We start from the raw sequence: 144179 nt of genomic DNA, 5'->3' as shown, positions 1-144179 counted from the left end.
TGACAAAACACTTGTTAGATACTATAATAGAAAATTGCAAAGTTGCGCAGTCAGCATATGAGAATGTAGTAAGAATTGAAGCCATATCAAAGACTATGGAATTTTTGATCTTCCCACAGTGCGTAACATCATTGCCAAAATCAAGGCACTGAGAAACAATCTCTAAGATTTTTGTTTAGTTTTTATTTCATGCTAATAGTTGTTTGGAATGCATTACATGAAAAAGTGTAATTACATGTAATGCAAATTACATTAATATAAAAGGATATAATGCGAGTTGCATGTGTAGTTGCATGTAACCCTTTATTTTCTGTAGTTAGACTTAGTCAAAGTTGGTTGAGTTTCTCCCACTTTTTCCTCCACCTTTTTCTCAACTTCTTTGCCTATATAAAAGAGTGCCCCCTCATTATAAAATCATCATTATCTTTATGTAAGAGAGCTCTAGAGAAATTGTGCCAGTAGAACTTTGTTTGTGTGAGCACTATTTTGAGAGAAAGTGAATACAAAGGAGCATTTGAGACTTAACTTTGATTAAATGAGATTGTTATTTGTGTGAATTATAAGCTTTGTCTACAATTCATTCAAGTTATCTTTGATTCATACTATCTTTTGTTATTGGTATTGTATCTCATGAATTAATAAAAAAGAGTTAAGAAACAATTGAAGCCAGAGCTTTGACCAGGAACAATTGTCAAAATCTATAGCTAGAAGCTTTGTTTGTAGCTTGTATTTTTGTCTTAATTCGCAAAATAGTTAGATTGTTCTTACTTTTAGGAGTCTTTGTGCCCTAATTGTAAATATTTTTCCATATAGAAGTACGATCAGACTTAGAGCCAAACTGGTACATTTTAGCTAGCCTTTGAGTTAGTAAAAGTTTATCTGTATCATTGTTTTCAGCTCTTAATAGAAGTGTAGTTAGACATTCACCTCGCCTATTATTCGCTCTACGAGTAAGTGGCTCCTTTCTTGAAAGCTAAGAAGAAAGGATATTAGTAACACCCTATTTATAAATCTCTCAACTTCTTTCTTACCTTGGGTTGATCCAAGGAATGGTGAGAAGGAGGAGCCTTCCCTTTAAGGTAGGAGAGACTCTATCTCACACGCTATGGCTGTTCATCCTATTTTGTGACTAGATTTTTACCCAAAACTATCAGTTGCAAAATATCCACCCAACACACCACATGATGCTAGATTTTAATAATTCTTCATAAATCTAGTGTCCTTATGTAACGAAAAATAGGGGGGGTGATTGAAGAGTGAGCTAAGAGGGTGATGGGGTAACAACATACCCAAAAATTGATTGATGCTTACTTAATACTTGGCTGGAAAATGTCTAGAATTTCTAATAATAAAACACAAAATTACCACCTCAAAGTGGGCAATGACTAATTGAATTATATTAAGAAAACTTGCTATATAGTATAGTTTTATTTTAAGTATACTTGTTATGTTCTGCCTAATATATGGTCCAAACTACTAGTGCATCATCTCCCTCCATGGGTGCTATATCGATAAATATTGAATATTAATACAGATAGAAGGATATGTAAATGAGAGATTTAAAACATCGATAATTGAGGGTAAAGGAATGGAAATCGACAAAAGAAATGAGATATCAGAGCCCTAATAAGCAGACTTGAACTGCTAGACAGCATTAGTAGAGATGATCAACTATATAAGGAATTTAATATGCAATTATATTGCTTAAGAATAGGAATAAGAGCTAAATTAATGTACCCGAGATACCTATTAACTATTAATCATTAAAGACAAAAAAATTTCACCCTCAGCCCCCTTATTAGCCAACTGATCTACCTTTTGGTTAGCTTCCTAGAAGATATGACAGATCTAAATATCTAGGAATCGGTCCAGAATATTAAGAGCTTCTTCCAATTTTGAATTTAGGACCTAGTTTGGTGTAGATCTTTTCCTAATGACATTAAAGGCTATTTGAGAGCCACCTTTGATAATTATCTTTGATAAATCTAAATATAAGAAAATTTGGAGGCCTTCTTGAAGGGCTTCAAGTTCCACAAGATTGTTAGTCGTAGGCTCTAAGGGTTTACCCCTTCTGGCAATCCATTTCCCTGAAGTGTTGTTAATGATACATCCAATTCCCACAATGATAGGATTTCCTCTACAGACTCGATCAAAGTTTAGCTTGGTCCACCCCAATGGTGGGGGGGACCATTTACAATTCTTCCTTGCTTCTTTATTCTTTTTTTTTTTGTATATGAGCGGTGGATTGATAAGGTTTTTCTAATTTTTCTCATTAATCCACCCCAATTCGAAAATGTTCCTTCCTCCTTCTAGGAATTCCTTAGATGAGATTTTAATGTCTCCACTATGCAAGCTTTAGTTTTATTAAGAATCTCATCTGCTTGCATTTCCTGATTATGGAAGATTCTTCTATTCCTTTTTTTCCAAATCTCCCACATAAGGATAGATGGAAAGATATGCCATAGTTTACTATACATCCCATTGCTTCTTTCTGTGGGCCATCCCTTCAAGAATTCACTAAGGGATATTGGCATGGGAGCAGTCCAGCCTAGCATTTGTCTAGGCCAATCCCAATGGAGTTGTGTGTATGAGCATTTATATAGGATGTGATTAACATCTTCACTATCTTGCCTACATAGTACACATCTTGATGGGCTCTCAACACCTAGCTTACATAATCTATCTTATATTAGGATCCTATTTTGGGATGCTAGCCATGAAAAGAATTCTACCTTTGGTAGAAAGGTCGAGTCCCATCATAGATTAAGGGGAATGACTACTTCTTCCCATTCGCGAGACTGAGTGATAGCTCTATATCCATTTTTTACACTATACCTACCATCTTGTGATGTAGCCTAGATGAGTTTGTCTTTTCTTTCCAATTGCTTGATTTTCCTATTTGGGATTAGTTTCTTGAATATCTTTTTTATCTGCTAGGTCTAAATCTAGATTTTCCACCAATTTCCATTCCCATCTTGTGGAGCCATCACTACATATTTTGTTTTTATAATCACTGACTTTGCACCCCCAAAGTTTAACTAGTTGCTTTTTAACATACTCTAGGATTCCCATACTACCTATAAGGGGGAACCTATCCCATGAATCTTCCCAAAATAAAGCCTTGTCCCCCGATCTGACATCCCATGTTAGGTAGTACCTAATTAGATCTCAACTTTTAACAATGAAGTTGCAACTTTTGGATTCTTTAGGTAGGGACCTCATTCTGAAAATAGAATAGGGGTCAACTCCATTCAAGTAACCCTTATACATGATTTTAGCCCATTTGTGGTCTCTTTCTAAAAAAAGACACCAAGTGAGTTTAGCTCCAAGTGCCTCATTCTGCCAACTTAAATTTTTCATGCCTAAACCTCCTAGTTCCTTGGGTTTACAAATGTTGTCCCATTTAATTAGGGCTAGTTTTTTAGAATCAGCTGAATCGTTCCAAAGGAAACTTCACCTTGAATTTCTTATTAGTATGCTTAGCTAAAGGAAGGCAAGAAAGAGCGAAGGTTGGTAGGGCAGACAACATTGCTTTAATCTTAGTAACTTTACTCGCTTTGGTCAGCCATTTATATTTCTAGCCTCCTATCTGTGTAACCAATTTATCAAGAATACTATACCATGCCTTATCAAATTTACTTCCTTTATCTAATTCTATACCTAAGTATTTTCATGGAAATGTACCTTTCTTGTAGCCCATTATATTGCAAATCTATGCTTCCTTTTTAGGCTTGGTGTTAATGATTTTTTTTTTTTCAGATTTTGTAGAATTTACTTTTTGCCCAAAAGTTTCCATGTACTGCTAGATAATAGCTTTGATATTTAGAGCCTGATTTTTTGAGCTAACACTTAGCAGGATGGTGTCATCCACATATTGTTGATGGGTTATATTGGGAACATTTTCAGTTACTATAATTCCATTTATTTTCCCTTCTATGTGGGCTTTAGTTAAAGCTCTTCCAAAGGCTTCTGCCATAATAATATATAGGAACAGAGATAGCAGATCTCCTTTTCTTATTCCTCTTGAAGTATCAAAGAAACCATTGGGGGTTCCATTAATAAGGATAGAGATCTTGGTTGTGGAGATACATTAGTAGATGAAGTTAATCCATTGGGATGAGAATTGAAAGGCTTCTAAGACTTTGCATAAGAGCCTCCAATTGACCATCTCATAAGCTTTTTGGATATCCAATTTCATGAACATGCTTGCCAATTTATTCTTGTAGGTTGAGTGTAGTGTTTCTTGTATAATAAGAATACCATCTAGGATAGATTTGCCTGGAACAAAGCCGGTTTGTTCTTTTGAAATAATTTTTGGGAGAATCATTTTGAGACGGTTCACTATAATTTTAGACATAATTTTATAAATGGTATTACATAGGCTATAGGTCTAAAGTCTCCTGGGGTTTTAGGAGCTTCTCTTTTGGAAATCAAGGTGAGAAAGATGTTATTAATTTCAAATAAGATTGAACCACCATTCCTTGATGCTTTAATAGCTTTTCATAGGTTAAGCCCAATAATGTTCCAGCATTTTTGGTAGAAGAAAGCTTGGAATCTATCTGGGTGATTTTCTAGTGTTCATATTGCATACCACTAGTCTGACTTCTTCTAGTAATATGGGGCTATTTAATGCTTTATTGTCTTCTAGAGAGACTACCCTACATATGGCTTCAAGCATTTTTGTTTGTGCTACCATATTTGAGCGGTCATAATTATTTAATATTTTATGAAAGTGACTCACAAATATCTCAGCTATTTTATTACGATTATCTATGGTGGTGCCCAATGAGTCTTTGATATTAATAATTTTGTTGTGGGCTTTGTTAAGAAGGGTGCTATTATATTTTTTTTTTTTGTGTTTCAATCTCCTTCCTATAGCCATTTCTCCCTTGACTTTTGTCTCCAAAAGACTTCTTCCTTGGCTAGGATGAATTATTGCTTGGCAAGTAATTCTTTCTCTAGATTATAACTATCATTATTCATCCCCTTTTTAATTACTTCTAAGTTCAATTCTTTTAATCTTTCTTCAATGTCTATTTTTTCTTTAAATTTATTATTAAAGTGTTCATTTTTCCACTTGAGTATCTTTTTTTAAATCATTTTCATTTTGAGACAAAAATATACATTTTGGAGCCTTTAATATTTCCTTGGGACCACCAATCTCTAGTAAGTTCCATAAAGTTTTTGTCTAAGAACCACGTCTTTTCACATATGAAAGGATTTCTAATTGGTTTGTTAGGTTTAGAGAGTTCGATATGAACAGGATAGTGATCTTATCCTGCTATAGGAAGAATTAAAGATTGGATATCAAAGTTTAGATCACTCAGTTCTCCTTTCAAAAAAAATCTATCTAATTTCTCAACTATATAAGTAAAGTCTTTCCTTTTGTTGTTCCATGTTTACTTGCCATTGTTGAGCGGGATATCTATCAGGCTGTTAAGATCTGACCAGTTCTTGAACTCCTTAGTTGCATGGGAAGTTTGTTGAATGCCTCCAAATTTCTCATCTATATTTGAGATAGTGTTAAAGTCACCTTTGATAAGAATGAGTTCATTGTTGTGATGATTAATAAATACATTGAGTTCATTCCATAACACTTTTTTATATATGCTAGAGGTTGGGCCATAAATGTTAACTAGGATGAATTGTAAGTTAGTTTTGATGCTTTTGACTCTACTACTTAACCAAAAATTATTTAAATTTATTATATTTAAAGTAACTTTCCTAGGGTTCTAGATCATACCTAAACTATTGAAAGTTCCTCTTGATTCATGTAGGTAACTATTCCAACTACCCAATTTCTTTTCTAACTTAATTCCTTCTTCTTCATTTAATTTTGTTTCTTGTAGTAGGATAATTTCATATTCAAATTGTTTTAGGTTATGTTTTAGTAGATGTTTCTTACTAGAGGCATTTAGACCCCTAGTGTTCCAAGTGGTGATCTTCATGGTGCCTTGGGAAGGATCTTCCCCTTCCTTGGATAAAGTAACTAACTGATCTTTTGTTGCTCTTTTGCCTACCCATTAGCTTCTCTAAGCTTCTTAAGATATTTCCTTCCTCTTTTAGCTTTACCTTTACCATAACTGGGAAAGTTTATATCATGATACCCAACTGATCTATGTTTTCATGTGCATTTCAAAGTGGTTTCAGATTGCTTACCTTTTGTTTCCTCTTTATCTTTGTAAACTAGCTCTCACATTATTTGTTCTACCATAAATTTTTGATCAATTAAACTATCTTCTCTCAAGTAATCCTTTGCATGACTACCCTCATCATGAGCTTCACCCTGTGCTGTAAGTGATTTATGTTCTTGACTTTGTAAATTAATATTGTTCTTTTCTTCATCCTAAATTAATAGTAGATCCTTTTTCAAATCTTCATAAGTGTAGTTGTCTCCACCTAATTTTAGTACTTATTGCATAAGATCCTCTTTCTATGATTCACTGCTCTTATCTAAATTCTCATAATCAAATAGTTGGATTAATTCTTCCCCTAGAAGTTCCAAGTTTTCCTTCTCAATCTCATTTAGCATTACCATTTCTTGGTCTTCAGTCCTCTCCATATCCTTGTTTAAAAATGCCTAAAGATCTTGAGTTAATGCTCCTTTTACCTTACTCTGTATATTTCCTTTTGCCTTGTGTTCACTTAGGTTATGATCTAGAGACTCTTTCTTTGTATATGGAGTCTGCCGAAATTTGGAAAACATATTTATTGCCTTGGCTTTGAGATTTCTAGTTTCCCTCATACTTTCTCCTTGCTCTTTTTGTGGGGTCTCTGGATTGCCTTCCATGAATTTGGTCTTTCTAAAATTCTACTTTTCAGCATAAAATAATAGGTTATTTTCCATTTCTTCTATGCTATTGATCATATTACTGGGAAACGTTTTATCCTAGACCCTTGGCCCAATATTCGATAATTTTTGTTCCCCGTTAAGCCCTTTAGAATTCTCTCCCTTCTTCGCATATTTTGAATTCTTTAAAGCTCTTTACTGCTGAGAATTGTATTTCCTCTTCTTGTATTGGCCATATCTTGATTAGTTTCATTTATTCCTTCAATGAGATCTTTGCAACTTATGTCATCTTGCTTAGAGTAGATTTTCGAGTTAGGATTGATTCCCTTTGATTTCTTCAAATCTAACACTTTAGTGGTTCCTTGATTCTTAACTGATGGTGGGAGAAGTTCCATTTCTATAGTTTGAGATTTTCCCTTTTTTTCCTCTTGTATTGGCTTAAGTATTTTCTTTTGATCTTTCTTGGGGGTATGTAGACTACTGTTGTCCTTTGTAGGAGGATTTGACTTGGTTGTCTTGCCTTTTTCTACTACTCCAATATCTATCTCAGAGCCTGCTTTCTCTGTAGAGTCCTAAGGAGCCTTCATGTTGCCTTGCTCAAGTATGGACTTCTTTTGATATAACCTTTGACTTCTTATGTTCATCATGGGGAAGGTAGTAGGAAGATTCGTAGTAGTTTGCAACTTTTTGAAGGTAATTTTCTTATCATCTTCTAGTCTAATAATTTCTGAAATTTTTCCTTCATGTCTCTGGAAGTTTAGTTTGTAGAGAGATATATTGGTAATTACTTTGATGGGATTGTGTAATGAACCCATTTTGGGGGTCATTAATTTTTGCCTTTTATTTGTAACCTTTTTCTTTTTGCCATATTTCTCCTAATTTCAAATTGTAAAAGACTTCTTTCTTTTAAAATCCTAACCCTCAATCATTATCTTCAAAGTATGCACAATTAATTGGTTTAAAATACTTGTATGAACTTAATTTATGGACTCTTTATGTGTATGGATTGTAACTACTATTATTTAATAGATTTCAATATATATTGATAGGTGTTGAACCTACTACAATTGTATGGGGTTTCTTATTTCAAAATATATAGGCTTGGTTCCCAATATCGCTATAGGCATTGTAAGAAGAGATATGTTACATCACAAGTGTTGTATCATGTGCTTATAGATAAGAATACTCACATTACAAGAATCTACACCTTTTGGGACTCTACTCATTATCAGGAAATCAGAGTGAACTCAATTGCACAATGTTTTATGTATTGAGGGCACTGTATTTAAGAGTTTGTTGGACTAACTATTGTATTCCCTTACTTCCTCCTTCGACCTATAGTAACAGTAAGTCCTCTAGTTTTGTGCTTGGGTTTTATGTGAGTATAGTTGTCGAAGAGTAGATCCTCATAAATAGTTACTGCTGTTCAATATGCCTGGACTGCACAGATTAGTATCTATTTGCAGATTGATTGATACCTTTCCCTCCTCCTGATTCGATACCTATTATGGGGTGTGAACTCTATCTTAATGATATCCTTTGTCTTACCTTATCTTCTATGTATTCTGGCGTAGGATTGAGATTAACTTATTCACTGACTGTGGTTGGCCGAGCTATCACTTCCACTGGCCTCTTTTGTGTCTTCTTGCTGACAATCAATATTTCTTTCTATGGTGAGCAAGTTTGGATTGTGTTTTTTTCTCCTCTGTAATGTCCATTCTTGTATTTGCAATCAGGCACATGGATAAAAGAACTGACTATTATTTATCAACCAACACTCGCCTTCCTTACATTAATGTTTACAATCATTGTATAATCCAATCGTTAACTTAATATAGGATGGATTAAATAATCACAACACCTTCAATTAGGGGTTGCCTATTATCGAACATGGATCGATCAAGTACTCTATTTAGATTTCAACATTATATTGAAAACCTTGTTACACATATACCATAATTTGACGATATCATCTCTTAATAGTCATCCCTCCATACAGTTTTATTTACCAATAGCAATGGTCATTGTTGAGGAGTCTTCAATTATTTGAACAATAATCCAAATTGCTCCATTTCTACGTGATCTGAGCGAAATCTCTATCGATTATACCTTACAGTCATCTTGGGAATGTTAGAAATATTATATTTATTATTTATTAATAATTATATGGATTGGATAAGTTCCCAATTTATTATATTTATGATGTATATATTATAATAATTAAACTATTATATTTATCCTAATGATATTTTTATTTGGATGCTAATAATAATATTTTATTATTATATTATTTTTATATTATTACTATATCAGTTGATATAAGATTATATTATATCAATTTGATAAATAAATTGTTATGATATTTATTACTTTATTTGAAACTATTTATTAAATTCAACCCTAGAAATGGGGACGCTACATTCTGTAATATTACTTTATAAAAATATAATTATTTAATATCATTATTAATATTACTTTATATAAACATTTATTTATTATTTAATTCATTTAACTCATTAATATTATAATTATAATATAATATTTTACATTACAATTATGCTATAATCTTATATATTGTTTTAGTTTTATATTGTCAAATATATCACTATTATATAATAGATTATAATATATTTTAGTTTAATATTATTACTCTTAATTATTATCGTTATATAATATGTTATTTTGAATATTCATATATCTTTTTTAATTTGAGCTCATTACAGATTGAATTCCATGTCATGAGCCTTACAATTAATTAAAAGTTTGATGTTATTGTAGAATTCAAAATAGGCATCCAAACCCATCAAATCTCCAAATGAAAGTCCTATTTTCCTAATGATTTCTATTTGCATTAATTCCAAATGGATGGATTGAAAGGAGATCGAGGTGGGTATCAAGAAATTTAAACTTTCTTCCTTACAGTCTAGGGACCACTCAAAGAATTTTACTGCATATCCTTTAAAGAAACAATCAAAGACATAGAGGAAGCCTTTTTGACATATTCATCACTACAATGAATTTATAGTAGTTTATCAAAATGGTGAGAAATAATTACTTGATTTTTGCAAAAATCCTCAAGCCAAGTAATAAGGTTGAACATTTATGATCTAGGCCCATTCCAGAATGTAAATACACCAGCATTTAGATACTCCTGCCATCAATTTTCACTATCCTAGTTACTGATAATTGTAGACACCTAAATCTGATTACATCACTAGGTAATCATATTTAGTTATCTCCTAGGACATTAGTAATTGAATATTTATTATTTAATTAGTTAATTATTATCCGCTAGTTAATTAATTAAATTAATTAACTATAGTCCAATTGATAAGATCAAATGATAACCCAAAATCAATTTGTTAATTAAATCCCTATACCTCTATTAAATTAAAAAAAATCTCAAATCTATTTATTTTAATCCCATATCCCCATTTTATTAAATAAATCATTTAATAAAATATCTAAACCCCTAAAACATCCCTCCCCCTACAGCCTCCTCTCCTCCTCTCTCTAGCTCCACCGCTCTCTCCTCTCCTCTCTCCGACTGTACCCCTCTCTCCTCGTACCTCTCTACCCTCTATCTCTTCCACACTGGCCCCTCCTCCTATGCTATGGCCTTTGCCCACTATCATAGCCCTCTTGCTATGTATCTCCCCTACCTTGCCACCCGGGCTAACTCCCCTACTACCACCGTTGCCCTGGTCACATGTGCCTGGCCTACTAGTCTTGGCCACTAAAACCCATCTTGGTACACCTATGTGGAGTTTGCATCTGCCGCCTCACCAAACCAATCCCACTATTGTGGCTCTAGCTCTAGCCAAGCCTGAAGCAATCCTTCTCTTTGTAGTGCTAGCCCATTCATTGACACTAGCTCACTCATCACTTGTTGATACCAGTTCAGCTCCCTTGGAGCCACTTGTCACCATCCAAACTATTGCAGGGCCCTATCTAGTCGGTACTACTCTAAAATATACTCCCACCGTCCAAATATGAAGTAGGGCAGTATCATATATGGTAGTTGTTGTCCCTCCTCCACCCATGGCCCCAAACCCATATATAGTCTCCATACAATTGTTATAATCTCATCAATCCAGACTCTCCAGTAGTCCACATCCTATGTATGATGGTATGTCAGTAGCTCCCCCCAGCTATATGCCACTAGCTCCTTTTCCTACCTGTCTCACTGATCAATGGGCCTAAATATGGTAATATGCTCCCATGCACATACTTGTAATAAGATGGGGAAACCTATACTCCTCCCCTTTGATCGACCCCCTAGTACACAATCTGGTGTAGGTCCTAGTATAACTTTGCCAGCATCAGTAATCCCCAAGTCGCTAACACTCTGACTTTCACTATCCACATGATAAGTAGGATCAACACCAATGTCACTCTTGTCCCTCCTATATTTGGGTCAATGTACCTCAATACTAACCCCACTACATAAAAATAAATCTGCCTCTCTGGGGCCACTCAATCCAAATGCTCATCTAGCACAAACTATCCCCTCTGAATCTAGAATGGCACACCTGGTCCTACCAATTGCTGCACTACTATTTCTGTCAACATCTCTCTTGTTGCCATCATTGGCATCCATTGTACTAGTAATCTAAGGATTCAGTATACATCCTCTAGAGTCACTATCATCTCCCCAATGGGTAGGTGGAAGGTAGCTATCTCACTATGCCACTGCTCACACAATGCTATAACCATGGCCATATACGTACATGTGTGGGGCAGCCTCACCAAATATTCAAGACCAATGCCCTCGATCCTTGCCCAATCCACCACTATCAGCTGATCTCCAACCCATAATATAGCTACCCGCCGCTCACGTGACACCAAAGCATCTAGGGACCACTATACCTAAACCAATCACACGTCAACTTTTGTTATCATCTTTTCTTTACATCACTCCTCACTCCAGCAAATCCCCCCCCCCCCCCCCCACTACCCTACCCAATCCCCCTTTTCAAAAAAAAAATTTCCTCAACACTGCGTTCCCACGAAGTGTGTACTCACGAGCATTTGTAACTCGTGATCCCATAGGAATATGTTACTATGGGATCGCTCTTTTCCCTTTTACCTTGTTAGACTATTTGACTCGCATTCTCATCGGCGCGTTCCCATGCAAGCTTACCCTAGTGATCTCATGGACCCATGTTCGTGTGGGATCGTGGTTTTGCTTTCCTATCCCAGTCAACTCCTATCACATTCCTACATTGACCTAGTTAAGTACATGGTATTGCATTCATGTAGCCATATTCACAATTTTTTTGGTGGGATCGCAATCCCTCTACTCTACTCACGATCCCACATAAATTGCAACCTCAGGTTCACGATCCTGTGAAACTTTGTTGTTTAACTAATTTTCTACCCTTCCCCTAGCTATTTTTGTAGGATCATGATCCTACCGATCCCATTAGACCCGTGTCCATAGGATCACATTTTTACCTTTGCAGGAATGTTATAACCGAAACAAAAAATCAAATTACAAGATAGGTTTTTGACCCTACTGAACAATCAGGTGTCCGCCGCACTCATACTCATCATACCATGTCTAATCAATGCTTCAATCTTCCAATAGATGCTATTGTAGAATCCAACTCAAAGCTCTAGGTAGCAATATCTCCTCGTCTGTCTGAAAGCAAATGACCCCTTCTAGCCCTCTTCTAGCCACTTATAGGCCCCCTTGGTGCCCTAGCTACCTTGTCAGCTCCTCCAGCAACCGCTTATTTCCCACCACCTTTCTTCTTCCTCCCATTTCTTCTATGTTTTTACCTTTTTTCCTTCTTCTATGTCATCTTCTCCCCCACCAGCTCACTGCAACTTTTTTAAGAAGTTGTCATGCCTCATGTTCTTTTCCCACTACCTTCTTGAGGGGGCATCACACAATCCATTTTCTCCTCTTCTACTCAAAACTGGGGCAACCGTGCTACTTTAAGCAATCTTGTTCGTGTTGTTTATATTTGAACTTCTTTGAAATAGTGTTGTCCCAACACTATGTCAAAGAGGGGCAAAAAATTTTAGACACCTAAATCTGATTACATCATTAAGTAATCATATTTAGTTATCTCTAGGACATTACTGATTGAATATTTATTATTTAATCAATTAATTTTCATCCCCTAGTTAATTAATTAAATAAATTAACTATAGTCTAATTGATAAAATCAAATGATAACCCAAAATCAATTTATCAATTAAATCCCTATTCCTCTATTAAATTAAATAAATTCTCAAATCTATTTGGTTTAATCCCATATCCCCATTTTATTAAATAAATCATTTAATAAAATAGCTAAACTCTTAAAACATCCCTAAACCCAACCTTTACCCCTAATCCAACCCATTCACCCATACTAACCTCACTTAGCCTCCTAACTAACTCATCCCATCAAAGCTAAACTACTTGCCCCCTAACCCCCTTTCTAAGCTAATCGTAATCTCTCTCCTAAGCATGTACACAACTTTAAGCAAGGGTTAAGACTTGCTAACCCAAACTAAAGTCAAAATATCTCCTCCCCTCGTCCTCTAACATTTATGGCTCTTACATCCCCGTTTATGACTCTTACAAAGCATTATGAGCATTTATGGAGCCTTTATCTCTTGAGCCTTCTTTGTTGACCATCCACCATGCCCTTCCCTTTATCCAATCACCCTGTGACATGTGTCACTTCCCTATTGGCTCTAAAAAAGCACAAATCCATGTGCTCCCTTTTGAGTGCATCTTGACCCTCCCTCACTATTTCGTCATCCTTTCATCCTGACCATCCATCTCTCTACCCTCTGGCCTATAAATGGAACCCTCTCCCTTCACAAACATCATTTACTTTTTCTTGTAAACTTATAATGCTCCATTAATCACTACAACACACCTTTTTACACCCTTACCATGTTGAAATCCATCTCCACCTCCATTGTTGAATCCCTCATTTGCCCTCATACTCAATAAATACTCATCCATTGGAAGCATGAGCACATCGTGAGCATGCATCCACTATCCATCAGGGACATATCTTCGTCATCATGGGAAACACTTGAGGAGCATACCATTTTTGGTCTGCTTACCTCCATGTTGTCTTCCTTGGTCCTATCTAAGTGTTAACTACTTTAGTATTGTAAATACTTTCGTTAATAGTTAGTATTCCTTTATAAGCACTACTAAAATAGGTCATCTTAATCATATTTTCTAATTATTTTGTATTTGGGTCATCTTAATCATATTTTCTAATTATTTTGTCCACTAACTAAAACTGACGTTTTGTGTTTCTATTTGTGTGCAGATAGTTTGCTAACATTTTTGTAGGTATACACGTCTCCTATTGGGAATCATGCTCCTGACCAACTAATCATTTTTTAATTTTAAGCACATCAAAATTGCACTTATTCATGATCCTACCACCCTGAGAGTGTGAACTTGCGACCGTGGAATCTCTGTCATAGACTGGTGGGAATGCAAACCCACAATGGTGGGATCACCTTTCACCTATTCACTAAACACCATGTGCCCTTAATTACCTCTCTGCATCCCCACTGACCTATTCTTCATGGGATTGTCATTTTTGATCGGTGAGATCACTGGAAATGACTAGAGGGATTGCTTTAGCCAGAAAATTCAACCACTACAGCCTAGTGTCTTCTCCACAAGAAAACTTGCTAATCCATCTATCCACGGGAACACTCCAAAAAAAAAAAGAACCTGCAAGATCGCTTCTTCGTGGGAACACTTTGTATTTTTTAGCTTGCAGTTTGATATTTTCTTTTTTTTACCAATCCCTATACCTTACTCCTACAATTTTTAGCTGCATTCCTGTGACTGTAGGATTGCGGCCTAGACCCGCAGGTTTGTAGATTTGACTATGTTGCAAAAAAACTGACATGTTTCTATTGCAGGTATTCTCAGGAGTAGAACACTAACTATTTTATTGCAGGTTTTTACCATCATAAATGTCTTTTAAGGCTTAAAATTAAACAAATCCCTTATTTTCTTGGAATGAATGATTAAATCTTTTAGGGTGTCTTGCTTCAATTGGAATGTTTGAAATAGCTTAAGTAAAAAACCCACTCTTCAATGAAAAATGCCTAAAACTCAACCAATGTGATGAACACTTTATTTAAGACACAAATGAACATTATGTGCAAACACTTCAATTTTGGAGCTCAAAATAAATTCATCAAATCTTGAATGCCTTAAAGTTAAACTTACCCTTATTCCCTCTTTTTCAAATGCTTTCTCAATTGATTTACTTTTGTTGACTCGATTTCCCTTTGTTGGCGATCACTGTAAAAGTTGGAAAGAACCTTTGAATGCTAATCACATGTGTTTTTAAGTTGTAAAATAGTGTATCTAAAAGTGTCCAAATAGAAATGAACCAAGTGTCTTGCCATTTCTGAGATTGTGCCCTCTAGCACATCTTTGTCTTCTCTATTTCTTACATCTTAAGAAATTAAAATACGCAACGCATGTACCAAAAGTTGTTAGCACGATCATCCGCAAAAACCTAGGAGTGCTTCTAGCAAGTTCATCCACCTTTGGGAAGAACTTCTCCTCTGGTGAGAAGCTCAAACTGGTAAAAAGTCTGGCCAGTATATAAATGAGGGGAAAGGTAAAATTTCTTGCTCTATCACCCAAGTTCAGGTAGTGTGTTTTTGGGGGTAGCCTGAGGTGAGAAAACTTTTCCATGATTTCAACATGTCTAAAATAGATTCTTAAGTGGATCACATATGTAACAATTGTTTGGTGAGACACAACAGGCCCATTTACAACCCTTTTAGTCAAAAGTATCTCGCTTTTTTTTTTTCCATGGTATGTTCATTCACAATGCAAGGGAAATAGCATCCCTCAAGATTGCTCACCATTGTGCTCCCCTAGTAGAGGCATAGGGCCACTTCGGTTTCATTGCCAAGGGTCATTGTTCTTGCAGAAGGGGAACTTCTATTTTCCATGCCTTGAAGATTCTTTGATGTGTATCATTTGTCGATCGACTCTTGTATCGACTCACCTCTTCAATTAGAGGGACATATTGCACTAGAATTAGGAGATACCAAGTTGTGGGCCATTGAATATAATATTGCAAACAGAATTTGACCTTAGGGATAAAGTGTGTGTTTGAACTATCTTATTTGTGCTCAAGACCTATGAAAAACATACACAATTATGTGATTATTATAAAAAATCTTTTTGCTAAAGAGATCATCTGTTTGCCTTTCTCAAAGTTGCCTTGTCCTTTGAGAAACTGTTTGTTCATAAAAACCCTCATATCAGAGAAAAAATTCCACTTTTGTTATGTCAAAAGGTAGTTGTTAGCAAGTCCATTCGCAACAATTGTTTGTCTTGTTGGTCCAAATTTTCTCTTTGCTAAAAAAGTTATACTTATTCCCTCAAAAACAACACAACCACTAAGCAAGTTCGAGTTACAAATCATTTTTCCTTAATCCAAAGTTTTTGTCCTTTTTACAAAATATCCTTGTTGCCTATCCCACTTGACCAAAAATAACACATTTTGACTTTAAAAGACCCCATCTTTCCATATACAAATGGTTGTTAGCAAGTCCATTCACAACAACATTTTTCCTTCTTGGTTTATCCTTACCTTTTTTACAACTATACTTGTTATCTAAAGAACCACAATACCCAACAAAATCCAGTTGCAAATAATCTTTTTTTCTCAATCCAATCCTTATTACCTACTTGACTAAAAACAAACACTTCCACTCTTGACTAAAAGATAGCTATTAGCAAGTCCATTTGCAAAATCTTTTGTCTCATTGGTCCAACTTTCCCTTTGTCTAAAATTTATACTTGTTCCCTCAAAACAAAAAAAACATAAAACAAGTCCTAGCTATAAACAATTTGTCCTTAAAAAAAAGTCTTCCCTTTTTCAAAATAACTTTATCACCTATCCTAATTGATAAAAAATAAAACATTTGTCTTCAAAACAAGTACTCCTTACTTCTTGACCAAAGGATTGTTAGCAAGTTCATTTGCAACAAAATCTAAAAGTCTAGTTTGCCCCACTTCACTACTTTACCATTTCAAGAAACTTAGCTATCCCTCAATCAATTTATGATCCCAACCCAAGGTCAAAAAGTATACTTAGCATAGTCACTACCTATAAAACCCCATAGTTGCGATCAAATCTCTTAGGGTTATCTCATGTTAGGCCAACCTAAGGCTAAACTTCCACAAATACCAGTTTACAAGGAGATAGACACAAAACACAAAAAACATACCCCCAACCCAAGGATTGCCAAGCTAGACCAAATTGATAAAGATGGAGTAGACATTGCATTACAAACTGAGTGGGATTGCAAAATTCAAAACTTGATTCTTCGATGAGGTGTCAACCATAGCCTTATTAACAACTCCAGTGTGACTCACTCTGATTAGGTCTTTCCTTTTCCACACACACTTGTGCACTTATTCCCTCATAGTTCTAGTCTCTCATATAGGAGCCACTCCCCCACACAAGCATTTAAAATAGGATCACCTCCTCCCATTTTTGCATCAACCTTAAGTTTTCAAAGAATCCTCAACAAACATCATTAAGACCTAGTGCCTTCCACTATTTACTCACATACATAGAAACATTTAGCACCATCCATCCCACCATCATAGTTATCCTTGAAACTAAAACATTTTCTAGAAATAGGCTATCATTTGTGTCCCACATCACGTTGAGCCAAAGGCTTGGGCCACACTTTTCATATGACCATCACATTTCCATGATCATATTTAAGGGAAACACAACCTCCTTCACTTAGCACCATATCATCTAGAATCCTAAAGTATCATATACACTTAGCATCATCCCTCTTTGCATTTTCATCCTTAGGAAAATCATCCTTTCATGCCACCCACCACACGTTTTGGTAAGAACACATGGAAAAAGGACATGGATCCTATTCATAGTAGTAACACATCTCGAGCTTAGTTGTACCCCATAAATTATATGATGCCACCAGATCCACCACCAAAAATCCTAGAAGAAATAGGTTCCTCCATAGATATTGATGCTTTCATGAACAAACCTGGTCACACCACCATTGTTAATGCCATCATAGACTGAAATAAGGAAACTATAATGGAAAATTTCTTAAGGGATAATGTTGGTGCCTTTGAGTTTGGACACCCACCACCTCCCCACATTATGGATCCTACACATCCTCTGTTTGGGTGGCAACCACCATCTACAGGTTCATCAACACCTTTTGATCATTTCTCCTTACCCAACAGTGGCTACCAATCATAGCAAACAGAACTAGCTGACCCAAATATACCCTCAACCCAAGTGACTACTCCCATTCCACAAAACACCCATCCCATCCTCACTCAACCCTTAGTACATACTACATCCCAACCAACTCCAAGTGTATCATCTACATCTACTTCCGCCACTCACCTTCCTGCTTCACAAATCCTCCTTTTTCATCCAGCAACACTGCATTTTCCCTTCCACCTCACAATACGTCCAGCCTATTTACTACTCAAATGCCACCACTAGGGTTAAATACCTCATCTTCCATTCTACCCAATATCACTATCAATCCCTTTTTTGCCAGCCAAAGTACTTCAACTTCATTTCCTCTAGGACCTTCGAATGTTACTATGGCACAAGGGCCTACCACTAGCCTCCCCTTTACCACTGCATCCATGTCCATCCCTCGGGCACTTTCATCCCTCACTTCACAAAGCTATTCACTACCACCCCTTACCAACTACTTTTCTATGCCACCTTTAGGAAATGGCCAAAACACCCAGCCACTACAATTCCTTGTTGTGAATGCTCTACCTCAAACTAATTACCTTGCACCTATATATAATCAGTCATTTTCTCAAGCGGGAGCACAACCCACATATATTGGGCAAGGTGTATATTCCCAAAGAATGACTCAGACATTACCAACATTACCACCCTTTTAGTCACAATCATCACACCAACAATATGCTCAAGTATCCACATAGAACTATCTTGTAGGGCAACAACCTAATACTTACCCTCCCCACCAACCATCTTCTCAGCAAATGCAACAGTATGCACAAACTACATCACAAAAACCCATAGCATCCATCCCACCAGTTGTGCAACCTATTTTTCCATAGATACCATATGGTAATCATGGTTTTCCACATAAATCTTCAGAATCTGTCATGTATCCTACATTGGGGGCACCTGGATTGGGGGCATCTGCTCCCCCACCTATAAACTCTGAATGGGAGGAAATGAAAAATGCTCTCAAGGCTCTCAAAGATGGGACAAACTCCAAAAATTTTAAGTTTGAAAATGATTGCCCATATCCATTTGAAAAAACCTTCACAATGACACCATTTCCTAAACATTTTGAGATCCCCAAGTTTGACAAATTTAGGGGGAAAAGTGATCCAGTCACACATGTCAAAGAATTCTATATGCATTGTCAAGCAGTGGCCTATAATGATGTATTCCTCATGCAAATTTTTCCAAAAAATTTAGGAGGACCATCCCTAGAATGGTTATGTCATATCCCTCAGGGTACCATTAAAACCTGTGCTAGTCTTTCTAAAGTCTTTGTGGCTCAATATACCCATCTTGTCAAAACTGAATTATCTATAGTAGACCTAGTTCATACCAAGCAAAAAGGAGGAGAAAGCCTTGCAGAATACTTGCAACATTGGAAAATACTCACAACTAGGATCTCATGTACCATCCCATAACGTCACCTTGTCAAAATGTTCATAAATAATACATATCCTAGTCTTGCCCATCACATGGTTATGAACTATTTACAAACATACAAAGACATTAAGGAAAAAGGAATGGGACTTGAACAAGGGCTCATCAAAGATGGTGTTATCAAAAATTACAAAGAAAACACCCAAGACCGAGGTCCAAACAACAACAAAACACAGTACTAGAATAACAACAAGAATGCAGTGATAGATGGTGTCACGGACACCTGACATGTTCATATCATTGGGGTAGCTACCAATAACCCTACAAAATTTTACCAATAGAAACCTTATTAGCAACAACCCCCTGTATATCAACAACCACCTATGTAGAACAATCAACAAGTACCCACCCATCACAATCAAACTAATGCCATCACACTTTTAGCAAGACCTAAACCACGTGTTCAGAGACAACCACAACCATATACCCTATTGGGGGAGCCCCCTGATGCAATATTTGAAAAAATAGCCAAAGATAATATTGTTTGATATCTGCAAACACAACCCTTAGAACCTAATTAGTCTAGAGCATCCTGGTATAAGGATAATGAGTTCTACAAATTCCATCGTGTCAAAGGACATACCACCCTTATGTACATGCAACTCAAAGATTATGTCCAAGATCTCATTGACTAGAAAGAGATAATAGTGGGGGCACAAGCTTCACCTAATGCAGGGTTGATGATGTATCAAAACACTTTCCCTCCTCATAACACAAACCTAGGAAAAGCACCTACAAACCCTCCTATCAACAAACCAAACAATCCTCCAAAGAAACAAGGTGACAACTGAGATAAGTCTCAAAACTATACCTCAGCATATTTATACTATGGGAGCCTTAGGCTACATATCACAAGTTGAGCCATCTATCAATATTATAAACATCAAAGGCCCAGATACCCAATGTGAAATTACTACTCATCGAGCTCGACTCAATATCATTGGCCCACCTATGTCTACACCATCAAGACCACCTCCATCTAGAGCACCTTCATCAGGATCACCCTCATTAGGACCATACTATAATATCTTGGAACACCTTGGAAACACGTTAGCTCAAATTTCTATTATGGATCTCCTACGAACAAGCCCACTTTATCAAGAGATCCTCAATAGTCCTCTCCATGAATCACACATCCCCACTAACATAAATGCCACAGAGTTTCATAACTTGATTGTCCATCTTTTAGCATCATGTGCTTTATCCTTCAAAACCACTGACATCCCAGTAGTTGAACCCAATCATATCCTTCCACTTCACATAATTGTCATGGTTTTTGACTTTGCAGTCAAACAAGTCATGATAGATAATGGATCGGCTTTAAATCTATGTACTTTAAAGTTCATCAAATAGGTAGGATATGCTAAGGCATATATCATTAATGAGGTAATCACCATCAAGGCATATGACAACTTGGAGTGCACCATTGAAGGAACCATCTTGCTCCCTCTAAGAGTCAACCCAGCCAATCAAGAAACAATTTGTCACGTAGTTGTTCTTAACCTTCCATACAACATCCTCCTTGGTCGCCCATGGATTTGTGCCATGAAGGCTATTCCATCCACATATCATTAATGCGTCAAATTTTTGCATAATGGCCCTGAGGTAACCATCCATGCAGATCCTGAACCCTTTGCTCATTGCAATGTGGTTGAAGATTCATACACTAATCATTGTCTTGGAATCAAAATTGGCCACACCATGGCCAATTCTTGTAGCACCTACCACAATCTAGATACCATTTTAGCCTCCACTCTTTCAACGGTTAAGATCAACTACCAAGGTTGTGTTGAGTATAATCTCACAGATGTTTTTTCTTTCAACAACCTACCACTTGATCCACATACTCAAGGATGCCCAACACATCAAGGGCCAAGGCCAAAAAACACCCCTCAACTTAAACAGATGGGCCCTACCACATTTATTACCAAGGGTATCCTCGATGGAGAGGAAACTATGCCATACATTAACACATGGCTATACAAGGAGCCATCTCCTAAAAGTGAAGCACTTCTTGATCACTTTAAATAAAAATACCCATGGTCACATCACTTGGCCATTGAACAATGGGATTATCAAGGAGGTGGTCTAGGAAGTCTAGAATCAGGTATTAGGTAGCTTGTAGAAGCATACCTAGAAAAGAAAAACTAGGGCTTAGGCTATGGACTTCCCACAATAAGGGGCACTACAAGGGAAGGCCATGCCTTCATGAATATCCAAACCAATCTCGTTGAGGATGAAGACATTCCTAAGGAAGTAGAAAAGAAATCCTATGATGATATTTTCCTTGATGAGATTATCTTAGGAGCATTTGTGCTCTACCAATTATCCCTATATCTTATAGACCTACCCCTTGCTCACTTTGAACTCATTGATTGGGACCAACCAAGTGTTGTCCATGTTGACAAATTCTCTACCAAGCACACACTCCTTAAATTCATGGGGGTAGAAACATCACATAAACAACTACCACCACTGTCAGCATATGTCTACAAACTAGATCCAGTAGGTTATTTTTGGGAGGAGGAAGTCTCCAGTCACAAAATTGAATTGAAAAATGAAACAAAAAAGAAAAAAAGAAAAAGAAACACATCCTTTGGTGAAAACTCCTCTAGGGCACCATTGGATGACTCAAAAAATCAAATAAAAATAAAGGACATATATGATGGTGAAAACCTCTCAAGGGCACTTGAGGATGGAGATTTCATCCTTCCCCCATAGGAGCATAGGCCTCCCATATCTTCAATCTTAACAGAGGAAACTAGACCAACCAATATCAATCTGACTGAGATACCACATATCACATATATTGCAACATCTCTACCACCTTAGTAGGTGGATCTCCTCATTGAGGTCCTTTGTGAAAATGTTGCTCACTTTGCATGGTCCTATTAAGACATGCCAAGGTTGGACCCCAAGTTAGTAGTGCATCATTTGGTTGTGGATCCAAAGGCCAAACCTGACAAGCAAAAGCTCCATAAGATGCACCCCAAAATTGCTTTATTGGTTAAAGTGGAGCTAGATAAATTGCTAGAGGCAAAAGAAATTCACCCAATAGATTATTCTGAATGGGTTTCCAACATGGTACCTATTACAAAACCTTCTGGTGGTATCAGAATATGCACAGACTTCAAAGATCTCAACAAAGTTTGTCTGAAGGATGATTTCTCGTTACCAAATATAGACATGATTGTTGATCTCACCATAGGCCATAAGATCTTATCACTCATGGATGGTTTCTTCAAATATAACTAGATTCATATAGAAGAGGAAGACCAACATAAGACAACATTTTCCACACCTTGGGGAACATTATGCTATAACATGATGCTATTTGGGCTAAAGAACATCGGGGCAACATATCAGCACACCATGATAGTAATCTTCCATGACCTAATACATAACTTCTTGAAAATTATGTAGATAATATTTTAGTTAAATCTCTTAATGCCCTTGATCACTTATCTCATCTCAAGGAAGTTTTTGATCGATTGCCTAAATATCATCTCATGCTCAATCCAAAGAAATGTGTCTTTGACATTACCTCAGGAAAGCTCCTAGGATTTATTGTATCATGATGTGGTATTGAAATTGATCCTAAAAAGGTCAAGGGCATCATGGATATGGCTCTTCCTAAGACACTCAAGCACCTTTGAAAACTTCAATTAGTCAGATGGTTCATCTTCCAGCTCGCTAATAAATGCCAACCATTTACACATCTACTCAAGAAGGATCAAAACTTCAGATGGGACCCTGCTTGCCAACACAACTTTGAGCTCATCAAGTAATATTTGGTTAATCCACCTATTTTGGTTCCTCCAGTTGTAGGGTGTCTGCTCATATTGTACATTATAGCTACTCCCACATCATTAGGTGCTCTTCTAGCACAACTTGATGATACAAGAAATGAAAGAGCTATTTACTACATTAGTCATACCTTAGTAGGATACAAGCTCAATTACATGCCAATGGAGAAGGCTTGCTTAGCTTTGGTATTTGCCACTTATAATTTGCGTCATTATATGTTGAGCCACACTGTGCAACTAATATCCAAAATTGATCAATTAAAATACATGTTATCTTGCACAGTACTCACAGGATGCCTGTCTAAATGGGTCATGCTTCTTAGCAAATTTGACATCCAATATGTTGATAGAAAGGCTATCAAAGGCCAAGCTATTGCAGATCACTTGGCAGATGCACCCTTGGTTGTAGACCACCCTCTCATTATGGAATTCCCAAATGAACACCTCTATATGATAGAAGAACAACCATCCTAGAAGTTGTACTTTGATGGGTCTTACACATCCCATGGCTTTGATGCTAGCATACTCTTGGTCACACCTCAAGGAGATTACATTCCTAAATCTTTCAAACTAAAATTTCAGTGTACCAATAACATCTCAGAGTATGAAGCCCTTGTTGCAGGGCTCAAGATAGCCATCACATGGAATATCATAGAGCTACAAGTTTATGGTAATTCCCAGCTTATCATCAAACAAGCCTTGAATGAATATTAGACCAAGGATGAAAAGCTACTACCTTACAAGAAGTTAGTGGATCAATTAAAGGAACATTTTACTCAACTCTAGTTCACACAGATACCTAGACTACAAAATAAGGCAGCAGATGCCATGGCTACTATTGGTTCCCTTTTGGAAATACCACGTGAGGCTATACATTATGAATTTTTGGTCGAACAGCTGCATGAACATGCATACAAGAATGATGAGTCAACATGAGTATGCATCTTGGTTGGTCCCCAATCCCCATGGTACCACAAAATTCATGCTTACCTAATAAATGGTATCATATCTCCCCATCTCACATGAACCCAATGCCAAAAACTTATTCATAGAGCTTCGCGTTATACTATCATCACCCAAACCCTATTTCATCATGGTTATCATGATACTCTCTCTCGATGTCTAGACCAAAACAAGGCTACAATGGCTCTCAAAGAGGTACGCACTAGAATTTGTGGTGCTCACACGAACGAGATAGTTCTAGCTAAGCAAATTCTTTGAGCTGGGTATTATTGGCCTACTCTAGAGCATGATGCATGTGAATTTGTAAAATGATGTTTACCCTATCAACAACATGCTAATCTAATTTGGGCCCCAACTCAAGATTTGCAACCTATAGCACCAACATGGCCTTTTGCCTATTGGGGGTTTGATCTTGTTGGTCTTATCACACCTCTTTCTTCAGAGGGACAAAAGTGGATAATCACCACCACAAATTATTTCACTAAGTGGATTGAAGCAGTTCCCCTTATCATTACCATGGGATTTTAGGTGTCCAAATTTATCCCATATCATATCATATGTCACTTTGGCATCTCGGCTACCATTTTTACTGACCATGGAGGTAATTTTGAAAACCTAAATATGGAGGAATTTTGCACTTCCCTTCACATCCATCATCGCTTTTCTAGCCCTTACTTCCCACAAGGTAACAGTTAAGTGGAGGCAACTAATAAAACCCTACTTAAAATCCTAAAGAAAGTTGTTAATGATTTCGGCTGTGATTGGAATTTACAAATCAATCTTGCCCTATGGGCATATCGCACCTCATTCTGTACATCCAACAACACAATCCCATACTTGGTTTATGGTGCAAAATCAGTATTACCTATTGAGGTCAAATTCCAATCCCTTTGCATTTCTCTACAAGGCCAGATATTTGATGAAGATTATAAAGCGACTCAACTTACTTAGCTTGATCTACTTGATGAAAAATGGAAATAGACCTATGACCACCTCATGGTCTACTAGAATCACCTCAAGCACAATTTCAATAGGAAGGTCCATCCATGCCACTTTCAAGAAGGAGACATGCTCCTTAAGGAGAAAATAAAGGTTTAGACTGACCAAGAAAAGAAAAGCAAATTCGAGCCCATATGGCTTGGTCCTTATGTGGTCACAACATCTTTTGGCTTAGGAGCCTATCAGATATCTACACTTGAAGGTGAAGTATTGAATGATCCCACCAACATCATTCACCTTAAGAAATTCTACACCTAAAAACAAAGTTTGTAGTCAAAAACAGGATAAGAAAAAATAAGTGTCCAATGGTGAAAGCTTCGCAATTCAATCACCTTGGATAGGTACCCTAGTGAAAAGCTTGCAATTAGGTGCCAGGTGTACTTAGCCTTTTTATTATCTATCAATGATGCCCATCTCCCTCATCACCCCTCCATACCACATCACCCATCTCCCCATTTTTTCAAGGTGTTCCTCATAACTTTACTATTTACACTCCCACCATGCCTCACAACATCACCTTCCAGCACTCCACACGTTGCAACATCCCACCTAGCTCTTGTAATATAAGCTCTCATTCATATATACCCCATATATCATATCAGATGTACCCTACCATTGTACTCTACCACATGTATCTTATCAGGTGTTTTTTATCCTTGTACTTTACCATATATATCCTCCTCGGCAAGTAGTATTATGTGTATCATATCCTTGTACCAACATTTGTATCCTATGTATCATAATCTTGTAAATACATCAGTATCATAATCTTTGTAACAATAATTGGACTTTTCATATCACACCCTATAACAATAATTGTATTATAACAATGCTATCTCCTCAACTGAGCTTTCCCCCTTCATATACATACCTACTATCATATTTTATCGTATGTTCCCAAGTTCCCACTCATTGTATAGTTGTGCTTGTACATAGTGTTCAAGTATTATTGTGACACCCTATGTCTCTAGCCCATCATCTATAGAAAAGAAGTCATTGTCCCCTTTTGTCAATATCCTATACATCCTTGTCTTAGCATCTTTTCCAAGTGTTTCTTCCTTTTTTTTTCAGCTCGTCAATAGCAAATCATCTTGATCTCTTTAGCAAAAGGTTAATTTTTTTCACTTTTGTTCTTTCTTTCAAATCTTTGCTTTTTGTATATTTTGATTGGTCACTTCCACGTGATTTTAGTTGTTCCCTCCTCAAGGTTGCCATGATCATTTCATATCATGGTGTGTTTTGACTGGGGAAACTTAAAGGCATGGTTTCAATTGCGGTCTTTTTCTGCTTGTGAGTTAGTCGAATATCACCCTCGCATATTTCAACCATGTTTTTGTTTCTAATAACATGATGCACTTGGGTGATATTGTTTGCTTGTGGATCACCCAACATTGTTCCCACGCTGATCTCTCTGATACTCATGTATGATGCTGGGGCAATCCTTGTCGCTTGTTTGAGTTAGTCCTATATAATATTGGGGAAAAGGCCTTGATGTTCTTAGTAACCTTGGTAGGTCCCTAATATTCCTATATCAAATAAAGTGCTCACACTACATGGTGGTACTTCTTCATGAAGTACCCCATTCTCAAGCTTCCCATACACCTCACATTTGTTTTCTTATTACTTTCCTTCCCTTTCCTATCAGAACCCATGATATCACCTTCCTTTACATCACCTACCTTTATCTACATTATCCTACTCTTACAGCTTTTCATCCCTTTGGCTACTATTTCACCACCATCATGATATGATCCTTATCATAAGTCCCTATCCTAGCTCTAATGTCTACTATCCTCTTGACTACGAGTTTGTTGGTCACTCATTTTCCAACATCATCCTCCTTAGAGTTAGTATCTCCTATGTTTTAAGATTACTTTTTATGTCATAGATCATTATCCTAATTCAAGTATTGGTTATCCTATTCCACCATCATAGTTTGTCATGTATCTCATTATCGTCATCATTGCCTACATTTATTTACTATCTCCTCACCTTCGATAATTTGGCATGTTCTATTATCATAGCTTGTGTTCCTCTACCCTTTTATCATACCTTGAATCTTTCTTATATACTAGCATTATATCTTTCATCCACTGTTCATTATTGTAGCTCACTTCGCATATGTTATCATCAAATGCTTATCATAAAACTCATGTAATTGTAGTTTGGGTTCATTTTAGCGTATCATAAATCTCATGCTCATTCTTTAGTTAGTTTGTGTTCATTTTAGCATATCATAACTCTCACATTCATTCTTTAGTTAGTCTGTGTTCATTTTAGCATTTCATCACTCTCACATTCATTCTTTAGTTAGTTTGTGTTCATTTTAGCATATCATAAACTCTCACATTCATTCTTTAAGCTTGCATTCATTTTTAGTTTGTCATCCAGTTTAGTTTGTGTTCATTTTTTAATCCATCTTCAGTTTGTGTCCATTTTAACATATCCTAAATCTCATATTTATCCTTTAGTGGGTGATTCATTTTTAAACTTTGTCACTTATCTTTGCGTTCACTTTAAATACTATATAAATATTCTCATCATCATACAACAACATATCACATACTATCAAAGGAAATCACATCATCAATGACCACATCAAATTATATCACATCATATCTGCAATATCATAAGCAAATCACATCTCAAAATTACATCAAAACCTCTATCCCATCATGTCAACGCTATCATAGAAACTCACATCATCAAAATCACACCAAAAACATATCACATCACATGTGCACTATCATAGATAATCACATCCCATGCTATCAAAAGAGTCCATCAAATCCTACATCACAAACTATTAGCAATATCATAACTATACTCAAAAAATCACATCCTGCATCAAAAACTATTAGCAATATCATATCTATCCTCAAAAAAATCACATCCTACATCACAAACCATCAGCAATATCATATTTCTCATCCAATGTCACATCCTACATATCAAATATATATGTCTCTCATCTACATCTAAACATACATAAAGCTCACATCATAACCATACTCATACAATCATAAATCCATAACACATATCCCGCCCCAAAGAATTCTTTGCTCTATATATATCTCCTTCACAAAGAATCAATGAAAGAATAAAAGAATACAATCCATCAAAGTCCAAATATATAGTATCAATATCATACAATGGGTTTGTGCCCGCACACAAATATACATAGATCTCAAAATCTACCAATATATATAACAAAATTTTAATCATACAAGTGTACCCAGCATATCACTGATCCCCCTCCTCTACTGCCTCCTCATCATGAGACTCATAAGTGGCCCTCTCTACCCCTAGCAGCTGTTGGTGGTGGCCTCATCAATCCTCCTCATATCCCCGAGCTCTCTACCTCATCCCTCCTCCCCCTCATCCTTGTGTCTTGCCTCTGGCTCTGTCCTATCCAGTGATTGTGCCCTATATGCTGAGACCCACCTACCTCTGTGAGTACTTAGTGCTCCATCCACTATCCCCCTCCTTGCATCCCTATGTCAGTTCCAAGTGTGCTTGACTGTGTCATTCACCTGTAGTGCTCTATCTGGTCTGCTAGGACCATTGCAAAGTACCTACCCTAGTAGAATCTTACCCTCTCCCTCAAACCCTCCACCTCTGATCGCAATCTCCTCAACTCCTCCATCCCTCCACCCACCACACTTGCACTCATAGGGTCACCACCTCCACCACCAGTCGGTCCTGATCCTACTACATGGAATTTATCCTCGCCTCTATAGCTTGCCTCTCTAGGCTCACCACATCCAACCTCCCCTCCATCTGCCCCAACTCCATCTGTACTCTCCCCACCTCAATCCCTACCTTGTATACCTGGCCCTGTGCCACATCTCACTCCTGTCATAGCTGATCTCACTCCTATTGTGTGTTGCATAGCAATTGGATAGTAGCATCATGCTGCTATTGCAGTGATGCATAATGGGCTACATATCCATCATCCCCTTCCCTTGCAAATGATCCTCCTTTGTCACACCCTACTAGCCTCTATGGCCTCTGCTCCTCCTCTGCCTATGGCCTCCTCTCCTTCGCTCTCTCCTCTCCTCCTCTCTCTGGCTTTCTCACTCTCTTCTCTCCTCCCTCCAATTGTACCCCTCTCTCCTCTTGCCTCTCTACCCTATGCCTTTTCCCACTGGCCCCTCCTCCTATTATATGGCCTCCACTCACTATCATAACCCTCTTGCTACATATCTCCCCTACCTCACTGCCCAGGCTAACTCCCCTGCTACTACTGCTACCCTAGTCACATGTGCCTGACCTATCGGTCTTGACTACTAAAACCTGTCTCAGTACTCCTATGTGGAGCTCGCACTCACCACCCCACCAAACCAATCCCACTATTGTGGCTCTAACTCTAGCCAGGCCCAAAGCAATCCCTCTCTCCATAGTGTTGGCCCATACATTGACATTGGCTCACTCATCACTCACTGATACTAGTTCAGCTCCCCTAGAGCCACCTATTGCCATCTAAACTATCGCAGGGCCCTATCTAGTTGGTACTACTTTGCAATGTACTCCCACCATCCAAAAATGAAGTAGGGCAATATCTTATATGGCAATTGTTGTCCCTCCTCTACCCATGGCCCGAGACCCATATATAGTCTCTATACAACTATCATAATCTCATCAATTCAAACTCTCTAGTAGTCCACATCCTTTGTATGATGGTATGTCAGTGGCTCCCCCTAGTTGTATGCCACTGGCTCCTTTGCTTGTCTGTCTTGCTGACCAATGGGCCTAAATAAGGTAATATACTCCCATGCCCATACCTATAATAAGTGGGGAACCCTATGATCCTCCCCTGTCAATCGACCCCCTGGTACACAATCTAGTGTAGGTCCCAGTATAACTCTGCCAGCATCAGTGATCCCCAAGCCACCAACACTTCAACATCCACTATCTGCATGATAACTAGGATTAGCACCAATGTCACTCTTATCCCTCTTGTATCTAGGGTGTTGTACCCCGATACTAACCCTAGTACATAAAAATAAATCTACCTCTCTGGGGCCACTTGATCCAGATGCTCATCTAGCACAAATTGTCCCCTCTGAATTTGAAATGACACACTTGGTCCTACCAATCACTACACCATTACCTCCATCGACATCTCTCTTGTCACCATCACAGGCATCCCCCATACTGGTAATCTAAGGATTTGGTATACATCCTCTAGAGTCATTGTCATCTCCCTTGTGGGCAGGTGGAAGGTAGCTATCTCATTGTGCCACTACTCATACAACATTGTAACCATGGCCATATACGTGTGTGTGTGGGGAAGCCTTACCAAATATCCAAGACCAATGCCCTCGATCCTCGCCTAATCCATCATCGTCAGCTGATCTTTGGCCTATAATACGGTTGCCCACTGCTTGCATGACACCAATGCATCTAGGGACCATTGCACATAAACTAATCACATGTTATCATCTTTTCTTTACATCAATCCTCACTCCAACAAATACACCCCCCCCCCCCCCCCCCCCCCCCCCCACCACCACTACCCTACCCAATCCCCCTTTTTAAAACTATTTTTTTCCTCAAAACTGCATTCCTGCGAGCATTTGTAACTCATGATCCCACGGGAATATGTTACCATGGGATCACTTTTTGCCCTTTGACCCTATTAGACTATTAGAATCGCATTCTCACTGGCATGTTCTCATGCAAGCTTAACTTGGCATCCAATGGACCCAAGTTCGTGTGAGATCATGATTTTCCTTTCCCATCCCAATCAACTCCTATCGCATTCCTGCATTGACCTAGTCAAGTACACAGGATCGCGTTCCCATAGCCATATTCACATTTTTCTTGGTAGGATCATGATCTTACTACTCTACCCATGATCCTGCATAAACTGCAACCCCGAGTTCATGGTCCCACGAAACTCTATCATTTAACTGATTTTCTACCCTTCCCCTAGCTATTTTTGTGGGATTGTAATCTTGTCAATCCTACAAGTGATCCTGTTGGACCCATGTCTGTGGGATTGCATTTTTGCCTTCGTGAGAATGCTATAACTAAAACAAAAAATTAAATTACAAGATAGATTTTTGACCCTACCAATTGATCAGGCTTTCACCACACTCATACTCGTCATACCACATCTAATCAATGCTCTGGTCAGTCAATAGCCGCCATCGTAGAATCCAACTTAGAGCTCCAAGAAACAATATCTCCTTGTAAATTTGAAATAAAATGACCCCTTCTAGCCCTCTTCTAGCCACTTATAGGCTCCCCCTGGTGCCCTAACTACCTCATCAGCTCCTCTAGCAACCCCCTATTGCCCACCACCCTTCTTCTTCCTCCCATTTTTTCTCTTTTTTACCTATTTTACCCTCTTCCATGTCATCTTCTCCCCCACCAACTCACTACAACTTTTTCAAGAAGTCATCATGCCTTGTGTTCTTTCCCCACCACCTTCTTGATGGGGCATCACACAGTCCATTTTCTCATTTTCTACTCAAAACTGGGGAAACCATGTTACTTTAAGTAATCTTCTTCGCGTTGTTTATATTTGAACTTCTTTGAAATAGTGTTGTCCTAACACTATGTCAAAGAGGGGAAAAATGTAGACACCTAAATCTAATTACATCACTAGGTAATCATATTTAGTTATCTCCTAGGACATTACTAATTGAAAATTTATTATTTAATTAGTTAATTGTCATCCCCTAGTTAATTAATTAAATTAATTAACTATAGTCTAATTGATAAAATTAAACGATAACCCAAAATCAATTTATCAATTAAATCCCTATTCCTCTATTAAATTAAATAAATTCTCAAATCTATTTAGTTTAATCCCATATCCCCATTTTATTAAATAAATCATTTAATAAAATATCTAAACCCCTAAAATATCCCTAAACCCAACCTTTACCCCTGATCCAACCCATTCACCCATACTAACCTCACTTAGCCTCCTAACTAAACCATCCCATCAAAGCTAAACCACTTGCCCCCTAACCCCCTTTCGAAGTTAATCCTAATCCCTCTCCTAAGCATGTGCACAAATTTAAGAAAGGGTTAAGACTTGCTAACCCAAGATAAAGTTAAAATATCTCCTCCCCTCATCCTCTAACATTTATGGCTCTTACATCCCCCTTTAAGACTCTTACAAAGCATTCATGAGCATTTATGGAGCCTTTATCTCTTGAGCCTCCTTTGTTGACCATCCAACTTGCCCTTCCCTTTATCCAATCACCCTGTGACATGTGTCATTTCCCTATTGGATCTAAACAAGCACAATCCATGTGCTCCCTTTTGAGTGCATCTTCACCCTTCCTCACTATTTTGTCATCCTTGCATCCTAACCATCCATCTCTCTACCCCTTGGCCTATAAATGGAACCCTCTCCCTTCACAAACATCATACACTTTTTTATTTAAACTTATAATGCTCCATCAATCACTACAACACACCCTTTTACACCCTTACGATGCTGAAATCCATCTCCAAGTCCATTGTTGAATCCCCCATTTTCCCTCATACTCATCCATTAGAAGCTTGAGCACATTATGAGCATACATCCGCTATCCATCAGGGACATACCTTCATCATCGTGGGAAACACTTGAGGAGCTTACCATTTTTGGTCTGCTTTCCTCCATGTTGTCTTCCTTGGTCCTATCTAAGTGTTAATTGCTTTAGTATTGTAAATACTTTCATTAATAGTTAGTATTCCTTTATAAGAACTACTAAAATAGGTGATACAATAATAAGGACCTTTTCTTCAGTTTTGATAGGGTTTGGGGTGAAAGGTGGAAGGAACGGGGTAACAAGATGAGAGGGAGATAAGGGATGTGAATTCCTATGATGTGGAGGGATATAAGTTTTGGGAGTGGATGGGGGAAGATTGAATCTTGAATTCTCAATCTTCCATGGATGACTCTTATGAGTGGAGACAAAATCCCCATAGGGATTTGCTAAAAATCCTATCTATTGGGCATACAAGGTATTTTTTATTCTTGTCTACATATTTAGTGAGGCTGAAAAAGTGGATTTGTCTATCAAGAATTGATGTAGATAAAATAAGATGGCAGGAGTTCTTATCCTCACTCTGGGATACAACCATATGATTACTAGATTTAATTTGGGCATGTAAAAGAGGGGCCAAAGAAACCTGGGATGGATGCCATTTGGTTCGACTACTAGAGGTATCATTCGGTAATTCCAAAGTCTGACGCCCTGTTCTTTCATCATTGTTTGCCAGATTCACTACTGAGATAGATCTCGATTCATGATTAATTCATAGCTTATTATATAGTTTTAGACCATCTATTTACTCTAAGATGGCAAATTGATTCGATGTTTTAACTACAAAATTAAGCTCAACATAGTTTTTATTGGAGGATGGGTGGAGATTAAAGACTTCCTTGCCTTATCCTATCTATCACTAGGGTTTTTGGATGCCAAAATAGATAGCTCTACCAAAAACCCTAAATTTTTTGGTTTTCATCTTTGATTTCTTTGTTGTTTTCCTTTATTTGTAGTGGTCGATTTTCTTACTTTTTTGCACTCTACTTTGCGTGTCATTTTCAATGCACCTCTCATTTATTTGTATTTTAATTTTATTGTAAATTACTAATAATATTTTTATTGATAACCAATAAATATACAAGTGTTATCAACTTTTAGCTCACGTTTTCAATCACACTTAGTGAATGTCTATTAAGGGAGGAAAACAATTGACAATGAATAGTACAATGTCACCAAAAATTTAAAATAAAAGTAAAAGATACAATTTATAGAAAAAAAATTATAATAAAATTACACTTCCTCTTTTTATCATTGTAAAATATCTTTTCACAATTAATTTATTTTTCTCCTTTCAAAAATTTCTAATCTTGAGATCAAGTCCTCTAAAATATTATTTAATTTGTCCAAACACTTTTTATTAACAACATTTACTTTTAAAATTATAAGAATATCATAGATAAAAAGAAAACACTAAATTAAATTATTATTTTTTATAATTATAACTACACATTTTTTGTAAAACTATTAATAAATTTACCTCTTAAATTTCATCCCAAGAAGAAGATAAAACTACCTCAAAAGATTTGAGATGGAAAAATCTTACTCAAAATCATTTGTCTTAGTAACTGGCCATTATGTAATTTTTTATTAACTTTAGAGGGCAATAATGACTTCTCAATTATGTTCAACAATATTTTTTTTTCAATTAAATAATTGAAGAGAAAAATTTAACAATTAAGCTTCATATGCTTTCCCTTTCTTCATTCAAACTTTGCTCTCAAATTCTTTATTTTATCATTACATTGAATGATTTATTAGTTGACGGTTTTAGCTATCCAGTACTTCAAAAACTTTTATTCTTTGTCTAGATGCTAAAATAAAAAAAGTTATATGGTCAATAGTGTAAATATACAACTTCAAATAATTGCTGAAATTCTTAAGGCAAAATTGTATTTTGGTTCTATAACCACTTCAAATTCATGAAGACCTCATTTGAACTAATTGTACTAAAATTTCTACCAAAAGTAGAATCCCTACTATGAGACATAATTGTATGGTTTTGATTGTGGCTCCTTTTTCTTAGAAATGACATCAAAATGGAATCAAATAAGGTCAATTAATGAATGAAACAAGTTTCTAAAAAAGGGCCTCATATTCAAATTTGCTCTTTGGGGGGTATCACAACAATACAAGTAGGATGCAAGTTCATAACAAATTGTATAACCTTTCTATGCTTATTTTAATGGGAACAAAGAATAAACTATTACTTTCACATGAAAATTTAATATTTGAGGTATAAAAAATAAGTTGATCTAAAACATTTGAATGCAATGTAGTGAGCCAATGATAATACACTCTTCTATAGTATTCAAATATCATTTTAAAGTGCAAAAGACTGATAAATTTCAATTTTTTTGGATGACTTATTTATTCTATTAATCATTTGAGAAATTGTTGTCCTTCTATCTATTACCATCTCTATAAGGAAAGAAAACTAGCACAAGTGGATCCATGATGTCAAAAATATGGAAATAGCAAACATTCCATCTTCAATGAGGAGATTGTGTTTTTTCCCTGGCAAGTACCCAGATGTATGTGGAGCCTTCTAGAATAAGTCCTTCATAAAAAAAAATTTAGAGATGAAATCTTCTAGACATGAGAAGTCTTTAACATAAATTTCTAGGGACCTTACTATTGCTATTTTTTATTTGAAAAAATAAAATAAACCCTAGGAATACTAAGATTAGCCAATTAAAAAAGAGGAATTAAAGATTCAAAATTAATTTAAAAATAAAACACTAAAAATTTTCTCTTCAACTCAAAAATTTCAATGAAAAATATTCTAAAGACTAATTAAATTGAGACAAACCAAAAATAAATTGGCAATTGTTTACCTTCATAATGCATTATACAAATAAGAATGCCCCCAATAGTGTATTCAAAACCCTTCATCCTTATTTCAATTTTAGCTTGTATAAAATGATAAATTTTAAAATTCAAATTAAGTTCAATTATCAATCTTTAAAGAAAAATAATAATTGATCTTTAAGGAAAATAAGTAAAGGCAACCAAATTTTTGTAATTTATTTAGCAATTTTTTTTGAAGAGAAAAATGTTCCCCATTTGAGAACAAAGTTTTCAACCAGTTGTTGTTAGAAAAACACCTTTCTCTTTGGAGAATACAATAAGTTTTCTCAGAAATGTTATAGAGATTTTATTTCTCTATCCTTTCCAAAACTACTAACTAGAATTTGGAAAAATAATTATCAATGGTTCCTATCTAAACCTCTGCAAATGCATGTTTCTATAGCATAATTTCTTTCTTCAAAATTTTTCCATATTTAGATGCTATTACCAAATGTACCTTTACAAACTCCTCTTGAAGAAGGTTGCAAATGTGGTCTAATGCAATTCATAATAATTCACATTTAAAACAAGCACAAAATTATTAAACCTAGAGTGCAAGCCACAAGATCATTGCAAGAAGATAAAGAAAACTAAAAAGACTTTGTATTCAACATGCCAACACCTCTAACTTTTTTAATGCTCTGCGAGAAAGAGCTCTCAAGTGTAGAATTTCACCCAAAATGAAAAAGGAAGCATATAATAGTTAAACAATGCCAACCCACAGTCCTTGATTTCAATCTCAAAACCCTCCTATAAAATCACCCATGGAAATAGAAACGAATGGCTTTGAGTCCAAGCACTAGATCTATAATTTGATCCTCCAAAAAATCAGCTCCATAGGTAGGCATCATCTATGTTACCATTAGTTATCCTAGCAATAACAAGAAATTGTCTAGGATTTTCTTAAACCTAAAACTAAATGAAGTTATTATCTTCTGCATGTCTTTGCATGTAACCCAAATGTAGAAGAATAAATGATGCACGTAATCTATTTTATAAATGCTAGATGCACACACATGCAAATTTTCACTAATTTTGTTAATTTATTAGAAAAATACTACCTATAAAATAGTTTCAACCAATCATAAAATGGAAATAACAAGCTGAAAATTTAATTGATATAAAAAATGATCAAAACCATAGATTAAAATCTTGTGGCATGAAAGATTAATTGATAAGAAGACATACAAAAACTTTAGTCTCCTACCTCATGAAAGGAACTAATAGACAATGACCATTCCCACCAAACATGAAGCTCAATGATTGATATGAATACGAAAGACTAGGACTACAACAATCAGAGACTGAAAAGAGAATATAATTATTTGAATGCATTTAGATGTTCAACGATATGACTAAGATTCATATACAATGACCACAAATTGAAGGGAAAAATTACCAAGGAGTATGGGTATAAGGCATATTATCATAAAGAATTGAATGTTATAAAGAGCGATCACAACAAGGAGAAAGATAAGTCCATGGTAGCTGTGGTGTGGAAAAGAGAAAAGAGAGACCCACAAAAAAAAAAAAATTTCCTTCAACTAATAAGTATTATGCTTGGCATCATGAAAGATCTAATCAATGCAAAGGATAAGAAAATATGTTGCAACATATATTGAACCCATGATAGTTCATGCTTTTCAGATTATTAGTTCTTGTCGTAGGCATGTAACTAATGGAATCCTTTAGGGGCACTCTTTTTTTGTGGGGGGGGGGGTGTGGGTTGTTAGACTAATCAACCAACCAATCAAATGAAACTATTAAAATTTAATGGACAAAACTATTAAAATTCATTATTATCATTATTATTATTTATTTTGAAGAATTGAAAAATGTGATTTTATTGATTTCTAATTAGTTAGAGCAATGACAAAAATATTTTTTCTTTAGAAAAAATAAAAAATATTACTATACCAATATTTAAAAGCTTCTTCTAATATCACATGACAAGTGGTGAATTTAATATAGAAAATTCTAGACCGCAAGTCCTATGGAAGCACCCTAGAACTTCATAACACTCTAAAGCCAAAGTTAGGGCCCTGTAGATTATAGGATGAACAACAATAGAAAGCAAGAAGATTGTGTCATTCTCTCCACAACTGACAAGTTTTTTGGTACAATACCAAAAAAAAGCATATACACATGCCCTAGCCTATAGTCTTGTTGTTTGGATCTTTGTTGTTTTTCACAAAATTTTCATGGAGAAGTTAAATTGCAAGGGATGAGCATTATATACTGACTAATTGACTCTTTAATTCTTACAAAAATGGCCTTATCATTGATGCTAAAACATATTTAAAACATATTTAGAAAAGTGTGTCTATGATTTATCTATAACATTTACTTCTCATTACCAATTGTAGACAATTATATATATATATATATATATATATATATATATATATATCCAGTAAGGGATACCATCTAAGCTACAAAATTTGTGAGGCATTTTGCACCTTAGCAGAATTGGTTGCATTCTCATGATGGAGGCCCTACTTCTCACCTACCTACTATGTTGATTACACATTTAGGCTTTCCCCTTATCTATATAGGGTTTCTAATTATCTTAAATTTTCCAGGGAGAAAAATTGCCCCTGTTATAACATTGTTGTCTTCTACAAGATACCGTCACAGTCGACATATAGAGGACACCAATGAATATGGTCATAGTCATCACACAACCTACCTTGGGTTTGAGTTACGAGCATTTCTTCAAGCCTAAAAGACATTATAATAGTTTCAAAAGCACCAAGAGATTGTCTTTTTTCCCATGGAGTCTGGATAATAATATATCCATTATAAAAATCCATCTTGGCTCTCAGTTTCTTTACATTCTTATCATCTGACACTATTAGTTAGGATTTTTAGAGTCCATAATGATCTAACATTATTGAATTAGAGAACTTCTTGGAATGGTGTTGGTAGTTTGAAATCAAAGAAATCTATATTCACTGCAACTCTTGTTTCTAAAATTGGAACATTAACTCCAACACCTCCACTTAATGTGACAAATAAAGGAAACAATATGCAAAAATTATACTTTGAAAATATGTCATAGAGGAGTAAGATTTTCTCATAGTTATGTAGCTATCATCCAACTTTGAAACACCATTGGACACACCATCCTCACATAAAATGTCTCATAACCCTTGTAAAGGTATGATGCAAAGCTTCCAGACTTTTAGATCTCTCTGAACTATTGGACACACTATCTCCACATGCAATGCCTCATAACCCTCATAAATGTTAGTTTGTGGAGGGAAGTATTGTGCATACTCCACGATTCCTCGGTGAGGTTCGGGGTCGAGCCGAGCCCCGAGCAGGGGTTTGGAGGTGAAGGCCCTAAAAAAATTTTTGGGCCCTATTTTATCGAGATTTTGGGCCAACATGTAATTATCAATTATAACCCTAAAGTGATAAAAATACTTGTATAAAAGGGCTTAGGGTTAGGGATCATTTCATTGTGGGTGATGCAAAAATTGGTTCTTGTAGTGGTATTGACCTGTAAGGGATTACATATTGTAATCAGGTTGTAATCACTGGATCGTAATAATATTGGACTCATTATTTGGTGGATGTAGCCTAGGGATTAGGTGAACCACATTAAATCTTGGTGCCTTGTGTTCTTTTCTATGTGATCTATTATTTTTTGTTATTGGTTATATTTGCATGTAATTGTTATTTTTTTCCATGGCTAAATCCTAATAGTAAAGGTATAGCTTCTCTGATCCTATAACACCTCAAACTATTTAAGCATCCATCTAGCCTCTACCACATTCTTTCCTATTTTCAAAGCATAGAATTCTTCAAAATAAAATAAGATCTTCATTTTCAATGATGTCATCATTATCATCCAGTGGTTATTCTCCTAGCCTCATCTTCTTAACAACTTCTTCTCTAACAAATAGAGCTTAATAGAAGATAACTTTGATACATTAAGTGGGGGTGTTAGATTTAATGTTTCAACTGGTCAATAAATAATTATTGCACATGTGGAAATCCTTGCTGAGTTGCCAGCAACACAAGTTTAGTTTAGGTGTGAGTCAAAGAGTTCTAGTTTGAATCAAGTTCTTAGTGTAGCTGTGTTTGAGTTAGGTGTCCATAAGTTTTAGTTAGCTGTCAAGTTTGTGTGTGTTGTCAATTATGAAGTAGTTTGTTGTCAATATAATTAGCAATCATTTAGGAATGTTTTTGAGTCAACTATTGTATAAATTTACATCTATTATTCAATAAAATTAAGCTAGAAATTATTTAAAAATAAATAAAAAATTGGAACATTTATGACATTATGGAACCTTACCCAAAACATATTACAAGACTAAATAACCTAAATCTTAGGTGCTCAAAATGGTTTTGAAAGTATGGAGTTAAAAAAGTCATAAATATCCAAATTGTTGTTTGGGGCATTCAATTCAAACATCTTATATTTGTAAAGTTAGAAAATATAAGTTCAAAATTTTTTATATGACTGCAACAGTAAAAATGGCGGCAACACTACCATCAAAGCAAATGATAGCGTGTTCGTCGATGGATTAAAATAGATCATCTCACTTTGAAGTGTGGTAACTTGGAAATGGAGAAATACAAGACATGTGGGAGTGGTGAGAGTGAGATTGCATCAAGTTGTTCAGGGAAAGGCAGAGTTCTACTTTAAGTGTGGATGTCAGGGGTGATTGAGATGGGTGTGATTTAAGCCCTGATATGCCCAACTTCACACAAGGAGAGATTGGAACCAACCCAAGCTAAACCTTACTAGTCCACCTACGACATGGGCTCTGGTTAATTATGTATAAATTGGCTAGACAAAAATATTTAAGTTGATATGCTTCCTTGAAGCTCATGCAATGCCTTGCAAATGAGATCAAACCTCCATAGAAGGCCAATTTTCTCTCTAACCTAGATGAAGTAGTATTGGTCCAAATTTAGCACTTAATGACTCTAAAGCTAGCCATTTTAAATCATATTATAGAGGGAAACCTGCTCTCTATAGCACAGAGAATCAATCAAACTACCAAAGAGACTTGGAAAGTTCTTTTTATATCAATTTCTATAGGCATCTATTGTTAGTTTTAGGTAGATTGGACAATGTTTGTCCATATATGATTAATTAGCAAATAACTATTTTACTAACTAATGGGTTAGAGTTAATAAAAATATTTGTTAATTAATTGACTCCTTCTAGAAGCAACTAGTAACCTATTGGTTAGGTTTTTTTAATTGAGAAGAAACTAGAAACTTCTTGGTTAGGTTGTATTTCATCAAGAAGTAACTAGAAACCTCTTGGTTAGGTAGTATAAAAGGGGGTCAAGGGAGGCATTTGGAGAACAAGAAGTTGTAGAAGCATTTGTAGTGTTAGCAAATGAGTTTGCAGTGATAGCAAATAGTCTTGCAATGTTAGCAAGGGCACAGTGATAGCGTTGGGGATAGCAGTGGGGAATATCAGTAGGAGAAATTAGGAGGTTGTCTAAATTCTGCCAGTGAGAGCAAGGAATTTTGTATCTCTTGATTTGCTGAAGTTAATATATTTTCCATCTGCAAACCTAGTTTTCCCTTAGGGTTTTTTTTAGGGATGATTTGTCTAAAAATATTGTGTTCTTTGTGTTGTGAATTTCTTTCTATATTTTATTGGTGAAGTTGTAGTTGTGTTATTTTTCAATATTAGTCGTGAATTATTTTTTTTGATAGTTTAATAATCATTTACAATAGGAGATTAATAATCAGTGGCTACAATAGGAATTTTCACATGTATGAAGGTTAGATTTGATAAATACCATGAGGAAAAACATAATCCACAATTAGCTTTTGACATTTCTAAATTAGTTTAACACAAAGAAAACAACAAAAAAGTCATTCAACATATGAAGGTAAGGAACTGATACATAACATATGAATTCGATTAATTTAGAGGAATTTAGCCATCTTACTCTTGCAGAGATGCTAAAATACATGTATTTGTTAGAGAAATGAAGGAAGAATCCTTTACAACAAGCACTGAAAATAAGCAAGCAAGTGATTTTCACTCATAATAAGCAAGCAGGTAATTTTCTTTTATTTCTTTGAACAAGCTACTCTCTCTTTCATTACTTCAGCATTGGCAATCCAAATTCTCTAATCTTATGCTACATTTCAATTCTTCTCAATAAGTCTTTGCTTCCACTCCAAAGAGATTGAAGAGGTTTGGTACTTAGAAATCTCTAGCCCCACCAAAGAAGAAATGCAGCTGAAATTGCTCTAAGTGATTGAATTGAAATTGGTGTCATAAATATCTTACTCTATACCCATTCTGTAAACCTAACAGGAATTTTATAACATCCCAATGCTCTATTTTTCTCACATTTTTAAAGGATATTACCATGATCTATCTCTTCTTTGATGGGATGGACATCCATACCCTATTTGAAGAACTTTTGTTTTGATTGAAGTGGAGAGATTTTGGCAAAAGCTATTGAATTTGGCTTTGCACTTGCCATTTTCATTTGTGGCACATGAACTCTTTTTCCATAGGCCACAGGATCATAGGTAAGGAGCACACTACAAACATTTGTAACCGCTCTCCCATTGCCAAATGCTTCATTTTATGAACTATCCATACACACATGGCTTTCATGCATGTTTCTTATTTTTCTCCTTCATCTTTTACACTACATTTGTTTTCAGTATGGTTGGGACTACAGTTAGTTGAATCATATATTAGAGTTGGGTACAGGCTAATCTCCAGCAAAAAAATACCAAAGACAAAACAAAGTCAAACTTTTTTTTTCCAGATTCACAAAAATGTAGTGATTTTTTTCCAATTTTTTTGCTGTTTTTGACTACAAACTATGCAGATCATGAAGATAAAATGCTGAAATTTTCAAAAAAATCCATGATGTTTTCAATCTTTTGAAAATTGGTCAACTGTACATTTTTTTGGGAGGATAGTCACATCCTTAGAATGTATAACATATTACACTTGACATTACTTTATTGATTTAAAATTTTATTATGGAATTATATTACTTTTATTTTACCAATTATTAATTACTTTAATAAATAAATTCTAATTTTGTATTTCAAGAATTTCCCTTTTCAACTATGTTACACACTTATAACTATTTTTTGACAAAATATAAGTTAAAAAATAACCATATATATATATACACTTTGAATAAATATAAACTAGAGATTCAATTTAAGGAGTTTTAAGAATAATTTTAATTTAACTATAATCTTATGCATAATTAAAGTGTAGAATTAATTTTATTAATATATTAAATGAGATTAAAGAAATAAATTTGTAATAATTATATTCTAATACAATTAAACTCAAATAAAAAGTGAGTGTTTAGCTACTATGTGACACATGTATTCTTTGACATTTCTTGGTTTTTTTGACCCATTCTCCATTCTATTGCAAGTTCACAATTAAATGTACAAGATGACGTAATTCTTACCACCCCTTGTTAATCTTGTTACTAACATGTTGATATCTGATTGAAAAGATCATTTGATTAGAAAGATTGTTGAAGAAGACTGTGTGTTTCAATCATTGTTTTGTCACTAATGTCAAACTTGCTATTTGCTGGTAAGACAATTGCTTATATGTTTCAAGTACTATCACTTAGTTGATTGATGAGGAGGATTTGATCAATAAGATGTAACAAAAGTAACTAGAGGACAGGTTGAGTTATGATTATGTAATGAAGTACAAGAATCAATTAAGATAATGATAACATAATGTATTGATGATCTATTTGAGGTTACAAAATGGTTGGCTACACTTAGAAAGTTCAGAAGAATAAAGTTAAACAAAGTTCATTTTCCAAGCTTGACCAAGTGGAAGTAGGTGCCGAGCAAAGTTAGTTCAAGCCGAGCAAAAAGTTAGTTGGAGCCGAGTGGAAGAAAATTCTAGTGGATGTTTGAGAAAAAAGGATAGTTTAATTTCATTTATTAAATTACCTTCCTTCCCTTCTTAAGATTTTTCTTTATGCATTTTTAAGCTTTCTCTATTTAATAATTAATTAGTAATTATTAAATAGCTTTCACCTTTAAGTGACCCTTTGTAACTTATTAGGTTACCCATTTTGGGTTTTGATCTCCTTTTATAAGGATTGATCTCTTTGTAATTATTAATCTCTTGAATAATATATTCTTCTTCTGAATATACAATTTTTATGTTTTCAGATCAAACCCTTGGCTCTGCTTGTCTTTTTCTTCTCTGTGATAAGTTTTTTGCATGCAAGTATTCTTGGGCTTCGTGGATTTGATTTGCATATTTGCTCAAATCCTACATGGTATTAGAGCCAGATCTATTGTAGCTTGTTTGATATTTGGAGAAAAAGGGAGAACAACAGTTTGATGGATCAAATCTGGTGTTTTTCAGGTATTTCTTGAGAAAATAGGGGGATCACCATTTTTCAGACTAGTTTGAGGTCAAACAAACTTCACAGATGGATCCAAAAGGCGTCAATACCCCTATTTTCATATAAAGTTTATCTGATTTGGACAATGTTGATCCGAGAGGCAAAATAAATTTTCGTGGCAAGGCTGTGCAACCTCTGCACACAGTTCAAGGTAAGATTTTTATCAAAAAATTTTAAAAATTAAAAATCTAGCATTTTTTGGGCCACTGCAGTTAGATAACTGCAAGTGGCTTCGCTATAGAGGACCACCCACCTCTCGCCATTGCAAGTTGCCTCTCCCTGCTTGACCGATGCCCGTCCTCCACTCTGCTAGTGATAGCGGTGATTTTTAAATTTTTATTATTATTTTTTATTTAAAAAATAATAATTTTTATGCATTTCTAAGCACCCTATTGGTTTTTTCTCCATAACTTGAACATACAGACATATTTTTTCAATCCAAAAAATGTGTTGAAAAGTTGGTTCTAGGACGGAGACATTGCTATAGGTGATTTTGGGTTTTGATGCAGTTTGGTTGTCTATTTTGGTAGTCAAAGTTGGATGTTTAGTTTTTCACTCTGGAGGGCATATCTTGAGTGTCCCATCTTCATTTTTTGAAAATTTTATATTTTTGGAAATCTGGTTCTGTCTACTTTTCAGAAATAATGTAATTTCTTCTAGATTCTATTCCATGCTCTTTCTATCATTTTTTTTCCCTCTTTTGCTCTATGGTGGATATCTTGGATGTTTCAAGTCAGGGGATCATTTTCTTGGCTTAAGATCTCTTCTTTTGGGTTGTTCTATCTGTTGTATCAGCTCTTTTCCCTTTTTGATCATTGTTGATATCATCTGTAAACATTTTTATGCAAACACATCGAGATAAAGTGCCTCTCCTTGCTTTTTGGGATCTTTTTCATCATTGTGATTTATTGTACTTGCACTATCTTATAAAGTGCCATGGGGGGATAGTTGATTGCCATTTAGTGCCCTCTTCCTTTGTCAAGTGATGTCCCTTCCACAACATTAGCCCCATGATGTTTTGGTGACATGTGCCTTTATAGGTGTCTGTATCTCTTACTCACTCTCGATGTTCTTGGTTCTTTCTGTTTTGTAGGAGATTTTTGGCCTTCTTTCTCAGTTTCCTATCATCTCACCCTATCTGCATTAAGGGGGGGTTCTTCTATTGTTTCTAATGCTTCCTTGGCTCATTGGAGTGAGCTATGTATTTAGTATTTGATCCTATGTACTAGGCAATTGCATTGGTTGGATACCTATGCATTTTGGTGAGATGGATCATCTACCATATAGATACTCTTCTTTTCATTTTCAGAGGAGGTTCTACAAATCAATAGTTTCCTTTTGATAGAGTTTGTGGCTTCATGCTTCAATGATCTTCTTCATGATCTCTATTTGTTCCTATCTTCTAGAACATTCCTCTAGTTGGAGGCTTCTATAGTCCTTCACTAGATTTTTTTGCTATCTCTTTTTGGAGTAGAGATTTTCCTACTGGGTTTTCTCTATTTCTTCATTTTATAGAGATTTTGTTGTGATTGGGTACCTCATTAGACCTTTTTGTCAAAACCCAAGTTTTCTTTTAGCATTGTAGTTCCTTGCTCTTTCTGCATTATTTGTAGTTGCATTGTTGCTCATCTTAAGGGGGGGTATTAGAGAAAAAGGATAATTTTATTTTATTTATTAAATTACTGCCTTTTCTCCCTTCTTTAGATTTTTCTTTATGCATTTTTTGGCTTTCTCTATTTTATAATTATTTTCTAATTATTAAATAGCTTTCACCTTTAGGTTACCCTTTGTAACTTATTAGGTTACCCTTTTTGGGTTTCGATCTCCTTTTATAAGGATTGATCTCTTTGTAATTATTATCTCTTGAATAATCTATTCTTCTTCTGAATATACAATTTTTGTGTTTTCAGATCAAACCCTTGCCTCTTCTTGTCTTTTTCTTCTCTGTGACAAATTTTTTGCATGCAGGTATTCTTGGGCTTCGTGGATTTGATTTTCATATTTGCTCAAATCCTACAGTGGATGCTGAGCAAGTTAGTAGATGTCAAATAACTTTTCAATTGATGTTGAGCACCACTAAAATCCAATTAATGCCGAGTGATTTTATAGTTGATGTCGAGTAACGTAGTATGTGCCAAGCATCAGAAGATTGATAATGTTGAGCTGTTGCATTATGACCAAGATCGAAGATTCGCCAAATAAAAGCTGACAAGTTTTTTTTCTTAGAACATGTGAATTAGGAGGAAGATAAGATTGATGAGATGGTGGCACAAAATCTTATATAAACTATTTTGGAGGCAAATTCAAATGGATTCTAAGAGAAGTTTCTAGAGAAGACAAGATATGGGGTAGATACATTGTATCCTACCTAATCCATTGAAAACCCTAATTTTGATGATGGATAATGAGTAGAAAAATGTTTTAATTTCCTATATATATAGGAATGTTTGGTCATGAAGCAAAAGAGTGAGAGAGTTTTGCTGCAAAAATCTGATAAGGAGAAGGAAAGGGGTTTTTCTTCATCAAGTGACCCAAGTGAAGGAGTCTGCAATGGTGTACTAAGCAAGAAGGCTTAAGAGGATGAATTCTTGAAGGGTGAACAAGTTGTTAGAGCTACAAAAAATGGAAGCCAAGTAGAGTTGAGGATTAAACAAAGATTTATAATCTGCAAGTAAGGTCGTAAGGTGTATCAAATCAAAGCTCTACTGTTACTTTCTAACAATTGTATCAGTCTAGGGTAAATCCTTTGGAGTAAGGTTGACTTAACAGTCATTGGAAAATCCATTAACAGGGTGGCATTCCAAGTGAATGGTCTAAAGTCCTCTATCAAGGCTCACTTTTAGCAGGGTGACTGAAATCCCTTAACTAAATCATATTTAATAGTGTGTATTGTAATCTTTAACAGGGTTTGTCTTTAACAGGGCATCACTTCAGAAGACTGAAAAAGGAGTAGCATGTTACTAATGGTTTTTTCCAAATTGAGTTTTCACATTAAATCATTGTGTCAAATGTGTTGATGGATGTGTTGTGTTTCATGATTTATATTTTTGCAAGTTCATTTGACAGTAACATATAAGTTTTAGCTCATACACAATGAATGCATGCATGGATAAGAATGTTTTATGGGTTCACTAAATTGTGAAAAGTTTTATTGGTACATCTGGACCTTGAATAATTGATTAACCCTACCCCCTCTTAATTATTCTAAAAGAATTCCAACAATTGGTATCAGAGCCATCTGCTGAAGAGCATTAGTTTTAAAGTACTAGAAGCATAAAGATCAATATGTCAAAAAGAGAGGTACCCAAGCTCAATAGAGATAACTTCTTGCATGGAAAAGTTTGATGAAGCTACACTTTAGAGGACTTGGAGATCATGCAAAATCTTGCATTTTAGTAGAGCATGTTGATCCAATAGGAACCCTAACTACTGAAGATATGAAGAAAAAGAAAGAACATAATCAAGCGATGTTGGAGATTTATTCTTCCCTAAGCTATGCTGAATTTGATGGTATCAAAGGCCTTAACAATGCAAAGAAGATGTGGGATACCCTAAACACCATCTAAGGAGGAGACAAAAATGTTCAAAGAGCCAAGTTAGAGAGTCTTAGAGGTAATTTGGATGACATGAGAATGGAAAAAGGTGAGAATATTGCTCAATATATTGCTAGGATAAAAGAAGTTTTTAGTGCAATAAAAGATGCTACTAGTAAAATAGATTATGATACGGTGCTAAGTAAAGTCTTGAGGACATTATTGACTATTTATGCCATTAGAGTTTCTGCAATCCAAGAGTTAAGATGCATACTAGGAAATGATCTAACCCTTGAAGGTCTAGTAGGTAGACTCACTACTTTCGAGCTATCTAATTTTGACAACTACAAACCAGAGAGTATTGAATCAGCTTTCAAAGAAAAATTGTTATTGAAGGACTCTAAGGAGGTAAAGCAGAAGAAGAAGAAAAGAAAGATAAAATATGCATCCAATGATAGTAACACAGAAGAGGAAGACAGTGAACAATTGGAAGCATTGTTGGCAAGAAGATTTCATAGAGGAAAAGGTAAGTTACCCATCATTTGTTTCAATTGCAATGAAGTTGGTCATATTGCTGTAAGATGTACACAAAAGAAGAAATATAGAGAAGGAAACAAGCACAAAAATAGAAGAGAAGATGATGGAAGAGACTACAAAGACAAAGGCAAAAAGTTATGCTACATTGCTAATGAACATGACTCTAATGAAAATGATGATGAAGTAGTATATGTTGCAATGAAGGACGAATTTGATGAGGATGAGGCAACTGCACTTATGACTTGTGTGAACAAGAATGACAAATGGATGCTCACATCACATGATTGGAGACAAAAGTAAGTTCGTTACCATAACTTGTTATGATGGAAATAGTGTAAGGTTTGGTAATGATGCACCATGTTTGATAAAAGAAAAAGGGGTCTATCAAACTCATAGACAAGATTTCATGTGACAATGCTTACTATGTTGAAGGATTGAATTATAACTTGTTAAGTGTGTCATAGTTGAATAATTTGGGATGCAAAGTTGAGTTTGAAAATAAATCTGCCAAGATATATGACACAAATGGAAACTTGATTGGAAAAGGTGATTAAACTAGAAGTAATCTATTTTTATCTAGATATAGAAGATGCTACTTGTCTTATTGCAAAATTTGATGATGTATGGCTTCGGCACAAGAGATTATGTCATGTTAATTTTGATAATTTGATTAGTATCAGTAACATGAAAAGAATTAGAGGTTTGCCTAAGTTGAAAAAAATAGATAATATAGTATGCAAACAATGTCAGCTAGGCAAGATGACAAAGTTAGGCTTTAAAAACAAAGCTTATACCTCTAAGAAAATACTTGAAATTGTTCATACTGACTTGTGTGAACCTATTGAAGTGCAAAGCTACAAAGGAGATAAGTACATAGTGTTATTTGTTGATGATTACAATCATGTTTCTAAAACAAATAGCTGATGCATTTCAAATGTTTAAGTGGTACTTGGCAAGAGTTGAAAAAAAAATAGGTAAAAGTCTAAAATGCTTGAGATTAGACAGAGGAGGAGAATTCACTTCAAATGAGTTTGAGATTTTCTATAATGATAGAGGAATCAAAAGACAAACATCTGCACCTAGGACTCCACAAAATGGAATTGCTCAAAGAAGAAATAGGTCTATAATGGACTGTGCCAAAACACTCATGATGGAGAAGAATGTTGCTCTAAAATACTAGAGAGAAGTTGTAAGTATTGTTGTATATACCTTGAACCATGTGCAAGTCAAGAAAGGTACTCATTCAACACCTTTTGAACTATGGTATGGATATCCACCTAATGTGAAATAATTTAAGGTATTTGGAAGCAAATGTTGTATTCTTAAAGATGTCATAAGTGGAAAGTTTGATGGAAAAAGTGAAGAAGGTATATTTCTTGGTTACTCCACAAGAAGTAAAGCTTATAAGTGTTTAATTACTAACACTAACAAAATTGTGGAAAGTGCAAATGTAAATTTTGATGAGTTTACAGAAGTACATGAGGCTGAACCTACAAAGGAACCAAAAGAATACAAATCATTTGTATATTTCTATAAAGAAATGTCTTCTAAAAAACATGCTACAAATCAAGTTGTAAACCAACATCAAGTCTCAATAACTGCCAAGTCACAACCTATGAATGCCAAGTTGCATTCGAATGCCAAGTTGCAGAATGGAGAAAATGCACATTCTGATTCTGAAATTAGCACACATGAAAGAGATGTTGAAACACTTGACAGAGATGTACATAGTGACATTGAAGCTGAGAGACAAAATGTAGTTACACAAACTGAGCCTAGACTGTCCAAATATGTCAAAAGACATCATCTTGTAGATCAAATCATTGGAGACAAAGATGCAAGGCCAATGACAAGAAATAGATTGAGAAGTGAATCATGTTTGTTAAGCATGAAGGAACCTAAGACAATGAAAGATGCATTGGAAGATGATGACTAGTACAAGGCTATGGAAGAAGAAATTCAGCAGATAGAGAAGAACAAGACATGGAGTCTAGTACCAAGACCACAAGACAAGAATGTGATTGGCACCAAATGGGTATTCAAAAACAAGCTAGATGAGAATGGTGAAGTGACAAGAAACAAAACAAGACTAGTTTGCAAAGGGTATGCACAAGAAGAAGGAATTGACTATGGTGAGACATTTTTCCTATTGCAAGAATGGAAGGAGAAATAATTTTTCTTGCTTATGTTGCATACAAATGTTTCAAAGTTTATCAAATGGATGTCAAGTCTGCATTTCTGAAGGACATATTAGAAGAAGAAGTCTACATAGAATAGCCAAAAGGTTTTGTTGATAAATATAATAAGAACATGGTATATAGACTACACAAAGCCCTATATGGATTGAAACAAGCACCAAGAGCATGGTATGAGAGACTTCATACTTATCTTGTGAAGATTGGATTTGAAAGGACAAATGATAACAATAATTTGTACATGAAGATAGATAAGGAAAAAGGTATACTACTATCTAAAATATTTGTTGATGATATCATATTTGGAGGTCAAGATACTTTATGTATGGATTTTGCAAATCAGATAAAGCAAGAATTTGAAATATCAATGTTTGGTGAGATCAAATTCTTTGTGGGACTACAAGTATATCAAATGAAATATGGTATATATATCACTCAATCAAAACATGTCAAAGAAATATTGAAGATATTTGGACTAGAGGATTCCAAACCAGTAAGTACACCTATGGTGACAAAACTCAAGCTATCAAAGAATGATGATTCAGCTGAGGTAAATCAAACATTATATAGATCCATGATTGGTGAATTGCAATATGTAGTACACAATAGACCTAATATTGCATTAGTTGTGGGGATAGTTGCAAGATTCTCTACTAATCCCAGAGAAAATTACTTGATGGTTGTGAAAAGGATAATGAGATACTTAAAAGGAATAGAAGAGTTTGGTTTATATTATAAGAAGAATGAAAAGTTTGAACTAAGAGCCTACACTGATGCTAATTGAGCTAGAAATATTGATGACAAAAAGAGCACCAGTGGAGGAGCATACTTCTTAGGCAAAAGACTTGTTACATGGACTAGCAAGAAACAGAGTTGTACTTCCCAATCTACTGCTGAAGTAGAATATGTTGTTGTTGCTATTAACTACACAAACATTGTAAGGATCAAAAAACTACTTAACAGAATGAAGGAAGAAATCACAGAACTAGTGACACTTTATTGTGATAATACAAGTGCTACAATATATCAAAGAATTATGTGATGCATACAAAGACAAAACACATTGCAATCAAGTATCATTATGTAAGGAAATTGATTCAAGATAAAGAGGTGAAGATGGAATATACTAAACAAACGAGAAAATTGTTGATATCTTCACAAAAGCATTACCTAAGGATGCTTATGATTATCTAAGAGGTAAACTATCAAAGGCTATGTAAAAGATAGAGGGAGTGCCCTACATCAAACAAGCTGACACTCATTTAATACAAATTGATGCAGTGGATCTTACTTTAGGAATTACCTAAAGTAATCATAGAGCTGGAACAACAAATCAATCACAAGCAAGGTGACAGAGGGAGAACATTGAAGAACCTACAAAAGCCTATATCTACATATATTAAAGATGCCAAGTGTTGAGTATGTGTCTTTGACATTATTGTCAAAGAGGGAGAAAGTACATTAAATTGATCAAGTGCAAGAGGAAAAGTACATTAAACTGATCAAGTGCAAGAGGAACAATGAAGAAAATACATCATCATCAAAAGAAAGAAAGAGGGAGAAAGCAGAAAGCAATCAGAGGAAGGATCAAAATTCAAAGGGAGTTATTCTAAAAGAATTCCAACATGACACAATAAAACATGTAGTACCTAAGAGAAAGATCATATGATCAATAATGCACCACTGAGGCAAGGTATGAATTACCAATAATATTTTTTGGAATATAATTTATATATATGGCATTGGACATTGAACAGTTAGAATATGAGAAGAATATGGATCATTGAAGACATTACAATATACAGATTCATGTTATACAACAACCGACAAGTTGGAAGGTAGAGAGAAGGCAACTAGATAAAAATCAAAAAGAGTAAAATTATTTAGAAAGCAAGGGAATCAGGATTATCTAAATATATATTGATTATTTATTATATGAAATAATTATAATTAACATTTTTCACCAACAAAATATATGAAAAGAAACAAAAGCTTAAAAACTAATACATCTGAATTTGTTTATAATTGTGCCATTTGTTTAATAATGCACCTACATAATGGGTTCAAAATTAGGAATTCTAGTTTTGATATTCTTTTATATTTATGTTTTATAAGTTTTCATTATTGTGTTAAGGTTTTACAAATTAATTTATAATGCTACACATTAAGGGCTTAATAAGGTATCACTTAAAGGGTTTCCATTTGATTATTAAATATTTTCAATTTCATTTTCACTCTTAGAAATTAATGGTTTACTAAGTTACATGTTCTATGGTTCCTATTGTCTTGTATTTTGTCATCACAAAATGGAGGTAACAATGGAATAGTTTTCCAATTAAGTTTCACATTTCTCTGATGTAACTCATTATTTGGCAAATATTGATCGCACGATTGTCACCAATTAATATAATGGAATGTTTTACTGAAGGTTCTCATTAAGTCTTTTTCATTTTTAAAGTTTGTTAGCTATACTTGATTTTTGAGACCTTCAAAGTTCTTTTTGTATTTTTAAGTGTTTGTTTTTATTAATTTTATCATTTTATTTTCTTCAATCTCTTTCTTTCAATTTTTTCTTCAACTCAAGATATCTCGGGACTTAAATGAAGTTGATACTCATAAGATATTAAGTGCATAAAAAGTGTGGTAATCAAGCTCAAATGCATATTTAAAATATTGGCCTTATATTCTAATGTTGAGTTTCATTTTTTGAAAAATATAATTTAAAATGACTTTATTTTATGTTTTTAAGTTACTTGATCACTTTAAATTTATCACTTAAGTGATTAAAGTCATTATAGTGCACTTTATGTTATAATTTGATGTTGAGTTACTTTTTAATTTATAACTTAAGTGATTTTATCCTTTTATAGTTTATTTTGATGCTAAGATTTACTTTAATATTTTAATTTAAAATATTTAAGTGAAATGTCACTTTTTGAACATATTTACACATAATATCTAAAATATATAGTGTAAATATGTATTTGACCCCTTTAAGTAATATTTATTTAATAAAATCAAATAGATATGTGCTAAATAGAAAACTTAAGTGATGCAAGTCCATAACATGTTATTTTTGTTTGAAATATGTGTAATTGCTCCTTTGAACCACATTTTTGGCTTGCAAACCAGTACTAGTTCCTCAACAAAACACTGCGTTGGGTGGTTTCACTTGTATCTTAAAATATGTAACTAGATCCTCTAACCTCGACTTTCCTCTTTATATGTAAATGCATCACATGTAATGACATCTTGTAACCTCGATTTGTTAAAGTATTTCATTTACATGTAAATACAAGTCATGAAAATATCCATTGACTCTTTCTAAGCCCGATTTTGGCTTGGGCATCCAAATGCATGCAAGTGCATTACATATTTAAAACATGCAATCACTTCCTCTAACCCCAAATTTCCAAAGGAACAATGTTTTGGTCAAATGCAATGCAAAATGCCACATGCAATGGGCTTTCCTAAACCTGATTTTGACCTATATGTATTTTGATTACACATTTTAAATATGCAATCTCCCCGAGAGAACCCAATTTTGGACTTCAAGACTAAAAACATTGCATGTAATATCCTCTAAAGAACTCAATTTTAGTTTTCAAGTGATTTACTTGAATCTACATTGCATATATAACACATGCATTTGAGCCTAGAGACCTTGATTTTGGTCTTTCAATGAAAATGTGGCATACAAAGGCTTTTACTAAATCTGATTTTCTTTGGACATTAGAAAGAGAAAGTCTTAGGAATGCATTTACATAAAAAATGGTACATGTAATACATCTTTATAAACCCAATTTTGACATGGGAATGAATTATATGCATATTCATTCCAAGGCAAAAATGTCAATGCAATAGAGCATCCAAACCACATTTTCCCAACTAGCTTGAAAGGAAAGGTATTCACAACAAGTTTTTTGCATCAAATACATGAACATGCAATGCAACTCCTAGACCATGATTTGCATTCAAGAGGAATATTTCATGAAAATCACTTTAAGAAGTGTGATCTTCACTTAGGAGTACATTTGCAACAATGTTGACAATATCTTGCACATGCATTTGCATCTCTAGACCACAATTTGAAGCTAAGGTTTGTATCTTTCAAAGGCATTGGGCCATTACATGCAAACACAATTGTAGAACTCGGATTTGGAGAGTTCAAGTTCATTCCAACTTCTTCTTCTTCCAATTTTTTCTCTTTTCTCTCCAAGTAAGTGCAAGAATCTAGTGTTGTTTTCATTTCTTCATCACTTTGCTATTTTGTTGCATTCTTTGGCTCTTTATTATGCATTTGTCCAAAAGCAGCCCTAGTTTTTTCCTTCAAGTTATTTAACAAAGGTTGAAACTTTCATTCTTTGCAAATACAAAAAGGTCTCTCATTTAAAAAATAAAACTACATGCAAAGTGAAGTTTTGAAGTTTATCAAGGTTGAGTCAAGCAAGAGGTATGTTTTTGTTTTTGTTTTTAAGTTTTTGTATACATTTTGTTGCTTGTTTTGGTTTATTTTTGTAGAAAAGTTGGAGATCTTCCCTCAAGATTGGAAGTACATTTCCATAATTTTACCTTCCATGTTCAAACCATCATCCAAATACAACCGAAATCCATATGTCTACATATGTAATCACATTCTACAAAATCGATTACATATTTACACCAAGTAAAAATGATAAAAAAATTTACCACATGTAATTTGTAATGTCCCCACTTTAGCAGTCGACCAAGTGTGTGTGCATTAGCCTAGTTATACATGGTCCTAAGGGCTAACAAATGGTTTAAAGGGATCTTAGAGTGTTTTGGCCTAGTCATCTCTAGTTTGGGCAAAAACAGAGTTGATTTACTCAATTTCAGGCATACTTACTATTTTTAGCAAGTCAGTAGGACATAGGGGAGGCTAGTTTTGGTGATTAAAATTGATACCCCTCGGCGAGAGCTTTCTGACAAGCTATCACTCATGTTTTTTAGAGTCTGATAGCTAATATATTTGTATGCCTAAAATATTATTAATGTAACATTTAATTTAGTTGTAAAATATTAAAGTGTTACTTTAATATTGAATTCTATGGGAATGTGTGCAACTCAAAGGGGGCACCTAAGGGAGATATAAGTGATTATTCTAATATGTTTTATATTGCACATCTTTATCCCACATTGCTCATGTGAAGTTGAACCGACCCTTGGATAAAGAATAAAAGGGAGCATTAGTGGCTTCATTTGATAGTTGGAATATGAGAAGAAAATTGATGTGAAATTTGTAGATTTGTTCTTTGAATTAGAGGACATCTGTCCTCTCTTGTTACAATCTAGACATCATTCCCTTTGGGTTTGGCCTTTAAAATTCATCACTACTAGCTTCATTAATAGGTAGATTGGGTGCATTTCCAACAATAGGTAGATTGGGTGTTTCCTCATATCATTGCCACTTCTTGTCTGATACTTATGCCATTGTGAAGGGATGATTTTATGAGGGTCATGCATTGATTGAAGGTAGATTTTACTATAGTAGCATTGTAGCACAACACTATTCATATTATTGTAGCAACAAGATGGGAAGTCATTACTAGAATATTATTTTATAATGCTGGAGTAATTAGTGAGTTGAAAAGTCTGCTATGTATTTGATTTTATTAGTTTGAAAATTAATATTATTTCAGTAGTGGTTGAATCTTCAGTTGCATATTATTATAAATTCCTTCTTGTTCATGTTGTGTGGTTTCAAATCTATGCAAAGACATAAAAACAAACAAACATTTTATTTTCGGAGCCATAAAGGGGTTTAAACATTTAATAGAGAAATCAAGAGATGGATGCAAATTACTTGACTAAATTCCTATCAGCAGTTGGTTCAGTTTATGGGCAATTCTAGGGTGCCCATTATAGTGGTATCAGAGCCTAGTTCCTACCATCCTATGGAGGCCTTACACAAAATTTGGAACAACCAGATAGAGGGAAAAGTGTTTGGAAAAATGTCAAAACACTAAAATCAAAAATAAAATAGGTTAATAATGTATGATTGAGCATGCAACAAAGGCCATCTACTTCTGCCATACTAGAACAAGACAACAAATATTCAAACTCACAAAGCCAGCTGTCTAATTCATCTGTGCAGATGGATATAGAATTCAGTCATATAGACACAGAGGAGATATTCTTTGAACAAGACATTAGTATGGGTGACCAAGATGATAGGAATATAGGACTAGGAGGAGGCAAGAATGCCGATCCAAATCAGGAGGAGGTCATGTTCAAACAGTTACTGGGTACATTAGAGGAGGGACAACGTATGCAACAAGAGCATAATAGGTGAATGGATAGGATGTTGTAACTTATGGCTAGATAAATGGGTGTCAATATTAATCCAAGTGACGCAAACAATAATAATGGAGGCCTAATAATAATGGACATGGCAACAATGGGAATGAGGTTGATAACTTTAGACAGGTTGTACACCCAGCTCAGATAGTGAGCTCGAGACCTCTTCTACCCACCTTTCCACTTAGAGATCTAGTTCAACCTATAAATGAACTATAGATTACCAAGTTACAGGATTAGTTTAGGAGGGACTAGGAGACTGGTGGACCGAAGTTTCAGGTAGATATTTCCCTTAGAGATTATATGGATGTGAGGATGAGACACATGCCTAGAGCAGGAGGGAGGAATAAAAACTTTGAGTTGAGAAAGAAAGTTTGAAAACTTTCTTTACCTTATTATGATGGTTCAAGGAAGATGACTACATGAGCTTGGGTGAGAAGTAGATACATCCTTCCAGTTGAATCCTATGCTTGAGGAGGAGGCTATCAAGTATGCAGCTATTCATTTGGATGGTCCATCGCATGAGTGGTGGCACCATGGCATGGTAACCTTGGGGCATAATTAGATCACATCTTATGAGGAGTTCATTGAGAGACTCATATAGAGATTTGATATCAAAGATCTTGAGTCACAGTTTGAGGAATTGGCACAACTCAAGTAGCGAGGATCAATTGAGACATACATCAGTGAGTTTTAGAGGTTAGGTGTGTTGGTTACAATTATTTTAGAGGAGATTAGTAGTGTTATTTATGGATGAACTCTTAGATCCCTTTAAGGGTTGGGTCAAAGGGCATGACCCAGCTACATTATAGGAGGCCACTAAGAAAGCTCATGACTTAGCACCTTCTTCTTTTAAGAGCATATTTCAGCTTGGGGATTCACATATGAAAAAGGATAAGGATAAGGACAAAACAAAAAATTTACCAGGATGCACAACCAAAAGGGGATAACAAGAAGTTGGATGATGACACCCTAAATGAGTTGAGGAGGAAGAAGTTGTGTTTTCATTGTAGAGAGCCTTGGGACTTATCTCATAAGTGCCCTCTCAAGGCTAAGGAAAATCAAATGGAGTATTTTTCAGCGGAGGAGTCGCAGTCAGAGGGGGAGGATTAACACTTTGATTTAGATGAGAGTAGCACTCAAGAGGAGAATATCATTCGTAAGGATTATAGTTCGATGGCATGATTGATGAGGGCTCAAAAGGAAATCACATTTAGGGTTAGGGGTATTATCCAGGGGTAGAAAGTGATCTCTCTCATTGACACTGGGACTACACATAACTTCATAGATGCACGACTGGTAGCCATGAGAGGTTTACAAACTGAGGAACATGTTGGGTTTAGAGTCATGGTAGCTAATGGTGAAAAATTATTATGCACTCAGAAGATATCTAATCTTCACACAAATTTTGGAGATGGCTATGAGTTGGAGGATGAGTTCTATGTAGTAGACATGGGAGACTATGATGTCATCCTCAACATGACATGGATGGCCTCACTAGTTGATTTCACACTCAACCTAGAAAAATTGGAGATGAGATTCCAACATGAGGGAAGAACTATTGTACTTAGAGAACTTTTAGATGGGAGTTGCAGAGTAGTATCCCTAAGGAGAATGTAAAGACTTTTTCAATATAATGACATAGAGTGGGCAATAGAATGTTTCATTATGCCAGCTCCATAGGAGCCACAAGTAAAGAGTCATCCACTCGATATCCAGGAGATACTTGACAAGCATGCTAAAGTATTGGGTGATATCCCACACGAGGTTCCTCCTGACATGGGAATAGAGCATGTTATTGAGCTTGGGGAGCGAGCCAAACTGGTCATGATTACCCCCTACTATCATCCTAGGAAACATAAGGATGAAGTAGAGAAGGAAAGTAAGGAGCTATTGGAGATGGGGCACATAAGGTCTAGCAAAAGCCTTTTTTCTTTAGCAGTAGTTCTAGTGAAGAAGAAGGATGGGACAATGCACATGTGCATCAATTACAGGGTAGTAAATAAGAAAACAATAAAAAATAGGTATCCCATTCCTAGGATTGATGAGCTGATTGATGAGTTGCATGGTGCATGCTTCTTCACCAAAATCAATTTATAATCCAGATACCACCAAATCAAGATGAGAGTAGAGGACATTGAGAAGACAACCTTTCAATGTCACTATGGCCACTTTGAGTTCATGGTTATGCCATTTGGGCTAACCAAAGCACCTGTCACATTTCAAAGTTGTATGACATAGGTGTTTAGGGGACAATTGAGGAGATTCGTCTTGGTCTTTAGCAAGACCTAGGAGGAACACTTACAACATCTAGAGGAGGTGTTATCTATTCTAGATAGAGATTCATTGTATGCCAAGGAATCAAAATTCAAGTTTGGCATGATCGAGTTCCTTTACTTTGGGCATATATTAGTGCCGATGGTGTTCGGGTTGATCCTGAAAAATATTAGAGCTATTGTGGATTTTCCTACTCCAAAAAACCTCACACAACTTAAGGGGTTATTTGGTTTATGTGGTTTTTATAGGAGGGTTTTTAGGGGATTCACCTAGATTGTTACACCTTTGACAAAAGAAAGGATCCTTCACATGGATAGAGGTAGCACATAGATATTTTGACCACTTCAAATAGGTGATGTCATCTTATTTGGTTCTACCTCTACTTGATTTCATGAAGTCATTTGAGCTTCAATGTGATGCTTTAGGAGATGGGATAGGAGTAATATTGATATAGGAGAGACACCCCATTGCATTCAAGAGTAGGAAGCTCTAAGGAGTTGAGAGGAGTTATTCTATCTATGATAGGAAAATGTTGGCCATAATGAATGCATTAGCCAAATTTTGATCATATTTGGTAGGTGTGTGTTTTGTAATCAAAATTGATCATAATAGTATTAAATGCTTCACAAGCTAGCATGATTTTAATGACTAGCAATAGAAATGGATTACTAAATTGCAGGCTTATGCCATTCAAATAGAGTTTGTGAAAGGTAAGAAAAATGTGGTGGCCGATGCTTTATGTCGGAGACCTCACTTACGTGCTTTGGAAAAGGTTTCAAGAGATTGGAGAGATTGAATTACAATAGAGTATACAGAAGATGATTGGGCTTCTAGGATAGTGGCAGACACCATTTAGGATGATAGGTATGCATTGTTGGATGGCTTGATCAGATTTTAGGACAGGGTTTATTTGATCCCTACATCACAGTTTAGAGAGGAAATTTTGAGGGTATTTCATGATGCACTTACAGTTGGGCATCCAGGGGTCTTCAAGACCTATAGGCAGATATGTGAGTAGTTCATATGGAGAGGGCTCAAGGATGATGTTCAAAGGTATGTCAAGGAATGTGTAGTTTGTCAATAGAATAAGGGAGAACACACGTTTCCTACAGGTTTACTACAGCCCTTGCCCATTTCAGATAGGAAATGGGAAAGTATTTCTATGGACTTCATCATTGGTTTACCACAAGTGTTGGGAAGAGATTGTATTTATCTAGTGGTAGATAGATTGACAAAATCTGGTCACTTCTTTTCTATTCCTTCTACTTATATAGCAACTCAAGTGGTAGATTTATTCTTCAGAGAGGTTTTCAGGTTGCATGGGATATTGAGATTTATTGTTAGTGACAGGGATAGCAAGTCCATGACCACCTTTTGGCAGGAGTTGTTCAGGTTGTGTGGTACATATCTTACACTAGTACGAGTCACCACACTCAAACAAATGGGCAGACAAAGATAGTAAATAAATGGATGGAAGGCTATTTGTGGAACTATGTGACTGTGCAACAAAGAGCATGGGTCAAGTGGTTTTGCATGGAAGAATATTGTTACAATATCACAAATCACATGACCATCAGGATGACTTCATTTATGGTATTGTACAAGTATGAAGCACCTAGTTTCATGGATTTAGTTTTAGGGAATAGTTGAGTGCCCAGCATACAATAGGCTCAAAATTAGCAGAAATTGTATGCTAATGAGCATAGGATAGAGCATATTTTTGAGATAGGGGATATGTTGTATTTGAGGCTACAGCCATACAGGCAGTCCTTGCTCAAGAAAAGCAGAGTAGACAAGTTGAAGCCTAAATTTTATGGTCCCTATAGGGTGACTCGCAGAGTGGGCGAAGTCTCCTATGAGCTTGAGCTTCTAGAGGGCAGTCCCGTGCATAATGCATTTCATGTGTTAACGCTTAAGAAAGCCATTAGTTAGAGTGTAGTTCCTTCTACATATTTACCCCCTTTTGGATGAGGAGGGGAAGCTTGTGTTAGTACTTGAGGCCTTTTTGGACACCCAAGAGAGGAAACTCAGAACTAGGGTATTGAAGGAGTATTTGGTTAGATGGAAAGACTTGTCAAAGGAGGATGCTACATGGGAGAGTGAGCAGGTTATTCAGCAGGTTGGACTAAGATTGCTTTAGGACAAGAAATTTCAAGGAGAGCAGACTGTAATGTCCCCACTTTAGCAGTCAACCAAGTGGGTGTGTGTGTGTGTGTGTGTGTGTGTGTGTGTGTGTGTGTGTGTGTGTGTGTGTGTGTGTGTGTGTGTGTGTGTGTGTGTGTTAGCCTAGTTCTACATGGTCCTGAGGGCTAACAAAGGGTTTAAAGGGATCTTAGAGTGTTTTGGCCTAGTCATCTCCAGTTTGGGTCAAAATAAAGTTGATTTACTCAGTTTTAGGCATACTTACTATTTTTAGCAAGTCAACAGGACAAAGGGGAGGCTAGTTTTGGTGATTGAAATTGATACTCCTTGGCAAGAGCTTTCTGATGAGCTATCACTCGTTTTTTTTAGAGTTTGATAGCTAATATATTTTTATTCTTGAGGTATTATTAAAGTAACATTTAATTTAGTTGCAAAATATTAAAGTGTTACTTTAATATTAAATTCTATGGAAATGTGTGCAAATCAAAGGGGGCGCCTAAGGGAGACATAAGTGATTATTTAATATGTTTTATATTGCACATCTTTTATCCCACATTTCTCATGTGAAGTTGAATCGACCCTTGGAGAAAGAATAAAAGGGAGTATTAGTGGCTTCATTTGACAGGTGGAATATGAGAAGAAAATTGATGTGTGAGTTGTAGATCTATTCTTGGCATTAGAGGATGTCTATCCTCTCTTGTGACATTCTAGATGTCATTCCCTTAGGGTTTGGCCTTTGGAATTCATTGCTACCAACTTCATTAACAGGAAGATTGGGCATATTTCCAGCTACAGGCGGACTGGGTGTTTTCTCATATCATTACCACTTCTTGTCTGATGCTTATGCCATTGTGAAGGGATGATTTTATGAGGGTGTTGGACTAATTGAAGGCAAATTTTACTGTAGCAGAACTATAGTGTGACACTATTCATATTACTGTAGCAACAAGATGGGAAGTCATTACTAGAATATTATATTATAATGCTGGAGTGATTAGTGAGTTGAAAAGTCTGTTATGTATTTGATTTTATTAGTTTGAAAATTAATATTATTTCAGTAGTAGTTGAATCTTCAATTGCATATTATTATAAATTCCTTCTTGTTCATGTTGTCTGGTTTCAAATCTATGCAAAGACATAAAAACAAACAAATATTTTATTTCCAGAACCATAAAGGGGTTTAAACATGTAATGAAGAAATTAAGAGTTGGATGCAAATTATTTGACTAAATTTCTATTAGCAGTTGGTTTAGTTTTTGGGCATTTCTAGGGTGCCCATTACATAATTGCATCTCCTAAACCAAATTTTTCTGAAAACTCACATTTTTTAACATAAATACTCTCCTCCTACAGATTTCATATACATCCTAACTTGCATTCTTAGCCATCCAAAGTAAAAGCACAATTTTTCCCATATGTAGTCCACCATCCAAACCCTGATTTTGGTCATTTTGGCTCAATATACAAGTTGTTCCATTCATTTCCAACCTTATAAAATGTTCAATAAGTATCTAATCCATACTTTGAACGTTTATCCTTCATATATCCGGTGTTACAACCCAAATCCCAAAGCTTTGATGAATCCAATCCTGTCTTTTTATGGATTCAATCCCATTGAAATTTTCATATTGCAATGAACTATTCAAGTCAAGACATGTCAAAATTTCTTCAAAGAATAAAGACATCTTGTCAAGAAGAAATGCTTCAAATCAAAAGAAGCAATATTCATTTAGTCTCCACTTTCCCAATGGCAGCCTAAGAACCTAAGTTCATGTGGGAATGTGCCAAATCACTTTAAGGGAAGAGAAATTTCCATATTGTAGTGAACTCTTCAAGCCAAGATATGTCAAAATTTCTTTAAACAATAATGACATCCTATCAAGAAGAAATACTTCAAATTAAAATAAGCAATATTTATTTGGTCTCCACTTTCCCAATGGTGGCCTGAGAACCCAAGTTTGTGTGGGAATCTTCCAAATCACTTATATATATATATATATATATATATATATATATATATATATATATATATATATATATATATATATATATATATATAGAGAGAGAGAGAGAGAGAGAGAGAGAGAGAGAGAGATCATTTAAAGATGATGATGGGAAAGTCATTTGAAGTTTACATTAGGACATCATTGAGAAGATTTTTAAAGTGTTAGAAACACCAAAATATGCAAATCCGACAAAGGAGAATTCACAAAAATTATAGGATGAGGAAAAGCTTGATTACATCAATTTTTTTAAATGAAAACTAACAATTTATCAAAGAGAATTCAATGACACAAAATATAGGAACTCCTAATTTAGAGACCATCCATGATTGCATCATCAAGTACAAAGCCTTTTTTGATAATCTACTAGATTGATTCAATAGTTTTAGTTTTTCTTCAAGACTATTTTCATCTTTTTAGCCGAAAAAGATAGATTATGTGTAGTATAATTGCATGCAATCAGATTACACGAACCTTCAGTGCACATAATCCAATAAATCTTATTTCATAGTTTGACTTAGTCAAGGTGGTTGAGTTTCTCCTACCTTTTTCTCCTTTTTCTCACTCCTTTTTCTTATATAAAGGAGTGTCCCTAATATTAAAATTCATCTTTTATTATTTACAAGAGAGCTTGCCAAAATTTTACAAGCATAACTTTGATTGTGTAGTGCAAATGTGAAAGAAAAGTGAATAGAAAGAAGCAATTGGATTCAAAGCTTTGACTAGAAACAATTGCAATAGAAAAAATAGGAAGTTGTGAATGTGATTTTTTTCTATTATCTTTTATTCATGCTTTTATTGTATGTTTACTAGAGCATAGTGAGTACAAGAAACAATTGGAGCCAAAGCTTTGATTGGGATCAATCATGGTAATATATAGACTAGAAGCTTTGACTGTATCTTATATTGCCATCTTATACTTACGCAAATAGTTAGAATTAAGTTATAGTTTAGAAATCCTCTACTTTTGGAATTTTGTGCACCCCAATGGTATAGATTTCTTATAAATTAGGAAAACTAGACATAGATATAAGCTAGTATGCTCTCAATAAACCTTTGAGTTGGTGTTTAGTATTGGTATCATTGTGTTCGACTATTAGATAGAAGTGTAGTTATAGAGACTAAACATTTGCCTGCACTCTCTCCATGAGTAAGTGGACTCTTTCTTGAAATAAGAAGAAATAACATTGGTAACACCCCTTTAGAACATCTCTTAACTTGTTGCTTACCTTGAGGTGATCCAAGGAATAGTGAAAGGGGCAGCCTTTCCTTTAAGGTAGGAGAGAGACTCTGTCTCACATGATGTGGTTGGTCAATCTATTTTGTGATTGAATTTGCAGAAATTGTTGGTTACAAAATATCCACCCAATAGTTTCAATATTTTTGCTAATGATTTGCAAATTTATTTCAAAATTTCAGTTTTAGGTTCTTAATTTTAGTGTGAAAGGTTTGCAATTTCATTTCCATTAGTAGGAATTTTGAGTCTAATAAGTTGTTTTTTTTTTACTTCAATTTGAGTGCTAATAGATATAGAATTCATTTCAATTTGTCAGTTTTAGGGTTTCAAGTTTAGGGCTAAGGGTTTTCAATTTCAATTCCAATATTAGGGATTACTAATTTAATAAAAAAATGTTTATTAGTTTCAAGACGATTGTTAATGGATTTAACTTACTTTTCAAACTTTGTTAAAGGTTCTTAATTTTGGTGATGAGGGTTTGGAATTTCATTTCCAATTTTACGGATTAAGGGTTTAATAAGTTTCCTATCATACAGTTTCAATACAATTGTTAATGGCTCCCAAGCTCATTTCATTTTTTCAGTTTTAGGCTCTCAAATTGAGTGTTAAGGGTTTGTAGTTTCATTTTTTAGGTTAGGAAGTAGGGTTTTAGTACCTTTTTTTCTTTTTTCTTTTTTCCAATTTGACTACTAAGGTTATAAAACTTGATTCAATTTATTGATTTTAGGGTTTCAAATTTAGTGTTAAGAGTTTTCAATTTTAATTCGAATGTTGGAAATTAAGGGTCTTATAAATTATTTTCTTAATGGTTTCTAAATTCATTTCAATTTATCAGTTTTGGGTTCTCAATTTGTGTGAAGGGTTTGTGATTTTATTTTTCCAATATGAAGGATTAAGGGTTTGATAACTTATGTATTTGTTGGCTTCAATTCAAATACTATGGGATATAGATTTCATTTCAATTTATTGGTTTTAGCATTTCAAATTTAGTGTTAAGTATTTTCAATTTCAATTTCAATTCCAATGTTGGGGAGCAATTAAGGGATTAATTTTTTATCTAGTTAATGGTTTCCAAATTCATTTCCATTTATCATTTAAAGAGTTTCGTAAGTTTAAGGGATTTCAATTTCAATTTCAAAGGTTTTATAAGCTATGCAGTTTCAATATGATTTTTAATAGATTCGACTTCCTTTTCAAACTTTGTTATATGCTCTCAAATTTGGTGTTGATAGTTTCCAATGTTAGGAACGTAGGGTATAATAAGTTACTTGTTGTTTGATTTCAATATGACTATCTTTTTATTAAGTAAAATAATTTTTGAAGGGGCCCTAGAACCCAAATAAAAAGTAGGTGCAAAGCTCAACAACTTGCAGAATGAACCAAAAGATATACAATACACTCATCAAAGAGAAACCAAACATAGACACAATAGAGCATAGATAGAGAAGGGGGTGTAAAACATCTCACAACCACCACCTACATAAACTGGTGATTACGGAGATTCTATTGGGAGATAAAGCATTATCAAAACCTTAAGCTACTTATCTTATCAACAACGATAAGACTTATCGATAAAGCAAAGAAGAAAAGTTAAAAAATAGTTTATGGAAAGACTAGAAACAATAATTAGGTCATGAAGCAAGCCAAAAGGATATTAGTCAAAAAGAAGAGAGAGATGAATGAGAGAAGAAGAAGAAGAGTTGGAGAAGTTCTATTTGCATGGGGACAATGATTATCGAAACAGTAAATAGTACAACAAGATATGAGAAGGAGAACACACAATGAAGAGAAAACTGAACCAATCAAGAAAAAGGAAAGGTAAAATTTAGGTCAATTTTGTGTTATTTACACCTAACAAGTTTGTGAACAAGATTGTAAAATCCTTTGACAGGGTGGTCTTTAATAGGATTGTAAATCCTTTAATAGGGTGGACACTATATTAGTGGGATTGAATCTATTAACAGAGTAGTCTTTAATAGGATTATTGATATTCTTAACATGGTATTAGACACTTTTAACAGGTGTAGTCATTTAGAAAATGACATTATTGTAAGCTCTTAATAATGAACCTTATTGCTATAGTGATAATTTGTAGGTATCATCCTCATCAAAGTTTTTTCCCTCTGACCAAGGGTTTTCTATGATACCAAAATTGTTGTGTTGTGTGTTTACGAGTTCATGGTTTATTTTCTTACTTTACATTACTGCACATTATCTAAATGCATTAACTATCAGTAATGTTGTCGGTTACACAAAAGGATTATTAGTTCAAGTATTTGATAGACTATCATTTTATGCTAAAAAAAGAAGTTAAAACTTAAAAATTACTAGGTATTGATTCATCTCCCGTTGGCCCCTCTTAGTACCTCACCCGTATCTTACCAATAATTGGTATCATAGCTCTTGGTTCTAAGAATAAAGTTTAACATCTTGAGTAGGTTTGGGAAAATGGTGAGCTACAAGTATCAAAAGGAACTAGAAGAATATTTAGAGTATGCAAATGCACAAATCTTTGAGTTAAAGGACAAACTAGGAGCATCATTTTCAAAAAGAAAAGAACTAACTAAAAAAAGGCAAATGAGTCTTGATGATTTCGATAGATTGTCAAAGGAAGTGTCAACTCTAAGGAAGAAGATGCTGCAATAAAGGAGCTACTAGACAAAAATGACAAAATGATGGAAAAGAAAAAATAATTGAAGGAAAGGTTTAGTCTAATGAAAAAGGGATAAGAAATTTAAGCCATCAAAATGACTGAAATACTAGATAGAATGGGAGCTATCAAAAATGATAAACATGATGTTGAATCAAACTACCAAGATGTTTTAGATACAATGACTAGAAAAATACCTAGTCATGGAGAGACATCGAAATGAAATTCAAGCATGGGATGATTTAATAAACATAATCAATGAAAGGAGTCAATGTCTTGAAATGGAAAATTAGATTTTGAAAATGGAAAACAATAATTTAAGAAACAAACTGAAAGTTGAGAAGGAGATAAATATCAAAATTACAAAATTGGAGGAAAGTATGCTTGAATTAGATAAACTCCTTATGCCAAAAAAGGAACGATTGGATGAAACCGATTCAAGGACTAACAACAACACTACAAAGGAGAAAGGTGAAACATCAAAGTCTGAACAATCAATGATAAAAGATGATGAAATAGAAAGGTTGAACTATCACTCTGTTTGTTATTATTGTGGTGAATATAATCACCCAAAAGATGCCTATGAATACAAACAAGAAGTGAGTACAAAAAGAACACCATTTAATGACTACTATTATAACTACAACACACAAAGTCATAAAGCCTGAGAATGTAGGTCTAAAGATGACAGTAGGACAGTTGGAAAGAAATTCAAAGTTTATTGCTACAAGTGCAATCAATATGGTTACAAGGAAGATGTTTGTAGGATGATATCACTGACAACCAAGAAAACTTTTTATTATCTAGAAGACTATGGAAATGAAGTTGTGAAATATTACCAATGTGGAAGGCACATGCACTTAAGTACTAAATGCAAGTTAGGAATTAATCATCCTTGGAGATCACTCATACTATTGTGTCATTTCTACTCAAAGTAAGGACATTCTACCAACAAATTCTACTATCAGTGTGGCACTGACAATTGTCAAACTAGAAAAGGAAAAAGGATTGTGGAAACATAACAAGTAAGAAAGCAAATGAGATGGATATGGGTCATAAAAGGAGAAGAGATGACTATAACTGAAGAATCCTTGTCAGTTAAAACAAGGACTTCATCTGTCAACTAAGCATGTAGATGTATGTTTAGGGACATGTAATTTCACTGAGTTTACATAAGGTCCCAAAAGAGTAGAGAAGAAATTATACATAGGCATAGATTCATGAATTGGTGAAAATAAGAACAAAATCCTTTGTAATTAGTAAATGAGTTGGCTATTAGTTACTATTGGCTCACATTAAAATCTTTGGGTACAATATCGGTAGATTTGTAGGAGTAGCTATCACAAAAAATTTCATATCTAAGAAAGAGAAAGTCTAGAGAAGAAGAAACATAACAAAGTGCATATTTGTCTTATTGAAAATAGTGAGTCTTAGTATGATTTTGAGCCAAAGTCTGGAATTGAATCGCAAACACTATAGAGAGTAAGAATATATTAATTAAGAGATCAAATGAAGAAGAACATGAATATGGATTGTGTGCATTGAAACCTAAAGATCTAGATGGATTAGGAGCCCTATCAAATATACTAGATGGAATTTTGTTGACTAAGGATGTGAGTGGATACCTTCATAGCAAGGAAATAGAGATTGACAATGAAGAGATAGGTGCAATGTATGAGGAATTATTTAAGACAAAGGAACCACATAATGATCGATATGGTTTGGTACATATTATTTACATGCCAAAGAATCCTAACGAAGAATGGATCAAAATTGTACTAAGAAAAATACATGGAGAATATCTATGGTTGGAGAATATGAAAGTTCAAATAAAAAAGGACACTATGAATATTATTACAAGACTATTGGGGAATGCTTGCAAATGCATGAAAGAACTAGATCCTAAAATACAAGTTGATGGATCAGTCAAATACATGCAAGACTAGAACACATTTGATGTAAATAGTATCAATGATAAAGTTGTAAAGTTTGCATATTTGGTAATTGGGTATAAAATCTATCAAGTAGAACAAATGAACAAGATACCTAGAGGAGCTATACAAGTCACATATAAGACTATCATGGAAGGAAAGAAGTTTCATTTGGCTGAAACGACAAGAGATCAATTGATGATGAATTTAGAAAATCAAGAAGCAAGGATTAATTAGGTATGAATACTTATTGGTTTGCATATTATTTTATGTGCAATGTTATTTTCCTGGAACTGGTACAGTTAATTGGATAGTTGGAGAACCCATCATCAATCAAATTAACAAATTTATAGAGAGACTAGAAAGGAATTATAACAACTTAACATGGTTTTACTTTAATGAAGTTCAAGATAAAATAAAAGGACAAAATTGAGGTCCACCTCATCTAGTGAGCAAATATAAGAAATACCTATGCTTTCTAGCAAGCACACACTCACGTATAATGAAAGTTGTGGAGCCACGATCATCTTGGATAGCATGGTTTAGTTATGAAGCATCAGATGAAGAACTAAAGCCTATAATTTAGAGCTATTATGTGTTGAACCTAGAGATGAAGCAATTGAGAAACATGGAACCTATGAACAAAATTATAGAAGAAAATAAATATAAAGTAGAGGGAAGCAAAATGAAAAAATATGTTGATATGCAACTAATGCATGCAAAGATAAAGAAGCATAAACAAGTTACTAAGTGAAAGAAAAGGAGACAAACACGATCATCAATAACTCAAGCTTCTAGAAGAAGAAGGAGTCAAATTTCATGAGGAACATGATCAAGAATGCAAAGGAAGAAGAATGAACCACAAATCAATGTATAACCACCAATAGTGAGGCTCGAGAGAATAGTTAAAGAAATAGAAAAGGGTATAAAAGAGTATGGAGGCATTAGACACATATTAGAATATAAGTATGGTAAATGGAACAAAGAGGAGAAATCGGTTATAAAAGAAGCTATAATACATACAATGCACACATTTTCATATTTTGCAAGCGTATTGAAGAATAAAAACCCAAAATAGTTATTTGACAAAATCTTAGTAAAATGGGATAATGTTGAGCAACTAGAAAATAAAACCAGTGAAAGAGCACTAAATTTGACAAAATAGTACATAACTATTACTGAGATAGATAGGTTGTTAAAGGAGCATGCAAGAGAATTTTCAATTGGTTACTAGAAAACAAAAAATCATGGTTGGAATGCATGAAGATATTGAGAGAGATATGGAATGTGGAATATAATTCTCTATGCAAAGGGAGCTACAATAGAGGAATATTTTTCGATAGGGGCAATCTATGATTTGAACGAACAATTGAAGAAGAGTGAACATATAGACTTAATTGGGGATGAAAGCCCAACAAATACTTAAAGTGAATATGAAAGTATCATAGATTCATATGTTGAACTCAAGGAAGGAACCATATAGATGAGCATAGGCACAAAAGAGAAATTGGAAGATGAAATCAAAGTTGTGGAAGATAAAGGAGAATCTTTAGAAGTATAGGTTGCTAGAACATCACAAGATATGACACAAGAGGAAGCAACCAAGAAAAAATGAAAGAGAGAAACTAATGATGAGAAAGAGGAAATCAATAATAGAGCTGAATTTGGAATACTAAAGATGAACTATGTTAAACTAATCCATGTAGACATGAAGCTATATGCAAGGAGATTACAAGAGAGAACTGATTTATTAAGAAAAATGGAAGACAATTAGAGAACAAGGACAATAAAAAGGATAGTAAGAGCATTTTCTTGTCTACTACCTAAGATAGAGATTGATAAGGAGCAACCCATTACAAAAAAACTACAAACATATTTGGAAGAAATTGATAATGTTCATAATATCAAAAAGGAATTGATTGAAAAATTGGAGAAAGGATTAGATAAAGCTAGATTAGCTGAAATCACAACAACAGTATTGGAGAAACAAAGTAATTTGCAAGAAATGATAAAGGAAGGTTTGGAAGTAAAGAAGATAATTCTTATGGTGGATGTGACTACAACTAAAAAATCTTATCAACTATCATTGTATATGAAACTCATGCGACAATAGGTGCAAAGAACATATACTCTATGAGAACATTGTCAGTTGCAACAAAAGAAGATATTGTTGATCAAATAAGGCAAGTAAAAAAGTCATATTTTAAGCATTATAAGTTTGCAAGAAAATTGGAATAAAGTTTTGATGAATATTACTAGCAAGATGAAGTATATAGAGGTATCTACATAAACATAGTGACAAGTTTTGTTGTTCGCCTTTGGCATTGTTGTCAAAGGGGGAGATAAGTATAGAGGAGATATGTATAAGTGAAATGTATTATGTATGTGTGTGTGTGTGTGCACATATATATATATATATATATATATATATATGTATATATATATATATATATATATATATATATATATATATATATATGTATATATATATATATATATATATATATGTATATATATATATATATATATATATATGTATATATATATATATATATATATATATACATATATATATATATATACATACATATATATATATATATATATATATATATGTATACATATATATGTATGTATATATGTATGTATATATATGTATATGTATGTATATATATATATATATATATATGTACATATATGTACATATATAGATATATAGATGTACATATATGTATATATGTACTTTTATATATATATATATATACACATATATATATACATATATATACATATACATATATATATATATATATATACATATATATATATATATATATATACATATATATATATATATGTATATATATCTATATATATACATATATATATATATGTATATATATCTATATATATACATATATATATATATATCTATATATATATATATATATGTATATACATATATGTATGTATGTATGTATATGTAGAAGATAAGTTGGCTGATTAGAAAAGCATTGTGAAGGAGAAAGATCAAAGGGGGAGAAACTGAGCTAGAAAAGTAGGGATTTGTATTGTGTTATGTAATGATCAAGTTTTCTAGACCCTTGTGGTGATTTGTTAGGTTGTCATTGCTGGCAAAAAGAATAAAGACAAGTATAAGAAAAAGGATTAAAGGACAATGATAAAGATTACACTATCGACTTAGGAGACACTATCAGGCGATAAAGTGTGATTGAAACCCTAAACTACTTATCTTATCGGCAATAATAAGACATCAATGAAGTAAAGAAGAAAAGTCAAAAACTATTTATGAAAAGACTAGAAACCCTAATTAGGTCATGAAGCAAGGCAAAAGGATATTAGTGAAAAAGAAGAAACAAAGGAATGAGAGAAGAAGAGTTTGGGAAGTTTTATTTGCATGGGGACAATGACTATTAGAATAGTGAACAGTAGAGCAAGATATTAGAAGGAGAACAGTAAGTGAAGAGAAAAGTTGACCTATCAAACAAAAGGAAAGGAAAAATAAAAGTTAGTTTCTTGTTGTTTATACCTAATAGGTTTGTTAACAAGATCGTAAAATCCTTTGACAAGGCGATCTTTAACAAGACTTAGAAGTTATGGCTCCTGTGAAGGTTCCCCCTCACGATGGATTTCAAACTCCCACTCTTACTTCTCTCACCCATCATCTTCTGGTTTCTTTAGGAGAGATTCTTCATTCCCAGGGTGCGGCTCTGGATGCTCCTCCTACTGTGGCACAGATTGTTCCTGTTGTTTCGGCTCCTGTTGCCCCTATTATTTTTGTTGCTCACCATTTTTTTGGGTCTCAGGCTACTGTGGGGAGATCTGTTATCTCCTATGTAGATGTAGCTTCTTATGAGGTAGGTATTGGTGGTCCGATTGTGAAGTGGGGGAATGGTACTGGTGGTCCTACTGTAAAGGGGGGTACCCATCCAGTTGTGTCTATTTTTGTAAGTAACTCACTTGTGCTCCACTTAGATTCAAATATTATTGATGATATCAAGACATATGAGGTGGATTACTCTGGTACTGCTACTATTTTTCATTTTAGGGGTTTTTGGTCCTTTCTATCAAATCTACATGCTTGGATCTCCAAATATTGGGAACCTATCATTTTGGATTTAGTTCAGATTTACCTTATGGCAAGGAGTTTTTTTATTGTGAAATTTGCAAATGTTGAAGATAGAAAGTCTATCATATGTCATGGTTTCTCTTAGGAGGAGAGGTTCCCCTTGATGGCCAAACCTTGGTATAAGGATTTTGACCCAACTACTGAATCCTTTAATAAGATTCTTCTATGGGTTCAGTTGTCAAATCTTCCCCTTCACCTGTGGCTAGATTCAATCCTAAAGGCTATGGGGGAGGCCCTTGGGGACTTTCTATTGGTTGGTTCAGAGTCTTCCAATGTGTATAGGACAACGTATGCTCACATTCTTGTGGAGATTGATGTCTCGAAGGGGCTCCCTGAGATGATTATATTGCCCTCTCCTTTTGGTTCTTGGATTGAGCTTCTTGATTATGAGAGAATTCCCTTTAGATGCAGGAAATATCATAAGACCATCCATCTCATTGCTAATGCTCCTCTAAAAAGGTTAGATCGAAGAAATCACCTTCTTGCTGGTTGGGGATTTCAGATGATTACTACATAGTTTAGAAGGTATCCTTAGTTGGGGATGGGAAAGATAGCTCTTCTTAGATTGATCTTTCTTTGATGGAAGATTCGGTTGTTTTCTTTGATGATTCAAGTGTTGTCCCTATGGAAGTGACTCAAAATGTTCTTGTTGTCCCCTCTTTTGTTGTTGGAACTATTGTTTTGAATGTTTTCCCTTTAGCGGATCTAATTCAGAATGGTTTTGTTATCCCTTCTTCTTTTGTTGTCTAGTACATTGTTGCTAGTGTTGTTTTAGATATTTTATCTCTTGCTACGAGGGTGTTGGGGGTTGGTTGTGAGGAAGATTGCCCAGAATGGCAGAAGACTGCTGGGAAGGTAGAGGATGGATGGACATCACTAAAATGAAAATAAGTTAAGTCCTCCAAACTTTCATTTGATATGTCTTTAAAATCTCAAAAGTTGGGAGTCTTCCAATGTGTATAGGACAACGTATGCTTGCATTTTTATGGAGATTGATGTCTCCAAGGGGCTCCCTAAGATGATTATGTTGGCCTCTCCTTTTGGTTCTTGGATTCAGCTTCTTGATTATGAGAGAATTCCCTTTAGATGTAGGAAATGTCATAAGACCGACCATCTTGCTATGCAATGTTCCTCTAAAAAGGTTAGATTGAACAAATCACTTTCTTGGTGGTTGGGGATTTCAGATGATCACTACACAATTTAGAAAGTATCCTCAGTTGCGGATGGGAAGGATACCTTGGTGCAGGAGCACCCACATAAAGTATTTAGGTCAAGTTTTATGCACGTGTTGACTCGAGAAATTTATTCTGATTTTGTCAGTAGGATAAGATCTTTTCTTGGAATTTGTTCAAATCATTGTGGGGTCATTCTTCCACATTCTATATCAATCTAGAGTATTCTATAGACTATTTTTCCTATTTTGTAATAATCTAGAATTTTTCATAGACCGTCTTAGCAAGTATAAATAGAGTTTTAGGTTTAGGTTTAGGTTTAGGGAAAGTCTTTGGAATATGAAATTATGGGAAGAAATATGTAAGAGAGAAAATGTATTTACTATTCATTTGAAGAATTAATTAAGAAGAAATTTCAATATATATTTCTTGCTAGTGCTGGTTCCTTTTTGATATTGCTTCCGTTGAATTTATCTCAGCATCATTTTTGGTATCAGAGCTTGGGGAAAGCTCCTGAGGCAATTAGATTTTATGTCTAGATCGAAGTCAGAAGCCGAAACATCAAACATGGTCACCAATGCTGAACTGGCAAAAAAGATGCAAGAACAGGAGAAAATCAATAAGTGGTTATTAGATGAATTTGAGAAGATGAAGGGCCAGATGGAAAAGAAAGCGCAAGTTTCCTCAAAGCAAGAGGAAGGATGGGAAGAAGAGGATACCCCTGAGCAGGAGGTGGTTAACTTACCTGAAGACCAGAGATACTTTATAAAAGCCCTTGAAAGATTTGCTAAGAAGGATGCCAAAGGTGACCTACCCTTCTTCTCAAGAAAGATGGATGTTGATGTTGTTGTGGATTGGATAGAAGCCTTGAAGAACCATTTTGAATGTGAAAATATAGCAGAGAAGGATAAGGTAAAAATTGCCAAGTCAAAGTTGAAGGGACCAGCCCTCACTTGGTGGAATTTCATTCAAGGAGAAAGGGTCAAAGAAGGTAAGAACATGATAACTTCATGGAAAAGGATGTGTGCCAAGGTGAGAAACATACTTACTTGAGGATTATGAAATCCAACTTCATTGAAGGAGACAAAATTTAAGACAAAAGGAGCTAGATGTCACTGCCTATACTGAAGAATTCCAAAAACCAAGCCTGAGGGCAAAGCAGAGTGAATGTGAAAGTGTAAAAGTTGCTAGATATCTCAATGGATTAAGGTTGAACATTCAAGAAGAACTTAATTTATTATGTCCGGATACAATACAAAATTTTTATCAACTAGCATTGAAGGTGGAAGCCAAATTGAAAAGGCAAGAACAAAATAACAAAGGAAGAGGAAGAAATCAAAGAGGAAGAGAAAATTTGCAAGGAAGAGGACAAAACCAAGAAGATCATAAGGAGATAAAGCAAGAAACCAGTCAAAGCTAAGGAAATTTTAGAGGTAACTTCAAAGGTAGAAGAGGCAATTCAGGAGGTGGATTTGGTGGCAGAAGGGCGAGTCCAATTGTTTGTTTCAATTGCAATAAAGAGGGACATTATGCATCTAGGTGTCCAGATAGAGCTAGTTCAAGTTCACAAGGTGAAAGAAGAACACATTTGGTACAAGATAATGCATACCAAGAGAAGGAGATGGCCGACTCAGATAGTGTACCTGAAAGAGGAGAAAGTTTAATGATGAGAAGAACACTTTTGAAAATGCCTACTACCTTGGAACCACCACAAAGGAAAACTATCTTTAGGATTGCTTGAAAATCTGGAGGTAAGGTATGTAAAGTCATTATTGATTCAGAATCTATTGAGAATTTAGTTTCTCTTGAGATGGTTGAGAAGTTAAAACTTAGGAGAATACCTCATCCTTTTCCTTATAAGGTTTCAAGGCTAACAAAGGGTCAACAAACTCTCGTAAATGAGCAAGCATGGGTTGATTTTCAAATTGGAAAGTATACGGATAGAATTTTGTGTGATATAGTTGACATGGATGCATGCTACCTATTATTTGGTAGGCCTTGGCAGTATGATTTGCAGGCACAACATGATGGAAAACTCAATATATACATCATCAAGAAGGATGGAAAGGTGATTAGATTTATTCCATTTGCTGATCATGAAGTGGAAGAAAATAAAGAGAGGGAAGCCAAAATTATGATGGTTGATAAAAATGAATTCTTACAGGACATGAAGGATGAACCTAAGCCATGTTTTCTTTTGATGCCTAACCCACAACCACAAGAATCCGTTGGAAATGACAGAAAGGAGGCTGAAACAAAGAAGGAAATTCCTAATGAAGTGAAAGAACTGTTGGATAAATATAAAGGTTTGATTTTAGAAGGTATGCCAAAGTCTTTACCACCTAAATGAGACACTAGTCATTGTATAGATTTCATTCCTGGAGCTACTTTACCCAATAAGGCTGCATACAAGATGACACCACAACAAAATGAAGAGATTGCTAGACAAGTAAAGGAGTTACTCGATTCTGGCTTGATTATGAAAAGCTTAAGCCCATGTGTTGTACTTGCTATTTTGGCACCCAAGAAGGAAGGAAACTGGAGGTTGTGCATTGATTCTAGAGCCATTAATAAGATTACAATCAAATATAAGTTTCCAATGCCAAGTATTGAAGATTTGCTTGATTGTTTGGGAGGTACAAAGTATTTCTCCAAGATTGACTTAAAAAGTGGGTACCATCAAATAAGGATAAGCATTGGAGATGAGTGGAAGACAACATTCAAAACCAATGATGAATTATATGAATGGAAGGTAATGCCATTTGGACTCTCTAATGCTCCTAGTACCTTCATGAGACTTATGAATGAAATACTCAAAGACTTCAATGGCAAGTTCGTCATAATATATTTAGATGACATATTAACTTTCAGCAAGACAAAGGAAGAACACCTAGAGCACATTAACATGGTTTTGAGAAGACTTCATGAGGAGAAATTAGCAATAAATTTGGAAAACTGTTTGTTTATGCAAGAGGAGCTGACATATCTAGGTTTTGCGATCTCCCAAGGTAGCTTGAAGATGGATAAAGAAAAGGTGAGTGCTATACTATCTTGGCCACCCCCAAGAATAGTTGGAGTTGTTAGAAGCTTTCATGGTCTTGCTACATTTTATAGGAAATTCATAAGAAATTTCAGTCATATATGTGCTCCTATGTTAGAAACTATTAATGGAGGAAGGAAGTGTAAGTTTGCATGGAGTCAATCAGCAAATGAAGCTTTTGAATTGCTTAAGAAAAAGGTTAGTGAGAAGCCAATTCTTTCTTTACCTGATTTTAACAAAGTTTTCCAAGCAGAATGTGATGCTAGCAAGGTTTCTATAGGAGTAGTTCTTAGTCAAGAAGGAAAACTAGTGGCTTTCTCAAGTGAAAAACTCAATGAAGCCAAGCAGAAATATTCTTCCTATGACCTAGAAATGTATGCATTGGTTCAAGCTCTCAAAAGGTGGAGACACTACTTGTTGCCAAAGGAGTTTATTGTGTATACTGATAACCAAGAACTTAGTTTTCTAAATAGCCAAGACAAATTAAGTCATAGGCACATGAAATGGATGGAGTATTTACACGCATATACCTTCACCATCAAGCATAAGAAGGACATATCAAACAAGGTTGCTGATGCTCTTAGTAGAAGGAATCTGACTGCCTCCCAGATACAACTAGAAAGTGTGGGAATTGAAGCACTCAAGGACATGTATGTAGCAGATCTAGATTTTGGTGACATCTACAAGGTATGTATGGAGTTTGGTGAAAGGTACCATGCTGATTTTCCTAATTTTTTGATACAAGACATACTTCTTTTCAAAGGAGGACAACTATGTGTACCCAGGTTTTTCTATGAGAACAAACATTATCAAAGAGAAGCATAGTGGAACAATGGGTGGATATTTTGGTTTGGATGAAACCTTAGAATTGGTTAGAAGGTACTACTATTGGCCTAAACTTCAGATTGATGTTAGAAATTTTGTGGAAACATGTATGATTTGTCAAAGGGCCAAAGGAAGGACTAAAAATGCAGGGCTTTATCAACCTTTGCCAATACCATCTAAACCCTAGGAAAGCATAGCAATGGATTTTGTAATGGGGATACCACGAACACAAAAGGGGCATGATAATGTATTTGTTGTAGTAGATAGGTTCAAAAAAATGACTCACTTCTTACCATGTAAGTCGACCAATGATGCTTCTCATATAGTATATCTCTTTTTCAAGGAAGTCATAAGGATTCACAAGCTACCTCTCAACATAGTTTCAGACAGGGATGTGAAGTTTGTAGGACACTTTTGGAGAACTTTATGGAGGAAACTTGGAACCAATTTATCATTCTCATCAGCCTACCACCCTTAAACTAATGGCCAAACAAAGGTAGTTAATAGAACTTTGGGCAATTTGTTAAGAACACTCACAAGACAAGATGCAGCAAAATGGGATGTAATCCTTCCCCAAGCTGAATTTGCATATAATGACTCCATCAAGAGAAGTCCAGAAAAGTCACCATTTAAAGTGGTATATGGAATTCATCCTAGAGGGATTCTTGAGTTAAGAGATATGAGTTCATAGCAACAAGTTAGTGCCCAAGGAGAAGAATTTGCTACTGCCATAAAAGAAATCCATGATGAAGTCAAAGCACAACTCCAACAAACCTCTAACAAGTATAAGAAGCATGCAGATCAAAAATGGAGACACTTAGAATTTGAAGTGTGAGATTTAGTATGGGCAAATCTCAAGAAGGAGAGGCTACCAAAAGGTAAATCTACCAAACTTATGTTGAGAAAACTAGGTCCTTGTCAAATATTAAAGAAGATTGGACCAAATGTTTATGAGATTCAATTGCCACCTAAGATTGGCATTTCTCCCATCTTCAACATAGCAGACCTCACACCATTCAAAACACCCACTGAAGAAATTGATACAGGACAGATTGTTGATATAGAAGGCATTCAATGTCTACCATTTAAGCAGACACCACAACTAGAAAGGATACTTGACACCAAAGTCATTAAGTAGAGAAGAGGAAAGGAGTCCAAGCAGTATTTGGTAAAACTCAAAGGTTATTTGGATGTAAATGTTGTGTGGATGACTGAACAAGATATCAAGAAGCAAGGTACCACTCTACAAGAGCTCATCTCAAGTGGGCTTGAGATCAAATTTCCTGGGGAGTATGGTGCAGGAGCACCCACATAAAGTATTTAGGTCAAGTTTTATGCATGTGTCGACTCGAGAAATTTATTCTAATTTTGTCATTAGGATAAGATCTTTTCTTGGAATTTTTTCAGATCATTGTGGGGTCATTCTTCCACATTCTATATCAATCTAGAGTATTCTATAGATTGTTTTTCCTATTTTGTAATAATCTAGAATTTTCCATAGACCATCTTAGCAAGTATAAATAGAGTTTTAGGTTTTGGTTTAGGTTTAGGGCAAGTCTTTGGAATATGAAATTACGGGAAGAAATATATAAGAGAGCAAATGTATTTACTATTCATTTGAAGAATTAATTAAGAAGAAATTTCAATATATATTTCTTGTTGGTGATGGTTCCTTTTTGATATTGCTTCCATTGAATTTATCTTTGCATCATAGCTCTTCTCATATTGATCTTTCTTTGGTGGAAGATTTGGTTGTTGTCTCTGATGATTCAAGTGTTGTCCCTATGGCGATGACTCAAAATGTTGTTGTTGTCCCCTCTTCTGTTGTTGGAACTATTGATTTGAATGTTGTCCCTTTGGTGGATCTGATTCAACATGGTGTTGTTGTCCCTTCTTCTGCAGTTGTCCAATACACTATTGCTGGTGTTGTTTTAGATGTTTTATCTCCTGCTACGAGGGTGTTGGGGGTTGGTTGTGAGGTAGATTGTCTAGAATGGCAGAAGATTACTAGAAAGGTGGAGGATGGATGGATATCAGTAAAACAAAAAAAACTTGAGTCCTCCAAACCTTTGTTTGATGTGTGTTTACAATCTCAAAAGATGGGACCAAAATGAAAATCTTGATGGTCTATAATGATTAAGGTTCCAGGTCCTTTCAAAACCTATTGCTCGCCTACTCTTTTAGAGGTTGTTCTTTTTAGTCAGGCTCTCCTAGCCTTCTATGGCCTATTGTTTCTTTGATGTTTTTTTTAGTTTAGGACTTAATGTATGTTTCTTTTGTAAACCGTTGGATTTCAAACATCCGTTAAAACCTATTTTACTTAATCAAAAACAAGACTTAGAAGTTATTATTTTGAACTTATTGTAAATCCTTTAATAGGTTGAACACCATATTAGTGGGATTGAATCTCTTAAAAGAGTAGTCTTTAACAAGACTGTTGATACTGTTAAGATGATATTAGACACTTTTAACAGCATGTAGTCATTCAAAAGATGACATTATTGTAAGCTCTTAATAGCTCACCTTATTGTTGCAGTGATAAGTTGTGGGTATCATCCTCATTGCAGTTTCCCCCTCTAACCAAGGGTTTCTGTGATACCAAAATTGTTGTTTTATGTGTTTATGAGTTTATGGTTTGTTTGGTTACTTTACATTACTGCACACCATGTGAATGCATTAACTATCAATAATGTTATTGGTTACACAAAAGAATTATAAGTTTAAGTATTTGATAGACTATCCATTTATGCTAAGAAAAGAGTTCAAACTTAAAAATGACTAGGTACTAATCCCCCCACCCTCCCCCTCAACACCTCACTTGTAGCTTACCAACAATTAATGGTTTTCAAATTAATTTCAATTTGTCACTTAAAGGGTTTCAAATTGAGTGTTAAGTATTTTCAATTTTAGTTCCAATTGGGAATTAAGGGTTTAATAAATTATCTGTTTATTGGTTTTAATATGATTGCTCATGGATTCCACATCATTTTCAAACCCTATGATAGGTTCTCAATTTTAATGCTGAGGGTTCAAAATTTCATTTTCGGTATTAGGGATTAAGGGTTTAATAATTTACATATTATATGGTTTTAATATGACTGTTAATGGTTTCCACTTCCTTATAAGTTTCTATTATAGGTTTTCAATTTCAGTGTTGAGGATTTTCAAATTCATTCCCAATGCTAGGGATTAAAGGTTTAACAAGTTATTCATTTAATAGTTCTAATGCGATTGTTTATGGATTCCACACCTAATTATTTTTTCAACCACCCTAACCGGCTAAGTTGCAACCCCAATCAAAGTATAAGCCCTTTTGGAAATTACTTTCCATCAAGAGTTTCCATTAAAATTTATTAGTTTAACAATTTTTCTTATAGGGTTAAGGGTTTTCCCTTTCATTTCCAGTGCTAAGGATTAAGGGTTTAGGGATTGGGGATTAAGGGTTTATGGTTTAAGGTTTTACAAATTAGTTAGTTGAAACACTAAAACATTAAAATAAGTTTAAGAGTTTAATAAGTTATTTATCTTAAAGTTTGAATGTGGTTGTTATATATATATATATATATATATATATATATATATATATATATATATATATATATATATATATATTACTATTTAGATTAAGGCTTAAAGATTAATTAGTTTATCATTTTTAGTGTTTCAATTTTAGACTCAAGAGTTCTTACTTTCATTTCAATCTTTTTGCCATAGGGTTTCAACTTTAGTGTTAAGGGTTTCCACTTTCATTTCCAATGTTGGGATTTACAAGTTCCAAATTTAGTATTTTAGGAATTTCAATGTGACTACTTTGCTTTTTTTTTTAGAATTTGTTCCAATTTATCAATGTGGCTGCTCCACTTAAGTATTTCAAAATTCATTTCAATTTATCAATGACCACAAAAGGAATCACTCCATGAATGCAAGTACTATTTTCTTGGCGTCACAAACTATTTTGGTAACAATAGTCACACTCCTTCCTCAGTTTAAGTAATGGCATTTTTAATGCTTTCCTTACCAAACATATTTATGAAGTTGACCTTTCTCAACAATGCATGACAAAAATAAACCTTGGACCCAAGAGAAGTTGACAATTGTTAATGTCATGAAACTTCTAACAACACTAGTTCCCTTGTAGAACTGACCACCCTAAACCATTAGATGTGACCTTATTACCAATTGGATGAATTCTTGCAAGTAAAGCTTCAAATTGACAAGAGTACACAAATTAAAGACATTACACTAACAGAACAAGCTTGTAACATACAAGTAGACTTCTAAACTAACTCATCTCTTGCATGACCATTATGTCCACCACATTCACTGCCATTACTTTGCATTGCCACCTTAAGCTCCAAGATACAATTGCATTGACAATGCATGAACTCACCTTACATTTGAATAAGTGAATGCCTATTAAAACTATGACTATTTAATACCACTTTTTGAACTCTCTTTTATGCCACTATTGAATTCACTTTCACTTATCTATCCTTTCTATTGGTTCCTTCATGTTCATTTCTATTTCAAATCATTGCATGTTTACAATCTTACCTAATGTTTTTTTGTATTGTTTCCTTCATGTTCATTTCACTTACAGTTTCCTATACCCTTATTATTTGTTCCACATCCTCAAATTTTGATTTGATTTGTTGACATTCACTTGTCTATTGTTTCTATATAAGTGTGTGTGTGTGTGTGTGTGTGTGTGTGTGTGAGAGAGAGAGAGAGAGAGAGAGAGAGATAACTCAAAACATCATTTTTCATGCTTCGTGCATGCGCGCACGTGTGTGTGTGATATATATAACTCAAAATATCATTTTCCATACTATAGATGTTTGAGATTCACTTGTAGTAGATTATGTGTAATGGAAAAACCATTATTCTTATGTTTTATCAATTTCATTTAAGGCATCAAAAGCTCCCTTTACTTTGGGATGTGGTTCAATCTCTTTAAAGTACAAAGGCTTTTAAGCCACAACTTTCCATAGAAACAAGATTATAAATAATTGTTTGAATTTTGGAGCTCCTCAAGTGATATTTATTAAGAATAATCAACACAAATGATGTTCACATGAACGAAATTAAAAATATGGAAGTATTAACTTACAATCCTTAATATTTTATAGATAATTTACAACATCTCTAATTGTAGGGTAGCTTTTGATGCCTTTGTAGGATCACAATGCACCTTGTATAGTTGTATATATTGTTAAGACTACAATGCATGTTCAATTTTTCTTGAGTGCAGGTGTGGAGAATCCAAATCACAAATTGGTTAATTGGTAACAATAGTCACATTCCTTCCTCTTTTTTGGTTATGGTATTTTCAATCCTACACTTACCAAACTTGTTTGTGATTTTAGGTTCTTTGCATTTCAACAAGTGAACTTATGGTCAATTCAATATTTAACCACTTGCATTAATAAAAATAATGTGCAAGGCCACCAATAAACATTCTAGGACAATAATTCATCTGATTGTTGTTGTAAATTAAGATGTGATTGACCTTCAATGGTTATTGGTGGCCTTCACAAGTTGATTTTCAAAATGCATATGGTTTATTCTTGAGATGACCACAACATGTGCTCTTAAGGATGAATGAAGATATATTTTAGTTGTATCGATGAGACAAGGTTTTCTCTAAGTGTTTAGGGTGGTAACATTTACATAGGCAATACATGGCATAGAAGTTGCAAAGAGGTGGCAATTGTCAACATGTTTTGGGTCAATGTTTGTCCATGTTATACTATTTTGATTGTATCATGCAATGTGTTGAGGTGATGATCCTCATTTAATGGTTAAATGTTGACATGTAAGTGATTATACATGATTTTTATTAAAGTCAAAGTAGTTCTCTTTCTTGTGGCCCACTTTAACTCACACGAGAACATATAATTGAGAATGACATGTTGCTTATCCGACTGAAAAGGGGCCTAATTATTTTTTGAAGCATATATAAAATATAAAACTTGTCAGTATCTGATGCATTTTAATATGTCTTATGAAATGGTTCTTTTTTGTTTGACTTTTCAAATCTATGTTGCCATCTAAGGGATCCATGTGCTAATGTGTAAGCCCCTATCAGCTCCAACAATGTTGCATGTTCTAGACCCCACACACTTATGGGCTCCTCTCCCCCATGTTTTCCTTCCCACCGCCTTAATATGTTGAAATGTTTAGTGTCAACAATATTTTATTTGTTTAGTCTATTTGTTTCCTCTTTAGACATGTAAGCTTGTTTGACTTCACTGCCATGACTTGAGTTTGGTAGTGGGCATTTATAAGTTTCTTGGTATCTATCCAATTCCTTCCTTTCATATATCTTTATTCTTCTTGATTTATATTTAACATGTTCATAATTGCAATCCTTGATGTCATGCTTGTAATTATATTTGATGGCTTAATAATTACTCATGTCTTCTCCACATAAGATGGGTTATGTTAATCCAATTCTTCTTTATTCTTGATCCCTCTATAATGAGGGTCATCCAAACACTTTGTGGTTTTATATTATATTTTACTAGTTTTTATTTGTATATTTAAGTTTAATTAGTTATTAAATTATTTATTGTTATAACTTGTTTCAAAAAGGAACATCACATTTAAATAGATGAATTAGCCTAATAAAATTATTGGAATATTTCTCTGCCCTATCCTAATAATAGGGCATTAGATTTCACTATTATAAATACATGCTGATATATTGAGTTGCACTAAGGTTTCCATCCCATCATTATTTCCAAGTAGCTAGGGTCTTCGTGATTTGAAAGTGGGGATCAAGCATTGTCACACATTTGTTAAAAAAAGATCCAACGAGCAATATCTTCAATCACATAAGAGGAACGTGTACTTTTTTGTACTTAATGATTTGTGCAATTTTAAATAACTCTTTTGATTGGTAAAGTGTGCTCTATTAGAAGTGAAAAAAAGACCTTAGATATTTTGGAAAGTGGAGCTTTTGGGAACCAATAGTTCTCTAGAGGGAGTTGCTTTTAGAAAATGATTAGTGATTTTAGATCAAGATGAAATTCCTTGCTACACAAGTTAACTATTGTTGAAGAAGTTGACAATTGTATCAAAGTCTTATAGAGTGCTAGTGGATAAGGTAACTTGGCTACACGAGTCAATGTCATCTTATTGATTAAGCTGATAGCTTGGTTGAAGTTGGTCCGATTTACTAACAAGATATTGTAGCAAATTAGGAGTGTCTACAAATTTTGGTATTGGTTGATGAAGTATCTTTTTTTATTACATTGTGTTGGCGTCATTGTAAAAGAAAGCATGAAGTTGGTGGAACAATCCTTGATAGTCAGTTGACTTGGGAAAGGTCATGTCTTCACTCTCCTCATGAATAGAGTGTCATTATGGAAAAAGCCATGAGTTATGAGTGCTTTGAATCAAAAGCAAGATTATCAATTACCAAGATGGATTGTCGAGCCAAGTATACATGGCAAGCATATGCAATGCAAATGCTGAGAAGATTGTTGAATTGTCACATGTGGATAGTAATAGGTAGGGAATCATGTGTCTTGAATGGTTGGAAAAAAAAAAGCTAAATTCCTTAGTCTCGAAGAAGCATCATGAATAAAGTGTGCATGATGGTATTAATTAGATGTGTGGGAAATTACAGCCATCGAGATCAATTGAATCACATATTGAAGGTGGTTAGATGGATGGTGGTTGGAGGCAACTACCCATATGCACAAGGTTGTTTTGTCTCCTTGATGTATCAAAAAGACCAAGGAAAGAAAAATGAAATTGAATGACTTAATATATAGATTCAATTTTTGGTATGCATAGATTAATGCAATTGCCAAGTTGAGCAACTAATAAGATTATATAATTTGGAGTGGCGTGCTTGTACAATGGGGTTCTAGATTTTGATAGCCTTGATGGGGAGCTTTGTTTATTTCAAACAATAGAGTAGTGAATGGAGCAAATTGTTCTTCAATTTTTTATAGTTGTTTTTAGTGTCGTTAGTTGTCACTCAATTGATTAATAATGATGGAAGTTCATGACACTAATCTAATCGAAAAGAATTGGGAAAACATAATTGAGATGGCAGCTTGTTAAGGAGGCAAACGAGTGTGATTTAGAAATTGTGATATCTTCAAAGACCGTGTTTATGGCATTGTAATCCTCTTATAATCTTTATTAGGCAATGAATGTTAATCTATGTAGCATCACAGCTCCAAAGACCTTCATAATGTTTAAGGCATTACCAGTCGTATCTATGTTTGGGATAGTTGTTCATAGCAAGAGTTTGTGTGTGCATTTGAATCAATCACATATTATCTTTAAATACCCAAACATAGTATCATGCAAGCACTAACGTGTGTTAAAGGGGCTCCTAACTAGCAGATATGAGTGGGAAACTTTGAACTTGAATTTGAAGTCTATTTATTTGTGCCTCAGAATTGAACTGTGCTAGTCCAAGCAAATTAGAACTGAACTTTACAGCTAAATAATAGTTTTGAGGGAGGGGGCCCATTCTGAAAAAATGTCTGAATAAAGGTGCAAAAATGATGAGATAATGATGAATGTATAAAAAATGATGTAAACGAGAATAAATAGAGATGGATAGGGATGAGATCATGAGCTAAACCTAACACGTATGTTGTCAACATGTTATTATATAAGACCTTCCCATCAAGGTGGGCCCACAGCTAAATGACAAGAGTATGCTGATTCTCAGTTACAATATCAAAAAAGTGAGATAATTTAGGAAGAAAAGATTTTTCAAAGTTGTATTTGTTTGAGAAAATAAATACTCCCATTTCTTTTTTAACTTTATCAAATTCTATATCCATGCCACCTAATAGCTCATTTTAAATATCAAATACAATATTCAATTTCCCCACTTAATTACGTGAGTGGATGAACATGTTCATTGATGTTTATTTACCAAAGATGAAAACAAATCTACCAACTCTATCCTTTCATACCTTCAGAGTGGTTTGATGAGCATAGAATCTGGGTGTTTTGCCCCAGAAAAATAAATTCATTCATGTCAAGATATTTGGGAAATGATAAATATGAATGCTTCATATTGTCTTTGTGGTAGGATCAACTGGAATAGCATAAGGTGAATTCCAATCAGCATCGAAGATGTTTGTAAGCTGTGCAACAATGGATGGATCATAAGAACCAAAGCTAACTCCTGCAGTAGTGTAAAAGTAATCCCATATAAGATTGCTGGTTCCAATGTGTGCTCGAACATCACTGACTGCATATTTTCCATGGTTGACCCTAGCATACCCAGGGTAAACATTTCCCTTCACAGTTGCTGCACCTGTTGCATTGAAACCAGGCACTTGATAATACTTGATCTCCACTTTCCCAGAACATTTATTGTATGATGATGTTGAGCATAATACATTTGTGTAGAGAAGGGATTGGAGATATTGCTCTGTATCATTCAGAGTGTGAGCCCAATATGCCACCAGAAGTTTGACGGTTGCATGCTTTGAAAAAACCACCTGATAAATATGTCATTTATTGATCAGTAATTAAAACTAAATTCCTTAAGGCATGTCATGATCATCACTGACACTTGCACAGTGCAGGTAATTCTTAGCTACGTGATGCCAAGATGAATAAAATCCAATCTTACTTATTGCTAAAGCTTAAATGCTTGGGAATCTAAGTCCAACTAACATAAGGGTGGGAATGTTACAAAAACAGCTAGATCAAGGTGATTAAATTCCTCAAGCATGCTGAAAATCATGAAAATACAACACGCTATGTACTCATCTTGTGGTTGTCACTTCAGACAACATTGTTTACATTGAAACTACAGATTTCTTATTTATGTTTCTGCAAAGCCATTATATCTATGTATGAAGCTGACACATCCCAGTTCAGCACAAAGTTGTATTCCTAGATAAGGTAGTAAGATTGTTGAAAGATTGGAGTTAATGGGTGTTAAATATTGCAAAGATTCTAAAAGTGTCCAAGGGATTGATTCTGGTTGGAACGTTTAGATAATATTCTTTACTGTTACAGTATTACCTTATCTAGGTCTTTTTCCAAATTGTTACACCCCTTCTTTATCTTTAAATAGGTTTTTCACCTAGAAAATCCTCTAAATGTGTATAAATGTAGAAACAGGTTTGTATAGATGTGAGCTGCTAATCCAGCCATTTGGATATCTTAATGCTTTCTTTTTTACCCTACCCTAGTTGTAATCATCTAGATTCCACATTACTAAGTGCTTTGTATTTCAAGAGCAATTATCCGAAATGCATTATTTTTAACACAGTTATAAGGTTTTGTTTCTATTTAGACTTCCCATTGGCTTTGCAGTAATGCAGTAAGTTCTCAGGCGTGTAGTAAAAATTGAGATGTAACATATAAAGATAATTTGCTGTTCTATAGTTAAAGAACATCTTAATCTACCTCCCATACAAACTTGTTGGGTAATGACACTAACATGGAACTCATTGATGGCTAGGTGGCATCCTAGAAACAAGAAATGCAAGTAGTTTCTGGAATCTACTTTATTGGCTGACCCGACCAGAATATTACAGCAATAAAATAAGGTGTTGAACAAAAATCACCTGGATGAAAAGCCTTCCTGAGCTTTTGAGCTCTTCAATTCAGTTGCAACCACTAAAACTACTTTGCTGCCCCAAAAGTAGTCTTTTTTCCAACTTCATTGAGTCTTAATGGGATCATGTGGTTCTCAAATTGGAATACCAGTCCTTGTGCCCTAAGGACTTGCATTTAGGTTATTCAGATTGTTGTAATGAACAGAATCCAAAATTACCAAGTTTAATTCTGAGTGTATATACGTAGTATGTACAATGCTTGCAGATGAGGCATACATAATGTCACTATAATAGCTGATGAGCTATCTTGTTCTCATGGCTTCGGCATAAATTCTTATGTAAGGCAGTCATGCAGAATTTTAAACATTCTTCAAAATCTCATATTGATTGATGAACCGCCTAACAAAAATTTCAAACTACAAGCTCAAATTTGGGAAAGGCATAAACAAAATTATCTCCACCATCCAAGAACATCCATCATTAAAAATGGGAACATATTTTGCAAATAATCAATAATATCTCCACCAGAATAAAATATAGGTGTAACCATAGGAGGTATGTTCCTGTGCACTGCCAACTGTTTAAATTGCTTATTAGTTTATCACCTAAAAAAATTCATTTCGAGCAAAGATTTCAATGATCTGCATGAGTTCAAGATTACCTGAGATATTGCAGATGAAAGAGTTGGCCAGAACACTGGTTCTTTCACATACTGAGACTGGCCAAGCCAGTCCATTGTACTTATTCTCACCATTCCTTTAAATTTAGCAGATTTTATTGTATCAACCCAACCTTGTTCATCTGTTTGGTATCTGTAAAATGAAAGCTATACCAGGCACATTGCAGTTAAGTGACTAGATTGAACAGATAGTACTTAAACAAGAAAGAGTGCATCAATGGTGCTTTGCCTTCACAGATATTAGTGTACCTCAGGAGGAGCGAATGAAAGATAACTAGAATGATCTCCAGTTGTGTTCTTCTTTTTACCAGGAGTATCCAAATGCACATGAAACATGTAGGGATATTCCAAGGGAGGATAGCCTGACACTCTTGGAGTTTCAACACGGCTAGGAAGAGGTGACCTGCATGTTTGGAAATTTCAAATGATTCATAATGCCTGGAAAATCTAAATTACAAATAAAAAATGAACGGATCCTCGAATGCTCTTCTAAATTCCCGCATAATTATCAGAATCACTGATGGGAGAGATAAAACAGATATGGTAAAATATTTTTTTTCACTTTCATCCAAGAGCAGAAAGCTTATTAAATAAGAAAAAGAATATTTTCATCTTCTTCAATAGGAAGAAATGTTCATTCTTCCATTCTATACCACTACACAGTTCCATATTATTAGGTGTTCAGAGAACTATAAGTATTAATAAATTTCCATGAGTGTCTATAAATGTAATATATCAGTAGAGTGGTGGTTGATGACTAGTTGACAAGTTGTTCAACCAAGTGGAGGTCAGTTTAAACAGTAACCATGTTGCACTTACCAATGTAAAAGTAGACACTGGCATGTGAAAGATGTTGAGTTTTCTTAGGTTTGAATGCTAGCATCCCACTAGGGCTGCATTTAATTTCCTCTAGTTTCAATTATATCATATTTGACTCTATAAAAGATCATCTTATGCCTCTCATTTCCAAGATGACAACTCTAAGAGATATGTTCAAAACCTTGGAAGGTTTATATGAGTTCAACAATACAAGTAGGGGCTCTTGCATTAAGGTAGCAGCTTCATCAAGTCAAAATGGTGAAAGGAGAATCTATCATATCATTCTTGAAGAAAACCTCAGAGCTAAGGGACCAACTAAGTGCCATTGGAAATTAAGTTATGATAAAGATCTTATCATGTTAGCATTCAAAGGCCTTCCTCATTCTTGGGAGCTATTCATTCAAAGTATATGTGGGAGATCCAGCTTCCTAAGTTTGATTGTCTTCATGCTGATTAATTTCAAGAAGAATCTGGATTGACTGCAAGGGGAATAATCAAAGCTTCTTAAAATGTAGACACTCATGTTCTTGCCACTCAATTGACTAAGAAGAAAGGAGGAAAGGGAAAATTCAAGAAGGATAGAGATCATAGATCCATCTCGGCACCTAATTCTAAGAAGATGAAGAAATATCTCTCCCACATTCAATGTTTTAGATGCATTAACAAGTTTGGTCACTATGAAAGAGATTGTTTGAGGCAAACATTAATGAAGTCTCATCTGAAAGGGAAACAAAAGATGACTCCAATGTATTCCTCTTCATATCTGCATTATCAAGTAATGTTCCCAAGGATAGTGACATATGGCTTATTGATAGTGGAGCCTCTCGACACATTACAAGCTATCACGAACATCTTTTGAATTTGGTGAAAGAGTCTAATACTCATGTAATCATTGGAGATAATGCATGATATTTTGTAAAAGGGTTTAGTGCTACATCACTCAACCTAGAATCTTGGATTTCCCTCATTCAAGTGATGTCTTATTCGTACTTGGAATCTAGAGGACAAAGGCTATCAAGCAACATTTCAAAAGGAAGAGTTTTTGTCTAGTCAAACTCTAGCATCAAGATTGCACGAGTGATTGGAATCGGCATGAGAGTTTGTATAAGCTTTCTACTCATCCAATCCAAGCTCTTCTACATGACTCTTCTAGGAGACTTGGGCATGCACACAGGGCTCTCCCAACATTAGAGAAGATGGTTAAAGGTATGCCTAAACTTAGTCCTAAAAATGATAGTACTTATAAAAGTTGTGCCATGGGTAAAAATACTAAAAGTCCAATTCATGATTGTTAAAACTAGGATAAAAGGAGTATTAACCTTGTACAGTTTGCTTTATGTGGTCCAATGTCTACAACATCCCTAACTGGATTTTTGTATTATGTAACCTTCATTGATGTTTACTCTAGGAAGACCTATATTTATTTCCTAACGTCTAAAGAGTCTAATGAAGTCGTAAGTAGATTTAAAGAGTTTAAAGCTCTAGTAGAAAACTTGTTGAAAAGAGAATGAAAGTTTTGAGATCTAATAATGGAGGAGAATACACCTCTAGTAACTTTCATAATTTTTGTATTGGGACAAGAATTAAGAGGGAGTTTTGTGTCCCTTACAACCCACAGTAAAATGGGATTGGAGAAAGGAAGAGAATGTCTATTATTGAAGTTGTGAAAACCACGATCCATGATTAAGACCTTAAAACTTTTCTTTGGGAAGAAGCTTCCAATACTATAGTATATGTTCAGAATAGATATCCCTATTCAATATTGCAAAACATGACTCCAAAAGAAATCTTCTCAAGGGTTAAGCCTAATATCATCCATTTGAGAATCTTTGGTTGTCGACTGTATGTTCATGTACCAAAAGACGAAAGAACAAAGCTGGAGCCTTCTGGCAAGACATGGATATTTGTGAGCTACAGTGAAGAATCCAAGGCCTACAGGATTTACTTTCCTAGTCAGAAATCAAAAGAGGTAAGAAGAGATGTTACATTGAATGAATGAATAAATTTTTAATAGTGTCCACGAGGCCAGGCAGCCTATGGGACCATATGCATGTTCTTTACAAAGTTATCCCGCTTGCTATGCATTTGCCTCAGGATACTAGCTACCTTGTGTAGTTTGGTTCCCACAAAGAGTTGGTGTAACTAGCCCTCCTTCAAAGTATCCTCGTATTTAACTCGAATATCTTGGTATGCAATGCATTCATATATAAAGTGTCACTCTATTTCAACATATCCTTTATTGCAAAAGATGCATGTTCTTTCTTCCCATGCCTCCTTGGGTACTGTCCATCTACCTGTCTCACATCGCAGATGATGGGATCTCGTTCTTAGCTACACAATCAGCATCCTATTTTTACCTTTCATGTCTATCTGTAGGTAGTCTTTAATTTCATGACACCACGTGGGGTTGAACTCTTTCACATAGTGTCTTTTTTCTCCCCATTTGTTTTGTCCACATGGCAGTTTTAAATTTTTCCAGCACATAACCTTTTAGCCCTTCATTTGTGTTGGGTTGCTCTAGGATGTCAATGTCCCACTTAACCACTTTTCATTCTGTTTCATCCATGTTTTCTTTCTCTTGTCTATTTCCTCTTTAACCACCATCTTGAGCTAGGGTTGATCATTCATATTTTCAACCTTGTTTAGATAATTTAACAAACGAATAATCGTAGAGGCTTCCATCGGGAACATTCCTGCTTCCGCCAAGAGTATCTCATTAGCTATGGTTGATTTCACTTTAAGTGTAGTAATGATAAGGTGCTTTTGTATTCTTTCTATCTGCTTCTGTCAGCCGACTGGATGGTCCTGGCGGTGTTTCTATAGCCAACGGAATGATTGTCGTCGGTGTTTTGTATTTTGTAGCCAACGGGTAAATAGTTTGTAGCGGACATAATGTTTGTGGCCGACGGACTCCTTCGGGAAGGTTTGGCGGATAGTATTTATATCTCGTATGGGATCATTGTAAATCATCATTAATCATTGATCTTATGAAGCATATTGTATGTCTGGCATATGCGAATATAATTATAGGAGTTTTCTGTTCGTGTTCTATGGTCTGTATGCGTTCATTTTACCTGTACGGTAAACATTTGGCGCCGTTGCCGTATGAACCTAGAAGGTGGGAGGAATGAAGATTAATGCCATATTAGCTTAACAAAAATCGGAATAAGGTCAAGGGAAAAGATGGAATCCGTACTGCGCAAGAGAATTTAATTCTGGCACAGCAAGCCGAACGTCGACAGAGATTTCAGAAGATTGCCGATAGAAATCGGAGCGCCGAAGAATTGTTGGAGGAGACTTGGCAACGGGTGGAGCTGGTGGAAGAAGCGCGGGAGGAGTTCTTGAATTTGTGTTCACCGAGGGAAGAAAATTCAGATGGAGAGCATCAACTCGCATGGCTCGCAGTGCCGAGGGAGCACAAGCGTGGAGTGACCTCTTCGTCCGGGATAGACTTCCGCGGGAAACAACTTCAGAAGATCCTTCTTCTTCAACAAGGTTCGCAGCTGTCGAGACCTCCGGTGTGGGAGTGCAGACCGCCGGTGTGGGAGTGCAGACCTCCGGTGTTGGAGTAAACAGGGCCAATGTTGCAGGACCCAGTAACGCCTCTCTACCAAATTTAGTTGTGATGGCGGAACCCAAATAAAAGTTGTTGAAGTTTGAGGGCGATAGTACAGCCAACCCCATCCGACATTGTAAGACATGTGAGACAATCTGGCAGGCAAATGGAATCACAGTTGCCAACGAATGGGTCAGGCAATTTTCGGCAACCCTACAGGGTGTGGCGATTGATTGGTTTTCAGATACGGATCCACAAAAGCTAAATAGCTGGGATAACATTAAAAAGGAGTTCCTGGCGGAATTTAAACTCTTGCGGGATGATAATGAAATCGTAGCAGAGATTTTCAATCAAATAGGGGAAGCACGAAACTGTCCGCGTCTATGCCAGGAGATTAAAAGACTTAATAAACAAAATGGAAAGCAAGCCGTCGGACGGATTGCAGAAAAGATGGTTCGTGGACGGCCTACGCTCAAAGTTGCGGAGGAAAATGAAAATTGTGCCACCGTCGTCTTATGCGGATGCGTATAACAGAGCACTGGACCTTGAAAGTGAGCAAAAGACAAAGAAGAAGAAAACTAGCTCCTCTGATTCTAATGACGACGAGCCTGTCAAAGATGATAGCAACGACGACGAAGGCAGCAGCAAGAAGGTTCATGCCCTACAGAAGGATATGGTTCGCATGATGAAGGAGTTTTAAAATATGCAGAAGGAGCCAAAAGGGAGTGAACTGTGGTGCACAGAATGTAAGACCAATGGTCATACTAAAGGATCGTGTCCGAAGAACCAATTTTGTGACATTTGTCAGATCATGGGCCACTCAACAAAAGACTGTCCCTTTAACATGAAGACAAGAGGATCCCCGCAAGTGCTCCTTGCACAGGAAGCTTCCCCGTTGGATAGTAGTGAAAACACGAATATCGCTGGTGCTACATCTGGAGGATACAGGAATAACCGGCATGGACAGAACAACAACAACAATAACAATAACAATACCAACAGAAGCTGGATCTAGTATGATGCCAACAAACGGCCGATCGTACAATGTCGCGCATGTAACTTGTGGGGGCATTTTGCACGGGAGTGTCCAACAACGAGTACACCCAAACTATTGTGTCGATGGTGCGGTCCCGGCGATCACGATGACTCTAAATGCCCAAAATCCGGAGTTAACCTGATTACTGTCGGGACGGAGGAGGAAGAAGTTCTGGCAATTATGCTGAAACAAGAAAAAGAATACCCGGATCCCGCTGAAGAAAAGAGGAAATTTGCAGAAGCATGGGCAGAGGTTGAAAAAGTATCCCAAGCAGCAACACCTCCGGACACCGCCAACACTTCCGCGAGGAATTCCGTAGAACAAAACATAGTATGGCAAATTTTGCAGATGGAGGTGCGAATAAAGGTAAATGATTTGCTTCTCACCATGCCTCAACTCCGATCTGCTCTTTCAAATATTGCAGAAGAATCAAGTCAAGGGAAGGAAAAGTCATCGGGAGAACCAAGTCGAGGGAAGGAAAAGGAGATTGATGTAGGCGGAGAAGATCAGATGTTGCTGGCGCTGACATCTGGACGGCACCCCGTAGTCGTCGAGATGGGGATCCTTGGACATGTTCTCACGGACATAATCGTTGACGGAGGGTCCGGCGTAAATGTATTTCCGGAAGAAACTTGGAGGAAACTTGGACAGCCGACATTGTGGCCTCTGAGATTTCAGCTGCTGACCGCTAATCAACATGGCATTAAACCGTTGGGTATTCTCATGGCACAGCTGGTAACCATTGGCACTCAGCCGTTCTTGATGGATTTCGTGTTGATTTCGTTGAAGAGGAAAGGGTACGATGCCATCCTGGACCGCGGATGGCTTATCGAAGCAAGAGCCCGACACAACTGGAAGAACACCTTATCACTGGAAAGTAAAGGCCGCCGATTTGTCATTGATCTGCATACCCAAATGGTAGGGGAAGAGGCCATGTCATCAGATTCTGAGGGAGAGGAGGATGAAGGTAGACAACGGATGGAACCGGATCAGGAGGGCGTCCTCCGATTGGACAGGGGATCAATAGATGACGACTTGGATTCCGTCAACAGTCTCTACCACTGGCAAATGGAGGACTATGAATTATTTCACAGCTGCAATGTTTTGTCGATTGAGAATGAATATCCGAAGGAGTTTACTGAAGTAAAGGAGGGGGAGGCACCGTTGGATGTTACACCTGCCCATGCATTCAGTAAAGGGGAGACAATCAAGTATAATGAAGCTACGCTGCAAACAATGAATTTGGGGGATGAGGCAGAGCCGAAGAACATACTAGTCGGAGATAACTAGGATCCAGTACTCAAGGCCGTGGCATTCAAGATACTTTTGGAATACAAGGATGTGTTTGCAACTTTGCATGGACATACAAGGACCTCAAGGGAGTACTGCCGGAATTGTGTATGCACCACATCCCGCTGGTGGAGGGAGCCGTACCTGTACGAAAGCGACCCTACAGGATGAACAAGAACTATGCGGCACGGGTTACAGAGGAAATCAACCGGATGCTGGAAGCTGGCATTATCTTCAAGGTACAGACCAGCGAATGGGTGTCGCCAATAGTCATCTCATTGAAGAAAGATACTACTCAGATCCGGATATGCGTCGATTTTAGATGCCTGAATGCAGTGACAATCAAGAATCCTTTTCCAATTCCATTCACAGATAGCATTCTGGAGGTCGCAGGACATGAAATTTACTCCTTTATGGACGGGTTCTTCGGATACAATCAGATTTCTATAGCGGAGGAGGATAAGTTGAAGACAACGTTTGTCGTCGAAGATGGAGTCTATGCGTACAATCGGATGCCATTTGGGTTGTGTAATGCGCCGGCCACATTCCAGTGGATTATACTGCATATCTTCAACAGGATGTCCGTGGGAAACTTCAAAGCCTTCCTGGATGATTGGTCAATATTTAGCACGGAGGACGGACACCTGGCAGCACTTGGTGAATGCATGGAGAGATGTCGCAAAGCCCCGCTAGCGTTGAATCCCAAGAAGTGCACATTTATGGTTCCGCACGGAAGACTGCTCGGACACATTGTCTATAAGGGAGGGTTAAAGATGGATCCTAACAAGGTGAGAGTCGTTCTTGAAATGCAGCCATCTACTAATGTGACGGAGGTAAAATCTTTTCTCGGGCATATAGGTTATTACAGGAGATTTATTAAAAATTTTGCCAAGTTGTCCCAACCGTTAGATAAGTTAACTTGCAAGGAAGAATCATTTAGATGGGATAAAGAGCAGGACGAGGCATTTGAAGGACTAAAGGTACGACTGGCTACGGGACCCATCCTGGCATATCTGGACAGGAATAAAGAGTTTCATGTTCATGTGGACGCCTCCAACTATGCAATCGATGCAACCCTAGCATAGACTGGTAACCACGGACTGGATCACCCGATATACTTTGCCAGCCAGTTGTTATCAAAGGCCGAGCAGAACTACAGCATGACTGAAAGAGAAGCGTTGGGAATGGTCTATGCTGTGCAAAAATTTCGTCATTATTTGCTTGCTACACCGTTTGTGTTCTATGTTGATCACCAGGCCCTGTTGTACATGATTAATAAATATGTCATCCAAGGGAGGATCAGTAGATGGCTACTCCTGTTGCAGGAATTTACTTTCAAAACCATTGTCTGGCCAAGAAAGAAACATGTCAGTTTCGACCACTTGTCGCGGATCAAAACAGGGGAACCAACAAAGGGTGTGAATGACGACTTCCCTGACGCGCAGCTATTTCAGATTGGGGTACTGCCGGAATGGTACAGGAGTATTGGTGAGTACCTATCAACAGGACAGTTTTCCACTGGGATGTCATCAAATGATAGGCGCAAGTTGATAATAAGGAGTCACACGTTTCAATTGATCAATGGATTGCTCTACAAAATGGGGTCGAATCATATTCTTCGGCGATGTGTGTTGGAAGAGGAGATACCGCAAGTGTTAAAAGAAGCACATGAGGGTCCCGCGAGAGGACACATGGGGCCCGACACCACTGCATGGAAGATATTGCTCACAGGTCTCTGGTGGCCGACGGTGTACAATGACGCGCGGGAATGGGTCATCGGATGTGACACTTGCCAACAGGCGGGGAAGCCACTCAAGAGAGATTTCATGCCACTTAACCCCTCCCATGGGCAGGAACTTTTTGAGCGGTGGGGATTAGATTTTATTGGACCACTGAAGGTGAGCAAGACTCGACGGTGCCGATACATCATCGTTGCAACGGAGTACCTGACCAAGTGGGCGGAGGCACGTGCGTTACCAGATAACTCGGCCGTCAGCACTGCGAAATTTATTTATAAACAGATCATTACCAAGTATGGAATCCCGTTACAATTAACAAGTGATAGGGGAGGTCATTTTGTTAATCATGTCATCCGCTTGCTCACCACCTAGTTCAAGATTTATCATTCATTGTCAAGTCTGTATTATCCAAGAGCAAATGGACAGGTCGAGGCTACCAATAAAATCTTAGTATCCATCATCTACAAATCCTGCGCGGTTGAAGGTGCTGATTGGGAGGAAAACTTACCCACTACCCTGTGGGCTTACCGCACGATGTACAAAGTGACGACAGGGCACACACCATTCCAGTTAATGTTTGGACAGGAAGCGGTGGTCCCAGCGGAATTCATGATCCCGAGTTTGCGAGTAGCTCTAGAAACAAACTGGATGACGTAGAAAGTTTACAGCAGAGGCTAAATAATTTGAATGAATTGGAGGAGAAGCGATTGCTGGCGCAATGGGCAACAGAAGTCACACAGAACAGACGCAAGGTCTGGCATGATAAGCATCTCAAATGCAGCAGGTTCCAGCCGGTACAGTTAGTATTAAAATACGACGGCTGCAATGAGATAAAACTAGGGAAGTTCAAGGTTCGGTGGGTTGGACCATACCAGATCCGAGAGGTTGGCGATAATGGAGCAGTCAAATTGTTAACCTTGAATGGGGAAGAGGTCCTTCAGGCAGTCAACGGATCCAAATTAAAGCTCTACCATGTTAGAAAGATGCCGTCGTCATTGTCGTCATCAAATGCCCAGAGGATGACCCTGTTGTCATCGTCATTCGAAAGTGGCAGGACTTCAATGCCAAATTAAGATGCTTCATATATATTGAAAAAAAAAAACAAAAAAAGGGGCCCGTGGGCAGTCTGTCCGTGGGTGTAAAAAAAGGCCCTACGGGCAGTCTGTTCGCGAGTGTAAAAAAGGCCCTGCAGGCAGTCTATCCGTGGGTGTAAAAAAAAGCAAAGGCCCCATGAACAGTCTGTCCGCGGGTAAATGAAAAGCCCCGCTGATTAGCATCCCTTTTTAAGTAATTTTGATCATCATCCATACCATCAAAGAACTGAGATATTTCTATTGAAGTGGTCTGTGTTGCCAGAAAGGCAACGTCCTCCAGTGGAGGAGAAGGTAGTCCATTTTCATCATCAGCAGTTGTGGGTGAAACAGAATCCGTTGAGGTTCCTGCTATTGCAGCTACGGCAACATTTCCGGCAGTTTTCATCCATTCATCTGCAAGCTCTTTCCAACTACTGACAAGTTCCTTTGCCATAGAGCAAATAGTTTTTGACTTGTGCTTCCGCAACCTATTAACCTTCCTACCAATGTCAGTTGCCTTTAAAATTTCAACAGACAATTGCATCAGCTCCAGTCTCCTCAGTGACTCAATTAGCAAACTATCGAACTCATCGCGGTTCGCAAGAATGTCTTTGATCCTGAAGACCTCTCTGAGAATTTCGGATTCCTCCTCAATTCCCTCTGTCAGAGCTTCAGCCTCGTCATAGCTATAATTGCTGATCCTATTCCTATCTGTGTCATCAGCGTCATCACTACTACTGGTGACCTTAGTATTGTTGGAACCCTTACTAGTATTGTGGTGGGAGAGCAGGGCATTCAATTCGAACCTCACAACAGCAAGAAAATTGATGAGTTCACATTCTCCTCCAGACGGGATTCTTCGCCAGATACTGCAAATACACTTTGCACATATTTCTCTTTCGCAAACGGGCTGCAGGGGATTGGATAGGCAATTTTCCACGGCACTTCATTGGGTTGCCGCAGGAGTAAGCAGAACTATATAAGAAATAAGAAATAAGAGGCCACCTTGATATGGAATTGGCAGGCAAATGGAAGCCGTGGAAGAGTCAGCTAGCGGCAAATATGGACAAAAATTCAAAGGTTTTGGCATCGGGGGTTCGAGTTGCAGGTCCCTCGAGTTCTAGTAGCAAGAAGCAGAAGACCAAGGAGGAAATCACTTATCTCACCATCCAGTTCGAGAGTCTTAGTGGGAGCGAATGCCGGAGGTGGTGGCAGGAGACCCCGGAGGCAAACCAGATTAAACAGATTCTGATGCGAGCACAGGTACATTGGGCCATCCAGCTTCCCATCTTTTCCATCCGGTTGTTCAAATCAGTATTGCGCACCATGATAAAGACATATAGCGCCTGGAGCAAAACAAGTACATTCCTGTACAAGAAGCAGCAGATGACGGTGTCCTTTAAACCTAGAGATTTCACTAGGATTTTTGGCATCCCTGGCCTCGAAGGGAGGAAAGTGGAAATCAAGAACCATAAACTCTCACGGGAACGGAAGGAGCATTGGATAGATCTAGTGTGTCGGGACCTTACACTCGTGGAGCGGGAGGTAGCGGTTCAGGGGTCAAAGTGCAGAGGGCTTCGCAGGGACTTTATTCGAGAGGGTCACTGGCGGTGTATCATGGACGTCATCAAGAGCAGGTTGACAGGTGCCACTCAAGCTTCAGATATAGCATTGCCGCAGATTTTGTTTATGAATGGTATCATGCAGGGAGTGGTATATGATTGGGCCTCAATCCTGGCTAACAGGATGGAGGAGTTTATGACCCTTCAACAGCGAACATTTTTTATGCCGCACCATGCCATCGAGCTATATCTGGAGGCTACAGCTAGCCAAATTCCACTGGATGATTTTGAGGCTCCTCCAAGAGGCAAGTTGGTAGACGGAGAGCCTCCCATATTCTATTGGCGACACTTGAATACAGGAGGATCAGCAGCAGGCCACAAGAAAGTACTCCACGGACTGGATGCTTCCGGAGAGATAGATAGGGGATTGGAGGGCACTTCGGTGAGTGATGGGGCTGAGACCGTGGAAGAAGAGGCGAGCACTTCGGCAGAAGTTGGCGGTGAGGCAGCGAGTAGTGGGCCCACATTCTTTACCCCTCCTCAGCTGTCAACTTCGGCACATTTGACTACCTTTTCGACAGTCATTCCATCGTTTGGCCAGCGCCATGCCTCGGTCCTCATGACTCCTCCAACGGAGGCCGATGTCCCATGGACAATGATGGAGATGGTCCCACAGACAACGACAGATGTTGTCCCGTGGACAGTCGTCGAGATACTGCCGACAGTTGTAGTGGAGGTGATTCCAGTTGTACTAGCAGATGTCATCGTCGCAATCTCACAAAGAGCACAGTTGCCACCACTGGACCCTGAGCCGCAGGTTCGGTTGGATGTCATTGATTGTGATGCAGTTGTCACTGTTTCATCATCTATTTTAGCAGAGGCCGAGTCAGCCCAGCCAGTACCGGAGGAGAACATGGAGCTCGCGCAATCAGACCAACCGGAGGTGATGGATAGAGCTAGTGTGTTTTTGAGGCAGCAGTTCCGACTCACCCCTACCAAGTGGGATCCGTCCATTCAGTCTCCTAGGCGTTCAGGAACATCACCAGCAGTACCAGAGCCTCAGCTTCAAGAGGAGGAAATGCCGCATGCTGTGGTTGCGCCAACAGCAGAGGAGGCGGCACCGGATGTGGGCATGGCTCCCGCTGATGAAGAGGAGAAGAGTGATGTGGAATGGTCATTGGAGGACTTCGCCAAGGAGGATTACAGGTCGGATGAGGACAGGTGCAGGGATTACCTCAGGACTATGAAGTCTGCGTTGAAGAAGGGGCACGATGTGGCAATTCAGGCTCTGACTCGGCAGAGAGAGTGGCATTTGATTCGAGCATATATTCATGGGGTTTGTCCTCAACGATTTCAGACTTTTTTTGTAGACAGGGGTTGGCCGGCGGTGGAGACAGCTGAGATGTTGGCAGATTGGGCTACTAAGCCGGAGTTGGGACCCAGTGACACCCCTCTAATGAAGTTGGCACATTAGATTGTGGGATTGTACAAGGATGTTTACTATGCCCGTCGGCGTGCGAAGGCAGACAGGATTGCAGCAGAGAGATCATTGGTAGCTGAGAGAGAGGCTAGAGAGAAGCTAGCCGCCGACTTGGCCGACCAGCAGGCAGCATGGGCCGCAGAGCGGGCGGCACTACTGGCAGATATGGGAGCAGTGGTGCAGGAGAGGGACGTGGCTAGGCAAGGTACAGAAGCAGCTGTCTGAGATAAGGATGCGGTTGAGCACGAGATGCAGTTAGCTAGGAGGCAGGCTATGGATGCTGCGCTTCTTCTAAAGGAGGCCATCGAGGTTAATTCTCAGATTCAAACAGATCTCCACATCAGGACAGAGCAAGTGTATGAGTTACGTCGCCAGCAACACTCTTCTGGGATGCCCCCTTCTCTCTAGTATTTCTTTTGTTGTCTGTAAGTTGTCTCCTAATTTAGTTAGTCATCAGGAGACGACTGTTCTCTTTGGGGGGGATGGTGTCAGCCGATTGGATGGTCCCAGCGATGTTTCTGTAGCCGACGGAATGATTGTCGTCGGTGTTTTGTATTTTGTAGCCGACGGAATGATTGTCGTCAGTGTTTTGTATTTTGTAGCCGACGGGTAAATAGTTTGTAGCAGACAAAATGTTTGTGGCTGACGGACTCCTTCGAGAAGGTTCGGCGGGTAGTATTTATATCCCGTCTGGGATCATTGTAAATCATCATTAATCATTGATCTTATGAAGCATAATGTATGTCTGGCATATGCGAATATAATTAAAGGAGTTTGTTGTTCGTGTTCTATGGTCTGTATGGGTTCATTTTACCTGTATGGTAAACAGCTTCCATTTGTGAACGGTTAGGCAGCCCTCCCAAACCTCACAGCCATACAACACAACCGGAGTGACCAACAACCCAAAAAGAGTTTTTTTGGTTTTCCAATCCCAGAGTTTCGCCTGCCTACACGTGTTTTGCAACAAAAAGCATGCCTTCCATCCTCTTTGTATCCGTTTGATTCTACAAGTTTCCCAGTTGAGTTTGTTGTTAAAATCTATGCCCAAATACTTATATTCTTCCACAATTTCTAGAGTATTTCCTTCTAAATGAAAATCAACTTGTTGTTTCTTCTTCAAAGAGAAGATCATAATTTTAGTCTTGCTAGTGTTCGTTTGCATCCCCACTTCTTGGCAAAAATCCGACAATGTTCTCAGTTGTTTTCTTAAATCCTTAGTTGTTTGAGCTATTAGAATGAGATCATCTGCATATAGGAGTAGTTTAATCATGTACTTAGCAAGTTGGACTCCCCCTCCCGAAGTTTTGTTTAGCTAGTCTTCTAATTTGTCAATATATAATCCAAATAAGGTGGGTGATAGGGGGCAACATTGTTTTACACCAATATCACTGCCAAACCATTCAAATATGCCATCTTTTGTTCTGATTCTAGCTCTAACCTATTCATAAGGCCTATGGACAGCCACACAAAGCTCGATTGGTACTTTGAGGTCCTTGATGCGATTCCAAAGCTTGTCTCTGGGAACTGTGTCAAATGCTTTTTTGAAATCAACAAAACAACAGAAAGCCTCTTTGTCCTTGATAGCCCAAACTTTCTCAATGAGGTGTCTAAGGGTGATGCAGTGATCGATAGTGGAGTATTTTGGTCTAAAGTCAGCCATAGATTCTATGCTCTATCATGCCCCCAAATAATCTACCAAGGAGTGGGTTTGCCATGATCGTATAGTAGTTAGATGGATTATTGCTATCTCCACTCTTATGAAGAGGTATAACCACACTGGTGGTCCAGCTTGTTGGGAAGCCACTTTGATTCACTTTGTTGAAAATATTTTGGATGTGAGGAGCAAGGAGTTCCATTCCTCATTTCAAAGTTTCAGCTTGCAGCCCACTAATGTCTTTTGCTTTGTTATTTGCTAGATTCTTTATTCCTTACTTTATATCTCCCACTGAGAAAAGTTCAACAGAAGTGTTGATTCTAGGGGGGATGTTTCTATCTTCGGTTCACTCATATAGAGATTTTGCATATGCTAACCATTAACCGTCTGTGATATTATTTTCTAGTTGCAGCTTCTGTTGTTGGAGTTCTCTCCAAAATCCCTTAGGATTGAGTTTGCCTAGAGAAATAAGTCCCTCTCTTCTTGCAGTGACAAATCTCTCTTTTTTTTCTTTTATCAAGTTCACATAAGTTATTTTTCTCTCTTTGTCTGACTCATTTCCCTTGATCATTTTCTTTGCTGCCTTGCACTCTTCATCGTACCATGGATTGGATGGAAATGTGTTGTTTTCCCATTTCTTGAATCGGGATCTTTTGCAAACCTCTAATGCCGTGTGGATTATCGGGACAAGCATGCTGCTGCAGATATGTTTTTCATGCTCCCTTGTTTTTGTTTGTGGGTGATCATCTTTTGCTATTTGGAGATGGTACTTTAAGGCGGCCACAAATAGTTCTTGGTTTTCTTGGTTCATGATAATTTTCCCTTGAGATTTATTGTTCTTGGGCAAGCTGGCGTCTATTGTCTGCAAGTTAGTGTTGTGAATATCCAAGTTTATGGACAGCCGCATGTGGTCAGATTTCAGCTCAATAGGACATGTCCCAATCTGAAAATTCAGAATTCTAGATGTGGAAGCTTTAGAGCAAATGGCATAGTCTACCACACTGTGGCCATTCTACGTCTTACATGTGACACCCACTGACCTCGGTCATTTTTCTATACCATTACATATGATCAAACCATGTAAGCTGCAGAGACCTAACAATTCCCCCCCCGAAATGAGACACATTTGCTTGCCCATCTTTTCATACCCTTTTCCATGCATGATATGTATCTTACTCTAACCAAATAGGATTAACCTCTCCTCCACTCCCGCTGCCCAACTGAATTGTCTAACTATTTGCTGTCCTTGCATTGAAGCCACCCATTAAAACTATCTCTCCCATAGAGCCGAAGTTCAAGATGTCTTTCTTTAACATAGCATATGGATCCTCGCTGTCAAAACCATTTTTCTTATATAGTTTGGAGTTTTTTGGAGCAAAATAGCACACAACCAGCCAAATTGTTGTACCCTTGCCATTGTTGTACCCTTGTTGATGTTAGTTTTGTACCACTGCATAACATATAGCAATTGAACACTTGATATGGGATATCAAATCCTCAATTCCTCTCTTGAAAAGTTAATACTCATGAAGACATGAGAATAACTCCAATGTTCCTTACACCCATGGATACTAACTCAGTATATCGATGTGATTTGTTGGTAATCATGTAGGCGGCCTTACGTTATTCCTTCAAGGACAACTTGGATTTTGGGATGATGGCAATGGTGATTTGGTACGAGTGCTAGATGATGTTGATGGTGATGGAGGGTGAGTGTTCAAATGGCTTATGCTTTCTTAACCTTCTTCTTCAAAACCTCAACTAATCAACTACTCGCTATTCTACTCCTACTCCTATGAATGGAAAGATTAGCAAATGGACGGGGATCGAATCTAATGAAAATTTACCAGTGGCTCCACCCTCATAGATGCAATGATTCAAAGGAAACAGAACTAGTTTACCACACAAGGCTTCCCAACAAGCCGCTGGGATGCTAGTGGTCTAGTTATTAATCTCTATCAAACATCCACTAATGCTACCATGCAACTATCCATCTATTTTACTCTTACTTAACAACTTGAAATGCAATCCACTTTAACAACTTGAAAAGAAATTTTATTCTAACTATTTGGAAGTAGAAACCATGCAACAATACCAGAAGCTCTTAATCACCATGCAACAATACCAGAAGCTCTTAATCACCATGCAAGTCACAACAATGAGAAAGAAAAGTGATTTTTTGGCAATATCTTTGCAACAATTTTTTCTGACCATTACAAATGAGAGCAAATGGCCTTATATAGGGGCCAAAATGTACAACCGACGGTAGAGATAAAAAGGCAAAATCGACAATCCAAATTGAATCCTAGAAACCCTAATTAGGGTTGCCACCCCATCGGCCAATGAGAAGACGCCACCTCATCAATGGACCAATGAAAAAAGTGGAAAAGTAGCAACCAATGAGAAAGCACCAAAATGGTGGCCAATCAGAATTAGACACTTGTCCTACCCTAGAAGAAAGAGAAATTGCCACTTGGGCTTACATCAAATGATCTCCTAATATAAATCTCCCTTTTTCTTTTGTTCTTTTAGCTAAGGCAATGAACTTAGCTAGCCTTTCGTTGACTTCCTCCATGAGAGGGCAAGGTATATGCTTTATCTTGAGCTCAGCTGATTTCATCATGCTGCTTGCTGCCTGTAGTGTCTTCTCATGGTCCTTCTCATACTCTTTTGCATATCTGATAAAGGCATTGAGGTCGGAAAGGGTGCCCAAATGTTTCTTCTTGATAGCAACCTTTCCTAACTCATCCAATCTTGATCCAAATCTTGTCTCATCGATGTCCTCTTCTCTGATGTCTTCAAAATCAAGTGTCATCCCAACGTCACTCATCATAGTTGAAATGGAAGTGTTGACGCTTGGGCTGTGATGTGCAACTGCCTTCTGTATCTCCTCGAGTGTTCTCAATCTGGTAGTCAAGGCAACAAACCAAGACTCAACTGTACTCAATCCTCCTTCATCAACCAACTTGGCCCTTTCCAAACATGCCTCTGGTAGCCCAATGAACGCCTGTAGCCTGGGAATAGCTAAATCCTTGACTGGAAGGAAATCCTTCCACTCCTCTTCAAATATTTTGAATTTGTTTCTAACAGTCACTAATGACTGGAATGTCAAAACAAAGGAAGGCAAGAAATTTTGCCCGTCTTGGGCTGTATCATGGATCCAATCCTTGACTTCATGTAGTTGAGCCGATATCTCTTCTATGTTGCTCCCACTGTCTTGAGGGAGGGCTACTTGATGCAGCTATTGGATGGGCTAGCAATCTCTCCAATATTTGTTCTCGGCCTCCAACTTTATGATCCTTTCATTTGCCTTCCTCAATCTTTCTCTTATTGAAACTATGCCCTCCTAGATCTCCTCACACTCCATGTCATCTGTGTTTCTTCTCAAAATTATGTTCTACTATTTCATATTCTTGGGCAGCAATCTCATCCAATGCCTTGTTGACTATTGGTATAGTAATCTGAACCTTTCAATGACCATCATTGTCGCTCCTGATTACCTTTGCCACCGTTTTTGCCATTTGTTTTTGGTTCTCACTATCACCCTTTTCTATTAGTCCTTGGATGTCTTCAACTATTTGGGCAGTTACTACCTTGCCTCTTGGCATAAGCATTTGCCTTAACCATACTGGTGCAGTCCATTTCCCCAAATTTGGATTCGGTTCGACTAATAGAGCATCACCAACAGCCTCAGGTGCCTAACTTATTGCCTCAATATCAATCGGCCCATCTCCTTCTTCACTAGTAACTGCCATGTCATCTCTACGTTGATTTTCTGAGAGAGGAGAGTACTCGGTGCTATTACAATAACCATTTGACTCTAAATCAGAGCTCACTTCTACCACAGTCCTTTGTTCACTTATGTTATCTTCTTGGCCTCTAGCCTCAATTACACTTTCCCTTAACGATGTTGCGTGTTGTCTCTTTACTAGAGGTTCCAGATGTTCTTTGCTTTTCTCAACCTCCAAAGCTCTCTTCTTGCCTCTAATTGTTTCTTGTTGCCGGCTACTTCTTTCACCCTTCTGTCCGATTGATTCTGTTGGACCCTCTTTTGGCTTCATCTTCTCATAAGGGGTATCCTTTGACTTTGTAGTTTCCTTAACTTTCCATTATACCACGACTCGGTATGCAAATCTACCGTCCTTGTGACTACTTCCAAGGAAGGATCCTGATGATCATCCCAATCTACTGAATTCAACTCTGTTCCCTCTACTGTATCATAATCTTCTCTCATCACATCTCCATCATCTTTCAATTGATTGGGAATATCAAGGCCTCTCCATTTGATATCTCTCATCATGTTCACCAACAACCTTGAGAAAGCTAGCTTTCTCACATGAAAGTCACCCTTGGCATTGGCCCAAAAGTCTTCTATAGTGGGAACATGTTTAAATGAATTTCTGTGAGATACCTTGATAAGACCATTAGGATTGAATCCTTTCCTTGCTCTGTACCATTCCAATTCCTTCTCTGTAGCCACAAAGGTGACACGATTGAGGCAACTATCATTGCCAATTCCGAATGAGAAGGTAAATCCCTGTCTTACCTTCGAGTCTCATTATTCTGTCATAATGCTCAAGTTGCCTAGCCAATTCCATCAAAACTACCTTGTCGGGTGGGTATCTTGGAAGCCTCTTGGGACAAACTGTGCTTCCTGCTACTCTAATATAAGTGAATTGCGGAAATTGGATGAACCAACTCCCATATTTCTTTATTTTTCTTTTTCTTCCAATGAGAGAATCCTAGCAGGTGTCCCTTGTAATACCCTTACTGTCTTCATGGCAAAGGCGTCACAGAACATTTTGTAATCTTTGTTGTTGTGCAAATGAAGCTGTGGGTAGCATTCATGCACCAAATATTGCCTCGACCCACTACCAATTTCTTCTAAGGCCTTAAGTCCCGGACTTTTATACAATCTAGCAATTAGGTAAAACAGATAGGATCCCATGTAGAATTGTTTTTGGTTTTGTATGGTTCTAAGTTGCAACTCTAGATTCTCACTTATGATCCTAGCCCAATCAAATCTTCTTTTTCCTTTTTCAATTTCATCAATAAAGAAGTACATCCAATTTTCGAATTGCATAACTTGAGCTAGGCCCATGATCCGGCTAAGGAGCACAATGAGATCGCCATATTTTGATTTGAAATCTGCCACTGTGAGCTTCGATGATCTGGTTACTCCTTTCTTTCCTTCGTGTAGCCAATCCTGTTTTAGATGCATGAAATAAGCTTCTTGGTTATCCTGAAATGATTTGGCTTCCTGATCCATCATCACCATTGTCATGCTCTTGTACTGGAGAATGTTAAATGCTTCTTCGATCACCTATCTACCAATGTTGGCCAACACCCTCTTCCCTTCATCAAAAATGATGAATTTAATGATCAGATCAAACCTGGATGCGCACTCTATAACCAATTTTGGGCAAGGCAAGGTAGGAGGAAAAGCTACTGCACGTACAATTCCACTTCTGTATATCTTCTTTGCCATGGGGGATTGTCCTTCCTTTAGTTTGTCATTTATCTGTATCATATTTACTATACCAACATTGGTATCGATTATTCACCTCATTTTCGAGAAGAAAATTGTTTTGGGCATCATATCCTCTTTGTCTTTTTTAGTATTTGTTCCCCTAGGGTTCTTGCTTGCACTAACATCTACCATCCTAAACCCTTATTTCTGCCCCTTTGTTCTAAGTGATATGGACTACCCTTATCGATCTCCAACCTTCTTTTTATTGATGGATTCTACACTTACTTTTGCCTGGCCAAGTCCTATCACTACACTTATCAACCTCCAATCTTCAACCTAGGATGGGACTAACACTTATTTCTGCCTCTTCGTGCCTTAGGATGGACTACACTTATATCTCCCAACTTCAACCTAGGGTGGTCTAGCTTATTTCTGCCTCTTCAAATGTCCTATCATGGATTCTACCCTTATCAATCTCCAATCTTCTTCCTAGAATGGGATGACGAAGTGGTGGATGATGAATGCAAGAAGAACCAAGAGAAATAAAACTAGACAAAAACAAAAGAGTGAAATTCTCTTAAGGACCCCTTTCAACTCTAAATGAATTGAATTTACCTTTACCAATGGCTAGGTCTTATTTTGAATTTTGGATCAGACCTAGGAATTTCAAGCCCTTTGCAAATATTGATGTCCTAGCTAAAAAAATCAGAATTCTGTCCAATTGAAATTGCCCATGCATGTGTCAAAAAATCAGACTTTATCACTTGTTTTCTTCACCAACAAAGTCGTCCAATCTCTACGAGAAAAATCATAGCCTCTCTAGAAAATCAGAATTTTGTCTTCCACAAATTTCGGCTCCACAAAATTCGCCTTAGGGTAAGGAAAAAAAAACCAGATCTGCTTTCCAAAAGTTGCCAAGAATTGAAATTTTTGTCCTTAAACCAACTCACCAAGCATGGAGGATTTTCTTCTTAATAAAATTTGCCAAATCTGGAAGAAAATCAGACTTAGACCATGAGAAATCTGCCCTAGAAGAAATTCGCCAAGCAAGAAGAGTGCAGATCTACTCTTAAATAAATCGCCAAGCATTAAGAGCAGCTCCAAGTTGCCTAAAAAAATCGCCAAACACAATGCCAATCTGCCCTTGCAAAAAAAAATCATCCAAGGAAAATGGCAATCTGCCCTTTGCCAAAATTGCCAAACACAATGAAGAGGAAGATGGGAGGAATGAGGAGATAAGGGGAAAGAACTTCCTCTTATACCCATTTCACTTGCTCTCCTTAGCTGGCCGACTTGCACCCTAAGAGAGGAAAAACACTAATTAGAGCACAAATCTGGTCCCAATTAAATGTTTAGCCAAAAATTAATTTTGCCACAATGAGATTTGCATTTTTAAATTGCCGGTTAGACCAAAATTGCAAAAATAAAGTAAATAAAGCCTTGGAGATGTTAAATGTTTCCATTTAATGACGATTTGGTAATTAATATATCATTAAAAATTGGATTTGGCAAGCCAAAAGCAATTCTTTCAATTTTAAATTACTAATTTCTTTAAAGACTCTAAAATCTTCAAGGCAAATTTAATCCATTTAATGCCAATTTTTGCAATTTAATCCAAATCGATTTTGCTATGCAATTTTAATTTTTTTAACAAAAATAGAATAATTTCTCTAGAGTCTAAAATCCATTTTCCCATTTGACCTCACAATCACAAAATTAATTTTCTCACCGAAAAATTCAAAATTTTCCCAAAAACCCAAACCTAACAAAATTTCATTTTTTTTAAAAATTATTCAAGTTTATACAATTATATCCAAATTTTCAAAAAAAAACTTGTCTTAGTACCAAAATTCACAATTCTATCTTGCCAAGTGTTGCTCTTTGAAACTTGTTCGGCCTAAGGCTAAAATTAGTCATTCTAGAAAACCAAGTTTAAAACCAGATGAAAAATAAACCTAAACCCTTTCTCCCTCCAGGCCCGAAGACATCCAAGAAGTAAAATTTTCTAAAATCGGCAATTTTTTGAACAACTTCAAGAAATTTTGCCAAGGCAATCCAAAAAAAAGGGGGTCCCCAAATTTTTTGGGGCAATGGTGTGAAAACCTCACAACAACCCTTTGCCACTAATTTCAACCATATAAATTGTTTGTTTGGATCTTTTTTTTCAACTTTTATAGTATCTTCCCATTCTTTTCTGATTAAGACTACAATCCCCCCATGTCCATTACATGTTTTTGATCCGTTGTTCCATACTGAGACTTTATTATAACCGTCAAAATTTGGTACCTTGCAGCCCTCATATGCATGTGTCTTTGTAAGTATAATGATATCTTTCCCTTCTGCTACTGGCCCCAAACCCGGTACTTGTCTCCATGGAAAACCTCTACAGTTCCAGCTCACCACCTGTAGAGACTTCCGGGGAGGGGGCGAGGCGCATCCCTATTTATGATGGAGAGGTTTGTCATTTTTTAGCCCAGCCCAAAGCCCCTTTTCTCTTGCAGCCTTTACCTTGAGCTTTGCCATTTGAGGAAGATAATGCTCTTGGAAAAATCTAAAGGTCTTGTATACAAGAAGGCCAAGAGAATCCTCAAAACATGGACAATGATCATACTCTTTGAGATTCAAAGGGAGACATCAGGACTTGAAGAAAATGTTGATCCAATTGAGCCTTTGGATCCTAATGATAGGCCTAGAAATATAATTGTGAATAGAAGGAGACCTCTTTGGGAAAGAAACACCATGCAGGAGGCAGAAGAGTTTGTGGTGCCTACAGATACATTTAGAGAAAATAAAAGGCCACATAAACTCCCTAGCTATGTTGCATTAATGTGTAACATTATTGAGTCTAAACCTTAAAGTGTTGAGGAAGTCTCAAATCAAAAAGTACGGAAATATGCTATAAATGAAGATTTTCAATCCATTATCAAGAATAATGTCTGGGATATCGTACCTAGACTTGAAGGAAAATCGGTTGCAACTTCCAAGTGGCTATTCAAGCATGCAATTGTTAGAGGCATTAAGAAGTACAAGGCTAGATTTGTGGCACGCAGTTTCTCTCAAAAAGGAGGAGTAGACTATGAAGAAACCTTTTCTCTGATTGCTCAATATACTTCCATCAAGACTATCATTGCCATTATAGCTATTAAGGGATAGAAGCTACATCAGATGGATGTGAAGACAACATTTCTCAATGATGTTATTGACGAAGAGGTTTACATTGTGCGACTCAAAAGCTTCGTGATTCATGAGAAAGAGTCCCATATATGCAAATTAAAGAAAGCCTTATATGGTCTTAACCAAGCTCCTCGTGCATGGTATGAAAGGATTGACCAATACCTGATGAGTTTGGGTTTCTGCAAGAATGATTTCAATCCAAATCTTTAATCCCTTTCCTATATGTTCTGAGTTATTTTTTACAAGGGAAGAACATCTCATCACTAGATGCAAGGAAGAGTTGACTTTAGAATTTGAGATGAAAGACCTAGGACTCATGCATTTCTTTCTAGTTTTGAAGTATGGTAGAGGCTGAATGAGATCATCCTAAGTTAAGGAAAATACACCATTGAAATCTTAAAGAGATTTAGGATGTTAGAATTCAAGTCTATGACCACATCAATGGAAACTAACTTGAAGAAGTTAAGTGAATCTGCAACTAGTTCAGATCTTGTGGATCCAACTATGTTCAGACAACTAAATGAATCCTTGATGTATCTAGTCAACAATAGACCAGATATTTTCTATACAGTGAGTGCACTTAGTCAGTTACAGCCAAGTATATCTTGAGATACTTGCATGGAATAGTTGGATATGGCTTGAAGTATTCTTCCAGTGTGGACTTAAACTTGCAAGGGTATACTGATTCTGATTGGCAAGTTAAGTGTCACTGATCGGAGAAGCACCTCTGGTTGTTTCTTTAGTTTGGGATCTGCTATGATTTCCTGGTGCAACAGGAAACAGTCATGTATGGCTCAAAGTACAACAAAAGCTGAATATGTTTCAGCTAGTGTAGCAGCATAAGAAGCAGTGTGGCTTCAGAAGCTTCTTGGAAGATTGTTTGGACAATCTTTGGATCTTACTGTCATTCATTGTGATAAACAAAGTTATGTGAAGCTCTCTGTCAATCTTGTGTTTCATGAGAGATGAAAACATGTTGAGATAAAATATCACTATACTAGAGATATGTGCAAAGGAGTGCTATGAAGTTGAAATATATTAGCACTAAAGAAGAGACCACCGACATTCTCACCAAGCCTCTTGCCAAAGTAAAGATTATACACTTCTGAGACAAACTTGGAGTTGTGGAAAATGAAGCCCTTGTTAAGAGGGGGTCTCAGCATAAGTAATTTCTTCAGATGTATTTCAATGGGTTCTTGTCCATGAGGGAGAAGTTCGAGGTGCAATCCCTTGTTAATGAGTTCTTGTCCGTGAGGAGAGGTTTGCATTGTAGTCCCTTGTTAATGAGTTCTTCCCCATGAGGGAGAAGTTCAAGGTGCAATGCCCTATTAATAAGTTCTTCCTCGTGGGGAAAAGTTTGAGGTGCAATCCCTTGTGAATGAATTCTTATCTGGGAGGAAGAAGTTTGAGATGCAATCCCCTGTTAATGCACTCTTCTATGTAAGGAAGAAGTTTGAGGTGAAAGCCCTTGTCCCACTCTCTAGGAGTAGCCATTGTGGCTATCACTACATGACCTAAATATCGAGAAGGATTCCTCCCTAGCAAAGAGGCAATGTTAATGTTAGTACCTGTAGTCATATCCTATTCTAGCCCCTAAATCAATGTATCAAGGCTGGTCTCATCATTGAAATTCATAGTATATTTCAAATAATCCCGGTTGGCTACATAAAGAGAGAAGACATGTATCTTAGGACCATAAATACCCATGTAACTAAAGGGCGAACCTTGCACTAAACCATCTATTCAAGCATTAGCTAATTACTTAGAAGTGCCTGTGAATTATATACAAGAAGCAGCGATATAATATCCAGGGAGAAGTGAATTCATACCAGGAACAGAGGCATTGTGGATGGTCAAAGTCTCAATCAGATTATCTTCAGAGCATAGATATTGTATTCTGTATCACTGTACCAGTGACAGATAAATCTCTTTGAATGGTCATTGTATTCAGTCATCTCATATAGAAGATAATTATTGCTGGGTTTTTCACCTTTAAGTTTGAAAGTTTTCCCAGGGTATATGCAGTGTTATCTTGCGTGATTTCTTTACCTCTGCAATTTTGTTAATCTGATCATAAATTTAACATTGAGCTTCCTGAAATTGAACTTTTCAATTTTAACATCTGGAATGTTTCTTATGAATTGGACATACTCAATCCCTATATTGAACGTAACCAGTGCACTCATGATAACAAGTGATCATTCAAACTTGATAAATCATATACACTTGTTCCAGTTTCGTCAATTCTTTATACCAACTTGGTAAAAAGGTTAAGAATAATCAATCTAATAGAAAATTAAACAAAAACAACTCCAAGTTTAACAGTTATATCTAATTAAATGCACAAAATCCTAGAGACGCATCCATTATACAAATGCAAATGATCAAAGAGCCCAGTGCGCAAAGAACTACTCCTCCAATTGAAACCAGTATATCTATTTATACAAACAAATCATACGGATGCATCCATTATACTCATGAAATCGAATCAAAGAATCTAGTCCAAAAAGAAGAAAAACTCCAAACTGAACCAAGTATATCTAACTAAATACACTAAATCCCAGGGATGCATCCATTATATACATGTAATTGAAACAAAGAACCTATCACATAATAAATAAATTTCATTAAAACATGTATTCACTAACTTGACCTTGTGTTATACATAGAGGCATTCTATATGGTAGCATGGCACCATGTCTAAATGACTATATATAAAAACCAAAACACAACTGACTTATATTAGAAGGAAAAACCAAAATTATAAAAATGAAAGAGATAATCACCACAATAGTTTTAGTTACAAAACATATAAATACAAAAGTTGAAACAAAATAATTACATATTTTAATTCTACTTTGTTAGCAAAAATTAATAAATATTTGTTTTTTAAATAATTAATTTTTGCTTAGTAGAAAGCTTGCTATTTCTCTATGAAACATAAAAATATGAAAATTTTGATATACATGCATTAATGCTTATAAATGAAATCATTAAAAATAACATAAAGTTAAAACAATATCTACTACGCTTTTCAAAGCAAAAATAAAATAAAAGAATCATCGATGATTTTTTCAATAGTAAAATTAATCTACTGCCATTTTCTGTAGATGAAGGAATTAAAAATCTGCCTTAATTGTGTGTGTAAAGTCAAAGTTATCTATTTTTAGTACTTCACCATAAAAGATTGATTCAAGTAGTTACCCATTTATATTTGGACGTAATTCAAAATCATGCAAGGGGGAGCATGCTTTCTACAAATCTTAATGTCTTGGAAGCTTTTAGAGTCTTAGACAATGGTTAGGATCAAAGCAAATAGACAATGTAAGGCATTATGGTGAACCACACAATCTCCCTTAAACATATCAAATTATTAGGTGTGGTGTGCTTATCTTAACCCCCCATCATAGAAAATTGTTAATTCTAGATGATCTTAAATTCATGACAAGGCCATGCTAATAGCGCTCAAGATGTTGGGATCAACATAACATTTCAAACCATGCCTTAGACACCATAAAATGGAAAGCTATTAACTAAAGACAACAATTAGAGCATTCCATAAGGCAATGCCCCTAACGATCTAGGTGACATCCTTGACATCTTGGGGACTTGGGAGTTATAATTGGCAGTGTAACCATTAACATGAGTATCCAAGCTCATACTATTGAGTGAAACCTCACCTCATTCCAACATTGGAAAAGGAATGAAACCTTGTAAGGTGGAAAATGGGAACAAGATGCCAACTCATTTAATCCTATAATATGCTAGAGAACAAGAGGAAGCTGATAGGAGAAGCAATAGAGGAAGATAGTGACTACTCCATCCCCTGCCCAAACATGCTCAAGGAGACCTCCTAGTGGCTTGGTAAAATTTGAAAGCCCACATCCTTTCTTGCCAATGCCACCACCTTCTAAACCACATAATGTTCCACATAAAAGATGCCTATTGGATGTGGCCTTCAAAAATGAAATTAGAGAGGTTGATCAAAGTATTGCCTGTTGCATATGTGTGAATGGGCTTCTATTCAACCATGATAGATCACATTATTAGCAGGAGATAATGACTACCCTTTGCAATACACATCCTTATTATGTTACTCCTGGGTATGAAAAGTTTAAACCGTTTTATTGGTATAGGAGAAAACCTTGGTAGAGACACAATTGAGAGCAGTCTAGGATAAATGGAAGGAAAGAGGTGTGTCCATAATTTTTGATGAATGGAGAGATTGCAAGAATAGGCCTTTGATCATGTTATAATACTATCACCTCAAGGGGGGATGTTCTTGAAGGTAGTGGATTGTGAATGACAAATGAAAGATGCAAGTTCATTGCCATTAGCTTCATGAATCAATTGAGATAGTGGGGGTTGCAAATGTTGTCGAAGTTATAAAGACCAATGCTAAAAGTAGTCCAGTAAGTCGTACAGTAGAGGCCACAATAATCACATTTTTTGGACACCATGTATAGTCCACTTACTCAATTTAATTAAGCAAAAGATTAGCATTCAAATTGAATGGGTTAGTAAAATTTACACAAAGGTCGAGGAGATACAAATGTTTGTGAGTTGTGACTAATCATCACATGACGCAAGCCATACTAAGGACATTCTCTACATTGGAGTTGTGGAAGGTAATTCAAGTTTGTTTTAATAGTTAAGTTTTTAGTTTTAAAAATTTTTATAGTTGAATTTGATACATGACATGTATGTTTTATGCCACCATAGATTGCTAAAACACAATTTGCAGCTCATACAATCATCTTGAGATGGCTTGCGAATGTTGATATTCCGTGCCCGTTTACCACGGGCAATGGCTTTCCTTCCCAATCATAGATTTTCCTTTAGACCAATTAGATGTGTCTCTTCACGAAGGGACACCACTCTTCAAAATTGGGCTCCCAATAATTAAATGTTGATACAAAATAATAAGGATGGCCCCCAACAATATAATATAATAATAATATAATAATAAAGTGATATTATCACATAATATAATTATACTATCTAACAATGATATAATTATTATATTATCGATATAATTATTATTACAATAATCAATATATTTATTGTATCACAATAATTATATTATCACAACCTTTATGATAACTATGTGGGCCAGAAGGATTCCAACCATGGCTACAAATACATCAACACCCCCTCTTAGCTAGGGAGGATCTCTTCTGAACAACAAGGTCATGTGAAAATGTGAAAACAATCATCATAGCTACACCTAACAAATGGGTCCATTATGACTACTACCATTGATCGAAATCAAGTAAAACCTGTTAGAATAGGTGAAAAACTAATCTCCCAAGAACACCTGCATGCATAAACCTGTCACATGGATGAAGCAAAGAACAGAGGCAAGGAAAAATCATGGAGGCCAAAAAGCCAGATCCATCTTATGGACATGCAAAGAGCAATATCTCATATAATCCAATAAGTGAATCAATAAAATACAAAGAGGTGAATCCTTATAAAGGAATCACGAAACCCGAAAAGGGAAACTAAAGCCTAAAAAAGCTAGGGTTGCACAATATAATTAATAAAATATTAATTATATGCACCTACAAGATAGCTTAAGAAAACTAGAGTAATAGGCAACTTAATTAATTAAATCAAAGTGATTTAATTAATAGGTTAGAACAAATAATTACTCTAACACCCCCCCTTAAGCGAAGCTTGGGAGGAAACTAACCTAGCACAACTATGAAAGAGAATTGGGTCCCGGCAACAAGGCCAGATCAGGTACCCAATCACAACAAAATCTCTATAAAGAGGAGAAATAGAGAAAACCACATGGGAAAAACCCTACTCCAAAAAGAGATAGCAAAGAATGTTCCAGAAGAAGGAACAAAGAGATTAGAAGAGAATCATTGAAGCATGAAGAACCGCAAAACTCTGTCAAAATGCTGATTTGTAGAATCTCCATGGAAATAAAAGGCACGAACCATCAACCAAAGGAACCTCCATGGAAATAGAAGGCACGAACCATCAACCAAAGAAGCATAGAACAGCAATATAACCTCTCCTTAAGGCAGGTGAGGTGACAGGCAGCTAAAAAGATGGGCCAAGAATCTCCTACAACACAGGAGCCAAACATATCGAGAGTGAGGTACAAAACACCAATAAAGGCACGTGTCATCGACACTGCACGAGGAATTAGAGAAAGAGGGCGTATAAGTGGCAAACAACTATCCCCCCCATGGCACTTTATAAAATAGTGCGAGTACAACGAATCACAATGATGAAAAAGATGCTGAAACGCAAGAGTGGCACTTTATCTCAGTGCGTTGCATAAAGATGCTTACAATGAATATCAACAATGATCAGAAAAAAGATATAAGGCTGAAACAACAGAAGATAGAGCCCAAAATGAAGCAACTGAAGCAACAAAATCGATCTCTGGACCTGAAACAATCAGGATATCCACCAGAATGCTAAAACGCAAAAGACTGAATAGGATGTGCCTGGAATAGAATCTGGAACAACAACCAGCATCACTAGAAAGAGCACAGAAAGAGGTTTCCAGTGATATAAAGAAGTCCAAAATCGGAGATCGGAAGCTCAAGATACGCCTCCCGGAGTGCAAAATAGAACATTCGGCTTTGACTACCAAAATAGGCAACCAAACTGCATCAAAACTCAAAAACACTTGTACCAGCATCTCCGTCTCGAAACCAGCTTTCCGATGCATTTTTCGGATTGAAAAAATATGTCCGTATGCTCAAGTTACGGAGAAAAAACCTCCAGGGCCTCTGAAAATGCAAAAAAATATATTTTTTTTAATAAAAAAAATAATAAAAAAAACAAAAAACTCCAAAAAATCCCTCCACCGCCGGCGGAGCGGCGGACGGGCGACAGGAGGGTGGAGGGCCGCCTCGGGGTGGAGTTGCGGCGGAGCCGCTGCGGGCCGCTGGGGGAGCCACCGGTGGAGCCGCTATCGGTGGCAAAAAAATTGCCTCCCAGACCAACGGTGTCCAAAATGGACAAATTTTATATGGATTTTGACTGCAAACGGCCTTTCGAATCCAATGGAAGCGTCCGTTTGAGCCCAAAGTGCTCCAAAAAAAAAAAAATTAGTTGTTCGTACAGCCTCCCACTGCTCCGAAAAACGCAGCTTCTGAAACGCTTCAACAAACCACGAACAGCAAGCAGCAAGCTAGCTCTGATACCATGTTAGAATAGGTGAAAAACTAATCTCCCAAGAACACCCGCATGCATAAACCTGTCACATGGATGAAGCAAAGAACAGAGGCAAGGAAAAATCATGGAGGCCAAAAAGCCAGATCCATCTTATGGACATGCAAAGAGCAATATCTCATATAATCCAATAAGTGAATCAATAAAATACAAAGAGGTGAATCCTTATAAAGGAATCACGAAACCCGAAAAGGGAAACTAAAGCCTAAAAAAACTAGGGTTGCACAATATAATTAATAAAATATTAATTATATGCACCTACAAGATAGCTTAAGAAAACTAGAGTAATAGGCAACTTAATTAATTAAATCAAAGTGATTTAATTAATAAGTTAGAACAAATAATTACTCTAACAAAACCCATGTGCTTATCATCATCTTAACATGACGTTCACCACAATTATTTTGAAAGGGTGAAAAAGCACAATGGAATTTCTTCCATGACATCCACTATACCTACTTGCACAGGGTGGATTATCATGCTTACTCGTAAAGAATAAAAAATAAGGTCTTACAACACAAGCTTCTCCCAAAGAAGAGTGCATTACCACCTTGCCTATTTGCAGAGGGTGGTTCTACCATACCTACTCATAGAAGGTGGACAATGAGGGTTTGCACATCAAACTTCTTCTAGAGAAGAATGCATTAACAATGGATTGTAACTCGAACTTCTTCCTCTCAAAGAAGAACTCATTAAAAGGGATTGCCCCTCAAACTTCTCCCTCATAGAGAAAAACTCATTAACAAGGAATTGCACCTTGAATTTCTCCCTCTCGGATAAGTACTCATTAACAAGGGATTACAACTCAAACTTTGTTGGCTAAAACTTTTGTAAGTTACTAAAACCACAACTTACAAAGTTATGACTTTACACAACGATGTAGTGAGATAAATCTGTCCTCTCAGCAATATGGGAGGCTCCCTTCTTGCCGTAGGTGGCTACAATAGAGACCTAACTGAAATTAACAAAATGGTGGCTCTTCTTAATCACTTCCTTTTTTTCACAAATGATTCATACACAACTATAACTTTCAACTTAGCAAAATGTATTTATTGCTACAATAATACCAATGGCTCTAGAGTTGACGTAAGAACAACAATAGAAATAGAGGTTTACTTATATATTTTATGGATTGACAATAAGGGTCCAAAGTCTCTCACGATTAATTCATTTTGGTGAAGAATCGGAATAGAAGGAAACGCACAAAGTCTCTTGCCAGCTAATCCAAATTGAAATAATATACTCCAAGTTAAAGCATAAAGTCTTTAACTTCGAGTATTTGCAGCCACTATCTAACTATAACAATCTTGTTTCTAGAAGCTCAAAGTTTTCAAGAAACCAAACTGAATGCTCAAATGATCCACACAAACAAACTACAAATTGAATGAAAGATAAATTGATCAATGTAACATAAGAATACAATGAACAATATGATATATACCTGATATATATGGTATTTTATTTATAATTTTATTGACAAATATGGATTTATAAGTGTCACGCTTCAAATTTATTATTATTATATGTTTGAAGTTTTGAACCAATGATGGATGAAGATTGAACGTGTTACATGTATGAATCTATGAATATACATACTTATACAAAACACAGTATTAGTCTGTTTACTAATATATACATACTTGCAGCGCTGCCTGTGATGGATGAAATGTGACCAGCAAGGCACCTTTCTGCGAATTTGCCACTCTTTATCCCACAGAATTTTGGTGTAGAGAGATGAATTAAGAGATGTGAGAGTCCATAAATTGTTAAAATAAATCTCCACCTTCTCTGCTATGGTGGAACAATTGACAATATAGATTCCTAGCTCCTTTACCTGGAAAATTTAACATGTTAAATTTATTATCCTTGGTATAAAATTATATTTCAATATATATCAATGACCATTCTCCTCGTGAAGCATCTAAAATTATGGAGAATTATGAAAAAGATCTTAATGCCATTTATATGGGGAAAAACGCAAAAAGGAAAGGAAACTAAACCGCCAATCACATGTGTAGTCAGAAGTTCAAAGCAGCTCAACACCATTCACCTGTACAATATTACTAGGATAGAGACATTTAAAGTTTAAACTAAGAACAGATATGCTCAGTGTGATATAGTAAAATGGTATGTTCAAAGCTTGCAAAAGCCAGTCATCAAAGCCAAATCAAGCTGTACTTTGAAAGTTAATTCAATCAGCGAGAAACAACAGTGGCTAAGTTTTATGCATTTCCTAGAGTTGGCATTGCATGTATTCAACACATTATTTTAGATAAGTTTTTATGCCATTCGGCTTCCCAATCGCTCTCGGGTCACCACTACTCAACTGGACCTTAGGCTACTTGCATTCTTTGCATGTTCCATATCACCTCTCTGTAATGGGACAGCAAATTGGTTGTAAATTGTAAAGGAATCTTCATCATTAATAATTATGTACACATTCCTACTTTCTACCAAATGGAAGACACAAAATCAATCAGACAGATTAAAATACACTCCGCGCCATATCAACGCCCTAAACTGTATATAAACTGTTGTCTAAATTATTAACTGTAAGACTGCAGTTCTCTTGCTCACTCGCATGTGAATTTCCTCTTCAATGCCTTGCAGACATCTTCCTACTGTGGCTTTATAATGTAATGCCCCCACTTTGAAATATAATTTAATAATAAATTAAAATATGAAAGAATATAAAAAATTAAATTAAAATATAAAAAAATATAATTGAAGTTAATGAATAGTCAAAAGGCATGCAATGATAGGTTGTAACTCCCTCATATATGCCGTATAAAAGGGAGAAGAGAGCTCCATTTTGAAGGGGGGAATAGGGAATGAGAAGTAAATATCTAATTTAAATAGGAACTGGAGATCTGATTGTGAGAGCTTGTGTCCCTTTCAAAGGTACATAAATAATGAAGAGCTGTACTCTTTCAAAGGGTGCTATTTGTGAAAGGTTGTCTCTTGCCAAAGGGCATTTTTGTGAACTCTCCCTCATATTAAGATATATAAAGGAAGAATTGGTGAATTAGATTAAAACTACATCTAGCTATCATTGAAGGGCTGAAGATTATTAAACAATTAATATTTAAGGATATATTCAGTTCAGACTGGTAGTATGAGAGGTGGCGACAGTAAGGATTGCCCAATTAAAACGATTGACTGTTATTGTAGTCTAGTTTCTTCAGTACTCTGATACTTAAGTGTAGTTATGAATAAATAATGTATATAAGGTTTATCAAGAAAAGATAAATGGTTAGAATATATGTGTGTGTGTGTGTGTGTGTGTCGATGATTGAAGATTGCTACTACTCAGTAGCTGAAGAGGAAGGGACTGAAGTGTTTCCAAGGAGGGGCAGTCTAAATCCAGCCAGCAGGGTGATTCCCAAAATAGGGTAGGTACCAGCATCCCTTAAGCCTTGAGGGTATGGTCACAAGATAGGATAAGGTCCTGGATTTTTAAACTTTGAGGGAACCTATTGTGCTGCCTGCTCTCTAAGCACTTTGGTTACATCTGTATCTTGTTCCTTCTCAAGCTGAGGTACTAGTAAGATCAGCATCGACATTTAAGAATTATATCTAGTAAAAGAAACCAAGTTACTTGATATGATTGATAAGTGAACGAATTTTCTTTGCCTTGAAGTGTGGAATATCGTATATCCGAATCATTATATCTTTGTCAATTAAAATTAGGACATAAGAATATCATCTGTGGAATAATTCTGGTTATGACAGGCGTAAACCTAGCAGGAGACATTGCACAGATTTAGAAATAAACATTGTATAGGTTATATGTAACATAACTCTACTAGAATAAAATGCGTAGAGAACCTCAATAAGAAGGTGTGAATGCTTAGTTGCATTACTCCGATACGATAAGAAAAGCATAGAAAGAAACAAACAATAGACAACGAAAATCCAAAATGATAAAAGACTACCTGATTAGCAAATATAATAGGCAAAATCATTGGTACCTGTGTAAGGGATTTCCAATCATTATTGGCTGAACCAATATATATATCTTTTTCATCAGAGATCCATACTTTGGCATGGACAATACCAGATCCCCACCATTCACTCATTAGTAAAGTTCTGTTTTCCACATTAGGCCTTCCTGCAGCAAGTTGTGTAGACTCTTCATCATATTCTGGCGCAACTCCTGAGTGCTGAACTATTCTGCTCCAAAACAAATCAAAACAAAAAAAGATGAGAATAGACACAAATCACAACCTACTTAAAGTTTCAACTATTGGAAGTAACTTTTTTACGACATTAGGACATGCACATCTTCCACCTCTTTATCAAGGCAATGAAAGAGGACTGGATTTTTCAAGAAGCTAAAGATTTAGCTGAATATTGACATTTATGTCCGCATCATGTCATAGTAAATTACCATAAAATAACATTTTTGTTTCTATCACCTAGGGCTAGACATCTTCAATAATCTAAGCTATTGGGTTCACCAAATATGATGCCCATACCTTGCCCAGGTTCATCTCAAGTTCACCTAGGGCACATCCAGGATACCTACCAAGTAAATCTCGCATGACATGAATAGGGTCAAGTCCCAATCCACATTTAGAGCATGCCCAAGACATAACAAAAGATAGCTAGAGGAATTTTAAAGTAGAGGCACCCAAAAAAATTATTTTACAAAACATTTAGTTAAAAAAGGTCTTTTTATTATACAAAAGTAAACTTAAACTACAATTTAAACCCTAACTTGACTTTGAGATTGCTCAAAAGCCTCAATTGATAAGCATGACATGGGAATGTTTTCTAGGATTCCAATTTCCCATTTCCATTGTTTAATCTTGCTTCTTTGTTTTAGTGGTGAAGGATGGAATGGCATAGAGTGTGTCTAATAAGTGCTATGGGAAATAAGCTTGCACCAAGGAGACCTATCAATCAAAGGTAAGTTTATTTTAACTCTTTATTCAAATATTTTTAGATACTTTTCCAATTTTTTAAGTTTTCTTTTTCACTGATTATATTTAAACATATTGTAGTGACTCCAAGAGTATTGTTGTTGTTTCCAATGCTAACAAATCCCAAAGTTCAAATTTTATATTATATTTTTCTTATTAGAAAAAATTGTATAGAATGACTGCTATAATTTTGGTTCCATGGGCTTCAAACCAAACATCACCTCTTTGGCAACATGTTAAGATGGCTAAGAATCTTCCTAGAGGTGGCAATTTTCTTTTGCGTTGTAGTCAATATTAGAACTATTATAAGAACTTGAATACTTGATAGTGAAAGATCTCTTGCATGCTATGACCCATCAAGGAATCAAAACTTGTCTAAAGATTGCCAAGGATAAAATTATCTCATTATCAAACAACAAGAAGTTCATGATGTGAGTGAGAGAACAAAATTAAGACCTCATCCTTTATCAAGTCAAGGATAATGCAAGCCACCTACAAGGGTATCTACAATAGTGGCTGCCTTACATTTTTTCTTGAGACATCATCTTCCTAGGAAGATGATCACTCTCTTTCTCGCAAAAGAGCCCCACTAGGTAAGGCATTTCTTAATGAAACATGGGATATTGCACATTGCATCTATGCCAATGAACTTCCTTTCAACCTAGTGAGATCACCATATTGTTGGAAAATGGTGAACACCATAGTTGAAAAGCTTGCACTCTCAAAAAAATCAACAAGGCCCAAAAAAATGACTTTGGCAAAATAAACTCGACAACTTAAAAAGATTCTTATATTTAATTAGAAATGCATTTTTTTTGCAAAATTCATTGAGGAGATGCATCCAATGAGTAAGTTAAAGAAACTAGTATAATTATATTTGATTGATTAAATGCAAATTGTGTGCAAAATGACATCCTCTTATGGAATGTTGATGGTTGATGGTCTGAAAAAAATTAAAATAGCAAATTGTTTTTGTAAAACTAAAAGTAAATACTACATCTAAACGTTTTACATATTTTATTTCCCAGCTATAGTAAAAACTAGGGGAGAAGTAGAAGTGGAGGGTCTATTCCCAAGAGTCCACTATGGTTGCACCACCTCCCTAAATGAGATGGACAGTGGCTCGACCTCCAAAGATGTAGGTGCTGCTAGCATTGGCAATGATTCCTCATCATCCTCAACCTCCTCATCCTCCTCAATGTCATCTAATGTGAACACAAATCCACTCTTTCCTCCATTGCTTGCCTCTCCAAATCATAGATGTCATCCTCGAGAAACAATGGAGGTTGGTCCTAGACTGTCCAATTACTATAAGGATCTATATCATCCAAATCAATTGGACCACAAGATATTTCCTTTACCTTCCTTATGTGCAACCGAAGATTGAATCGTACAAAGACAAGGTCATTGAGGTGTTTCTAAGCTAACTTATTCATCTTCTTTATGTGGATGGCCTCGAACAAGCTCCAATTCCTTACAACTAGATGAACTATAAATCTTCACTCCATGGCACAAAATCACAGCAAATGACCTTGTAGAAGGTTAAGAGAGTATTTTCCACCTAGAGGGGCAAAATAAATTAATTGAAACGGCATTAGAATGAGCTATTTTGCATCCCACACATTATATTCTTTTGTAGCCAAGTTTTATGCAAAAAATTGATGAGTATAGTCTGAGTTTTTTTGTGGAAATCTCCAAATAAACTTGTGAGTTTTTAGATATTCACCAACATTGTGGCAAGTGTTTCAACTATGGGTGACACCAACCAATCAAATACCCTTTAGTTACATAGGTCTTAAACATAAGATATGCAAGATCTTATTGGAAAAGGAGAAACATTGTATAGTCACATCAGTACAGCCAGTCAAGGATTCATAGGTTGTTATAAGTTTATAACCCTCAGCTGGTTATAATGCAAACAAGTATCAATTTCCTTTACTAATCAACAGTGTGGCATTTTGTCAAACACTTGGTGCATATCTTAGTCACTGTTCTATATATGATGTTATTACTGTTGGTATGCATTGGCCTTTGGTTTTGATTTACACAAATATTTTGCAGATTGAGTACATTCATATGCAATTACTAAAACTATATGCCAGCTGGATAATGAATATCAAATGCTACATTTATTCAAATGGGGAATCTGGATTTGGCAGACTACTAAATTCTCCTTGCATACAACTGTTGACAATCTCCTCCTCAAAAAAAAAAAAACTTACAAAAAATAGCTATGAAATGCAACTACTTAGATATTAAATGGAACCTGATTGACATCTTGTAGCAGCCACATATATCTTTCTCAATACTAATTGCAGTCCTCTGAGGAATAAATCAGAGTGCTGCAAGTTCAGACACAGGCCTCTTATCTCCCTTGCAGGCTCCATCACAAATCGCAGACCACTTGGTAAGTGTTTGAACCCCTCCAAATGAGTTGCAGGCCAGTTATGATGAATCGTAAACCTTGTAAAATGGATCGTAGGTCCTTAGAGAGCCTTGAAATGGCATGTAGATGCGCACGGGCTGTTACGAAATAAACACCAGGCCTCCACAAAGTTGCCGCTGTCCAATTAAGAAACACAACCCCTTCCCAAATGCACAAGCGTCTCTTCTAGATTGGATACAGCTCTCTAGTTCATTGACCAAGCTTCAAAGAGTTCTTCCAATCATAAGCAATCTTTTTAGTCTCAGCAAACTTACCCTCAATTATACACTAAACAATTCCTGTCTCCTTAGCCACAGTTTGAACAGTAGAAGACACGCTAATAACCAAATCTTCCAATCACAACAAGGATAGTAGGGAAGATCTACAATTTAATCTAGATCAATTCACAATACCTCAGTTGTGAATTACCAGGCAATCCAAACCCTTATACCTCAGCAAGGGCACAAAACTTCAGACTTAAAAAATTTCACAAAGACAACAAGAGCGAAATAAGATAATCAAATGATCGGATGTCTTTCCTTTCACAATGAGCCCATACTTATAATCTCCAAAAACTACTTGTTTCCCAAAGGAAACTCCACTCAAGAAGCTTCACCGACACAACATTAATTAGAAGCTTCCATTAGATTCTTTTAAATGAATAGCAATTCCTTGCCCTTTTGTATTTAATACTTGACTTGGCTTATAACTTATTCAATAAATGGCCCCTTCCAATGATAACTCAACCCACAACTTAAGTGAAATTATAAAGTTAAATTATAACTTTATAATAAGCCATTTAATGAATTAATAATAATTTGGCCACTAAAAATATAATAACTCCCAAAATACTCATCATTTAAATATGTCATTTGAAATAGGAGTCACACCTATTATTTCTCTATGTAACCAAATGCACTTTCCAAAAATAAAAAGAGTTCATCTCAATCAATGCCCAACTTACCACAAGTAGTAAGTATACAAAACTAAGCCCAAACAAAGTCCAATCTGAGCCAAATGAAAACCAACTTGTAACTTACTGAATTGTGGAGAAGACAAGATCCTCCCAAGCCAAGCCACTACCTCAGAAGACCCTCTATCCACAATAATTAACCTACAAGGATCACAATAATAGGCCAATCTCTGAAACTCTGATGCTAACAAAAATGGGGACATTATAGTCTGCCCTTCCTAAGATTACTTGTCCCCAAGTAATCTCAAAAAAAATAACACATCAATCCATTTGGGTCCCAAATGAAGAAGTACATGACATTCCTGTCAATACTGAACCAACTACATACCACCATCATCAGGACCAACAACATGTCTTGCAGCATAGCACCCAAAACTTGTGCTGATGATGTGGAAGTCAAGATATCACAAGAGTCAAAACAACAACTCCAAAGAAGATCTCAGCATCTTCTTCCCTATATCCACCCACATAATATATACTGGACTGGAATCTTGATCATCACCAACAATCCTTGGAAAATACGTAGCTACAGGAGAACCATATGTACTTATGCCAACTGTATCAACAATATTTGTAGCCACATCAAAATCAGTGGACACAGGAACATCACCAACTACCACAATAGAAAATTGCACTGAATCTACAAATGGTGGAATCTAAGCCCAACTTCACTTGAGTGAGCAATCAACATTAATCTCAAAAAATGGATTATTGTAAGACAATGTCAAATCCATCTCAAACATAGGATTGTCCATAGAGTGAATCTCAAGATTGAGTTGATCTATAGTATAACATGACTTTGTCTCGGCATCACTCACCTCATGTCTGCTATCAACAACCACATGCATATAGCTAAAATCGTCAATAGATGGCTCAATTGGCACAAAAGTAGCTACCGATATAACTGTATCATCGCATGCTCCAACTCCCACTATCGCTACATCGCCATCAAATGCATGATCCTATGAACTCATGCCAACAACTACATCTCCAACTCAGCCTAACATGAATTCTCATCATGCTCCAAATCCACTGTGTCCAACTCATGTAGTATCTCATTAAAAATGACCTGCACATTTGTAGCCACCATGTTATCATCACATTTCTTACTTCAAAAAAGCAATATCACGCTCTGCTTAAAACCTAGTTCTGAAATTAAATTTGACATCCGCTTGTGGTGTTTCAACTCATTCACTAGCACATCCAACTGTTTCAGAATACCCCATATCTCATATTCTCCATCCCTAGGTGGAGAAGTACACCCTCTACGAATATAATATCTACCTGAAATGAATCTCCTACCACCATCCATGTCATTGAATACCAATCACAAAATCAATCTAACAATCTCATAAATAAGCACCGAACAAAATAATAACTAAGCCCAATTCCTGCAAACTGGCAGGAAACCGCTCTGATACCACTGTGATAACCCTCAACTGGTAATAACTTAAACAAGTATCAATTTCCTTTACTAATTAATAGTGTGGCATTTTGTCAAACACATGGTGCATATCTCAATCAGTATTGTATATATAATGTTATAACTGTTTGGTATGCATTGGCCTTTGGTTTTGATTTACGTAAATATTTTGCAGATTGAGTACATTCACATGTAATTACTAAAACTATATGCCAGCCGGATAATGAATATCAAATGCTACACAATGTAATCACTATTCAAGCAAGAATTGGAAAACATATTTTTTCAAATGGTGATTCCGGATTTGGCACAATAGTAAATTCTCCATGCATACAAGTGTTGACAATCTCCTCAAAAAAAAACTTACAAAAACTAACTATGAAATGCAACTAAACTAATATTAAATGGAACTTGATTGACATCTTGTAGCATCCGCATATATCTTTCTCAATACTGATCGCAGTCCTCTAAGGAATAAATCGGACTGCCACAAGTTCAGATGCACGCCTCTTATCTCCCTTGCAGGCTCCACCACAAATCGCAAACCACTTAGTAAGTGTTTGAGCCCCTCCAAATTAGCTGCAAGCGCTATAATGAATTGTAGACCTTATAAAATGGATGGCAGGTCCTTAGAAAGCCATGAAATGGCTTGTAGATGCTCACAAGCTGTTAAGAAATAAACGGCAGGCCTCTAAAAAGTTGTTGATGTCCAATTAACAACTGCAACCCCTTCCCAAATACAAAGGTGTCTCTTATAGATTGGGCGCAACTATCTAGTTTATTATTTCTACTATGGTAGGAGTCCTTCCTAGTCCAACCATGAACAACATCAGGTCTGGAGTTGGAGGGTCCTTTTGTGGAGTGAGTCCCCTTCCACCTTCTCCTTCCATGCCTTTGTCCTTTGGGATGTTACTATTCTCCTCCATGTTGGAGATTGCTATTCTTAATTGGGGTAACATTTTGAGTAAGTCCACTATCCTTACTAATATAGTGACTTGCAACATCTGTTTTATGATATTGGCCTTGGATGTTGACCGTACTAGAGCATTTATAGCCTCATGAGTTTGCTTCCGCTCCTCATCCATTGTTAAATGTGTCTCTCTTCTTGCTTCCTTCAATCTCTCCTTTTCAATTTGGGGGTCTGGGTACATGGCTTTCTTCGCTTGGAGTCTATAATTCCCATCAAGCCCTCCTCTGGTTCTGTGACTTCCAACATGTTCACAACCTTCCCCTTCAGACAATCAACATCTTCATGATTCCTTGACCCACACCATCTGTACAACATACTTCTTCTACTTTGCTCGCTTTGACATTCTCGCACGAAGTGGCCTCGTTCATTGTATCTCTTGTACTGTATCATTGGGCATCTCTTAACATCATACTGGATGAGGCTTCGTGGCGTGTTATTGTTGTTGTTATTGCTTCCATGTCTATTTTTCCAATAGCCTCCTAGGGAGGCATTCAAATTCATGGTCCTTGGTGGTGTGGTGGGTGGGGTTTCCTGATCGATGATTAGGAGTAATTGTGTGCTAGCTACCTTTAAATTGCATGGACACTCTTTTAGAGAGTGTCCCATCACTTGGTAGATGTCATAGAACGATTTCTTAGGACAATTGGCTCTTGTACGCCCTGTTGGGTGGATATTTTGCAATCGACAGTTTTGGGTAAAAACTAGTCACAAAATAGGATGACCAGCTACAGCATGTGAGATAGAGTCTCTCCTACCTTAAAGGCAAGGCTCTCCCTTCTCACCATTCCTTGGATCAACTCAAGGTAAGCAAGACATTGAGAGATTTTGTAAGGGGGTTACCAATATTCTTTCCTCTTAGCTTTCAAGAAAGAATTTACTTACCCGCGGAGCAAGTAATGGGAAAGATGAAAACTCAAACTACACTTCTATCTTAAAGTTGTAAACGGTGATACCGATAAACCAACACTAACTCAAAGGCTAGCTGAAAGCATACCAATTTGGCTCTAAGTCCTGTTTTAACCTATTCTATCAGAATAACCTCTACCGTTGGAGCACAAAGACTTCCAGAAGTAGGGAATTCTAACTATTTTTTGTGAAGATGGTAATACAAGTTACAGTCAAAGCTTCTAGTCTATATATCACCACAATCGCTCCCAGTCAAAGCTCTGGCTCCGATTGCTTCTTAACTCACTATGCTCTATTATTGAATACACAATAATAACACAAAGACAATAGGCACAAATTATAGTCAAAGCTTCTAATTTGATCTATCACAATTGCTTTCAATCAAAGCTTCGAATTCAATTGCTTCTTTTATTCACTTTTCTCTCAAATTCTTACTACAAAAACAAAGTTATGCTTGCACAAATGTGACAAAGCTTTCTTGCATACAAAAGAAGATGATTTTTACAATGAGAGGGCACTACTTTGTATAAGCAAAGGAGTTGAGAAAAAAGTGGAGGAAAAAGTGGGAGCAACTCAACCAACTTTGACCTGGTCTAACTAATGAGAGAAATTATTGGGTTACATCCAACTTGCATTACATGTAATTACATCTTTTCATGCAATGCATCCTCTTCAATTACAAACATGAAAGAAGAAGAAGAAGAAAGACGGAAAAGAATTGAAACAATCCTAGGGATTGTCTTGAAAAGGCCTTGTACTTGGCGATGCTATCCCGGATGATCATAGGATTGGGAGTTCCTATATTTCGTGCCACCACATTCACCTTGATAACCACGGTGTTATATCTTTTGATAGCCTCAGACTTTGATGAATTGTCTGTTGTCATTTGAAAACTTGATGTGATCAATTTTTTTTATTGCTCAAGTTGTTGTGAATTCTCCTTTGTAGATTAACACATTCTAGAATCTCTAAGATTTTGACTTGACAGTGTCTGGATGTAAACTCGGAATAACTTTCCATCAGCACCTTAACCTCTTCTTCTTTTTTGAAACAAAGTGCCTAGCACATTCCCACACGAACTCAGGTTGAAGATCAAATGAATTACTGCTTCTTGAGAATCAAAACATGCCCTTTTGATGGGAAAGCATATGTATTTGGATGGAAAATGGTAGGTGAGGTGAGAATGGAAGGAGATGGATATGCTTTAAGACATGAAAGTGGAACACATGGGGATGCATGTGAATGAAGAGTCTTAACTTTTAAAAAGTGACTTGGGCTTTCAATATGTCATTGTACAAAAAGTGGATTACATGTATATGCAACATGTAATGAGAAACGAAAAGTGAGATGACATGCGAATGCGGATGGAGGATAAGCTTACATGTATGTGCGTGTGAAGGATGAGATGAAATGCATAATGATAAACAAAGTGAAATGACATGTATTTTCTCATGGAGGTGTAAGTGCATGTGGAAGGAACGAATGCAATGTGCCTTAAGGTGAAGTGAACTTTATAGACACCTTTGAGGAAAAGTAAAGTACATGGGAAAACATACACATGACATTTTTGACCTTTTAAAAAGTGATTTTTAGTCAAAAACGGGTTTTAGAGATGCAATTACACGTAAGACTTTTCATGTAATCATGTCGTGCGAGTGAATAGGGAAAGTGAGATGAGTGGAAATGGAAATGAAAAATGAGATTACATGTACGTGCGAATGGTGGATGAGATGAAATACATGTAATCACATTTGACGAATGAGATGTGAAGTGTTGTTTCGTGGAAAGATGGAAATGGAATGTGATGATACTCTCAGATGAAATGGAAGGTGGAGTGAAATGCAACATGACCAAGTTCTTGGGAAAGAGCTTGCAAATTTTTTCAAAAAATGAAAAAGCAAGCAAGCAAACAACTAAAAACAAGCACAAAACAAACACAGGCCTTTAGTCTTAAACTCAAACACGTTAACAAGCAAGTTTCTTTCTAGTGTAAATTGGAATTTGGAATTTGGTGCAAATTCGAATTTGGAATTTGGGAAAATTCCAAAAGTGTGAAAATGAGAGTTTTCATCATTTTAAATTTGGACAAATGTGCAATAACAAGCCATAATATGCATGGAAATAGCAAGATAAGCATGAATTGATGAGCAAGTTTGAAAATGTCCACTGACTTGGAGATCAAAGAGCCAAAATAGCAAGAATCATTGACTTTTAAGACCAATTCTCCTCCAAATATGGATTCACAAACAATAATTTGACTTTTTCTGTACTTGCATTCAACAAATATTAATGAGCAATGAAGGGTCGAATTTGACATGAAAATGCCAAATACATGGTCTCCAAAGACAATAGCATGCATTAAAACTAAAAAATGACCCCTCTTGATCAAAGTTATGGGCTGGAAATGCCATTTTTTGAGTTTTTTGAACATAAACGTGACTTTTTTATGCAAAAATTTGGGCTGTTTTTGCAAAAACGAGGCCAAAAAATGCATGTTTTTGAGTCATTTTCGACTTGTGAATGCAAAAATGACTTCCCCAAATGCTAATACATGGATCCAAATGCTAAAAAGTGACTTTAAAATGCATAAAAGTGGATAAAAACTCCAATTTTCTGGGTGTTTTTAGCAAAAACGTGATTCATAAAAGGCATGAAACAAAAATGTTTTGACTTCCAAACACCAAAACATGAGCAAAAATGCAATACAAACCACTAAAAATGCCAAATTGATTCCTCCTCTTGCCAAAACGTGAGCCAAAAATGAAGATTTTTGGTGATTTTCTCAAAAATGTGCCCTTGAAAGGAGTTAAAAATAACGTTTTTAGCAAGAAAAATCCACATTCATTGTTTGAAAACCCATGGATTGACAAAAACGACCCTATTGGAGAAGATTTCAAGAAAAAACATGAAGGAATCTTGAGAGTTCTTTGCATGTGTTTTTCTCCAAAACGGGTTTTAGAAGGGCAAGAACATTAGATTTCATGCAAAACACACCTTTTTATGGTCAATGCATATTTTAAAAATATGCTAAGATGCAAAACTCACCTTTTGGAGGTGAAAGCATATATTAAAAACTCACTTTTAGTGTAAAACTCACATTTTTGATGTGGATGCATGTTTTAAGTGAAAACTCAACTTTTTGGTGCAATGGCATATTTAAGTTATAAAGCTCACCTTTTTTATGTCATTGCACATTTCAAGTGAGTTTATATGCAATGGCATCAAAAAGGTCCACTTTTGATGACTTTATGCTTGTAAGTTGAAATTTACATGCAATAACATGAAAAAGGTCCACTTTTGATGGATTTTACATGTAAAGACATGAAAAAGGTCCACTTTTGATGAGTTCACTTTTGATGACTTTAAGTGGTTTGATTAACACATGTCAATTTAAATTCATTAAAATATTACTTAAATGGGACATAAATTATATTTATACATCATATTATCAATATAACATGTAAATATCATTTAATAAGTAGTATTTACTAGAGCATTTGATTTAAATGATAAAAATTAAATTGAACTATATAGTTAAAGTGAAAAATCAAAAAGTAAACTCAACTTAAAAATATAAAATAAAGTGCACTATAGTTACTTTAAGTGAAAATTTAATTGATAAAGTAAACTTAAAAACATAACATAAAGTGAACTTAAGTTATATTTTTCAAAAAATGAATGTCAAATTAAAAATATAACATGATATTTTTAATTTGTGTTGTTGCATCAAAAAGGTCCACTTTTTGGGCACTAAAATGGTCATATCTTTTGATTGCCAACTCCGATTAAGCCCTAAGATAGATCAAATCAAAGGGAAGACCAAAGGATTAAAAACCAAGAAACACACACTCAAAAACAAGTAAAATGATGTTGAAGGCTTCAAAAATCAAGCATAGGCTTGACAAATAGAAAAACAAAAAAGACTTGACGAAAACCTTCAGTAAAATGATTTATTATATCAATTGCAGTCGTTTGATTGATCAATACAAACCAATTAAATAATGAAATAAGCTTAGAGAAATACGAAACTAACTTGGAAAAAGTTTTCTACTGTTACCTACATTTTGTGGTGACAAAATGCAGGACAACACGCCCCTCATTTCTACATTTTTTACACCATAGATCTTTGTTTTTGTTTGACCTCTTTTTCCCCCTCATTTCCTTCATCATCCACATCATGTCTTTGCGCAGTGCCTGGATTGTTTCCGATTCTCCTCCATCGTCTTCATTGCTCCTACCATCACTTACTTTCTTTTAATTTCTTGATGTCTCATTCTTATTTTCAATATTCATTGCCCGATAAACAAGCCTCCTTGTATGTGGGTGGAGGCAACACCTTCATTTTCTTTCATATGAAAGGAGTTGGACCTTCTATGAACCAACTCTTTTTTAATTCATCTGTTGGTTGATTTCCAACTTGCCCATAAGCTCCTTCAGCCTATGATGATAGGACCGAATAGTCTCGTTCTTTCCTTGGCGTGTATTGTATATTTCAGCTACTACCTTGTCCTCGTCCTGCAATAACCCAAACTCTGCTTCAAAAAACTTTTTTCAAATTGTTCCAAGTTGTCCTGTGGGTGGCTGGAAGGTCAATGTACCAATCAATCGCCATACCTCACAAGGTAGTTGGAAAGACCTTAAATGAATACTCCTCATCCTCCTACCTAGTAGCCTCCCTCGTAGTCACATGTCTTCCAATGCTTCGCCGGGTTGTTTGACCCATCACCACTAAAGTTGGGAAGTTTTTGTTTGTTTGAGGTGTTTGACATCCTTCTCCCTTGATTGGTACCCCGTGCGTTCTGGAAATTAAGTGGGTCGGCTATTCCTCCATGCCCACTGGTACTTCTCCAGCAACTTCAGACTAGCGTGAGTCTTCCCTTCTCCCACCTTCACAATATATACCTTGGTGGTACCCATACTCTCTCCTTCCCAAGGTTTCCACCTTTGTTTGCCTTACTCTTACTTCATCGGATATGGCCAGACCTCTTATTCTACAGACAATATTCTTGAATAGGTCGGCTACCACTCCTTCCAAACTTCTTTCTTCGTCACTCACTTCCGTGGAGTGCACAAATGGATTTGTTGCACTAGAATCACTTCCACAACTATTTGTGCCTACCTTGTTGGGGGTGGTACCTAGTAGTAACTCCGCCTTGGCAGCATTACCATGTGGCCACTCCTTTGTACGGTTCTCACTCATTTTGTGAGGGCTGAGTGACCCTTTGATAAGATGTTGCAACCTTCATCGTCTCTCTATTTATTGTTAGATTTGTAGCGATTGTCTCACTTCAGCTTTTTTTTCCTCCAATTGTGTCTCCCTCTTATGGTGCCTTCTGTCCTTATTTGGTAGAAGGGGCATTGATTGTTTGAATTACTAGATGTGTGTGCCTATTTGTGTCACAGCGTTTGTCCTCCTGCCAGTTACTTTCTTGGTATCGGTGTAGTATTTTTTGTTTTCACTATATTCTTTGGGTTGCTTCTCACTCTCCTTCTATTTCCACTAGCCTGTGTGCTAGTAACCTCAAGAGACTTTCCAAGAGATCATACACCGCTTCGTTCACCATGAGTTCGATCTGTTCCGTACTAATGGGGAGAGCCCTCTCCTGTACCTCCTGTTGTATGTAATGGTCTATCATTGTGTCCTACACCTGAACAAGGTCTTACATCAATTGATCCTAGAGGGTCACTTCGTCCTCTTCGACATAATTGTCTGTTATCACTACTTGTTGGTCAAAAGTACGACCCATCATGCCTCCATCCATTCACTTGTCACCTCGAGACATCTAGGCTCATACTAGGCAATGCTGCCAAAATGTTATATGCCAAATATGGAAGTGATATTACCACTCTAACCATTTACTAATGTCATGCAACAAGATCTACTAATAACAGAGGAACAATGTGAAGAACAATACCATAGGAAACACTCAATGCATTCAAATGGCAAAATATTACCTTGTTGATTTTACCAAAATCTTACATTAGCATCAATCCCAAGATATCCCTTATTGATTTGGACAACCCCTATATATAGCAGCCCAATTGGTAAGGATACCAACCATCACAACCCTTCAGTACAACTAACTTCTAAACAAGTCTGTGAATTACTTATTACTAACCTACAAGGATGCTGGATATCCCGAGTTGATGACAGTTGGCTTCAGCATAGAAGAATGTGCCACATCAACTTTGAGAACTTGATAAGAATAGGTTCATTGCAACTTGTTAGAGACTTATCCAGATTGTCCAAACCTAGGCATAGAAGAATGTGCCACATTAACTTTGATAAGCTGATAAAAATAGGTTCATTGCGAGTTGTTAGAGACTTACCGAGATTGTCCAAACCTAACAACACCATATGCAAAGGACGTCAAGAAGGAAAGCAGGGGAGAGAAACTTTCAAGGAAAAAGATCACTTATCAACTGATTTGCTAGATCTTGTGCACACCTACATTTGTAGTCCTACAAGAACAAGAGGCTTTTTAGGTAAAAGGTACTTTTTGTTATTCAATTATGACTATTGTAGACAAACATGGATTGGATTTCTATTTGAAAAATCTGAATCATTTAATAAGTTAAAAATTCTCGAGGCTAGAGTAGAAAATTAATGTGGAAAAAGAATTAAATATTTGAGATCTTATAGAGGATGATAGTTTACATCTGATGTATTTGAAATATATTGTGAAAACATGGAATAAGAAGACAATTATCTACAGCTAGAACACCATAGTAGAATGGTGTTGAGGAAAGAATGACAAATCAATTTAATAAGCAGCAAGGACTATGATGAAGAAAGCTAATCTACCAGAAGTCTATTGGAAGGAAGTTGCGCATACTACTATGTACACTTTGAACAGAGTTTTGTACCAACAAAGATACTCCAAAACATCTTATGAGCTCTGACATAGAAGAACATTGACAGTAAAATACTCTTAGCTACCAAATTTGTGCTCGAGAGACCGATTCGGATCCGGGTCCAATCTGGATTTCTATTCGTGCCTGGATTGGTGTCAATCTAAGCAGGATTCTTGTTTTACATTGCGGATCCGTTCGGATCCACAACCTTGTGAATCTGAACGGATCCACAGTGTAAAACAAGGATTTTGCCTAGATTGGCAAGAATTCAAAGCGAATCCTGGAGGATCCATGGGCAGGCCAAGGTTTTAAGTGGGTCCAACTTCTTTAATATGAATTTTTTAATAATTTTTTTGACTAAGGAAATACTTCAAAATATTCAAAAGTAAATGGTATGTTCAAAGAGATGAACACAATATGAGAAAATTTGATAGTAGATCTGATGAAAAAAATCTGGGATACTCCGCCAGAAGCAAACTGTATTTGTTTAGAACAAAAGGCTAAATAAAGTTGTGGAAAGTGCGAATGTAAGAGTTTAGAAGAGAGTAGATGAGAAGAAAGAAGAAGAGCCAAGACTGTCACTTGCTTCTACTGGTAAAACACACCAAGGTATGTGTACAAACATCATTCTAAAAAACATATCATTGGTGACAAGTACAAGGGTGTTGTTCCCAGAAGTAAGGCAACAAAAGAACAAGCTTTATACTATTTTCTTTAAAAAGTTGAACCCAAATACTTACCAAAAGCTTGTAATGATCATAGTTGGATAGATGCAATGAGAGAAGAGCTAAATCAGATTGACAAGAGTTAGACATGGGAACTTGGTCCTAATCAACAAGAAAGAATGTGATTGGAACTAAATGTGTTTTCAGGAATGACAAAGTTGTAAGAAACAAAGTTAGCTTGTATGCAAAAGTTATTCTCAGATTGAAGGAATTGATTTTGATGAAACATTTGCGCCTGTTACTCGGATGAAGGCCAACAAAATGTTCTTGGAATTCGCGGCTTGTAGAAATTTCAAGGTTTATCAAATGGATGTCAAGTCGGCATTCCTGAATGGTGAGCTGAAGGAAGAGGTGCATTGAACAACAGGAAGGCTTTAGATCATAAACAGATCCAGACACAGTTTGCAGATTGAGGAAGGCACTTTATGGACTATAGCACGAACCTAGAGCCTAGTATGGCAAGCTAGACAATGAATTGATCAATCAAGGATTCAAGAAGGGTTGGAGTGACAATAACCTTAACTTCAAGGTAAATATTGACATAATTTTGATTGTTGTTGTGTATGTTGATGATATTATCTTTGGTGGCAAAGATGATATGTGCAAGAAATTTGCTAAGGATATGCAGAAACCATTTGAGATGTCCATGATTAGAAACTGAATTTATTTCTTAGTTTACAAGTGAATCAGAACAGCAAAGGCATATTTATCTCTCAGTCCAAGTATGTGAAGGAACTGATAAAGAAGTTTGGGTTAGAAAACTCCAAATCGGTAAGTATTCCTATCGTTACTGCTGTAAATTGGCAAAAGAAGATCATTCACTGAAAGAAAATGTGAGTAATTATAGATCAACGATTGGAGGATTGTTCTACTTGACTGTTTCCATACGAGATATCATATATGCACTATGCTTGGCTGCCAAATTTCAGCAAGAACTGAAAGAAATCTCATGTTATGGCTGTAAAGTGGAACGTCAGATATCTGAAAGGGACTGAAGATTATGAGTTATGGTATCCAAAAGGATCAGATTTTACATTGAAAACATACACCGATGCTGATTGGATATGATCTTTGGATGATCGGAATAGTACTAGTGGAGGAGCTTTCTTCCATGGTTCTCAATTAGTTGCTTGGTTGGGCAAGAAGCAGGATATTGTAATGCTTTCAACTGTTGAATCATAATACATTGCACAATCCTCATGTTGTATACAAGTATTATGGCAGAAGGAATCTCTAAAGAACATTGGAATCAGTTTTCCTAAACGGGTTCCCATACTATGTGACAATACCAGTACTATAAGTATGTCAAAGAATCCAGTAATACATTGCAGAATTTTTTTTATTGACATTAGGTATTACTTTATCATAGAAAAAGTTGAGGTTGGATAGATCAGATTGGAATATGTACCCACAAAGGAGCAGATAGTAGAGATTTCACTAAACCTTTGTGCAAAGATACTTTTGAGTATCTTAGAGGGAAGTTGTGCATTCTGCCTCTTCCCGGTGCTCATTAATGCACCGGTGTATGCATTGATGCAGCTGTGTTACACTTTCATATCCTTATAGATCAGAGTTGGGAGGATTCCTCTCAAGGGGAGTAAAATTTGGCAGTAAGGGAGAGCAGTATGCATTGATGCAGCTGTGTTACACTTTCATATCCTTCTAGATCAGAGTTGGGAGGATTCCTCTCAAGGGGAGTAAAGTTTATCAGTAAGGGAGAGCAGTATGTGCTTTCTTGGACCTTTTTTATTGAAGGGGGAGAGTTTTTGGGAGTTTTAGAGAGATTTAGTGATCTGTGTTTCCCATTCTTTGTTATTGATGAATGTTGTCATCAATAACAAAGGTGGAGATTGTTAGAACATGAGGTTGATGCTTGTCATTGATGTCAACATCCTTATCTCAACCTCTGGTGTATCAATAGTTGTGAATCGGCAGTTTCTAGCAGGTTTTGTGTATCAGTTGGTTATGCATTGATTATTTCTCTCACTAATAGCATGTGCTTCATGTATTGTTCGTGACCATTGGTGGAGCATTAATTGCACTACTATTTCATGCCTCAGTGGTTGCATGGATCGTGTTTTGGGTCTATCCTTTGTGTAGCATGTGATTGAATTCAGTCCCAATTATTTTGCTCAGTGTGCTCATCATATCCGTTGGCATCAAAGATTGTGTTAGGGTGTGGAATACTCAAGGATCGTTGTATTTCTCAAGGTGGTGTATTTCATCTTAAATCTGTTGTTTTGGCCGACAGATTTATGGAAGATATTCAGTATGAATATACATTCCTTTCATATATTGTAGCGATGTATGCAAGTGTGTAAGCAAGCAAGTGTAATGTAAGCTTATATGTAAGATATATGTGACACAAGTGCAAATTCGCTTGGTCAGCAGATTGAGGAGGTGTAGATAATACTAAACTCTAATTGCAAAGGCTCAACACCACATCCTGTGGTGATTTCTACTTCATCCATCATATACCAGCAGTGGGCCTTCTTGTTTCGACAGTTAACCTTATTGTATTTTGAGGCGTAGCTACACAAGCAATTAGCCTATCCGCAGTACCCAAGTGAGCATTTATAGGCTTCGCCTTGTCGTACAAAATCTCCTTCACAACTTTTTAACATTTCATGGAAATTAGTTTCTCTGTGGTTTTTCCCTTTTGGGGTTTTCCAGGTAAAATCTGGTGTTGATTGTGTTGGTGTACCTGTGCTTTCTTGTTTATCATTCTTATGGTGTATTGTTGTGCTTTGACTAATAGATCTTAAGTGGTGGTTGATAATTGCTGTGTTAACTGACAATTGGAATTTTTTTATAAGTTTTGTGGGAATAAATGATTCACCCGCACCCCCAACACCCCCGCCCACCCCCCAACTGAGTTTTTCGGCTTGTTCACCACTAACTAGTTTTCAGAAGGTTGAAGCCAGCCTTAGCCAAGACAACCTAACGGTGTGTATCGGTAGCATAAGAACACCGATACAAACTGTCCCAACAACCACATTTTTTGAGTTTTGTTAGATGACCAGTTACGTGGCAACGTATTAAATTGGAAGGATCAAAATAAGGAATTCAAACAATCAACCTATTAGATTGACCCAAACAGCAAATTCAAACCAACATGTCGTGGTAGTAAATGACGTGTCTCACCTGTCTAGCCCAAAAATAATAGAAAAGAGAGTGGACTGAAGATTCGCTAGGGATTTATTTGGTCTCCATAGAAGAAAGGGGATTATGATACTCTCCTTAAAAGAAAGGATTTCATTATATGAGAATTTTTGACTCACATAATCAATTCCTTGATATCTATTTTTAAGGCCTGTTGGGAAATCACTGTGAACATGCTCTTATGTGTTACAGTAGATTATATTTTGGACAACTGATTGCTTGTACAAAATTCTATAGAAAAAGAAAGCGTTTTATGTGTCGTCATTGCATTGCTGTGACTAGAAAGGGATTCATGATAATCTCCCTTCACAAAAGGAGTTCACTATAGTCTCTCTGACAAAAGAAAGTGAGCATCTCTGACCTTATGGAAACGTTCCTATCGGATTGCAGCCATTATAAGAGAAACAGAGAATTCATTTGATCGTAATTTGCCCGAGCTTAAATATTGTAAAGCGAAATTCATTCTATTTAAACTCTTCTGTAGCAGCGAATTATGCTAGCATGGCTCCCAGCGTTTGGCAAATTAAAGTAGAAACAAAAAAAGTGAGCATCTCTGACCTAATGGAAACGTTCCTAGCGGCTGCGCGCTGGAGGGATTTGAAGACAGACAAGCCAATGGGTGCCCTGAATCTTTCCAAATCAGCTGCAGAGTAGCCATAGTCTCCAGAATTCGGATTATTAGGCTGGGCCAGAAGCTCCCAGTACTGCGCTATTATATCCAATTTGCTGCTGCTGTTGCCAGCAATCCACCGTAACACATCCCCTGCACCATTGCAATTCACAATTGTAGAAAAATATATTCCTCAACAAAGAAATGATTAGATTCTAAGCATTTACAGTCCTACCTGAAGATAGCACTCCGGGTACTCTCTTCAGCTCTGGCATGTCCGTCGGAATGGACTGAACAAGCCATGATTTGCACGTTGCCTCACTCGCAATTGAATATGAAAAGGAACACAACAACAATAGCAACCATATATACTTCATTTTAGCATGCTCGGCATGCATTTCACAATTTTGGATGCATTTGAGAACAGTGACTATATCTTAATTGGAGCTTATTCCACGATGGCATCGCAGCGGTTTTATTGCAATGGATTTAGGCGAGAATCTCAATCATAGTAATTTTCAGTTGACGAAATCTTTATACGCAATATATCATAGCAATGGACACGGCCAAGAATTGAAGTCAACTAGCCAATCATAGAAATTTTCAGTTTGGAAGAAAACTTTGAAAATAATGTTTTAGAGCGAGGCATTTTGGCCAGAATTGAAGTCAACTTTTCAGTTTCAGGAAATCTTTAAAAATAATGTTATGATTTAGGAAATTTTTAATTATTATTTTTAATTAAATAATATTAGATAAATTATTCTTAAATATACATTATTGTTTATTATGGTAATTATATTATTTTGTTTTAGATAAAGTATTTTTTTAAATCATAAATTAAAAAGAAATTGTAATATCAAATGTTATTATCATATTACTTTTTATATTTCCTTTAATTTGATTTAGTAATTTTTTATTAAAATTATTTTATGGTTATTATATTATCATATCAAATAAAGTAGATATTATGTGAGAATACTTTCAATCTTCATAATTAATAATATTATTTTTAATCTATAATTAAATTATTATGCTATTAAATTATATGTGTAAGGTATATTATACATATAGAAATATTTTTTGATTTTGATTTATATTTGTTAAGAATATATTATATATGTTGTTATATGGAGTCTAATCAAATTTAGAGGCTAATTTTTCCCTACTTCATTCAATGTGGTTTCCCCCCAAATTTTTTTTATGAGGGTTTGGGGGCACCGCCCCCAAGACAGGGTCTATGGGCAACACCCCTTGCACAGTGCACTCTCAAATGCCTTTATATTTGTAAAAGGTATCGGAAGCTATTTTCTATTGGTCAACACATTCTAGCCCTAACTTCGTAAGTGGCTAAAAACTTGTATAAAATGTCTTAAAGTTAGGGATTTTATAATGTATTATGAGATAGTATCTTCTTGTGACAGTATTGAGTCACAAGGGATTGTATATTGTAATTAGGTTGTCATCATTGAATATGACATAATACAAGGCAGGGGAATCCCCAAACAAGATGTCCTAGCCCCCAACAAATAACCACACAACAAATTATAAACAATACCACAGAGATTTAGTTCCAAAACAACACCAATTCATAAAATAGAATCATAAGATTTACATTCAACATGCCTGACTATAAGGCCTTCTGGGTTATGGCCAAATACAAGGCAATTACAAAAATAGTTCTGCAAGACCTTGCAAGATCTACCCACTAGCTAGCCCAGATCCACAATCTGGTAGAGAACTCCAAGAAGAATCTAAACTTGTGCTCGTAAGCCACTAAGCAACCTTCTTGTTTCCCAAGCCCACACTTAGCTACTAGCTCTACTCA

At 36.2% G+C, this 144179-nt stretch overlaps 2 protein-coding genes across 2 annotated transcripts; both read right to left on the bottom strand.

Moving 5' to 3' along the window:
- Positions 1-86874: 86874 nt before the first annotated feature.
- On the bottom strand, positions 86875-143022 carry LOC149566622 (uncharacterized). Its single transcript, XM_089819928.1, has 7 exons — positions 142590-143022; positions 142303-142507; positions 123352-123553; positions 121021-121214; positions 89577-89730; positions 89310-89474; positions 86875-87577 (listed from the first exon to the last, which is right to left on the bottom strand). The coding sequence occupies exons 1-7, from the start codon at positions 142750-142752 to the stop codon at positions 87143-87145; spliced, it is 1518 nt and encodes a 505-aa protein (XP_089676054.1). The 5' UTR covers positions 142753-143022; the 3' UTR covers positions 86875-87142.
- LOC149566623 (putative mediator of RNA polymerase II transcription subunit 26b) lies at positions 98965-99790 on the bottom strand. Its single transcript, XM_089823369.1, has 2 exons — positions 99786-99790; positions 98965-99709 (listed from the first exon to the last, which is right to left on the bottom strand). Exons 1-2 carry the CDS (start codon positions 99788-99790, stop codon positions 98965-98967), a joined length of 750 nt encoding a protein of 249 aa, XP_089679495.1.
- Positions 143023-144179: the final 1157 nt, after the last annotated feature.

Source organism: Cupressus sempervirens, chromosome 3 (genome assembly GCF_028749045.1).
Source record: "Cupressus sempervirens isolate cs-2001-9-10 chromosome 3, ASM2874904v1, whole genome shotgun sequence".
Taxonomy (NCBI): domain Eukaryota; kingdom Viridiplantae; phylum Streptophyta; class Pinopsida; order Cupressales; family Cupressaceae; genus Cupressus; species Cupressus sempervirens.
This window is presented reverse-complemented; position numbering and strand designations above follow the sequence as displayed.

What these genes read in the sequence shown, in the direction of transcription:
- LOC149566622 (XM_089819928.1), bottom strand. Translation starts at nt 142,752, where the DNA reads ATGCATGCCGAGCATGCTAAAATGAAGTATATATGGTTGCTATTGTTG. An exon ending in GCTAGGAACGTTTCCATTAG is followed by an intron (nt 123,554 to 142,302) that starts GTCAGAGATGCT and finishes GTTTTGGAGCAG; the next exon opens with AATAGTTCAGCACTCAGGAG. An exon ending in CATCACAGGCAGCGCTGCAA is followed by an intron (nt 89,731 to 121,020) that starts GTATGTATATAT and finishes CCAAACATGCAG; the next exon opens with GTCACCTCTTCCTAGCCGTG.